Source organism: Lissotriton vulgaris, chromosome 5, assembly GCF_964263255.1.
Source record: "Lissotriton vulgaris chromosome 5, aLisVul1.2, whole genome shotgun sequence".
Taxonomy (NCBI): Eukaryota; Metazoa; Chordata; class Amphibia; order Caudata; family Salamandridae; genus Lissotriton; species Lissotriton vulgaris.
In genome coordinates, this window is record NC_141693.1 from 1153055557 (window position 1) to 1153199735 (window position 144179).

Consider the following 144179-nt stretch of genomic DNA (forward strand, 5'->3'; position numbering starts at 1 on the left):
CACCGCCATTCCATATTCTATGCTCACAAATGCCAGCCTTACAATCTACATTTCATTGTGGCTACTGCCACACAATGAGAGTGTGAATTGTGCACACCTGTCTAAAGAATTTTTTTGCGTGATCTTTGTTTTCCTTAAATTTATGTAGTGTGCTTAGGGACCTATGTCTGCCTGTACATATGTATCTAAACATCGAAAGAGGGCCTGGTACCACTTGGGCTACCTGGACTCACTAGTGCACAGCAGTAGGGATAAATACTACTCTCTGACCTAGTATACTTTCAATGATTACAATTCATCATTTGTTTATGCAGTCCTTATGTTTCATTTAATCTTATTTTTTAAAAAAAATCATATTTTTGTAAAGAAATGTATTTTCATAAATTTACAATCATGAAAAGTAATTCAATTATAATTATACATGTGTTACAAAAAGAAGAACAAAATCCAGTTGTGTTGCAGCTCAACGCATTTCGGGACTACCTGTCCCTTCTTCAGGGGCTGATGCTCTGTAAAAAGCATCTACAATAGCATTTTTTCGCATTCTGTGGTACTAATGTTCAAACATCTTAAACAATCACATGCCTTACTTTTATAAAGCACTTTCATTAATCATTTGACTTGCTCTTTCAATAACTACAAATGCACCATTTGTTGAAAACCTTGGACTCTGGGTTGAATCTTATGACATGTCATCTAACAAGCTACACATGGTGGATACATGGAAATGCATTCTCAATGCTATTCTTTATCACCTATTTCGTGACCTTACTGTTACTACAACAATGAAAGAACCAGACAATCTTCGAGTTCAAAATTACTTCAGTTTTACACCTGAATCGTTCTATGGGTGAGGTTATGGAAATAAAGTGCATATCTGCCCGTACCTTCTTACTGTTTGCTGTTACGCGCCTTCATCAATATAAAAGATCGACAGACGCTTCAATGTGTGCACTGTATAAAAAATTAAGGGGCCTATTAGGATGGCGGATGGACCTGCGTCCGTCCGCCACCCCAGAGGAGGAGGGACCGTCCGCAGGGGCAGCGGCGGTTCCTCCGTGCTAATTAGGATGTGACCGCCACCCTGGAGGTCACATCCTGTATTTTTAACATTGCGGCGGGTGCTGCTTGAAGCAGCACACGCCGCAATGTTAAAAAAACCATGTTTACCTTTGCAGGCACGAAGCTGAAATATTTACAACAAGGGGTGGTGAGGGACAGAGTCTCTGAATTAAGCAGAAAGCTCTCACCCAGTCAAGAGATCAGGGCTAGATCCAACACCGTTTTTTAGCTCACTGCACCATCCCAGTTTCAGAACCTGGCTGTATGCAAATTAGTCTGTTCCTGTCCCAGTGCATGATGGGAACAGGGCAAACCAAACTACAAAAGCCAATTCTTACACTGGGAAGGAAACAAGCTCCCGGGGACCGGTTTCTGGCATTACAGCCGTCTTCGGCCCGGTTTGCTTGAATCCTGATGGTGCAATGAGCAAGGGTCTCACATCTGAGAATACCTTTCCACGCTTAGGGTGGACAAAAATATTTACAACAAGGGGTGGTGAGGGACAGAGTCTCTGAATTAAGCACAAAGCTCTCACCCAGTCAAGAGATCAGGGCTAGATCCAACACCGTTTTTTAGCTCACTGCACCATCCCAGTTTCAGAACCTGGCTGTATGCAAATTAGTCTGTTCCTGTCCCAGTGCATGATGGGAACAGGGCAAACCAAACTACAAAAGCCAATTCTTACACTGGGAAGGAAACAAGCTCCCGGGGACCGGTTTCTGGCATTACAGCCGTCTTCGGCCCGGTTTGCTTGAATCCTGATGGTGCAATGAGCAAGGGTCTCACATCTGAGAATACCCTTCCACGCTTAGGGTGGACAAAAATATTTACAACAAGGGGTGGTGAGGGACAGAGTCTCTGAATTAAGCAGAAAGCTCTCACCCAGTCAAGAGATCAGGGCTAGATCCAACACCGTTTTTTAGCTCACTGCACCATCCCAGTTTCAGAACCTGGCTGTATGCAAATTAGTCTGTTCCTGTCCCAGTGCATGATGGGAACAGGGCAAACCAAACTACAAAAGCCAATTCTTACACTGGGAAGGAAACAAGCTCCCGGGGACCGGTTTCTGGCATTACAGCCGTCTTCGGCCCGGTTTGCTTGAGTCCTGATGGTGCAATGAGCAAGGGTCTCACATCTGAGAATACCCTTCCACGCTTAGGGTGGACAAAAATATTTACAACAAGGGGTGGTGAGGGACAGAGTCTCTGAATTAAGCAGAAAGCTCTCACCCGCAGGGTATACTCAGACATGAGTCCCTTTCTCACTGCTCCATCAGGATTCAAGCAAGCCGGGCCGAAGAAGGCTGAAATGCCAGAAACCGGTCCCCGGTAGCTTGTCTCCTTTCTGGTGAAGAATTGGCTTGGTAGTTTAGTCTGCCCTGTTCCCATGATGCACTGGGCCAGGGACAGACTGATTTGCATATGGCCAGGTTCTGAGCTGGGATGGGGCAGTGAGATAAATAACGGTGATGGATCAAGCCCTGATCTTTGGACTGGGTAAGAGTGGTCTGTTTAACTCAGACACTCTGTTCATCACCACCCCCTTTTCGAAATCGTTTTTGGCCACTATAGGTGTGGCAGGGTATACTCAGACATGAGTCCCTTTCTCACTGCTCCATCAGGATTCAAGCAAGCCGGGCCGAAGAAGGCTGAAATGCCAGAAACCGGTCCCCGGTAGCTTGTCTCCTTTCTGGTGAAGAATTGGCTTGGTAGTTTAGTCTGCCCTGTTCCCATGATGCTCTGGGCCAGGGACAGACTTATTTGCATATAGCCAGGTTCTGAGCTGGGATGGGGCAGTGAGATAAATAACGGTGATGGATCAAGCCCTGATCTTTGGACTGGGTAAGAGAGGTCTGTTTAACTCAGACACTCTGTTCATCACCACCCCCTTTTCTAAATCGTTTTTGGCCACTATAGGTGTGGCAGGGTATACTCAGACATGAGTCCCTTTCTCACTGCTCCATCAGGATTCAAGCAAGCCGGGCCGAAGAAGGCTGAAATGCCAGAAACCGGTCCCCGGTAGCTTGTCTCCTTTCTGGTGAAGAATTGGCTTGGTAGTTTAGTCTGCCCTGTTCCCATGATGCTCTGGGCCAGGGACAGACTGATTTGCATATAGCCAGGTTCTGAGCTGGGATGGGGCAGTGAGATAAATAACGGTGATGGATCAAGCCCTGATCTTTGGACTGGGTAAGAGTGGTCTGTTTAACTCAGACACTCTGCTCATCACCACCCCCTTTTCTAAATCGTTTTTGGCCACTATAGGTGTGGCAGGGTATACTCAGACATGAGTCCCTTTCTCACTGCTCCATCAGGATTCAAGCAAGCCGGGCCGAAGAAGGCTGAAATGCCAGAAACCGGTCCCCGGTAGCTTGTCTCCTTTCTGGTGAAGAATTGGCTTGGTTGTTTAGTCTGCCCTGTTCCCATGATGCACTGGGCCAGGGACAGACTGATTTGCATATAGCCAGGTTCTGAGCTGGGATGGGGCAGTGAGATAAATAACGGTGATGGATCAAGCCCTGATCTTTGGACTGGGTAAGAGTGGTCTGTTTAACTCAGACACTCTGTTCATCACCACCCCCTTTTCTAAATCGGCACGAAGCTGAAGGCACCGCGTGGTGCCTGCCTCTTCGTGCACGCAAAGGCAGGGGGGTACCATAGGTACACCCCATGTGCACCCCCAACCACCCTTCACCCCTGGGGGCCCACAACGGGCCCCCGAAGACAACACCGTATGCCTTTCCACGGCGGAAATGCCACCTTGGAAAGGCAAATGACTGCAGCTATCCTAATATGGCTGGCAGTGTCTGATAGACACCACCAGCCATGTTAGAGCTTTTCCGCCGCGGTCGGAAGGCGATCGCGGCGGAAAAGCGGCGGACGGAAAATAGATCCCCCAGCCATCCTAATCTGGCGGGGGGTCATTTTCCAGTCCGCAGCGGATAATCCGCATCCTCCGGGCCGGCGTGGCTTCCGCCGGCCCGGAGGATGTGGATTATCCGCAATCCTAATGAGCCACTATGTGCAATTATTTAAACTGCCTCCGTGTTTATATGCTCTCATTTAACGTAAGCTTCATGTTACGCTTACCCCTCAAAGACAAGTTCTTCATCACGTTCAACTTCCTTTAATTAACTTCAGTCTTTGTTGTAACTACAGCGAATCAAATTCGCGATGAGTGAATATATACATCAATGCTGTTTGTTTCTAAGAAGGCTGGATGTTTAAAAACGCTCCTTACCGCGCTTATATCTGTGGCGGAAGAATTAGATTCACGATAGACAACAAGTTCTACGTCTCCTTCCACTTCCATTAGTTGACGTCAGTCTCTACTGTGGCTACAATAAACGTGATTGTCGATGAGTGAATGTGTACATTAATACTGTATATTCTTCAAATAAAAGACCCAATATTCGGAACGCTCCTTACTGCGCTATATCTTTGGCCGAAGTGTCAGTCTCCTGGTTCACTTTCTGATTATTCCTCGATCGCACTACCGACTCGTTTGAGAGCGTTTTTCTCTACTTCCGTGTGTTCCAACTCTCGAAGTCTCACAAGATTTTGTGAATATCGTTACTACGATCGTGAGCGCCATATTAGAATGGATACTCCATGTATACGGTAGTATCGGATTTAATGCAACTTAGTTATTCTAAATAACAATCTCTATTTGTCCAATTTATAAAGGGTAAATTGTGTATCTCCGATGACGCCTCGCTCAATTTGTAAAAAAAGAGAGCTGCAAACCAATCTATTAAACATAAAAGCTTAAAAGCAATCAATAATGCATGTCAATGCAATTTGTGTCTGAATGAATTCCATTTGAACTCAGACTCATGAAAGTTTTCCTCACCCTAAGTAAATGTACACATCAATCTATTGGCGCTCATGTTAAAAAGCAATCAATTCGATTCCGAAATGAATTCCACTGAAAGGCAATCCATTATTAAATCTTCTTACACTACACTCATGTTCCTCATCCAATAGTCCTTAAACTCTTATGTAATGATTCTAGAAGTTCTGAATCATGATGTTAACAGTGCTTAAAATTTTCTGTAAGACACCTCCATTATAATCATCATTATGATATTCATTTTTTGTGATTACACAATTGTTATTACATATTCTGATAACTTACTATTGCCAGAAGTTAATTTTGCTCTACACTCATTCTACCTAGACTTATGCAATATAAGTGTTTAAATATAATGTGCTATTGTTTGCAAGCTGGTGATTCTATTCTTAGACTCTGTACTGCCTGCTATAGATATTAAAATTGAATGGTGTGTGTGAATGAGTCTGTTGAAGGATGTTTATAAAAAACACGACATTTCAAATTTGCCGTTTAATCCAAAAGGTATAAGGGTATTTAGTCTTTTGATCCAGTAGCCGTCTCTTTGTGATAGTAATTTTGAGTTATCAATTCCTTCACGTGGAGGTGTCTGCTCTATTATTTGAAATGTGACCTGTGCTATGGTATGTCGAGCTTCTTCCCAATGTGTGGCCAAGCTTGATGTGGTGTTCTTGTTTCTGATTCGACTTTTATGTTCTGTTAAGCGGGTCTTCATATTTCAGTCGGTTTTACTGATATATAATAAGCAGCAGGGACATTTTATTGAATATACTACATGAGTTGAATTCTAATCGAAAGCCTGTGGAGAAGTGTGGCTCACTGGTTAGAGGAGGCAGACCTGGAAGCAGAGGTCAGCCCGGGACCAGGATTCAATTCCCGGCTCGGCGGGTCTTGAGTCCTAAAATGTCCACGGACTCGACAATTCTCGCTCCGGTGCCTACTCGATTCACGGGTTCACACTCTGCGACTCTGGGCAATAGCTTGCTTAATCTCCACAACGGCCCCTCGCGGTGGGATGCCTGGCTTTCACCTTGTGGATACCCTGCCGGGGTTATCTCACAGGGGAATACCAGGACGGGTTCCCTAAGCAAGTGCTTAGATACCGGGGCGGTGATTTGCGCTATATAAATATATGTACATTTACATTTGAATGCATTTGCCTGATCGAGATGCAATAATGTGTCTCCTACAATGGTATTATTACAATGGATAAAATTTTCACATTTAGTAGTTCCCGCTTTCTTCACTATGATGTTAATTTTTCTAGTGGAAAGAATTTCTTTCAAGTTGCGAGCTCTTGTAAACGCTAACAGAGGTTTATCTTTAAATATGCCTTAGAATCAGGTTCTTCCATGAGAAGTTCCCAACGTTTGTGGATTATCTGTTTTATGGTAGTAGAAACGGTCGAGTATTTTGATACAAATACAGTTCTGTCTGTTGTTTGTTTAGTGCGTTTTAATAGAAGATCTTCTCTAGCACGAGCTCTGACTCTTATTATATGAGCATCCAATAATGATTCCGGATATCCTCTTGCTATATAATTTCCTTTTAGTATTGCCATAGTTTGTATGCTGGTTTGTGTGTTGGTGGTGATCCTATAAAACCTAAGGAATTGTGAGTATGGAAGGTTTCTGAACAGTGATGGTGGGTGGAAACTTTGAAACTGGAGGGCATTATTTCGATCGGATTCTTTTTTGTATACTCTTGTGACCATTTTATTGGATTTGATTTCTATCCACGTATCCAAAAAGGCTATTCCACTCTTCTTTATACTGTAGGTAAAATTGTAAAATGTGCATCTTTTTGGATATAATTCATTTGTGCATCACCAAGTAAAATGTCTTGATTTGTTTTGATCCTATTAAAATCTTTGTTTCCATCATCTGAAAGGAAGGCAAAATACAATTTTAAAACAACAAAACATTTCCTGAATGTAATAATTAATATTTAAGACAACTGCTCTCTTTTACCTCACTTGGGATACATTTTTAACAAAATTTTTGCTTTTTTTAACTGTTGAATATGTGGTGTTCATTAACAGGTTTAGATTCTGTTGTGTGTTATAAACAAAATACGCCCTTTCCTTTCAGACCGTCTTTACTTCAGATTGTTAAATTTTTTTGTTTACTTTTAAATGTGCTTTTAAGACATACACAAAAACAACATTATACAATGGTCCTGTTCAGGCAGGTACATAAGCATAATTGACAGAGTCGACGGATGGTCATAAATGATATGCAGCATTTCTATATACTTGTGATAGCATAGAGTTCTATAAGAGGACACCTTATGGACAATATTTAGTGGAACATCACATGTTCAGTATGTGGCAGGTATTTGCTAATGTGCTTGAACTCCCTTCTCTCGCCAGGAGGTATTGCCTCTGGGGTCCCAGATGTCTTTGTGTCCGGATTGGTGCGGCAGCATGCCATAGGCCTTTGACTGCATATTACACCAAATCAAATTATGCACCAAACCAAATTATGCACCCAGTCCTCAACTCTAGGTGATCTCCCCCTCTCCAACACTTTGCCACTCGTCGTTTCGCTAATAATAATGGTAATGCCATGAACCTTCTATGTGTTTTATGAATGTCCAGTACATAGCCTAGCAGTGCCAACATTGGCAGCAGGCCCAACTTGGCACCAATCATATTATTCAGTATTTCAAAACCCCTTGGCCCAAATTCAGTGCACTGCTGAGCGTTCCCAAGTCAGATTAGTAAATCCCACCTGGGTGTTATACATTTTCAGCATCGTGCATCTGTCACAAGTCCCCTCCTGTACAGACTAAGCGGGATAAGCTATATCATGCATATGTACTGAAAGTGCACGAATTGGAGCCTGCCATTAGCAGACACCCTTTGCGTTTGCATACAGCAGTATGACCGACCATGTGTCGTCTCCTTTGTCACACTCCATATCCCAGCCCCAACCAGCCTGTGCTGTGTGCTTGATTTCTGTTCTGGGCCTAGTCTACATAACTGTTTTGTAAGTAAGTGAGAGTAATATGGTGGGGAGAGCCCGCAAATTCAAAAGGGATAGCAATTTCCAGTGCTCAGCAGGGTATCGCTCCCTAACCGAGTGGGACAGACAATGATATAAATATATGTCCACTGCATTATAGGGCCCCAGATCCCTATATTCCTGTAATGTTAAAAAAGTTCCAGCTAAATACATACCTCCCATAGTGAACCGGTGTCTGCTTAGTAGTTGTTTCCGGGCAGCTGGTTCACAAGTCACTTCCCATTGTGGGTTATTCACTAGGCACGTCAGTGGGGAGTAAATCAAGTTAATCCATGCAAATCTGCCAATCGCGACCATGTCCAAAGATTCCACTGCACCGTGGTTATGTCTCTCTTAGGACTCTAGTGGGACTTTCAAAAGGACTGTCTTCAATGGAAAAATCATCTCATAATGTGGTGCATGCCCAATGCTATGAAACCAATGGTATGCATACTGTGCTCGACCCACTAAGTAATAAACTTCAAAGTTTGGAGCTGCAAACCCATCCTGGCCTTAAGGCAGTTGCATTGATTTACATAGCCCAATCTAGCAGTCTTCCCTGCCCAAGAGAGGCTCACCATCTGAGAGATCAGTGTTTTGAAGAACCTGCGAGCAGGGCCGGTCCGAGGATTTGTGGGGCCCCGGGCAGAATAGGAACATGCGAGGCCCCTATAATTTGCATAAGATTTAACCTGACAGGAAGTGACCTCATAGGGTCAGGAAATAGGCCCAACACAAAAATAAAAGTGGCCCCCATTAGTGAATTAGTTAGCTAGAAAAGTGTCAAAATTAGGGCAGTTTTTAACTTGTAAAGACATGCTGTTTACGTTTTTTGTAAGGTATGAGAGATTGCATAATTTGATTTTGCTGCAGGCAATGTTTGTTTTAATATCATGAAAATCAACATTAAAAACATGTTCATCTGACCATAAAGCAGGCAAACAAACAGCCCAAAAAACAGGTCAAATACTAACCTGGCAGATTGGACCATTACACACTGCCTGATTGCCCTAATGTCCAACCCGGCCACTGTGTTATACAATTATTGTGCTGATACAGGATCATTGTTTTTGTAGGTAAAGTAAAGGACATGAATATAGGGTCCGGTCGGGGCCTGTTTCAATGTCGATTTTAATTTACCACCAGGTAAAGACTCGAGGGACCTAGCACACTGAAAGCCCTAGTCCAGCCAATTTTGCATTCTGATTGTGCTACTCTTCCTGCACCTCTTGTCTGGCTGCTCTCACACCTATCTGCTCCCCCCACCCCCTCTCACTTGATTCCGTATTTCACACCCCTTTCATTTACTCTGTGCTCCCTTTCCCTAGTCCTGGGTGAGCTGAGCTGTTTTCAGTGTGAGGCGCCGTCATTCTATCTTTCCTTTAGCGCCCTGCAGGTTATCCTGCTTCTTATTCAACCAGGGGCAGGGCGCACTTCACAGGTGAGGGCTCTTGAATGGCCTGTCTAATCGCTGCTATCCTCATGTAGATGCAGCGATTAGGCCAAGGCAGGCAGATATTGATTAAATCCCTTGGGCCTCCTGGGCCTCCTGGGCCCCCTGGGCCTCCAAACTCTGAAGCATTTGAAAGCGCAAGGCCCCCTGGCTGCGAGGCCCTGGGCCGCTGCCCACGCTGCCCATGCCTAGCGCCGGCCCTGCCTGCGAGCAAGAATAATCGGCAGGCTTTGAAAAGGTAAAGCAGCTGAAGGAGGATTATAATTTTCATTATAGCAATTCCTCCCGCCAACGATATTGGCAGTCTATTCCATTTTCTTACATTAGCTGCTGTAGGTGGCACAGAGTGAGATATCAATGTCTCGGTGATAATTTATGACAAGATATCGTATCGGGTCCACACTCTGTAGTAGTGGACAATACAGTGTCACCACCCTAGTACCCCCAGTCAGTGGCACCATGACAGATTTGACCCAGTTTATCTAAATTCAGACTACCAACCATATGATATTATTTCTCTAATAATGGGACTACGAAACACCCCACAGTTTCTTACCTGCAGTATAATATCATCTGCATAAAGCAATATTAGCGTTGTACACCTGCCGAATTTAATGCCTCCCTCACCATAGAACTCCCTTAAAATACTTGCCAGGGGCTCCACAGCCGAGGGCAACACAATTGGCAACAGTGGGCAGTCCTGTTGTGTACCTCTCTGGATAAGTATCGGTTAGATCCTATCTCATTCCCCCTTACTCTAGCAGTCGGATGATTTTATAGTACCCGGATCTATCACACCATGTCCCAGCGCCATACTTTCCAACATTGTAAAGATGAATAGCCAAACAAAGGAGTGAAATGCTTTGGCCGCATTGGGGAACACTGCAGTAGCCTTTATTTCTGGATTTATTTGTGTATAATGTCTGTAGGTTGTCTGCGGTAGAAAGTATTGTTACATAGTTATCCGACTGCAATGTGAGAGGAGTACGTAAATACTAATCACCATGTTAAAAAATAAGCATCGGTTTATCAGTAGACATAGACTGACATTTAACCACTATTTTGAAGTGTAGCAAATGTGACAAGATAAATACAGAATTTAAAGGCATCTTTATTTATTGCTTGTACCCCATGACCCACAAAAAATCAGCTTGTTGTTTTAGATTGTTATAGATTATTAGGTCCACCCTACCAGACAGGGATAGATGTCTAGTTGCAAAAACCCTATTGCCAGCTTACAAAGAACTTGCAATGATCCTAAAGCGCGCCTAGTGCTTACCTTTGGTTGGTTTTATTGCTATTCACAATTGCTTGCTTCTTATTCGATGGATTGACTTGTCCATCATGTGTTTGTCGTTCCCATTGAGCATATTCTCTTTCCAGCACTGATGGAATTCCGTCTGTCAAGGAATGAAATGCATTGGCTGGTTTTCATGCTTTGAGGATTCATGGAACTTCAGCAAGAAAGGATTTTAACCCTTTCGATGCTGATGACGAGCTCAGCTCGTCATCAGCCACGGGTGGCGTGTGCTGATGACGAGCTATACTCGTCATGTAACGCGGCTTTTAAAAAAAAGCCGCACAGCGCAAAAAATTCGCGCAGCAGCGATGCGGTTAAATTTGATGACATGTCCCAAAATATTCTAGTGTCTTCTTGGACTTGGAATTAAGGCACTAAATCAGAAGAAGAAAATATGAAGGGGCTATTGAATAGACTTTGACAATGTAAAAGTTGCCTCTCAAATCCCACACAAAAAAATGATTTACTGTTGTTTAAATCTAATCGCTCTGAAGTCCAACACTTTCCCTACTGTTGTTTAGACAGGAGTAGGAAATGTAACCCCATTGAGGACCACTTTCCCTACTTAAATTAGACTGGAGTGGGAATAGTAAATCAAACCCCTCCGAAGTCCTGCTGTTTCTTAGAATGGAGTGGGAATAGTAAATCTGAACCCTCCAAAGTTCAACACTTTCCCTGCTTTGTTTAGAGTGGAGTGGGAATCGTAAAGCTAATCCCTCTGAAGTCCACCATTTTTCTTGCTATTCCTTACACTGGGATTACTAAATCCAACCCGTCCGAATTCCCACATTTTTCCTGCTGTTGCTCAGACTGGACATAATAATTGTAGTCCCTCTAAACAGACCCTTCAGGATTTCGGGATTTGCAAAAAAAATGCGAAATCTGCAGTTTTGTAAAAATGCCGCAATTTTTACAAAACTGCCCGCAAAATGCGAGAAATTTGACCCCTTCTATTGGCCTGGTGGCTTCTCCCCACGGAGCCAATAGAAGGAGGGTCCTCGGTGACCTCACAGCAGACAGGCGAGGTGGAGTGCCTATTTACACCCCCCACCTTCCCTGCTGCTGCTTCTTCCTGCTTGTTTCATCTGGCGCACTGAGGGGTCTGGCGCTATGGGGTTCCCAGGTAGGTCTCCGGACCTGTGCTGCTGCTGCCTTGTTGTTGTTTGGACCGCCGCGTGCCCGCACACACAGGGCACGCGGCAGGCCCTGGGGGGCAATTTTTTGGAATTAATGGAGTGCCAAGGGGGCATTCTTTTTGGGCCCTTTACACATGGGGCATGTGGCAGGCCCTGTAGGCCATAATTTTTTGATAATGCAAATGTTGGACCCGCCACGTGCCCGTTGTGTGGCGGGCCCGGGCGGCATTCTTTTTGGGCCCGCCACACACAGTGCACGCGGCGGTCTCTGGGGGCCATCATTTTTTTGATAATGCAAATGTCGGGCCCTCCGCGTGCCCGGTGTGCGGCGGGCCCCGGGGGCATTCTTTTTGGACCCGCAGCACACGCGGCACACGGTGGGCCCTGGGGGGCCATCATTTTTTTTTCATAATGCAAACGTTGGGCCGGCCGTGTGCCCGGTGTGCGGTGGGCCCCGGGGGCATTCTTTTTGGGCTCACAGCACACGGGGCACGCGGAGGGCCCTGGGGGTCATCATTTTTTTATTAAGCAAATGTTGGGCCCATGGCTTGCCCGGTGTGCGGTGATACCGAGGGGCATTCTTTTTGGGTCCACCGCACAAAGGGGACGAGGCCTGCCCTGGGTGCATCATTTTTTTTATTATGCAAATGTTGGGCCCGCCGCGTGCCCGGTGTGCGTCCTGCCCCTGCATCCTTTTGGGCCCAGCCGCACACAGGGCACGCGACGCGCACTGGGTGCCATCATTTTTTTTATTCAGCAAATGTTTGGGCCCGCCGCGTGCATTGTTTTTGGGCCCACTGGTCATGCAGGCCCAGGGGGCATATGGGAGTGTTGTAGTTTTTAAAGAGGCGTAGTGGGGGAAGTGGCAGTGTTGTGGGACAGGTGCCATGGCTAGCGAAGCCTGCTGTAACTTTTTTCTTCTTTTTGTAGAGTCACGGAGTAAAGAATCTGTTGGTTCAAGAGCCGGTGCATAGCACAGGTAAGTTTTGTCCCCGCCGCGTGCCCGTGTGCAGCGGGCCAAGGGGGGCATTGTTTTTGAACCCGCTGGTCATGCTCGCCCAGGGGGCATTTGGAGGTGCTGTGGTTTTTAAAGAGGCGTAGTGTGGGAGGTGGCAATGTTGTGGGACAGGTGCCATGGGAAGGGCTAGCCAAGCCTGCTGTAACTTTTTTCTTCTTTTTGTAGAGTCCCGGAGTAAAGAATGTGTTGGTTCAAGAGCCGGTGCATTGCACAGGTAAGTTTTGTCCCCGCCGTGTGCCCGTGTGCGGCTGGCGAAGGGGAGGCATTGTTTTTGGGCCCGCTGGCCAAGCAGGCCCAGGCGGCATATGGGGGTGCTGTGGTTTTTAAAGAGTTGTAGTAGGGGAGGTGGCAGTGTTGTGGGACAGGTGCAGTGGGAAGGGCTAGCCAAGCCTGCCGTAACTTTTTTCTTCTTTTTGTAGAGTCCCGGAGGAAAGAATCTGTTTGTTCAAGAGCCAGTGCATAGCACAGGTAAGTTTTGTCCCTGCTGCGTGCCCAATTTGCGGCGGGCCCAGGGGGTAATTGTTTTTGGGCCCGCTGGTCATGCAAGCCCAGGGGGCATATGGGTGTGCTGTGGTTTTTAAAGATGTACAAAAGGGGGTGGTAATGGACGGAGCATCTGAACCAATCAAACACTCATACCCAGTTAAAAGATCTGGGTTTAATCTATCACCGTTCTTTAGCCCACTCTGCCACCTCAGTTCAGACATGGCTATATGCAAATCAGTCTGACCCTGTGCCTCATGGGAACAGTCCAGCCCGAACTGCCAAGCCATGCCTTCCCTCGACCGGAAACCAGCTTCCGAGGACCAGTTTCTGGCATTCCAGCCGTCTTCAGCCCGGCTTTCTTGAATCCAGTGGCAAAGTGAGCAAGGGACTCACGTCTGAGCATACCCTGCCACACTTATGGCGGCCAAAAGCGGTACAAAAGGGGGTGGTAATGGACGGAGCATCTGAACCAATCAAACACTCATACCCAGTCAAAAGATCTGGGTTTAATCCATCACCGTTCTTTAGCCCAATCTGCCACCCCAGTTCAGACATGGCTATATGCAAATCAGTCTGACCCTGTGCCTCATGGGAACAGTCCAGCCCGAACTGCCAAGCCATGCCTTCCCTGGACCGGAAACAAGCTTCCGAGGACTGGTTTCTGGCATTCCAGCCGTCTTCAGCCCGGCTTGCTTGAATCCAGTGGCAAAGTGAGCAAGGGACTCACGTCTGAGCATACCCTGCCACACTTATGAAGGCCAAAAGCGGTACAAAAGGGGATGGTAATGGACGGAGCATCTGAACCAATCAAACACTCATACCCAGTCAAAAGATCTGGGTTTAATCCATCACCGTTCTTTAGCCCACTCTGCCACCCCAGTTCAGACATGGCTATATGCAAATCAGTCTGACCCTGTGCCTCATGGGAACAGTCCAGCCCGAACTGCCAAGCCATGCCTTCCCTGGACCGGAAACAAGCTTCCGAGGACCGGTTTCTGACATTTCAGCCGTCTTCAGCCCGGCTTGCTTGAATCCAGGGGCAAAGTGAGCAAGGGACTCACGTCTGAGCATACCCTGCCACACTTATGGCAGCCAATAGCGGTACAAAAGGTGGTGGTAATGGACGGAGCATCTGAACCAATCAAACACTCATACCCAGTCAAAAGATCTTGGTTTAATCCATCACTGTTCTTTAGCCCACTCTGCAACTCCAGTTCAGACTGGTTATATGCAAATCAGTCTGACCCTATGCCTCATGGGACCAGTCCAGCCCGAACTGCCAAGCCATGCCTTCCCTGGACCGGAAACAAGCTTCCGAGGACCGGTTTCTGGCATTCCAGCCGTCTTCAGCCCGGCTTGCTTGAATCCAGTGGCAAAGTGTGTCAGGCTTCAACAGTCTGTCTCCTCGGGGCTGTGCTGAAGGTCCTATAACCTCCCTAATAGAATCCTCCCCACGTCTGAATTAGCTATACAGACCATGAGAAACGATTCGACTCGGGAAGAAAAGGAAGGAAAGGTTATGGACGGCAGGGAGGGAGAGCTGTAACGACAAAACACAATACGAATAATCACACTCTTTTCCCTGTAGACTCAGATGTTATCAATACATCTAACATCAAACCCCCCACCTTTTTACCTGTGAAGAAAGGAATGTAGTTTTATAAATAGAAGATAGACCTTAATGAGGTACCTGGGATATTTCTAGTACTGCAAAGAAAAGAACAAAAGACAATTGGCATAATCACATGACCACATTATACCATAGACAAGATTACACCAGTACTGCCACATACCATTTCACGATCAAGCATGTAAGTGTAATGATATCCCCAATAGATATGGTACCCCTCTGTCTTATCTCCTATGTGAAGAAAAGAAGAAACAACTTGTGTTTAAATCATATCCAAAACGAAACAATTAAAGTTCATATGTGCTTCACTTGAGTCTGATAGAGAGCAATGTTCTCTCCCTAACGTTTAGAACAAGTAGACCTTCTTTGTGAGTGTCTATTAATTCATAGATCCACTTTTGGGCCCCATTACTTGGGAATAGAATTCCAATCTCAAGGTTACTTTACTCACAGTACCCCAGGATTCCTTCACTCCCCAAGTTCTCTCTCTCACGGACTTGGAATCCCGTAAGAATAAATGCTTTCTCATCCGAGAAAGCTCCGGTCCGGTTTCCAGAATGCTCACGCTAAATACGAGCACGGCAACACTGCACCCAGCTGGTCACTCCACGAAGTTGGTCCAAAATAATCGGCATCGCCGATAATTACCGCAATGCATTTATGTCCGCGTCGCGTTCCCTACGTCGGAAACGGAACGCGCCTCAAGGCATGCCGGGATTTGTAGTTCTTTTGGCTGCTCGCTCCGCACTACGGATCTGCACAGCTTAACCATTGCTGAATCCTGACAAAGTGAGCAAGGGACTCATGTCTGAGCATACCCTGCCCACACTTATGGATTCAAGCAAGCCGGGCTGAAGACGGCTGGAATGCCAGAAACTGGTCCTCGGACGCTTGTTTCCAGTCCAGGGAAGACATGGCTTGGTAGTTCGGGCTGGACTGTTCCCATGAGGCACAGGGTCAGACTGACTTGCATATAGCCATGTCTGAACTGGGGTGGCAGAGTGGGTTAAAGAACGGTGATGGATTAAACCCAGATCTTTTGACTGGGTGTGAGTGTTTGATTGACTCAGATGCTCCGTCCATTACCACCCCCTTTTGTACCGCTTTTGGCCGCCATAAGTGTGGCAGGGTATGCTCAGACGTGAGTTCCTTGCTCACTTTGCCGCTGGATTCAAGCAAGCCGGGCTGAAGGCGGCTGAAATGCCAGAAACCGGTCCTCGGAAGCTTGTTTCCGGTCCAGGGAAGACATGGCTTGGCAGTTCGGGCTGGACTGTTCCCATGAGGCACAGGGTCAGACTGATTTGCATATAGCCATGTCTGAACTGGGGTGGCAGAGTGGGCTAAAGAACGGTGATGAATTAAACCCAGATCTTTTGACTGGGTGTGAGTGTTTCATTGACTCAGATGCTCTGTCCATTACCCCCCCCCTTTTGTACCGCTTTTGGCCACCATAGGTGTGGCAGGGTATGCTCAGACGTGAGTCCCTTACTCACTTTGCCACTGGATTCAAGCAAGCCGGGCTGAAGACGGCTGGAATGCCAGAAACCGGTCCTCAGAAGCTTGTTTCCGGTCCAGGGAAGACATGGCTTGGCAGTTCGGGCTGGACTGTTCCCATGAGGCACAGGATCTGACTGATTTGCATATAGCCATGTCTGAACTGGGGTGGCAGAGTGGGCTAAAGAACAGTGATGGATTAAACCCAGACCTTTTGACTGGGTGTGAGTGTTTGATTGACTCAGATGCTCCGTCCATTACCACCCCCTTTTGTACCGTGGTTTTTAAAGAGGCGTAGTGGGGGAGGTGGCAGTGTTGTGGGACAGGTGCCATGAGAAGGACTAGCCAAGCCTGCTGTAACGTTTTTCTTCTTTTTGTAGAGTTCCAGAGGAAAGAACCTGCTGGTTCAAAAGCCATTGGGCTGTCTGGCAACTAATATATGCTTTCTGCTGCACAGCACGGGTACATTTTGGTTTCTGTACACATCCGGGGAGATGAATACTACTAATGCTAAAGCTGCCAAGCTTGAGGTCGCCACCCATATTTGTGAAGCCCTACTTGCGATGGGTGGGAGCGCTGTGCATGGTTTGGTGATTGGATTCTGTTTGATCATGTGGTTTTTATAATTGTAATTTAGTTTGGTTTGGAGCTGTGTTGGGATTTTCCCTAGACACCCGTTAAGCACAGTTGCCTGTCCGATGGCTGTGAACTCACTTTTCACAAAGAGTACAGCTGCCGGTGCATTAAACAAGGAAATTATAAGAGAGTGGGTCAATGTCTGTACAGCGCTGATCATTCCGCTCAGCAAAACCGACCACCCTGTTTTGCGCAAGTTTCTCCACGAGCGAGTACGAAAGGGTGGAGCGATACCTAGAAGTCATCAGCTTCAAGAACTTTATCTCCCAGAGAGAAATATAGGAGCCAAGAACGAGCTGAAATAACACTTGCAAGATCAGAAGATCAGTGTTATATTTGATGAAACACCTGATGTCGAAGGGCGTTGTGTATTGAATGTGTTATTTGCAGTGGTCTCTGCGCAGGGTGGCCATCAGATCCACACCCACCTAGCAGACACAGTGTTCCTCTCACAGTGCAACCATGGGATGGTAGCGCAAGCAGTTGCGAAGGTGCTCACAGAGTACAATCTAGCCTTTCAGAATGTTATTTCCTTTAACACTGACAATGCGGCATACATGCTCAAGGCATAAAACACTGTTTTGAGAAATCTGTATACAAACTCCATACATATCACCTGCTTGGCACACGTATTGAACCTTAATGAAAAGTAATTTAGGAAGCCTTTTGTGGAGATAAATGCTTTCAGTCTGTAATTCTCGCGCATCTTTTACATGGCCGGTAGAAGAAAGAGAAGGTACTTGCACCATCTTGCTAAGAACCATGGGATGAACCCACGGATGGCACCTAAACCTTGCAGTACCCAGTGGAATTCTTGGTTTGTTGCTGTTCAGTACCACTGCAAGCATTTTGAGGCGTATGCTGGGTTTGTGGAGTCTGAGATGCAACTCAGCAAGTCTCCCCCAGATTCCCGAGAAAATCTGCAAAGGATTTTGAACAGAGACCAAAGAAACTGCATTAAGTGCAATTGAACATTGTGGCCGAAAAATGCCAAAACATTTTACATCTGATGGACTTATTCCAGAGTCAGACACCAGTGACAATGAAGGTGTATGAATACTTGGACGACCTTCATATAGACCTAACAAACAATTCAGTCCTCACTCTGGAGTCACTAGAACCATTTCTACAGACCACTGCAGGGGCTAAATTAAGTCTTACACAGAAAAAAAAGATAACAGCCCAGCTTAATGAAGCTTTTGAAAATTCTCTGGAAAAGGCGGGAAAATACATGGGGGAGACCCAACCAGGCATTGGATTCTTGAAAGAAGTGCGCCTTTTCAATCCTGCACGACTCTGCATCCTACCTAAGTACAACAGTGCATATTCTGACATCCCTGGTTTGAGCAAAGTTCCCCATCAGGAGCTTCGCCTCTACTTTGAACATGTATGCCCAAAAGCAGTACAGGCATCTGTTTCTGGGATGATTGACACTGACCTCTTTTGGCGTGGGATGGCTGACCGCATTCCAGTCCTTTCACAGCTTGCAGCTGTGTACAAGGACTGTGTGACCAGTTCTGCAGATGCAGAAAGAGGCAACAGCATCTACAAAATTATTTTGTCAGCTAGACAACGGTCCGTCTCAGAGCAATCCATCCAGACATTATTGTTTTTGCATTATAATCAGCAGCACAATACTGGGCTAGATTTGGACTGCTCAGAAGAACTGCAAGATTAACACTACAAGCATACAAGTTCCGTGGGCATTTATTCATTAACATGTTTATATCCTATATATAGCCTTGAAGCCAAACAAAGTGTCTACCTTGTAAATAAACCAAATATACATAGCTTCATGTTGTTAAATACTTTAAAAAACAAAGCTATCTGTGTTTGTTGTTGGAAAAACTGCCAACGAAAATGCCGCAAAATTGCAGCTAAATTTCCATATTTGCACCTCTAAATTTCTATATTTCTCCTGCTAAATTTGCTAATCCATTCCGCTATATCCTGGGGGGTCTGTCTAAAGTCCAACATTATTCTTTCTGTTCCTTAGACTGGCTTGTGAATAGTAAATGTAACCCACTCGAAGACCAACCCTCTCTCTACTGTTGCATACATTGGAGTAGGAATAGTGAATAGAACCTCTCTGAAGTCCAACACTTTCCTAACTGTTCCTTAGACTGGAGTGGGAACAGTAAATTTAACCTCTTCAAAGTCCAACAGTTACCCAAATATTAGTTAGAGGTTATTGTTTTTTAATTTTATTTGTTTTCCTTTTTTAATATTTTAAAAATGTTTACATTATGTTGAAAATATGTTTGTTTATGTTTAGATTTATTCTATCAATGTAATTAATATTTGTAATATTTGCTTTTTAATTTATTTTTGTTATTATTTTTGCACAGTTCAAAACATTTTGAAATACTGTTATTATTGGTTTTTGAAATGTATACATTAAAAACTTGGATTTTTACTCAGGAAGCAACTATTGCTCCTGATAAGACACCTCTTGCACATCTTTTCATATGTTGAAAAATACCAAAAGTTGCTTTGATGGACACTCTTATCAACACAAAGCTGGGTTATGTAAAATCTCTTTCTCTGGGTATATTGAGATGCTACTTCAGCAGCCTCCAAAATGTGCTAAATGCCACTAGTTTAAGCCAAGATGCTTCTTAGTCCAGTAGCCGAAAAGCTTCTACTGGACCCGAGGGAGGCCAAAATTTACCCTCAAAGAGTCTGACACAGAAATAAATTACAGCGACCGCCCTTTTGATCTGTTCAAGGAAAATCTCCTAGTACATCCCAGCAAAGAACGTCAATCCACCATTCGTGGACTTCCCAGCTCCCCTTCTTAGAAAACTGTGGCCACAAAGACATGTTTTGCAGTCCAAGCTCAACCCCAGCTCACCTTTTTGTCCTCTAAAAATGTACTCAACACAGTCTGTAAAACCATTTCCCTTTACCTCAATCTCTGAAAATCAGCCATAAACCGTGCGACTGCACAGCAACATTTCTAGAATATAACTTAAAAAAGGCGATAGGGCAAAAAAAGAAAGCATTAAAGCTTTAAGGTGTTCTTGTCTCTAAAAAACAGTCTAGCAAATAGAGGTTGAAGAAGAATGTTACCAGTCTTTATCTGGATATCAAAAGGCTAGGAGCCTGTTGAATGTAGTCGATGAGAGATTTTCGATACATAGAGTTTGCCCAGTAAACACCTTAGTTTAGTGCTTTGGATTTCTTCACCATGAGATATTATGCAGTAATTTAGGAAGCCTTTTGTGGAGATAAATGCTTTCCGTCTGTAATTCTCGCGCATCTTTTACATGGCCGGTAGAAGAAAGAGAAGGTACTTGCACCATCTTACTAAGAACCATGGGATGAACCCACGGAGGATTGGTGTCAGTACAACGCGGTTTTTTACAACGCATTCCGTTACATCGGAATTTTTACAACGCAGGATCCATTACATCGGATGCTATTACAACGCATGGCATTACATAGCAAATGCTATTACAACGCATGGCATTACATCGTAAGTATAGGTAAGTATACCTTTTTTTAAAAAATTTAATTAAGTTAATTTTATTAATTTAATTTAATTAATTTAATTAAAATACATTTTAAAATAGTAATTAATTTAATTTAATAAAATAAAATCTATTTATTTAATTTAATTTTAATAAAAATTGTAATTAATTTTATTTAATTAATATAATGAAATTCATTTAATTTAAATATTTTTAAAATTGTAATTAAATTAAATTAATTTAAATAATGTATTTAATTTAATTAATTTAATTAAAAAATGTAATTAATGTAATATAATTAATTTAATGTAATAAATATATTTTAATTAATTTAAAAATGGTAAATATAATTTAATTAGCCCTAAACACAAACCTACCCCTGAACCCTAAAATACCCCTGTACCCCAAAACCCAAACCCTGCCCTGAAACCTAAAAACACCCCTGTACCCCAAAACCCAAACCCTGCCCTAAAACCTAAAAACACCCCTGTACCCCAAAACCCAAACCCTGCCCTAAAACCTAAAAACACCCCTGTACCCCAAAACCCAAACCCTGCCCTAAAACCTAAAAACACCCCTGTACCCCAAAACCCAAACCCTGCCCTGAAACCTAAAAACACCCCTGTACCCCAAAACCCAAACCCTGCCCTAAAACCTAAAAACACCCCTGTTCCCCAAAACCCAAACCCTGCCCTAAAACCTAAAAACACCCCTGTACCCCAAAACCCAAACCCTGCCCTAAAACCTAAACACACCCCTGTACCCCAAAACCCAAACCCTGCCCTAAAACATAAAAACACCCCTGTACCCCAAAACCCAAACCCTGCCCTAAAACATAAAAACACCCCTGCACCCCAAAACCCAAACCCTGCCCTAAAACCTAAAAACACCCCTGTACCCCAAAACCCAAACCCTGCCCTAAAACCTAAAAACACCCCTGTACCCCAAAACCCAAACCCTGCCCTAAAACCTAAAAACACCCCTGTTCCCCAAAACCCAAACCCTGCCCTAAAACCTAAAAACACCCCTGTACCCCAAAACCCAAACCCTGCCCTAAAACCTAAAAACACCCCTGTACACCAAAACCCAAACCCTGCCCTGAAACCTAAAAATACCCCTGTACCCCAAAACCCAAACCCTGCCCTAAAACCTAAAAACACCCCTGTACCCCAAAACCCAAACCCAGCCCTAAAACCTAAAAATACCCCTGTACCCCAAAACCCAAACCCTGCCCTAAAACCTAAAAATACCCAAACACCCCAAAACATATACCTCAGTACCCCAAAACATATACTCCTATACTCATACTTATTTAACAAATTACTTAAATTAATATATTTAATTTATAATATTAAAAAACATAAATAAATATATTTATTTATAATTAATAATGATTTAATTAATTATATAACATTAAAAAAATAAAAATAAATTATATACTTACCAATACTTACGATGTAATGGTATGCGTTGTAATAGCATCTGCTATGTAATATCCTGCGTTGTAATGGCATCCGATGTAATGGAACCAGCGTTGTAAAAGCCGCGTTGTAACAGCATTCCGACGTAAAAGTTGCGTTGTAACAGTGACATACCACCCACGGAGGGCACCAAAACCTTGCAGTACCCAGTGAAATTCTTGGTTTGTTGCTGTTCAGTACCACTGCAAGCATTTTGAGGCGTATGCTGGGTTTGTTGAGTCTGAGATCCAACTCAGCAAGTCTCCCCCATATACCCGAGAAAATCTGCTAAGGAGTTTGCAGATTTTGGAATTATTTTGAGATTCTGGTGAATTTTGGACCATCAAGGAGAAAGAATTTATCAAAGACCTTTTGGGAATGCTAGAATAAGATATCCTTAGACACAATACAGCCAACCAGAGAACGCAGGCGTGCCAAGTGTGGCTTTTAGAGAACAATAGTCTTGCCATCTGATTCTTGTAATCTGAGGCTGAGACCTGCTGCTGTATTTAGGATGGTGTTGATAGGTGCACTGTTTGAGGCCATTAAGTCACGGAGAAAGACGCTAGCGCCTACTTAGGTGAAAAAGTACAATACCAAATCAGAAAGAATTATCAGACTTTTACAGTTCTAAAAAATAAACAGGTGGTAGCCTTCAGTTTGGAATAATTTCAGGAGAGAGATACTTGGGTCCAAAGCAAAATCTAGTGATTTGGCATGCCAGAATGGATTCCAATACAGGAATGGAGCTTGTGTTGACAATTTTTGAATTATAGATGGAGGTTCCTTTGAATGAAAGACACGAAATCTGGAATTCTGTGGGTTATGTTTTAGTGGCTAAATTACGTCCACATGTGATAATTTCTTAGCAAGAGGAAATTCTTATGCAGACTTCAGTATTATTCTTAATAATAACCGGCTTTCTATATAGTGCTTCATGCCATACTTATGCTGTTTCGAAGACCTGCAAATAATAATTTTTGCTATGACTCACCTTTGGCGTGACTCAGTTTACTAAGCTAGGAAGGGTAGAATGCTGAATGATCTTTGCTGGTACTTGGACTCGTGACCTGGAAATCCCTGCATGTGTCAGTGGTCAGTGTATAACTTAATGAACAATTGCACTGGCAATATTGATGAATATTGAACCCCAGCACCAAGACACTGGACAGGTGTTTATAGAGGCGAACAGAGTGGCTAATAGGATCAACCAATGGGGCACTAACAAGATATAGGAAGAGAACTCACTAAAGAACTCAATTTGTAGAAAGTGAGACCACTCTCTAACAGATAGAAGAACCGGTTTAATACGTTTGGTTTACAGTCCATTCTGGAAGCAAAAGTGACTCAAAGAATCTTGCAATAGATAGGATTAAATGTTGCTTGGACTTCTTTGAAAATCTTTAAGCAAAAGCTTCTTTCATCAGTAATGTGGAGGGCTTCATCTACCACCTTAAGAGTGTCCATCTTGGTGCTGCAATGTAGTCTAGGTCAGATCGATGGATGTGGTAAACACAATTGAATGTGAAAGGGCTTTGAAGGGGGGAAATAACTTATGTATTTCAATAATTATACTAAGGAAAAGCACTCTAAATATTTGAAGTTGGTAAGCTCATTCTAGTCATGAGATTTCTTTATAAAGTCATGAAGAGTGAAAGCAGGTGCGGCTAGGCTGGATGCGAAAAAAGATGGCTAGTGTTACATTTGTTTTTTATAGGAAAAAAACAATGTTGTTTGAGATCAAGGGAAAGGCGAGTTTCATTCTGCATATACATTATTGTCCATTTTGGATGATTCTGTTAAAAATTGAAGGTACATGAGAGAAGATCTGAAGAACTAGAGATTGACATTGTGGTTGCAGAATCTGAGACGTCTGCAGGAAAGGAACTTTCTGTTTAAAAGTTTGCTTTAGAAAATAAAGAATTGTCATCCTAAAAGGAAATGGAGATGAATATTTTGCTTAAAGTAAGAAGAGGAAGGTCAATGAAGGTGAGCTTGAATGTACGTTTGTGGATGGTGGCTAATTCGCCTCTGCATTTGTCTACATCGGTATAGCGAGAGGTTGTCTGGAAATGTATATATATGAGAGCAGGAAGAGTCAAGCCTGTGTCTTTTTTGTAAATAAACATCTCACATTATGTGACATGATATACAGTCAACAGTACAAAAATTGTTGAAAGAAGTAAAATTAAAATATTTATTGTGTAATAAAAAGTTCTGAAAAAGTATTCTTAAGATTGAAAAAGTCTGATTTGTAAAAATGTGAGTAGTTAGGGGAATAATGGAAAAAAATGTGCATTTGCACAGGTGATCCCATTACCCCTGTGTGGAATTCTCCACCCTTGAGAAGTCCTGTTGTGTCTGATCATAAAAAAGTCACGAATCCAAGTTTCAGTAAAACAGTTTATTGTAGAAGCTTTAGCAATATTCCATCAACATAACCCTGCCAGGGTGCCTCGCCAACTGCCACACATGTTCAGTGTGTCACACATGACACACTGAGGTTCCATGAATAAAAGGAAAGATTAAGTGCTTAGAAACTAAAGAACAGTGCACAAGATATCCCTCCTCTCTGGCACAAAAAGGAAATCAAGATAAAGAAAGGAAGGAGAACAGTTAAGAACATAACCCTGAAATGGGGAAATAGATGAATAAATAAAACAATAAGCCACATATAAATTAGCTTCAAAAGCACCCCCAGATAAACTCAAGTTTCACACATTTTTTCCAGAAGGTAGGTTCCTTCCTTAACCAGGCACTCATGCTAGGCAAGGTCTCATGAGAACAATAGTCAGTAGAGTTTAGAGGCCTACACATTTTGTCCTCTCTACTGCACTTCTGGGTTCCAGTACAGAGCTTGACAACTAAATATGAAGAAACTTTCCTACCCCGTGCATAGAAGACGTCGTACATTCATTCTCACACCTCACTAATGTACACATACTACAAGTATCCCGTGTCCACAACCACCACATTTCTTTGCACTTCTACAATAGAAAAAGGGGACGTGTATTTGGATCTGCCCTTCTTCCTAAACTTTTTCACCCTGTCCACATCATGAACTCTCCATGCTGTGCACAGAGAAGAATTTTGCCTGTTGTATCTGACTTTATATTTCCTTTGGAATACAGTGTCCACTCTACTCTTGTAAGACTTCAACCAGGGAGGATTTAGTGTAAAAGAGACCACTCTGCCTCCTTAAATATTCAATCGATGATCTTATGTCACGCTATAAGGACTAGGGCAATGAGTCCACCTTGGTGCACACAGAAACCTTAAGAGGGGAACTTTTAGATCAATTGATTGCTGAATACATGTTTCCACCCTCCATTCATCGGCTCAGCAAGACCATTTGCCTGAGGTGTGCACATGGCTGTCCTCTGGTGAGTGATAGCCATACTCTCCATGAAGCCTGCATCTCTTGAGACACACCACTTGGCCGCCCCCTTGCATGCAAATTCACCCCTTCAAAAAATCTAGAACCACTTTTTTGTTTATCACATTCACACACTTGGTAGAAACCCACTTGGAAGTGTCTTCTACCAAAAGCAGGACAAATTCTTTCTGCAGGAGGCAGTAAGTCAAGTGTTCCCATAATATCTATACACAATGTTTCCCAAGGTTCATCTGGAATTACTATAGACAACAAGGGAGCTGAGTGAGTGGTGTGGGACGTATCATTAGCAGCACAAAGCACATAGACGCTAACTACAGCCTCCACTTGCTGATCCATATATGGTTGCCAATGTATCTCCCTCACTATGGCCTTATGGGTCTTGCTTCCAAGAAGATCCTCATGAGCCATGTTAACTACCTTTTACATGACACCCGGACAGGGAATCCGTCGCTCCCATCACATGAGTTCCCCTTCATAGAAGAATAACTCATATATTACTTGATTGATTGATTGATTGATTGAATAACATTTATACCGCGCAAACAATAACCCGAAGGCATCAAGGCGCCTAACAAAACAAATCATAAATGTAAGCACAACACCACTACAGATAAGCCTGCACAAAGAGATGCGTTTTCAGAGCGCTTCTGAATGCCTGAAGAGTGGGTAGGGATCTTATTTCCAGCGGGAGGGCATTCCACCACTTGGGCGCCAAAGTGGAGAAGGCCCTGCCACCCCATTTCGCTCTCCTGAATCGGGGGGTAGATAGAAGAAGTGTGCCAGAGGAACGCAGATCCCTAGAGGGATTGTAGCGGGACAGGATGGATCCTACACCAGTGGGACTGTTTTTGGCTAAAGCCCTGTATGTCATACATAGGGTCTTGAAGTGGATGCGGTCCTCAACTGGAAGCCAATGCAACAGCTTTCTGGCCGCTGTGGCTGAGGCACGTTTGGGGAGATCCAGAACAAACCTGGCAGCAGCGTTCTGGACTACCTGCAAGCGCTGCAGTAGACTCTTATTCATTCCCGCATACAGCGCATTGCCGTAGTCCAGCCGGGAGCCAATGAGGGCAACAGCAAGCTGTTTCCTTGCCTGCAGAGATAAGTAATGCCTGATCCTCCTCAAGACATGGATAATGCCCCAGCAGGTGGAGATGGTTCTGCTGACCTGTTTACCCATGTTGAGGGCAGGATCAATCATGACCCCGAGATTTTTTGCAGAGAGGGTAGGGATGGGGCAGACTCCTAATGAGTCTGGCCACAAACAGGATGACCATATGCCATATTTCCCGCCAAACACCATTACCTCTGTCTTCTCTCCATTCAGTTTCAATGAATTAAGGATCATCCATTGACCGACTGCCTCCATACAAGATCTAAAATTGGAGGCAGTCGGGACGCTGGACTGGGAGAGAGAGACAAGGATCTGGGTGTCATCCGCATAGGAAACTATCTCCATCCCAAAGGATCTAATGAGCCTGGCAAGTGGGGTCACATAGATGTTAAATGAACTTGCCAAATGAATTTGGTTTGTTAACTTATTTCCTTATAGTCCAGCCAACTATGACCAGCCATCTCCTTAATGATGCAATATGTCTCATCTGTTACTTTGTCTGCTTCCCATTCTCACTTCTAAATGTCATCTTTCTTCAATCAACTCATCCCAAAGGCATCCACAAGGCTAGAACCATAATTTCCCTGGTGAGTAAGTGCAATAAGCAACCCGCAGTGATGTTTTTAAACTCAGGGAGATATCCCACCTGAAAATGGAATCTGCCAATCCCTCTATCTACCTTCTTATTCTAGGGGTGACCTTGATGGAAGCAAATATTTTTCATAGGATCAAATCAAATCAAGACACTTTACATAGTGATGTAAAAAAGGATAATTAATTGCTGAAAATTGATTTCTACGAATTGCCGTTTTTGTGCGCCGTATAGTTTTATCGATATAATTGCATGCCTGTGAAAATGTAGGGGCCTTTTCAATTGAAAATGTGTTGTCTGTAAAGGACAATGTGCTACCATACCATGCTATTTTAATTTATTTGTGACACTGTGCTCCAAAATGCGCAGCCGCATAGATACCACAGCCTCACTACTTGCTGATGAATGGGCAGAGTTCAAAGGCACCAGGGGCGAGTATGGAGAGAGATACTTTGCCTGTCAGGTGCTGGAATCTCCTATCTGGTGAACTCACCAATGACCTTAGTCATTTCAGTCCAGAGCAAGCTTCTCACCCTGTAATTTTCACTTTCCCCATTAAGAAGATTCAAGCCGCATCTTTTGATTACCTCTAATTTCAAGAAACTTGTGTGTGACACACATAGCCTAGAGTGCTATGTTACGCTATTGATCCAACTTTGGGAGTAACTAGGCTGGGTGGCAACAGGTCGCATTTCTGTGGGGGCAGGTGAAAGACTAGGACAAAGAATGGTTAAGGAACCCTCTGAGACACTGGACCCTCTAATGAGTATTGGGTGATACAGAGCTGAGAGTCTGGTTACTGGGGGCAGCAGTAACCTCCGGTGACTGACATTCCAATCATTGCCAGGGAAGGCTTCAGAACAGTGATTGGCCACTTGAAGCTCAAGTCAAATCTGTTCTTAGTCCAGCTGTACAGTTAAGGAAGATCTTACTCATCCTCGTGGAAGGGGGTCAATCATGTGGCGTGACTGCCGCCTAAGGAACGAACCCCGATGAAGACAGTTTTTTTTTATCTGGGGTTTGCTGCGTTCCTCCTGTCAAATCTTATGGTTATGCAGAGTTCTGCAGCGCTCAGGATTTGTGTAAAGTATGGTTGCACCAAGCTGAAGTTCTTCAATGGCATCCGGTTGATATGTGATGTCTGTTCTAGGCCTTACTCACTGCCCATTGCTCATTCTGTGACCAAGCTCCCCATTTTGTGTACAAAAAAACCTTCTCAGTACATTTCTTCTTGGCCTCACTGCTCTCCAAACACAGCCTCCTGGACCTTCCTTCCTTTGTGAAGACCCGGTTGAAGGCCCCTTGTTTCTTGTAGGTCGCCCAAATATAGGGAAGGCACTTGCAGGGAAACTTCCACGTCTCCACTTTTTTGAGTATTCAAAAGACACTGAAAATATGCAATGTATTTTCCATCTGTGAATCCCTCAGGGCTCTCATCCTGCATTGTTTAGTGCATACAGCATCAGAAAACCGATTTGGTCACAGTATGACCGATCATCATCAATTATTGTTCTGTTTCGCTTTAGGTTGCACATGCTATACATTCTAATAGCGTTTTACGTCATAACCTGTAATGTTACAGCATGCTGATGCCTTTTATGCAGTAGCACGGCACTATGGTATGTCACATTATACAATCTCTCATTTCACGTCAGCTTACCGCCCTTCTCAATATTTTGTAAGGTGCCAAACACACTACTGCAACTCAGACTATTGATTGTCTAATGTTCATTTTCAGCAGGTCGCTTGTCCCTCTTAAACCTTCGATCTTGTAAGGAGATGTACTTGCAGACACTTAAAGCCAATTGCGCCGGGCAACCACCAACCGATGTCAGCACCGGGCTGATTATTGATCCGCGCTGCGAGCAGGCCGCTGATGGGCCTCGGGGTTCCTTTTCATCACGAGTTACTTGTCTCATAATGAAAATGGCCGGTGCGTAGCCGGCCGTCCCCGAGTCATCAATCAGGCGACGCTGGCGGCCGAGGACTACTTAATTCATTGTACTGCGCGGGGAGAAGAGTTTACCATATCCAGCTGCCTCTGATTGATTAAACCATTTTAGGCGCGCGGAGGGAATTCTGATGTTGACAGGGTGCAATGAGTGACTGAGGCAATAACTTGGTTTGGTGCACAAAGAGAAGGCACTGACGTGACCTGCCTTTGGGGGTACAAAATTAGGCAAACATACCATTAGTGCTTTCAAAAGTGTAAATGTACAACACATTTATGAGAATGAATTATTCTTATTAGGCTAAGACATATATTTGATTAGTAGTTTTACGATAACTTAACACGGTGGAAATTAAATTTGACTAGTTAAAATGCTTTCTTCTGGATCTCTTTCCAAAAAGCATATTAAAAAGAAAGGGAAATCAGCCTTAAAGAAAAAATAAATCAGGCCCCAGTAGATGCCAAGAAACGCCCAGCTTGAACGTGGCACACATTTGAATTTTCTTCATAACAGTTAATTTCATAAACAAAAATCAATATGTTAGTAACATAATGCACTATATAAACCATTTGTAAATGGTCTGAAAGAATTTCCAATAAAGCAGATCAATTCTAAAGGCAGTTATCATACAACAAAAACAGATATTCACTTTAACGAGAAAAAAGGCCTGGAGCTGGGTTTTTTAATTGATTGCTGATTTTTATTGCTCACAGTGACATTAAATTTGATACATAACAATGACCTCAACGCCAAGGAGATTGGAGCCTATTGCTAGAAAGCTATTTGTAAGCAAACAAAAGGACTGAAAAAAATATGCTGGAGAACATTTTCTGAGTGAGATCTAAAGCCCTCAACCTGTACATGCTTCTTTTGATACTCATGGGACCTCCCTCCAGTCAATTGTTTTCTTGCAGAGTTTATAGAATTCTATACAGGTCAGTAGGTACTTTTTTGAAGTTTTTGAAGTTTTGGAAGCTGGAGAGATATGAGCCCTAAAGAGTGGAAATCAGTACAGCCCTATTCCTTAAGGGGACCACTGGTCACCAGTCTATCCCACTGGACAGCACTGGGTCCCCCGCAGGGGTAGGGTGACAACTTAGGGTGAGTCAAATAGTACAGGAAAGTCTACACGATGAGCAATGTTGTATTCAAATTTAGTAGATGAATTGAGGAGAAGAGCACACAGCGTCTCTTTGGCAACTGATCCAGGCTCCAGCAGGCAACTAAATGGAGTTTGGAACACAAGCCAAGTGATGCTTATAGAACTGGGCTTAAGGTAAATAACCCCAAACCTCTCTACACTGAGCAAGTTAGATTGGAACGAGCCAGGGAATACCCATACTTAGGTATTTTAATTGACGATCAATTATCTTGGAAACGAGCAGTGGCAAGCAAGAGGTTGCTCTATCAGAGAGCAACCTCGGCTCTTGTTTCCTTTTCAAAGAAATTGGGCAAACCAGCCCCATCTGAGTTGCTTAAAATTTACCATGCTAAATGTCATAGCATAGCAACCTATGGCGCAGGCGTCTGGGGCTATGCACCCGCAGACGATTTGCAAAAAGTCCAAAACGTTTAAAAAAAATACTTACTGGCACTTCCACAAAGTGCTCCAATTTACGGTTGCCATATCGAACTAGGCATCGATTATTTAACTGATAACATCAGATGTCAGCCAATTCTCCTATGGCACCGTATTTGGAATAAACCACAATGCCACTTAACTCGTTCTCTGATATCTGACTGTCTATCCATGGAGAGCTGGAAAAAAATTCCATGGCTAATGTATGTTTCCAACTTTTTAAAGGATCTGAACCGCACATCCTACTTCACGGAGCCCTCCTCACTAGCTGACATTAGCAGAGGTGCTTTGAAAAACCTCTGTCTAAATCATGTAAGGGAATTACGCCTCTCCTGTGAAGTTTCCAAGCAAACTAATGTGCAAATACTAATGGTCCAAGTTTCCCCTGGTATTCAGCCTTATCTAACTTTTTATCTTTCCAATCATGAAAAATATGTACTAACCAGGTTTCGTTTTAAATCATTTTTCCGTCTCGTTACTTTCCCCACTGAGTTAAACTGGTCTCACGACTTGATTAAATGTCCGTGCGACGGTGTTTCTCCCCAATCGACCATTCACCTTACTTTGTTTTGCCGATATTATGAGCAACCACGTAAGCGTTGGATTATTCCTCCTCTCCGACAAATGGGCTGAGGACCTGTCGGCCAGCCTTTCTGGGACTTCAGTTATTAAATTCACAACATGTAGCTAAAAATGTAGCTCTTTTCCTAAAATAATGTTTGAAGGCACGTAGTAAAATTGGTCTATCGTCTCTCTGATCCCATGTTTATTAGAATTAATTTGTAAACTGGTTTTATACAACATTTTGCACTGCAATAACGTGTTTTTATGCAAATTTTATTCAAATTGTATGATGTACTTTTTATGATTCACTAAATGTCAATCGAATAAAAGTTTTTGAAATGAATGCTTATAGAACTTGGCCCAACATTCGTTACTTATATAGACCATACAATAAATAAGCCCATTGCACACCTCCCCTTTATACAAAGAAATACAACTAATGCACACTAAACATACAACTAATAATCTTCCCAAAAAATAATAAATAATGTAGTAATGAATAAAGGATTATTTCTTCAACAAAATCTTTCAGATATCTGGATTTACTCATTTGCGTCTTGATCCTTCCATGCCATTTGATGGATCACCCTCTTCTATCATATCTGTTGGTTTTTCAGTAGGTGAACGGACAACCTCATGCCTCTTGTTCATTAGCTTCTAAGAAGCTAACACCAACAGGATTATTTTAATTTCCAAACAACCAACCATGTAGTCTTTTTCTCCCGCTTGTTCCCATGCATTGAGAGCTTTTGGTATTTAACCCTGCTTCAAACACTGTCCTAGACTTTAACTACACTTCGTTTGCTCCACTATCTCCCATTTTCAACCACAATTGCATGTTTTGGCACTGTAATTATATATGTACTGGGGGAAATTTAAATTAACCTTTTCTCACTGAAGGTGGCCTCTTGATTTACACTACATCGCCAACCTGAAATTCTACATTCTTAACCATTCTCAGATAGTCATACCTTTCCTTGCTTTTGGATTAAGCATGGGTAATAGAATTCCTGGTGTGGAGGATGTGTGTAAAAGAGTGTGACACACATCCTCCAAGCTAGGAATTCTATCACCATGCATGTCTTGTCAAAAACTCAACTAGGTGCTAACATACTTAAAGAGTGTCTGCCCCTTAATAGCTTAAATGGTGCAACTCCAGTAGTTGAAGGAGAAGTATTGTGATAACTCTATAGTCTATCTGATATGTCTCATGAATGTTTGAGCCAGATGAAACTGCTAATTGAATTGTTTCTTTCAACATTCAATCTACTGTCTCAACTATCTCATTTCCTTGAGGACTGTACAAAGCCCAGACAGATGGCTGATACTAAAGGACAACAGAAAAGTCTCCATAGGTGTGACCCACATTTTACTCCATTATTTATCACCAAAAACGTAGGACAGCCTTCCCAGTGAAATAAATACCATAAAAACACAATCGCCACGCTAGTTTTGGCTTCCGTCAGAAATGTATGAAACCCAATTGGAATAATTGTCAACTACAGCTAGCGTGTACTTCAAACTTTCTTTTCTTTCAAACAGTACATAGGATAAATCAAGTTAATTTCCAGTTTCTCCAATGGTGATTCAGGAAACTCCACTGGTGACAAAGGCATATTATTTATGCAAAGGGATTCATCAGCCACTCTAAATTCAACACAACTAATCATGAATTTCTGCACCTCAGCACTCATCCCAGGCCACCAATAATAGGATCAGAACCTCTTCTCTATCCTTGTTAGTCCTTGATAAGCAAATGTTATCAGTTGTGTCTTCAATTCTGCCTTAGGAATTAGTAGATTCCCTCGAAAAAATTCATCCAACTAAAACACTAAATTGTTTCTTAACCTTAGAATATCTTTTGACCTTTTTCCCTGGGCCAACCTTAAGGGATGTATTTCTTGAGAAAGCACTGCTACTCTCCACTTCTTGTTGAGTGACTACATCTTCTGAAACCCCACGCCATTAGTCATTCTTACCACACACTTAATTTTTTTTGCACTGTGTTCCCCAGAGACCAGATCTAAGGGACATCTTGATAGGACGCCCGTCCCGGAATTTTTTTTACCATGGATTGGCCTAATTCTGAAGTTGAACTCATACATTTTGGACAACAATCTCACCAGCTTTGGACTTGCTCTACTGAGACTCCTTTCCCTCAACAAGTACACCAAAAACTTGGGATCCATAACTAAGGAAAATTTTCTTCCCCATAGGTATGTTGAAAAACGATTGGTTGCCCAGAAGCAGGCTAACATTTGCCTCTATGGTGCTGTAATTGTAATCTGCAGTAGACAGACAACTCAAAGCAAATGTAATAGTGTTCTCTTTAACCACCACAACTAGATTCAAGATTTCCTCAAACCTACTGTACTGATAACCACCATAACTACTGACTTAACACCATCTTTGAACGTATGTAAGGCAGGTGCTTTTATAATCAATGTCTTCAAACTTTTAAACAATTCAATTTCTTCCTTCCCCTATGAGTATTTTGCATCACTTCTGAAGAGTTATCTTAAAGGTTCTGCCTGCATTTTAAAATTCGCACATAAATATTCGCATAAGCTTACAAAAATATTATAACTGATTCTTTTTCTTTTCGAATAGCGTTATTTTTTATGGCTTCTATTAAATCTACCTTACGTCTTACACCTTGATGCCCCAAATACTTCAGTTCTCTTAACAGAAATTGATATTTTTCTCTTTTGATTGCATACCTTGGTGTTTCAAAATATTCAACACTTAGGGTGGTAACTGAATGTGGTATTTTTCAGCATCTGTGAAAATAAGGATATCATCTTTATAGGCAAGCAAATTCTCTACATTCCCTAAAATTAGGAACATTCAATCTTGAAATATAGACGGGACCAGAGATAAGCCAAATGGCATGCAAAGAAATCTGTAAGCCCCAAAAGTAGTATTAAATGCTGTGAAAGATTGTGAATACTCACTAAGCTCCACCTGTTGTGAGGCAGCTCTTAAAACAAAATTAGAGAAAACCTTAGCCTCCCTTAGCTATGCTAACAGTCCCTAAATCTTAGGCAGGGGAAAATAATCCAACAGAATATGTTGGTTCAAAGACCTAAAATCCACACACAACCGTAATTCACATATGTTTTCTGGGTGACCACAATTGGTGAGATCCACTGAGAAGAGTCAAGTGGTTCTAAAAAAATGTCTGCGAATGGCAGGGATGGCATTGGGATTTAATACAATATTATGTTTTCTTAAAGAGGCAGATTAAACATTCATTAAATTATATACAAAGCAGGATAATTCATAGTTATATAATTCTTGATATTTCATATATCGTACATTTATGATATCTTCAAGTGCATAATTCTGAACCATAACACACAATCCAAAGGGGAGGAAACAAATGATGGAGTGAGGAGGACAAACATCAGAGAATATATAAATCAGTTTCACATTAATATTTTCTCTAATGATGGAACATGGATCATTAATCCATCTTTCTGAAAGTTCCAATATTAAACTGCCTCTTCTTTTTGTATTGCTTCCTTTACTTCAGTATACAGTCTGTTCAGTGTAATAACTTAATACATATATTTTCAACCATAATTGAAGAGAAAGCAGTTATGAGGCTCAACCATTCTGCTGCGATGTAGATTTAGCCAACTTTAATACTGACAAATAATGAGGTGAAGACGTCTATATCTGCATCTTCAATCAATCAATCAATATTTGTATAGCACACCACTGTCCCTCCGTGGGATATCTGGACGCTGAATCAATCTTGCTCCAATACACCCAGTTGTGGAGTCAATAGAATCTGTATTCTGGTTATAAAGCTCAAATAATTCAATATTATCTTCCAGTAGCCATCTAAAATGTTGCATAGCCAAACCTGTGGGCTGCCTTGCATCTGATTCTCCACATCTAGGACCATGAGAATTATCCCTGCAGCCCTATCTGCATAGCTTAGCTGGAGTGCAATACAAACTAGAGGTGATTTCATAATTCTGAATTGTAAGGTTTGCGGAGAGAGGCATCAGATCTTGTAGCCAAATAGACTTTTCGATATTTACTCTTTCCACATTTATATTAAGTCTCCTTCCCCAGTATTGCTTTTGAGTTGATATATATTCTTTTTCTAGTTCCATTACCATATAAAAATCCTCAATATCATATTTTGTTTGAAGATTAGTTTTATGTTATAAGGTAATCTTGGAAAAGGACAGTTGGTCATGAGGTATTTTATAAATGATGTCCCTAATCTGCAGATATATTAAAAGCGTTTGCTTGAGCAAATCAAACTTTTCCTGCAGGATCTCAAAGGATTGATCCATTGCTGTAAATATCTCCTAAAATATTAAGACCTGCATTTTACGACATCTTACAGTAATTATCTCTGATTATATCATGCAATAATTTTGAGTTTCAGAAAGGTGTATAATTACTATAGTTTGTAATGTGAAATATCTTAATTCAGTTTTTGCACAGCCTACTGGAAGATAACAGAATTGTAAACCATATTTAATTATAATAGTTATTTTCAATTAGCCTTACAAACAAGCAGTTAATTCAATTTTATGTTTATATCCTTTTATAATAGCCAATTTGTCTTCAAATATAGACTTGTGTCTTTTAAGCAACTCTTCTAGATAACCAATTTGCACAGTAGATATAGCAACAAGAGAAATAGGGTATTTTATTTCTAGTCATGATACAATGCTAACTGCTTCATCTGCCTCCATCACAATAAGTTAAAAACTCTCTCAAATATATTTACTTTGGTATGAACCACTCTATCCTTGTACATCACATTTTCTTGAAAATAGCATATCAAGTGCCCCAAATGCTACTGTGTGAATAACAGGAGATGACATCCTGATGAGGCTCCACTCTTTCAATTACAGGTTATCTGCCCCAATGGTGATGTCTGAACCTGAGTCTACTGTGACATTCACCTCCACATCCACATTTTATATATTGCAAACTGGATCTCCTTTTTTTGTTATTTTTTCAGGCTCCAAAATCTTGATTGACAGACTGTTAGACCAGTCAGCCTTAGGGTGATCTTCCCCAAACTTTTTGTTTTTCTCCTCCAATTTTGCTGATCTCGTTTTTGCTGGACCTAGGACTCTGTGTACTTTACCACTGCTAATGAGTGCTAAAGTGCTTATGCTTACTTCTTACAATATGGTAATATTGGCTTGTCCCCTATTGACATATTTATTGACTATATTACTAAAGTGGTAATACATGTACACAGGGCCTGTAAATTAAATGCTACTAGAGGGCCTGCTGCACCTATTGTGCCACTCACTTAAGTAGCCCTTTAAACATGTCTCAAGCCTGCCATTCCAGCCTGTATGTGAAGTTTTAAACTGCCATTTCGACCTGGCATAATAAACTTTTTGCAAGGTTCAAACCTTCCTTTTTAATGCATATAAGTCACCTCTAGGGTAGGCCCTGAACAACCCAGAAGGCAGGGTGCAGTGCATTTAAAAAGTTGAACATGTACTTTTAACCCCTTCGATACTCATGACGGAACGGTTCCGTCATGAGCATCAGTCGAGCTGTGCTTATGACGGAACCGTTCCATCATGACCACGCCCGTTTTCATAAGGGCTCAGCACCGGAGGTGAATCTAGGTCGCATGGATGTGGTTAAGGTTTACATGTCCTGGTTGTGAAAAACTCTTACTTTTGTTTTTCACTACTGTACGGCCCACCTCTCCATTACAATAACATTGGAGTTACCTTATTACATTTAATAAGCTGTAACTTCCAAATGGGAACAGGTAGCCAGTTCATGTTTGGTGTCTTTGGAATTGTAACTAAAAATCCTCTAGTATAGTAAAGTTAGATTTTAAGTACAATTTTGAAAATGGCACCTTTATAAAGTTGGCATTTTCCTGCTCAGCCATGTAGGGCCTGCAGCCTATCTCTGGGGTGGCATTACAGAATGCAGCTGACAGTTGGGCTTTATGTGTTCCTTTTAGACAGCCACACACAATAGAGAGCTAAGATGTGCCTGGATGGACCATCACCGGCAGGATGGGATGGCAGAGCTGGGCACAGCCCCACTTACACTGAATACGCTATGTCCTACCTCCACACAAAGGGCTTCATACCCCCTGTAGTTAGTCTGGATACAGGGCAAGGGAGTCAGGAAAACTGTGCACTTCAAAGGGCAACCTCTAGAAGCTTCTCCTACTTCAAAGGAGGCACCAGTAAACATCTGGACATGTGGAGACTCTGCCAGGAAGAAGGAGTGCTGTGCTGCTGAAAGGACTCTAAATACAAGAGAGTCGCCTTCTTTAGCCAAAAGGGACAGGGTAGGTAAAACAATTAGGCAAAATAAATTTCCCTTTGTGCTGCAACCTGTGAATGTCCAATAGCAATCAATAAGTATGCACTGAAAAGCTTAAAATATTGCACTACAATAGTCAATATTTCCCGGCAACATCTGTCTTCTATTCTTATTCAAAATTATTTTTTCATATGAATATTTAAAATTTCCTACAAAATATAAATATATGGACATACAATTAAACATTCCTAAAAAAAACAAACAGACAAGATATGCCTGGACTCTTAGTGTATTAAATGAGTCCACTCAGTATTGCATCCAATTTGCAGAGCCTCATCAGCAAATCCTCCATTCTTAATGTCATCACAATTTGTACATCCCACAATAATTATTAAAACATAATTGCAAATCAAGGTAAATGTAATTAATAACAAATTCTAATTCTTAAAAAATTGAATCATAAGTCCTGATTCTGAAAAGTTTACTGTGGACGTGGCGTTTAGGCGGTACGTGGATTCAATCCGCCGCCTTCATCAGTATGAATTCATGTATGTGCAAACACCATGCATTTAACAATTAAAATTATAGGAGACAACATTTGCAAATGCACACTGTTGACTGTTTTAAAATAAGACTCAAATTACATTCCTGCTTAGTAATCAATTCATTTCAAACCTTTGGCTACATTTCTGTAACACATAGTATGTCTTTGTAGTGGTCACTTTAATTATACTTTCATTATTCTTTGAACTCATACCCATCGGGTAGCCCACATCCTATTAATACATTACTGGTGCATTTATAAGGATTGGGAAAGGCTGGTTGGTAAGATTGTAGTTTCATTTCACAATATTTAGTTGAGCATAGGAAATATGCTACCAAAAATCTACACAGATAAGAGAGTTGGAGCATATAGGGTAAAGCATGGAGGATAAATATGTCTATGCATGAACTGCGATCTTTAGAATAATTAGAAACTGATTGGAGGAGAACAGCATACACAGATCATTTGAAAATGGTAATGATGGCTCTCCCAAAGATCTGATGTTGTTTTGGCAACATAATTTAATTATTTATAAACAGTCTTAAAAATAGGATGAAACTTGCAAGCAATTATGCTAAATATGCTCCAAATAATGTATTTGCACTGGAAGTCGGGAAATGTTGGAGTAAGTCAATAGTTCAACGTAGTTGTAATATACCAAGTGGGAAAAAGCGTGTTTTAACCAATTCTAATTTCTCTTTTAGCCAATGAAAACGAGTACTGTGTCATGTTGAAAAATCCAGTTTGATGGAACACGATTTTATACATTTTGCCACAAAGCCTGAGGACAGACATAGTACAAGCCACCATGTTGAGATGCACAAAAATGTAAATTAGGATTTTCTCTCAAGGGGCACAAGCAGGGTTGTGAGCAGACGCAGCACGGATTCCTGAACCGCCACGCTTCGGAGCTTGGGCTGAGAGCACAAGGCCAGCTTTCAAGGATGCGCTCACAGGTAAAGCTTTTAGCGTATGCCGCACAAGAAGATATAAGCCATGCTCAAGTGCCTGCAGAGTAAGCTTTAGAACTGCCATTGGTAGCATGTGCTACTGAATCTCCACTCCCAAGTTTGCCATTATGTTCCTTTGCTTGCGCTCAATGCTAATGACAGTAAACCAGTGGTTCCCAAACGTTTGTCACCTGAGGACTACCACTGAGTCACTACTGGAATTCGGGAACCCCCAAGGGAGTAGCTAAAAAAAAATATGAACATTTGCGCGCACAAAACAAATACTCAAATTACTAAAGATTTTAGTAAAAACTGCAAAAATCACAACATTTTAATGGAAAGGTTGGTGCTGCATCTGAGGGACTAACCTTTCTATGTTTGGTTTTATTTCACAGTATGGGGCTCTTGTCAGAGCCGGACTGGACACCCAAAGCAGCCCTGGCAAGTTTTTTTTAGACCAATCCCTGTACAGTACACACCAAATGCACTGAGTGAGCCTGACTACTACAAAGGGGGCCTTGTAAGAAAACATGGGAAATGGTGCATTCTACAACACATTTGTCAAGATATATTGAAATGCATCAGCTTTTAAAGCATAATAAATAATGACCTTACTGTGCAATAAGATAGGACAATCTTAGTTGGGGCTCTTCAATGAATCCTTCACTATCACCCTCCAACAGTTCCTCTCAATTCTCCATAGCCGCTATGTCACATTTATTTAATTTGTTTTATAGTGTAGGGTGTCAAAGAATTTTACATCACACACATACAGAGAAAATGAATCATACATATGAAAATCACTGTATAGAAAATGTCACATAAAGCAAAGGCGACTACAAGGTGTAGGATGTCACATGTCATCCATACTGGCAGGCATTGCTTTAGAGTGTTTGGTCTAGAGAAGCACATATTCAGAATTCAGAACATAACAGTGGTTAGCATTGACATTATTAATAAGAATTTATTTCTACCCAAACAAACCTTTTTAGCAGCATCAGGATAATGAAAGACTGGGAAAAAACATAACATTCTAACGTGTACCTTGAGGTTTGCATGAAACTCTTTGATGGCATTTCATAGCTCACTATACTACATTACGATTGTAACTTATGAACTGCACAGTATCAAAATAATCTCCTCGACAAAAGCAGTAACCCACTGAGTTATGCACATAAAACACTATTTATTTTAATGCATGTTATATGTTCTTTGAAGCAGACATATTAACCATCTGCATTCCCGGAGATGATTCAAAGCTGCCACTGGACAAAACGCTCATCTTCCTCCAGCAGGTACATTAATCACTGGAGTTATCTTGACACTTTCATTGATGCCTGAAAACTGCTGATTATACAAGGAATTTTGCAGTGCTTTTAAAATTGCTGCCTGGGGACCCCTTTGGAATGTGCCACTGACCCCTGGGGGTCCACGGACCACAGTTTAGGAACCACTGCAGTAAACCATTTGTTTAAAATTAATTTTGCAGCATGCAATGCACCAAACAAAATTTGCAGCACAGCTCACTTGACAAATGAATAAGCATACCGATCAATTTATCTCGGTGCCTAGCATTGGTGCCGTTCTCCAATGGTTCTTTACAAATGATTGCCACTTGGTGATGTGTCTAATAGTAGAGCAAGGTCCTGACGAGGAGGAATGTTCAATTCTAGTTTAATAAATGAATACAGGAGAACAGCACACAGTGCCTCTTTGGCCTCTGCTCCATGCCCCACCAGGCAAATGAATGGGGTTTGGACACAAGCCAAGAGACGCTTACAAAGATCACCCAATTTTCTTTACTTAAAGAGATCATACAATAAATAAACCCATAGCCCTAAGGGAGGTGACACAACACATGGCCAATAATCAGTAAGAAGACCTTGTGGTAAAATTTGACTTTGTTCTGAAAAATTAAACCTCTGCCTCTTCTGCACTGCCAGATTCCCCAAGGGAACTGCCTGATCCAGAATGCACAGTTACTGATAATCTGAATCACAAACAGCAACTTCAAAGAAATAGTGCTAAATCCCTCGTGAGATGGCTAGGAAGCAGGCATGAGTTCACATGATTTTTGACAGTCAGAGTGAATCCCCCCAAGGAGTGCTTCACTGGCTCAGGAGTGGAATGGGTCATGATAAGAGGGGCAGGAAAAGGGTACAAAGAAGGAAGGGACAAGAATAAAAAGAACTCTGAGGAAGGAGAGAGCGACAGGAAATGGAGCATGGTCAGTGCAGTGTCTAAATACCCAAAAAGGCAAAGCAGGAATGTACGAGCAGGTCTGCTCAAACAGGACAACACCTGTGTTTGGAGCTCATGTCTCCAGTGGTGGCCGGCACCGATCGGGGTGAGGGGGTTTTAATAAAATGAAAAACACGTACCTGATTGCCGCGTCTCTCCTTCATCATTTCTCTCGGCCAGAACAGGAAGGAGGAAGCACCAGGTTCCCCATAGAAAATCACATGTTCTCCACCAAGGCTGTAATGCAGTCTGAGTGGAGAACATGCAAAGTGCGCATGACTGTTTGGCCGGACCCAGACGGCCGGCCAAACATTCATGCATACTTGGAGTGGCCATAAGACTCCTCCCCATCTCTTGTGTGAGCAGCCCAACCGTGCCCCGCCCGCAAAGCTGCAGCAACAGGAAAAGTTAAAATGATAACATTGAGTTATTATTATTTTATATTTCCTTTATTTCATTGCTGCAAGCAGCGGGGTGACACTCCTCCACCTTAGCAGAGGAGCCGCCACTGCATCTCTCACACGGATGAACTTGCTGGGGCACTACCCCCTGTGGCTGTGCAGCTGTATATGCCTATTGATGAGTTACAACTGGTGTTATGTGTGAAGGAGAGAGTGTGGCCGCACCAGAGGGACTGGCACTATAAAGGCAGAGCTAGGCAGCCGCTTCCAGCTCCATGCTTGGTGTTTTTTTTCAGAAGCCTCTTGCTTCAATCCCCCTGAATGGTTACAGTCTGCCTGACCCTCTTTCCGGCTGGTGCAGTCAGCCAAGCCTGTGGCCACTTAGAGCTTTACATTAAACACACAAAAGGTGATTAGAGGAATGCTTGCAAATCGTCTAAATCACTGGCAACTTATCTGGGCATCATTCAAGACTGTGTTTGTGAGTGGGTATACATTACCATCAATTGGTTGGGTGTGTGGTGGAGGCTGTAGTGACTCCAGTACACTCAAGCTGAAGCACACACTAACAAGACAATTGTACCCTGCACCTGTTAAATCCTTCTACTTTTTACAAAATGACAACTGGTCCCAGAGCACATGCAGGTGAAACAAAAACACAAGAAAACAATGACACTGAAGACACCTCACACTCATGTACTCTGCCTCCAATACCACACAACACCCGAAACTTGCACTCAGTACACAGTGATGACTGGTCCCGCAGTTCACTCAGGTAGAACTTGTGGCTTCCAGACACAACACCACAGGATACTACACTTACCCACGTTTCCTCTTGTGACAGAGTCCTTCTCTTCTCCGTAACACCATAATGCATAACTCGCGACAGCGTATTCCTCTTTGTTACACATTATACAAGCATAGCCAAAGGACACTATTCTTCCGCATCTTCGCATCAACATTACATACATCTCGAGACAGGCTGCTCCTCTTCCCAAACACACGAAAGGTGATAAGAGAAATGGTTGCAATAATTCTAACCTTTGGCAATTGTTTGGGGTAGCATTCCAACCCATCTTTCTTTTGCCCACCATGCCACCTTAGTATGCCAGTGGTTAAACTCAGTGCAAGTATTCCTTTCATCCATATTGTGTGTTTTTACATCTCTTCCCAACCTTCGCATCATCATACATGTGTATTACACCTTCTGAAATACTAACAAAATGTTTAATCGGTTGTGCCAGGGTACTTATCTTCTCCACCTTTGCAACAACAGAGGTTAGGGTACTGCTAAAATTCCCACTAATCACATACTTTTCCACATTGCTACCACCAAAATCAATCAACTCAACAGGTTATTCCTATTCCCCATACTCATGCACAGGTATATGTACGAGTACTTCATTCCAAATAACACTCAGATGATTCCACTTTCCCAAATTACTAACCAGATACAAACTACACAAAGAGTCACACTACACCTGCATAATGTATATCTCCACACATCAATCTGGAGGAGCGTACTGTCCTTACTTCCCCAACTTTCACATTAATAAAAAACACAAGCACTCATCCCGAACCATAGAAAAGAGCAGATTCCCAAAATGAAAGCCTCAACACTTTAGCTCTCCCAGTGGAGTAAACATTTCCAATCCAATATATTTGTTCTCATTGACTAGATGGAAGGAACTCTATAAACCGTTATCAGAGTTGGATTGGGATAAAAATATGCCTGGGCCCCTAAAAAAATTGGATGGTGGCATCTGAACAGCACAGACAAAGCCCAATCGGCCACCACGCTGGCCAAAAAAGCAGCCCCCAGCTGCAACTCAAGCTCTGGCACATTGTCTATTGCCCGAATTGCCCGTCTTACCAACCCGACCCTGATCATTATCCATTTTGAGGTTTAGCATCAAAATAGTTCAATTTCCCCAAACTCTGTAGAAGTTTTTTCAAATTCTAGGCAATACATTTCTTCCACCAGTCACCTCATGAATCTTTACTGTTCATTAGTCTCCTCAAGAGCTACACTACCCGTCAAAAACAGTATAATTGACGGAGCTAGGGACATTTCTGTTGCATTTTTTCATTTCATAACATGAAGACACAAGAATCCTGCTTATTATTCCGTAATCCCTGTTCATATCCTTGTCAGAAGTTCTTTCTCAGGCTCAGCTCTTTGGAAGCAAAGGTGCACTACTCTCTTACACTGTACATTAAGGTGAGAGCTTTGAACATTAGTGCATCCCGGTGATTGCGTACTGTCTTATCTTGATGACTTGCACTGAGGGCTTTAAAACCAGTGCCGTATAATAAGGTGAGATGTGTTGACTGCCTTAACATCAATGCCTCCTGGAGGTACTGTAGTGTAGTTCCTAGTTTCCCACTAGGCCCTGCGCATTGGAATAACATAAACAGTAGTATCGACGTGGAACTGCGGATATTCCAGGCCTCCACTGACTATGCTAAACTTAATTGGGTTGTGTTACCAACTAGCTCAGAGGTCACTGGAAACTTTCTTCTCTGCATAGGAAGTGATCAGCTTCCTTGGCACAGACAAGAAGGGATTCAGCTTTCCAACAACCGTGCAACATGACAACTTTGCTCCTCAGATCAAGAGTCAATCTCTAGGGTCGTGTGAAACAATAGACATGTATTTCACTCAGTCAGTCTAGTGCAGTTTACTTTCACGAGATGTAGAGAATAGAGAGACGGGCGTTTGTCAATAAAGGTTTAACATTTATTGAACAGTCTTTCTTCTCGTACAAGAGAAATGTATTGCCACAATTGCAAGAATTGGTATTATAAAAAGTACGTACAGTAAGATAAGTATTGCGAAATAGAACTGTAAAAGCATTGATATGGTTTCTTAGCCATACAATGGTTTAAAAGTAATAAAACATATATACAGTCATATATACATTAGGCTAACATACTCAACTGGTGCTTCTAACTAAGCCTACCCCAGTGTGCCTGACCTAAGCCTAACACGTGGAAGGGGAGTAAGTAAGTAGCTATAAGTTAAGTTGGTTTTGCCAAGGTTTGTTTCAAGAATTCTCGTCTAAGGGTTTAGTCAACACCATACCTCTGAATAGAATGATGGAGGATTGGTATCTCCTTCAGGGGTCACTCTCGATATCCCAGTCACCCGCGAGGGTAGACCGGAAACGCCGGAGCTGGATTTCTCTGCACGAGAAAGGCAGCGGCTCTTCTTCAGCGCGTCGAGGAAGGAGGGGGGACAGCGTCCGCGGGCAGCTGGAATCTGCTGGATGTCTTCGCAGAGGGACGGCTGTTCAGCTCCTAAGCGTACTGCACCATAGTTCGCGCTTTAGCAGCGATAATGGTATCAGCAGCTTCACCACCACAGGGACAGCAGGCTGCAGCGACAGAGTGCTAGATTTACCAACACGGAGTCTTGCAGGCAGCTGGCATCAACAACAGTAGCTCACATTGCTTAAGGCAACGTTGGTAATATTTATACCTGACAGGTGCCGGGTTTGACGCAAGTTTGTTGGACATAAGACGTCAATTAAAGATGTCACTCGGAAGTGATAGTTATCAGTTGCTCATTAGAGTTCCATTACTAATCAAAACACAGCAAGCGGGGATTTCCAGGTTTGCTGAGTTTTTATCTTGTTGAAGAACTCGGAGTGTTATCTAGGAATATCAGATAGTGACTTTGCTCTGTCATTGCACTAATTGGTCGCAAAGGAAGTGGCAGAGAGCTATGCTGGAATGTGACTCTGTTCGTGTGAGGCCAGAGATGACTTTTCTGAAAATCGCACTTGAACGGTTATGCCAATATAGGGAATAAATGGATTTATAGCCGAATAGGGGCATAAGGTCACAGTATCGATCAGGAACCTAGATAAACACGCAACAGTACGTTCTATTTTATCTTGATGACTAGTGCTAAACGCCTCAACATTGGTCCACACAGACTCTGCATGCTGGCTCCTCTGGTGACCCGTGCTGGACCCTTTTACATTAGCTGTGACAGTAGGTGATTGCCATGACTACTTTCTCACTGCTGCCAGACTTGTGCAGAATTTTCCAATTTTCCAATTACGTTATTTTTTCATTATGCCCTTGTTATATTTGTATATACAAGGGCATAATCAAAAAATGCTGGGAAAGAACAAATCAAAAAAGCAGAGAGGAATGTCTCCAAAGAAAATCCAAAGAACCAACAGAGATGTCAGAACCAATACGCATGATAATGAACTTCTCGAATGAGAGCAAAAGGATTGCTAATATCCTTAAATGTAATTGGAAAATTCTGCAACTTGACGAGACAGTCAAAGACATTGTGGGATCACACCCAACAATCACATACAGAAGGGCAAAGAACCTTAAAGATCATCTTATCCACAGCCACTTCAGAAAAACAACAACAAAAAAAGACAAGTGGCTAAAAACAACTGGTTTTGTAAAATGTTATGCATGCAAAGTCTGCCAGATTGCCAAACCGACAAAACAGGTACAAATGTCTAACAAGAAACATTGGGAGATAAGAGAACTTATCACTTGTAAAACAACACATGTTGTATATGTCATTGAATGTCCGTGCCCCATGAGGTATGTGGGCAGCACAGTGTGCGAATTAAAAAAACGCATCCTGGAGCACGTTCGAGCGACCATTCACAAGGACAAGGCTAATGCAATAGCTAAACACATGGAACTATACCATCGAAGTGACTGGAGTCAATTGAAATTCTTTGGTCGCGAAAGTGTCCCCAAAAAAGAAAGAGGGGGAGACAAGGAAAGACTCCTGAGACAAAAAGAATCACGCCATATCCTAAACCTAAGAACCCTAACGCCTTATGGGCTTAATCAGTCAGAAGAGCTATATATACATTTATAAGGACTTTGCTTGGACAATTTGTTTATTGCCCAACATACTCTTACCACACCAGCAATGGGTATGATATACAAACTGAAAAATTGAAATGATGCATATGTTAATATTGTTTCAGCACAGTAAACAGTGGTTGTATGTTATAATGTCACACGGGTAACCGAAGGAATCTGGCAATTTTCAGTAATGTTGAACAGCCATTACAACAAGGTATTCCCACTTGAGGGAAACATGTATCTAGTTTAAAATAACTAGGGATACCTGTGCCTAAAAATTGCTAACTGACAGTGTTAAGAAATACACACAAGAGTGCATGCAATGTCATCCAACCAGAGGGAAACCATTAGTTGATAACATCCCAACTGCTTACCATTTGCTGTTTGAACATGAAAAATTATATACTAGTGAGCAATACATAAAAGAAATTGTAATCTTATCCCACTAGAGGGAAGCTATCAACGTACATATGCTTAATGTTGATGACCATCATCATTTGAAATTGTAAAATGTATGATATTGGGCAAAATGGTGAAAGGAACATTCAGCAAAAACCAAAAAACTACATGTCCCATAAAGCAACGAGGCACTGGCAAACCCCAAACAGGAAATAATGTAATGTATACATTTCAAGTATATCAGGGAGGGGGAGCCAAGTGGTCGGTTGATCGTGAGCAAGGTATTTGTAATACCGAAACGCGTAGATCGAAAACGTCTGCCTGAGTCTGTGGAATGTAATGGAAAAATAAAAAAAACTGCAAAATCGACCTGTGGAGTGCGACCCAATTTGTTCCTTCGTGAAGGAATAGTGGCAATTGGATTAGCAGCGTGGTTCAGCTGCAGGGCGCCGCACCCGTTTTGAGCGCTGCATGAGTGGCAAAGGGAACCAGCAATGGAGAATATATATATATATGCACAATGAGGCTTAATTGTTCAGCATTAGCTCGCAGTCATGTTAGCTATGGTAGAAACGGTAATTAGACATAAGCAAAATATTGTTACAGGTCTCATGCAGTGATATTGTTAACAGCATCGAGATGACAACGTTTCTATACTCAGCATGTGTCACTTTCCGCTGGTGTCATAGGATGGATCACGGGCACTTGTCTTAAAAAACTACAGAATCTTCCGTGTCTATGATTTAGTGTGTTTAACCATGACTCATAGGTTACTATGACTACGAACAGCCTATCACGATGTAAGGTCTGCTCTTGATGTGTCAGCATGTTGTTTGTTATATATACGTATGCCATTCACTGCAGAGTTAAGTGAGCAAGGCGGAGGCTTCCGCCGAAACGCGTCTGTGCAGCATGTCGGATTAAAACTTTTTCTTGAGTTAAAGTCACGAAGTCAGTGCCTTCCTTTCATCAGAGGGAAACATTAATATTTATATATATATTACATCCAGTATTCCTCTCGGAAAAGTTCCACAGGCACTCACTGGCAAATTTGTGGCAACAACATTTTCCACGACAAGCCCAACAACCCTACGCGTTTCAGTCTGTCCACAGACCTTGTTTACTGCAGCTTGCACCACCCATTGCCCTTGTGAGCACTGCCATTGGGAGTGCCAACACCAACTTCTAACCATTACACTTGTACAGGTGTGACAATTCAGACTATTTCAGGACCGCAAAGGTATAAGAATAGCTTGGGCAGTAGGTATTTGTAATTTTTAATGAATATTTAATTAGTAAACAACTGTTGTGTGCTCACTCTAAGTCTAAATCAGACAATCAGCGCCACCATGTAGCAGGCTGCCATAAGTGCAGGTGTTGACAATTAAGTGCCGGTGCAGAGCGCCGAACGCCACAGGTTCAAATTAAGAACTGTGTAATACTTGCTAACATAAAAGGCGCACACAGGCTCTCCAACAACAAAACCTAGTCTGTGACAGTTAACTTCATTGAGCAGTCTAACTGCGAAATCACCAATACTCCTCTTTATGTCACCTTATCTGTTCAATATGTTCCTGCCAACTTCTCAGTGGGTCATCCCTGAATTTTGCTCTCTGCTCAGTGTGAGGGAGATTTCTTTCCTCTTGTTGATGCCTCCCAACTTTGCCAGTAGCCTTTTTATCAGGACTTTTCTCTTGAAAACATGGCTTCAGTTTTTACTTTGTTTGTCTTACGCCATTCGAAACACACTAAATTCTATAGCATACCAATCCAGTCCATGCATTTGTTGGAGTTTTTCTTTTTTTTTTTGTTTAAATATCTGTATTCAAGTTTTTTCACACATTTTATACACCCGCCCCCCTGAAACCAAGGTATTAATTCATACTATACAGTAACTAATGCAGATCAGTAATAAATGAGAATACATACAAAAAATACATTAAATAGATCCATAAATACAACATAATCTAGATGTCAACAAGCTCCCAGCTATACTAACTCCCGCGAGTTAAGCTCCATCTCTAGATGTAGTCCTGTCTCCACTGAAGTAGTGGGCCCCAAATCTGCATACCTCTTTTCTTTTTATTAATCCCTTTAGTTTTATATATGGCAACCTCCAGGCTACATATCGCTAATAATCTTGCCCTCCACTGCGCGAAAGCCGGCGGGTTTTGGTCAAGCCAAGATGAGGCTATACAGAGTCGGAGAACCGACATGGCCACAAAAATTAGTCCCTGCATATCAATAGGCCGCTGGATTTTGGCTACTCCTAACATTATTTCTTCAGTTGACATAGACAACCTTTCACGAAAAACCCCTGATAGAAAGTCAGATATTTCATTTATCAGATTAGATAGTATGTTGCACGAGGCAAACATGTGGATAATATCGGCTGCATACAGTGAACACCGCTGGCATGTTGTTCCCTTTCCTCATCCCCATTTTGCAATCTTATGAGGTGTATAGTAAAGGGAAAAAAAAGTTTTATAGAATTGTGCCTGCAATTTAATTGACATGAGACATGTTTGTGATAATTCAAACGCACGCTCGGGGGTTGACGGCTGAATTACTAGTTTGATCTGCCAATCAGCTAGTTGTTTACCCATGTTATCTGGGAAAGTTTCACTTAACATTTCATAAATTTCCCAGATTTTAGGGGTGTTTTGCCTGCGTATGTTTTCTATTGTGGTATTATTTTGGAACTTTTCCCGTCCCCCGACTTTCTTTAACAAAAAATCCCTAATCTGCAAATATTTAAAAAAATCCCTATGGCTGATGTCATATTCAAAGTGCAATTCTGAAAAGCTTTTTAGTCCAATCGGTGTATAGAAACAGCCTAGCTGATTGATACCTGCCTCTATCCATCTAGTCATACAGTTATCTTGGAAGATTGCTGGTAAATCATTATTGCGGTTAACTGGTGTGTAGCATGAATATCGGACAACCCTAGCAATTTTCGTATATTACTCCAGACTTTATAAATGCCAGAGATGCTCTTAAGTTTCACTTTCTTAAAATAGTTATCATTAACATATCGCCATAAACATCCCTCACATCCCCCCCCCCAGGATCATTTCTTGCGGTGTTGGAATAGGGTGTTTACTGTGTTCTTTGGATATAAGCATCGTACAGTATCTAATTACCGTTGCCCAGTAGTATAATTTGAAGTTAGGCATACCTAGTCCTCCTCTTTCCTTAGGCAGCATGATCCATTTAAGTGCACGGCGAGGTCTCTTAAAGCCCCAAATGAACCTCGAAAACATAGTCTCAATGATTTTAAACTGCTGAGGAGTAAACTCCAGACATATTGCATGGAAGAGATACAAAAATCTGGGCAGAAACAGCATTTTAATGACATTGCACCTTCCGCCGATTGTGAGGTGCAGATTATTCAGTCGGGTTAATTCTTTTCTGGTGCGGGTAATCAATGGATCAAGGTTCATACTCACAATACTGTCTACCTTTGCACTTATATTAACTCCAAGATATACTGCATGATCCGTTACCCTGCTATCCCTCATCCTGAGTTTATCATTGATGACAATCTGGGTTTTCCCTGAGTTGAGCTTGTACCCTGATACCTTTCCGAATCTCTGGGCCTCCTCCTCAATCTCTCCCATAGCTCTATTGGGATCGCAGGTGACCAACGCGATATCATCAGCTTATGCTAAGACTTTTGTATCATGATTGAATACACCAATAGGAGTCACTGAGGGGTGATTTTCCAGTTTACGGATGAAAGCATCAATGTAAACCGCGAAGAGGAGAGGTGAACAGGGACACCCCTGTCTTGTTCCCCTAGTAATCGTAAAAAAATTTCAGACAGGGTCCCGTTAATCATGACGCTAGCTCTTGGGTCAACATATAATCCTTGGGCGGCCTTAATGAAGCCTCTAGTAATCCCGCATCTTAACATAGCAGCCCATAGAAACCTCCAGGAGACCCTATTGAATGCCTTTTCCGCGTCAAGCAGAATTAGTGCCATAGGGTCAACTACACCACCGTGAATAAATTAGAGGTTAACCTAAAGAAAACCCAAGTGGTTACCTTTGGAAGAAAACGTAACGTCGGCAGTGGCTGGTCGTATAACAATACAAGCCTTGCGACAGGAGGCACATATAAATACTTAGGGGTTAACTTCGACTCTAGGGGCAAATTTGTCAAACAGCGCAGTGAGATATCAGTAAAAGCCATGATTTTACAGGTGACCCTCTTTAAGCTCTCAAAAAATTTGTCTGGCCCAAGTTTATCACCTTTACTGGAAGTCACAAGAGCAAAAATTGGGCCGTCCTTGTCATACGGCATTGAGATTTTCAGGGGTAATCTAAACACCAACCTAAACCAACACGTGACCAAAATTTATAAAAAAGTCCTCCATTTTCTAAAAAATGCATCTGCTGCCCAGATCAGATTAGAACTGGGTTTATTAAATTATGAAGTCGCTAACATCGGCTCGTACTCAAACCTTTGTCATAAACTTAGACAAGCAGACGTAGGCTCACTAGAGTCGCTAGTTTGGCTAGACATTACCGAGAAAAATCCAGGGGGCTCGTATGGTCGGCTTTTAAGGATTCCATCCGTGAAATTTCTGCGGGCGACCTTTGAACCCTCAACCCTAGCACAACAGCATTTGGGCTTACCCCAAAAACTCCTGGACAAACTTCAGATGGTGATGAACGATGCCGCCAGGCTCATTCACAAGAAACCCAGGAGCACGCATGTGTCCCCACTCATGCGTGAGCTACATTGGCTCCCAATAAGGCAGAGGGTGCTCTTTAAAGGGTTATGCATTGCACATAAATCCCTTTATGGTAAGGCACCAAGCTACATCAAGACCCGCCTGACCCCATACACACCGGCCAGGGTGTTAAGATCTGCTGAAGCAACCCTGCTCATGCAACCTCGGTTTAGATTGGCGACAGTGGGCGGTCGTGCCATTTCTAACACCCTCCCAGGGGCCTGGAACAGTCTACCGGTGGACTTGCGCAAAGAACCCAATTTGCTGACCTTTCGGAAGAGGCTGAAGACTGTTCTTTTCCAGAAAGCCTGGGGAGGGATATAAATTTCCTGTAGTGTTTCTTTTGGTTCCTGTGGTGTTTATTGGACAAGCGCTTAGAGACCCCGGGGTTATATAGCGCTATATAAATCGAAATAAATAAATAAATAAAAGGAGCATTAAGAAATGTGTCAGAACGAGTTCCCTCATCATTGACAAAGCCCATTTTGCCAAACGCAGACACGCATGGGCAGTTACGAATTCTTATGGGCGGCTATCTCCTGCTATCTACCTGTCCTGCACTTACTCTCTGTATTTAAAACTTAGCTTCATGGCTTCATCAGATTGAGTGACTGGCAATTCTTAAAAGATTTGCCCTCTTGGCGTTGTATGTCAGAAGTTTTATTGTGCAGACTGCTGAAACCTTGGAGCACGTGGTCTGTCTTTGCCCCGCCCTTATGTCACAGCGCAGACGTAAATTGAAAACGGAGTGGAACAGGTTGGGTATTCAGACCTGCAGACAGGCAATTATTGCAGCTCTGAACCCTGAAAATATAGCTTTAAACATAGGCCTTACAACTTATATCTGCATATCGTAATTTTATGCATGCTTCTCCTTTTTAAGCAATAGTTTAAATTAAATTGCACTCTATGTCTAAGCTGCTAAAACTGTTTCTATTTGATCTCATTTTATCATAACCCGCTGCTATTGATGTGTTTGCTGTTGAGTTTTATGTGATTTATTTTATCATAACCCGTAGTTATTTGCTGAACATCAGATTGCTTTTACAAGCCCAACATTGCTAATTGTCAGTATCACAAACCTCTTCTGTTTTAATGTTCTGTTTAAAGTTATGCTGACTGTGCTTTTTAATCACCCATATGTAATAAGAATCCGCATAACGCGATTTGGAAGATCTTCATTTAACTACTGTTGTTTTATTGGTTCGCTTTTTCTTAATAACGTGTACTGTTGTCGGAATCATTGTGGTGTTCTTTTAAGGATATTTTACATCCAAATAAAGAGCGAGATCACTCTTTGTACATGATCCGTTGTTGATCTCCCTGGGATGAACCCATGTTGGTGAGCTGAGACGACTTTATGAATAATTGGCGCTAATCGGGCAGCACAGAGTTTTGAGTACATTTTTGAGTCTCCATTTATCAGTGTAATAGGTCGGTAAAAGCCCATCTCAAACCATAATTTTTGCGTCTGACCAAGAAGGAGGTGGATTTCCGCCCCGAAAAATAGTGCTAAATAATTCCAGCATTACTATTCTAAGTTGGTCCGCGAATTTAACAAAAAATTCCGTAGGTATCCCATCTACCCCAGCTGCTTTGCCATTCGCCAATGAATTCAGAGAAAGCAGAATTTCATCCCACCCAAGGGGATTATCTGGGTTAACCTGATCTTCCTCATCCAGACAGCTGCCCTCGCATTGATCTAAATATTTCTCCGGGTTCTCTTGGTCGCTGTCTGGCTCTTTATATAGTTCTTGATAGAACCACTGAAATGCTGTTCTGATTTCAGAAGCTTCGGTTCTCAACCCTCCATCTAGATCTTTAATGCCCTTTATGATATAAGCTGTCAATTCCTCTCTTGTACACACTGCTGGCTGGTGCCCAACTTGTTCGCTAAACTCATATGATTTTTCCTTGTATATTGTAGCTTTAGTAATGGCTTTCTCTATAAAGATCTCTGAAACCAGATTTCTAGCGACAGCCACCCGTGCCAGCTCATCCGTAGCCTGTCCACTCTGTGTCGCATTGATTAGGTCCTCTTCTGCTCTGCTCAAGTTCTGTTGTAGCCTAGCTAATTGTGCCTTTCCTTCTCGGTTGGTCCTGACTGAGAATTGAAGTGTTTCTCCTCTGATGCCCGCGTTCATTGCGTCCCAAACCATCTCAATCGGGGCACTACCCAAATTTATTGTTAGAAAAGAAGTAATCCTCTCCCTCATATGATTACAGTAATTTTCATTTTTTAAGAATGCTCTTGCGAACATCCAGGTCCTCATAACGGGGATGGTTTTATTATATACTATGTTTAGTTCAAATGGGTTGTGGTCCGATAATACCCTAGGTAGTTTATTCATAGTGCAAAGATCTTTTATAGAATTGGAGATGAGCATATAATCAAGTCGCACAAGGTGTGAATGTGGATAGGAGAAGAAAGTAAATCCATGGTCTCCCGGGTGACTTAATTGCCAACTATCATTTAATCCATGCAGGACACATAGATCCTGGAATGCCCTGAAGACCCTAGGTTTCCTCCCTTTATATTTATATGTAGGGTTCGTTGACCAATCCCCTGGTAGATGTAAGTTCAAATCCCCACAGACAATTAGGGGTAAAGCCAGTGTGCCAATTCATTAGTAATACTAATCAAGGTGTCTGGGTCGTCTCCCACATTTCCATATACCGTACATATCGTCATCCTACTTTCCCCATTATTGTATAAACATTCCGTAATGGCCCATCTTCCAAATTTATCAGATATTGCTCTTACGAATTGAAGGCCACCCCTTTTCGCTAAGATATCTACCCCTTTAGTTCTAGTACCCTGAGTAGAGGCGGTTATGAGTTTGTACCCTAGTGTTTTTAATAAATACTGTTGCCCTCCCTCTATATGCGTTTCCTGTAAACAAACTATGTCAGCCTACATTGCTTGCAACTCCATAGCTACCTTCTGTCTTTATTTCATATCGTTCAGGCCACATATATTCACTGTTACAACTCTTAGCCTAGCCATATTACTGGTTGATCCTTCTTCCTACTATTCCTATAGCCATATCCTTGACACCTGCTCATTTTTTTACCTTCTCTTTTCTTTTGTGATTTTTTTGATCCGTTTCCCCCTCGACTGTTGCCCACCTTATTCTGATATTCATCCTACCTTGGTCTCACCCCCCCACCCTATACCACTTTTAAAGCCACCAAGCTCAATCCTGAGCTTGTGTGATAGCGTCTGGCCGACCTCACTCCACCCTCCACACCCCGCCTTCACTCCGGTCCTTACATGAAAATCCCATCATGCCCAGCATAAGTCCATGTGTAAAGTATACATTGTATATGAAGAAAGTGAATCATAACAATATTAAGTTAAGTTAATCCGTGATGAACAGAAACAACAGAACTAGGGAAAAGACGTGACCAGCTAGGGGCTGTGATGAAAATTGTTAGTGCTTTGTGCTACTCCCGGGTCCTTCTGAGGCGATATCTTTCAGGACCTGTTCGGCTTGTATTTCTGAGGATAAAAACATTGTACGCCCCTGTGAAATTATCTTCAATTTGGCCGGAATTTGCAAATAGGCAAGAGCCCCTGCCTTCTGGAAGGGAGGGATAAACTGTCGCAGACTCCATCGTCTTTCCAATGTGGCATGCACAAAGTCTGGTTTTGTGAAAAAGGAGAATCCCTCACAGTTCCTTTTTTTGTTTGGTCGGGCTAAATCATAAACTGCTTGTCACAACAAAAAATTACCAAATAAAATCAAAATGACTCTAGGGAAAGCTTGCTCCTTCCGTGGCTGTCTGGGAGGAGAAAGTTTTTCTAAAGTTCATGTTTTTGTGTGACAAATAATATTTAGTATGAATGATTTCTATGTTGGATTCAGATCGCAAATGCTGAATTAATATGATTGCAGTTAAATTAAGTTTAATATGAGGTTTAGAAGTGCGTTTCTTAGCATGATTTAATTATGTCACATTTTACTCAAAAACTCTAGGATAAAATAGAATGCTGCTGTTGCCTCTGTTTAGGTCTCGGCTAGCCGCGAGATCTTTTGTCATCGAGTGTGCTTCCCAGGAGACACTCCTGGCCGCGCGCAGGCGTTTCTACACTGGCACGCGCATAAGTACGAACGCTGCGCGAAGCTCCCACACAACACACGCATGCGCATACATAGAAACACACACAGAAGCGCACACGCACGCACATACATACAGAACCTCCCCACTCATGTACACACACACGCGCGCACACACACACACGCGTGCACCGGCGCCCCCCTCTCCCCCCTCCCCTTTAACTTACTGTGGCAATCTGGGGGACTCCGCTCTCCGCACTCCGCACGGGCAGGGATACTTGACGCTGCGGCTCTTGGTAGCTCCTTTCCCGGGACTCCCTCTTGGTCAAGGGAGCCCCGCAACACATGTGCAACGTCCTGTTGTCGGCTCCGGGGCTCTCCACGCTCGCAGGAGCCCCGGGCCGCTTAACGCATTTCCTTCGCCTGCCTCCTCTTCCGGTCCGGACACGGCTCCGCCCCCGTCACGGGCGACCTTGCCTGACATCCGGTGCGGCCGCGGCGGAATTCCGGGGGCAGTGGGAGTTACTCCACCTGGCTGTGGAGCGGGCGCCTTGTTGGATCATTAATAATTACAACATCAATAAAACTAATAGAAACAGAGAGAAGAGGCTGATGGGACTCGGAGTTGCAGGCGGACTTTTGCCTGTTGCTTCTCTCCAGGACTCTGTTAGACTTTGAAACTGATGCTCTGTGTCATCTTCTGCCAGCCCGCTCTGTGCCAAGGAGCAGCCCGGGCAGCTAGCCACGATGATTCTTTGCTAGCCCAATAGAAGATACCCCCCAATTGGTGGCTTTTGACTCTCGAGAGGATTTGTGGCCCCCGGACGCCAAAGATGCTGAATTCCAAGAAGGTCCCGACCCCGGTGGCGCTGGTCATGTCACCGCGGATCTCTCCGCGGACCTCCCCGCTCAGCTCCCCCCACCACTCTCCCCTCAACTCCCCCCGCCACTCGCTGCTGAACTCGCCCCGCAACTCGCCTCTGCTGTTTCGGAAGCTGCTGTTGAATCGGAGCAGCCGGGTGCAGCGGCGGTTCACCCTGGCACACCCCCTGTGGTAAGGGCAGCGCGGCCGCCGTGGCGCGCGCAGGGCACGCGGAGGGGGTGCCCACCCGGGGACAGTGCCCCAGGATGGTGTGTTTGGGTAGCTGCACCTGTCCTCCCAGTGTGGTTAGCACTGCACGTGCTGTGTGTGCATTGTTAGCAACACGTCTGTGCTTTCTATGTAGTTAGCCCTAGACATGCGGCATGGATGTGGTTAGTCTTGGGACTGCGGTATGCATTTGGCACTGTTTGCAGTGTAGCTGTGGTAACGGTGTGCCCCGCACTGCATCTGTGGCATGTGTGTGAGTAGCAGTGCACCTGTGGCGTTTATGTGATTAGCAGTGCACCTGTGGAATGTGTGTGTGGTTTGCAGTGCACCTGTGGTTTTTGTGATAACAGTGTGGTAAGAACAGTGTATGTGGCACGTGTGGCACGTGTGTGTCTTGGTGCTTTTGTCATGCCGGGGTGGTGAACAGGTCACCGGTGCCGTGCAGCTGGCAGGGCCCTCGTGGTGGCGGGGTGGTTAGCAGTGCACCCTTCGTGTAGTTTGTATTTCACCTGTGAAAGGTGCGCAGTTAGCACCACTATTTAGAATCATGTGTGTAGTTTGTGTTGAACCTGTGATAGGTGTTTGTTTAGTAGTGCCCCCCCCCCGCGTGTGTCCTGTTAGAAGTGCACCTGGGTATCTGTGTGAGCAGCAGTGCTCCTGTGGTATAAGTAAGGTTTGCAACACGCCTGTAGCATGTGGGTGCTAAGCAGCATATGCGCGATACTGTTTTATGTGTTGTTAGGAACAGCCATGTGGTATGTTTGTAGGCAGAAATGTCTATTTTTTGTGCGTGTTGCGGCACTGCACTTGTGGTACGTGTATGTGTGTGGCTAGCACAACATCTGTGACGTGTGTGGTTGTCTCTGCACCTGCTGTGTGTGAGCCCAGCAAGGCATCTGTGACATGTGTGATTGGCTCAGTATTCGTGACGTGTGTGGTTGTAACTGCACCTGCTGTGTGTGAGGCCAGCAAGGCATCTGTGACGTGTGTGGTTGGCACTACATCTGTGACGTGTGTGGTTGACACCGCACCTGCTGTGAGTGAGTCCAGCAAGGCACCTGTGACGTGTGTGGTTAGCACTGCACCTGCGGTGTGTGTGCGCCAAGTAAGGCAACGATCCTGTGTGCGGTTGGCACTGCATCTGCTGTGAGTGAGTCCAGCAAGGCACCTGTGACGTGTATGATTGGCTGTGCATTTGTGACGTGTGTGGTTGGCACTGCACCTGTGACGTGTGTGGTTGGCATTGCATCTGTGACGTGTGTGGTTGGCACTGCACCTGTGACGTGTGTGGTTGGCACTGCATCTGTGACGTGTGTGGTTGGCACTGCACCTGTGACGTGTGTGGTTGGCACTGCAACTGTGACGTGAGAGGCCAGCAAGGCACCTGTGACGTGTGTAATTGGCTCCCCATTCGTGACGTGTGTGGTTGGCACTGCACCTGTGATGTGTGCGGTTGGCACTGCACCTGCGGTGTGTGTGCGCCAAGTAAGGCAACGATCCTGTGTGCGGTTGGCACTGCACCTGGAGTTTGTGAGGCTAGTAATTTAACTGCGTCTCCGCCGAGATCTTTTGTCAGCGAGTGTGCTTCCCAGGAGACACTCCTGGCCGCGCGCAGGCGTTTCTACACTGGCACGCGCATAAGTACGAGCGCTGCACGAAGCTCCCACACAACACACGCATGCGCATACATAGAAACACACACAGAAGCGCACACGCTCGCACATACATACAGAACCCCCCACTCATATACACACACGTGCGCACACACACACACACACACACGTGCACCGCCCCCCCCCCCCCTCTCTCCCTCCCCTTTAACTTACTGTGGCAATCTGGAGGACTCCGCTCTCCGCACAGGCAGGGATAGTTGACGCTGTGGCTTTTGTAAACACTGCTGTTTTCCAAGAAATTGCAGGACAGAATAATTCTCTCCTAAAACGTAAACTTACAGTGCAGAGTAGTGAGTGCAGAGTGTGCAAAGTGCAGAGTAGTGAGTGCAGAGTAGTGAGTGCAGAGTAGTGAGTGCAGAGTAGTGAGTGCAGAGTAGTGAGTGCAGAGTAGTGAGTGCAGAGTAGTGAGTAGTGAGTGCAGAGTAGTGAGTAGTGAGTGCAGAGTAGTGAGTGAAGAGTAGTGAGTGCAGAGTAGTGAGTGCAGAGTAGTGAGTAGTGAGTGCAGAGTAGTGAGTGCAGAGTGCAGAGTAGTGAGTTCAGAGTAGTGAGTGCGGAGTAGTGAGTGCAGAGTGCAGAGTAGTGAGTGCAGAGTGAGTGTGCAAAGTGCAGAGTAGTGAGTGCAGAGTGCAGAGTAGTGAGTTCAGAGTGCAGAGTAGTGAGTTCAGAGTGCAGAGTAGTGAGTGCAGAGTGAGTGTGCAAAGTGCAGAGTAGTGAGTGCAGAGTAGTGAGTGCAGAGTAGTGAGTGCAGAGTAATGAGTGCAGAGTAGTGAATGCAGAGTGAGTGTGCAGAATGCAGAATAGTGAGTGCAGAGTAGTGAGTGCAGAGTAGTGAGTGCAGAGTAGTGAGTGCAGAGTGAGTGTGCAGAATGCAGAATAGTGAGTGCAGAGTAGTGAGTGCCGAGTAGTGAGTGCACAGTAGTGAGTGCAGAGTGAGTGTGCAGAGCAGTGAGTGCAGGTGCAGAGTGGTGTGTGCTGTTGAGTGCAGAGTGCTGTGTATTGGCAATGTAAATGACAATGCCATTTATTTATGATTTAAAGAAAAAAAAAGAAATGTCATGAGCAATGCCAATAGCTCTACCTTTAATGATGCCGAGACCATTGCATTGCAAATGCTTGTTTTACTCCTGCATTCACACCTTCCCATCAGGTTCCTCTATATATCCACTGATGTTTGGTGAGGCGCTCTTTTACTCAAGATCAACCCGAAGTGGAATGTCCTGAAGTAAATTTTGAAATATGATTATCAGGGTACAGTTCTAATTATTGGGGTATGGGGTTCCACTTCAACACATACATAGACACAACACGTCACTACATAGCTGCTCAGTCCTAACATCTTCTAGGGAAGCAGTAGTCTTTTTCATTAGGGTTGGAACAACAGCCAATGCTGTGTCTCCCCATCAAGTAGCTAGAAGTCTCGTAGTAGACTGATCTGACCAACTGGGAGGCTTTTCCTCTCTGTGGAAAAACGAAGGAAAATAAGTGCCAACTTTGCACTAAATCTATCTATACTACTATTATAAAGGAAGAACTTTGAACCTTTGAGGCGGGTAAACTCGGGAACCACAGCGCCAATCCACACACCCGATACATCGTTGTAATCGTCAGGGTGTGCAGATGGACATAGGCTATATAAACGTAATAAATATACGTTATTTAAAAAATTTACCGAAAAAAAGTCGACGTGCGTGCCCGACGTGAGGAGCGCGGGGAGGAGCAGCGTCCAGGAGCGCGAGGAGGACCGGCGGACATGGCGCGGGGAGGAGCGGTGAGGAGCGGCGGACAGGCGGCGAGGAGCGGCGGACAGGCGGGAGGAGCGGTGAGCGGCGGATGAGGTAGGTTATTTATTTATTTATTTAAGAGCGGTGAGCGGCGGAAAAATGAAGCAAAAATGAAAATCGTGAGCAAGAGGAAGCAAACGGAGCATTACAAAAGTGAGCCAAACGGTGCATTACAGGAGGAAAAAGTTACGTGTGCAGGTTACAAAAGCGTAGAAAGTAAACATAGAGGTATAGGAGGAAAAAGTGACGTGTGCAGGTAGCAAGAGGAAGCAAACGGAGCATTAAAAAAGTGAGCCAAACGGTGCATTACAGGAGGAAAAAGTTACGTGTACAGGTTACAAAAGCGTAGAAAGTAAACATAGAGGTATAGGAGGAAAAAGTGACGTGTGCAGGTAGCAAGAGGAAGCAAACGGAGCATTAAAAAAGTGAGCCAAACGGTGCATTACAGGAGGAAAAAGTTACGTGTGCAGGTTACAAAAGCGTACAAAGTAAACATAGAGGTATAATATTGCAATATATGGAGGAAGGCGCAGGGGGACCCACGGACAACGGACGTCGGGCGGGCGGGGGCCCTGATGCCTAGTTTCTCCCGGACAACGTCGGGACAGGCTGCCAGTACTAATATAATAAAGAGAGAGCCCAAACCTTTGAGGCGGGTAATCTCAAGAACCACAGCACCAATCGCAACAACCAATACAGCGTTGGAAAAGGCAGTTGCAGCAGAAGGACATAGGCTATGCAGACGCCCACCATACACATTTAAAAGGTAAAAGAACCGTGCCAGCAAACTAGTCCCTTGTGGGCGTGTCTGCATTGTGCTGTGGGCGTGTGCTGGAGGCGTGACAAATGCTAGGGGCGTGTGGTACGTTCCGCCCTTCAAGCCATGTCTCATATTGTGTGCTAATCCCACACCGCTCCCTTTAAATACCCCTGCACCTCATAATCATAACCCACCCTTACTCCTTAAAATACCCCAACACCCTTAAACACTGATCCATCTTAACCCTATAAATATATCCTGTACCCCAAAACCCAAACCTATCCCTGAACCCTAAACATACCCTGTACCCCAAAGCCCAAACCTAGCCCTGAACCCTAAAAATACCACTGTACCCCAAAACCCAAACCTACCCCGAACCCTAAAATACCCCTGCACCCCAAATTCCAAACTTAGCCCTGAACCCTTAAAATACCCCTGTACCCCAAAACCCAAACCTACCCCTGAACCCTAAAAATACCCCTGTACCCCAAAACCCAAACCTAGCCCTGAACCCTAAAATACCCCTGTACCCCAAAACCCAAACCTAGCCCTGAACCCTAAAAATACCCGTTCCCCAAAACCCAAACCTAGCCCTGAACCCTTAAAATACCCCTGTACCCCAAAACCCAAACCTACCCATGAACCCTAAAAATACCCCTATACCCCAAAACCCAAACCTAGCCCTGAACCCTAAAAATACCCCTGTACCCCAAAACCCATACCTATCCCTAAAACTACCCCTGTACCCCATAACCCAAAACTATATCAGAACCCTTAAAATACCCGAACACCCAAAAACATATACCTCAGTACCCCAAAGCATATACCCCTATACCCATACTTACCTTATCCAAACATTAAAAAAAAATGCTTTTACCATTCATGCATTTACAACGAATTTCGTTGTAAATGTATGCGCGGTAAGAGCATATAAAATGTAATGTCATGCGTTATAATGGCATTGCGGAGTCATGGTACTTTCGTAATGAAAGTATGCAGAGTGATGGTATGCGGAAAGAAAGTTGCGGAATAATCGGTGTTTACCCTTCCCCGGTAGGGACATTGGTGGCACGGTGGCCCACATCTCCAGCAACATACTCATATTTTTTCACCACCCATTTAAAAAATGCACAGGTCTCTCTCATTGATGGCCAACACCGACATACACTTTTAGACACACCTCCCGCCACAAGTTCTAGAATTGCGAACTTTAGAGCTGGAGAGCTACGTTCGAATCTCGGCATCAGCTCAACATCCTGTGATTCCAGGCAAATCGCTTTGTCTCCCCGTGCCTACCACAAATGAATGTGTTCTTCTGTAATGTAATTTGTGCTCATGCTATGTTGTCGAGTTCGCGCTTTATAATATTGCAAGGAAAAATAAATTAGGGAAACTCCAGTTCACACACTACTGAACGCGGACTCTTAAGTGCATCAGCAGTGCACTGTGAATCGGAGCGTTTCACAGGCCTGTCTCAGATAAGAAATGCTATCAAAACGAAATCCTACAAAACAATTTACTACTGGCCGGCAGCAATCCATACCCGGACAATGTCGGGACGGGCTACTAGTAAATTTATAAAGCACAGCTTGATATAGCTACAAAAAAGAGTACCTTAAGTTCTTCCGGGTGTTTTCATATGGAGCATTTCAGAGTGGCACTTAGGATCTTGTTAGCCAGCAGTTGCAAATAAAATGAAGGCCTTAAGTTGTCTCCATTTATGTGGTAGCATTAAGTTTGGTCAGTACTCTGAATTATGGTCTAGCTCACAAGCAACTCCATGACATCAAAAGTAACGGTGCAAGAACGGTCAAAGGCACCTCCAGGACAGTCAGGCCTTTTTCATGTATTTGCAACGACCTATGGTCATGTCAGCATAAACTGGTGTTCAATCAGTTAAGTTTGCTCAAACAGTGACCAACTTAGTCAAATATGTTACATTATTTGAAACTAGTGACACTGCACAGAACAGATATGTAAGATCTGCAAGCTTATTCAGAGTCAAATAGTTTAATATGCCACCTCTACTGTTGGCCACGACATACTTCGTCCATCATCAGGGACATTCACGCCTCCATCTCTGTTTCCGCAGCATAAACTACAGCTACAAAGAGTATTCTAAGACCAATCAGGTGCCATATAAGGGATCTCTTTGACTGCCCACATCTTGAGTCTTTTTTAATCCATAGTCTTCATGTATCTGTCTCTTGCTCTTCCTCTGAGTCAGTTCCCATGATGGGCCTTTCACTCTGCACAATGAAATCCCTGTGGTATCCTGGAAAACTGAGCCAGCACCCAGTGGCAGTCGGTGGTTTCTAAAACTGTGTGTGTGTGGGGGGGCACTTTACCAGTGAGCAAGCACGAGTGGAATAAATGAAGGTGTTGCTGGGTTTTTCCTTTTGCAAGATGTCCATTAAATTCTGTCTCCATTGAAAATAGGGCTTTGGGGGGGGGGGGGGGGGGGGGTGGCCGACCAGTGGGAGGCCTGCCACCCCCGGGGGAGTTTTGGCGGCCGGGGAAGGGGGGGATAGAGCCAGCACCATACGTGGGCTGGTTTTAGGCTGGTTTGGTAGCCTTGGGCTGGGGTGGGCTAATTTTGGGCTGCTTGTGGACTGGTTGCCTTTAAAACCGGCCATTTTGCGTCATAGGCCACCATTTCGGTGGCTTGTGACACAGCAGCCGGGCGGGGGGTGGCGGAGAAAATTAATTTTAACGGTGGTCGCGTCATGTGGGGGGGATGGTCTTCTTTTGGTTGGCCACGGTGGGGGGGGGGGGGCTGTTTGGTGCTGGGAGTCGTGGTTGTCGGTGGAGTGAGGAGCGGAGGCGGACGGCGCACAACAACGAACCGCGGGTCCAGGAGGGCCGGTGTGGTGAGGCCGCTGAGGCGCGCCGCTGGCGATGTTGCAACGGCCGGATTAGCAGTGGTACCACCGCAGGCAGGCCCCAGGTAGGAGGTGGCTGGGTGGGGGCATCGCAGGGCCTGGCGAGAGGGCAGTGTGGTCGGGACGCGGCCGGGGTGCGTGGCAAGTGGGAAGGGGCGAACTCATCGCGGGTGGCGGCGGCTGAGCCTAAGCATCAGGTAGCTCTGCACGTGCACCACCATCTGGTACGTCGGGTCTGTCCTTGTGCAGTATGCAGCGCATTAGGTTTTAATATGCTTTCACGTGTTCGATATAGCAGGCATGTCGTTAATGACAGCGACAGCGGAGCTACCGCTTAGATTATACAGTGTTTACTTGTCCCTGATGTGAGGATGCGCAGCTCTGAACGACGGAGACAAGCACGTTTCAAGCCCAAATCTGCCAGGCTCTTAAAAGCCGAGCTCGCTTCTGCATTTCCCAAAGTGCGCAGTAATCAGGAACACCGGGGGGAGGGGGGTGGAGGGGGGATAAGTTACCACTCCGGATCTTGTAATCAATAGATGACGATAAGGAGGGGGTGGGCTGGGGGGTGGGGGGGGGCAGACGTTGAGAGCCTGGGAGGGGGAGGCGGGGGCTGGAGGGTAGCTGTTGCGCCGAGTGTACGAAGGGGGGCGGTACAGGTTGGGGGGAGGGCGGCGGACCGTGTGTTATGTTATGTTATGTTATGTTAAGCAGAATTTATATAGCGCACTGACACCATAGGTTTCCTGGCGCTGAAGTGTACAGAGGTTGCGGCGAAGCAGGCTAACCAATTTTAGAAAAGAGCCAGGTTTTCAAGAACCTTCTGAAGTTCAGCAGAGAGCTGCTGGTCTTGACTGACAAAGGGAGGGGGTTCCACAGCTTAGGTGCTAGGTGGGCAAATCTACGGCCACCTAGTTTCTTGAGTTTTATGGTGGGGGCGACCAGCAGGTGGAGATGAGCCGACCGCAGGTTGCGGGCCGGACAGTGCTGCACAATAAGGGCTTTCAGATAGTCTAGGCTGTTGCAATAAAGGGCTTTGAAAATTAGACAGCCGGTTTTGAAGGCTGCCCTTTGTTCGATTGGTAGCCAATGCAATTTGCGCAGCAAAGGCCTTGCAGATTGCCATTTCAGGATTTTGTGGATTAATCTTGCAGCCTGGTTTTGCACGATTTGGAGGCGGCGAAGCAGTGACTGTGGTAGGCCAAGGTAGAGGGAGTTTGAGAAGTCGAGGCCGGATAGTACCAGGGAGATCACAACTTGTACCAGCGCTGCGTGTGAGAGAAGATGGGAGATCTTGCGGATTTTACGCAGCTGGAACATGCTGGATGAGATCACAGCACCCACCTGAGCTTTGAGGGAGAGGTCAGAGTCGATGACCACCCGAGGCTCTTCACCGTGCTCGAAGGTGCGGGAGAAGGGCCCATCTCGTATGGCCAGAACTGAGGGCCCCAATGCGCCGCGCTGTTACCTGGCAGAATGAGCTCCGTTTTCCCTGGGTTCAGCTTTAATTGTTTGTGGTTCATCCACTGCTGTATGTGGAGCATCACTGCTTCAAAGCTGGTTGCCGCGTCGGGAGAATCAAGAGGGAAAATGATCTGCAGATCATCAGCGTAGTTGAAGACAGTGATATTTCACCTTTTTAGCGAGTGGCTCAGTGGCCGGAGATACAGATTAAAGAAGAGGGGTGAGAGGGAGGATCCCTGAGGGACTCCGCATGTCGTAGATGCCTTGGTTGCCATGAAGGGGCCCAGGCGGACCGTTTGCACTCTGCCTGCGAGGAAGGACTTGATCCACTCGAGGGCAGGGCCCTGGATGCCGGCCTGTCCGACACGGTGAAGGAGAATGTTATGGTTCACCGTGTCGAAGGCGGCCGACAGATCCAGGAGCACTAGCGCCTGCGATGCCCCCTTGTCTGCGTTCCCTTTCAGGGCGTCTAGTACTGCCAGGATGACAGCCTCAGTAGAATGAGCTGGCCTGAAGCCAGCTTGATTGGGTTCGAGGTAGCCCGAGCACTCGTTGAATTTTGAGAGACAGCCGGTTACGTGGTCCTCGAGGAGTTTGGACAAGTAAGGTAGGAGGGAGATAGGGCGATAATTAGAGAGATTGGCAGGGTCTGCTCCAGGTTTCTTCAGTAGGGGCACTAGAATGGCCTCCTTGAAGGAGCTGGGGACCGTGCCAGTGCTGAGGGAGGCATTCAGCAAGGAGAGGATACTGTCTGGTAAAGCGAGGCAGACATCCCTGAGAACAGAGGGGGGACAACAATTGTTGGGGGACCCTGATTTGATACGGGTGGAGAGCTCTGAAAGAGTACAAGGGGTGAGAACAGGGAGATGAGTCAGGGACAGAGGGTTAGGGGACGAGGAGTCCTGTGACCTGACGGGAGTAAGGGAGGGAATGGAATTCTTGATATCCACAATTTTCTCAATAAAGAAGGTATTCAGCGCGTTACATGTCTCTTGTGTAGGTGTCTGATTAGGGAGGGTTCTATCGTCAGTTGTGAGATCGTTCATGATTTTGAATATTTTTTCTTTTGATTTGTTATGGGCTGAGAGGATTCTGTCTGAGACATGTGTGGATTTTGCCATGGAGATTGCGCTTTTGTATTCTTTACGGGGGGAGGCCTTCGAAAGGGGGAAGTATCCAGCAGGAGCTGGGCAGGGGGGGTGGGAGGAACGACAGGCGCGGGGGCACGATGGGTGTGGAGGGGGGGGCTTTCAGGGGCGGGGGGGTGTTTATCCCCCGGCTTGCTGGACCACACCTCTTGTTCCGGGCAGGGACGCTGCGATAGGCGCTCGGGAGGGCAGCATTCAGCCCCACTCGACCGAGGGGATGGGCCGGCTCTGCCTGGTATGGGTGGTCGCGCTCCCACGAGGGACCATTCTTGGAAGCGCGAGGGGAAGCGGGGCGGTGCCCCCCCCCCCAGCCTCCCCCCCTCGAAGGGTCAGCACGGCCGCCGGGGGTTGGGGATGGAGATAGGAAGCGGTTGATCAGATGCAGAGTATTATTTATTTATTTATGCGTTTTGGATGGCGCAGACTTTACTTGAAGGTGTTGGATCGCTTCACGATAGGCACGGACCTGATGCGGGAGTAGTACAAGTGAATGAATGGCAAAAGCAACGTTACGGTACATGAGGCAACAGTGACAATCAGGTGCAAACAAAATGCAAGAGGTGGCAGACTGTGCATTACAGGAGGAAAAGTGACATGTGTGCAGGTTACAAAAGGGGCGAGCAGCAAGTGGAGGCATGATATTGCAATCAATGAATGGAGGACACTCGAACACAAGAGCACGGGTTACGTGGGTGATGGTGGGGTAGCAAACAGTGTGTTACATGGGACCTGTGACGTGTGCTTGTTACTGGGAGTACCAAGCACAGGTGAAAGGGTGTTATCGCATTTATGGAAGCCTAAAGGACCACGCGTACACATGGGGTCAGCACTGACATAGTCACAGAGAATGAAAATTTTGTTTACTAAAAGGTCTGCCTGCAGGTAATAGTGGGGGGCATGCATTACATTTGGAAGTGTCTGGAAGGGGGAGAATTTGGAGGTCAGTTTTGTCGGCCGGGGAGGAGTTGGTGGTTCGAAGCGGAGGCGGAAGGGAGTTCCAGTTGCTAATTGCGTTGCCCGGAAAGGGTTGGGCCTTCGGTCGGTCCTTCTTTTAAGTGGGAGGTCCATGCTGTCGATTTTCCGCATTTGGTTATGGGCTAGAGCCTCCAGAGAGTTTCAGCTTATTTGCGAGATAGTGAGGGGAGGAGGAGTGCGAGGCTTTGTGGGGGATGCAGTCTTGGAGATGGATCTTTAACCGAGGGGAAACCAGCGGGGGTGGATAACGTGGTCGCGTCTTGTGGCCCCAAAAGAATGAGGCCGCAGTTGTTATCGAGCAGGCTTGACAATTGCATTACCTGGGGCAATTGTTTTAATTGGGAGGGTAGATGGCGTTTTGTATCGAGTATGACTCCAAGGGAGTTTGCGCTGTCGACAAGGTTGGGTTTATTGTTGTAGATTCACCTAGTTCACCCATTATTGAACCAGGGGAGGTGAAAGTAGGGCGGAGTGGAGCAGAGCCCAAAGGGGGGGGGGACGAGGGGATGAGTGGAAGGAGGGGCCCGGTGCTGGGCAGGAGGCCTTGATATAGTAACAACAGAGGAGTGAATAGCACAGTGCTCAAATTATAATACTAAGCTACAAAGAACAATGTGTCAAAAAACATTTCACAGGAATAGCAAACACCTCCCCCAGTTGGGTTGTAACTACAACTGGGCACCTGTATCCCATATTGTAAAACAGGACAGGGATCTCCCTTTTGTAGAAGGACCCTCACTCACCACTAGCTGGTGACATGCTTCATCATGGGGTCCCCGCTGGGGTGGTCAAATACCCCCCCAGCGTGCTACAACGCCTGTTTACAGCGGAGCAGGATGTGGTGAATGCAACAGTGCCCAAATCAAAATGTAGTGATAATATGTGCAGATTTAAAAAAATACTAGGTTGTAGCCTTTATACCTGTTTTAATAATGACCAACCCGTATTTATTAAAAACAAGTGAGCGGACTAATAGGTTCTGTATTAAGCAACATGTGTCCTTAATAATTATAGAAAAATTGTGGTCAACATGTTTCTGCTGTTTGACTGCGATTTGCTCAGCATTCGTCAGGACCTTAAAAATAGACCCCCAGTGGTATGCGCGCGCTAAGGCGCACCCTACTGTGAGGCTCAAAGTGTGAAAAACAATTAACAATTAACCATCACGAGCAGTCTCCGTGATAAAGGTCAATACAAAATGTAAGACCTAGCCAAAAAACGCCATTAGCGAAGTGAAATATCTCCCATAGGTAAAGACAGCATGGGTAATCTTCACGCGGTAACTGTTGCCTTACTCGCGGCTCCCCGCTCGCAACCTATATTCAAGGCTGCCGTCTCACCCGGAGGCCTTGATGCCATTGGACTATGTGGAGGATGCGGAGGAAGAGGGGGAGAGGCGGGAAGGGGGTGGGGGGAGAGCAGAGTAGCTGTGTTGGTAGGGTGTTTCAGGTATGCCCACGGCTAGGAGCGCCAAGAGTGGCTGGCCCACCGGGAAAATCGGGATGGAGCACGTTAGCCAGTCATACCATGACATATTTTGCTTGTTCTCTTCCACTTTTAACAGACGAGTATTGCTGTTAATTCAGTATTCATTCTTTTGTCCTCGTCAGAGAAAGGCTGCTTGGGCCCATCAGGATTCGAATCTAAGACAAGAAGGGTACAAGGGCTCCTTCAGCAGAAGGATTATACCGTAACACTAGAGCAGCAACATCCTTCATGCAATGACCACAGTCGAAAGTAACCTAAAATCAAGTGGGTTGATGCGGGTTCGAGGGAGCGGGGCATGAGGACGTGTTTCACTTATGGCTTCTTGTTTTGCTTAGAACACAATCCCACGGTAATACTACTTCTGATTACTGTTAAAAAGGATTTTATTGCGCCATTTTCAACGTATTCTTGAACATCGACTGAAGGCTGAGTTGGCCGTAACAGGGGTTAAAGCTGACAGTTACACACGACTCAAGGAAGCTCAAAAATACCTCTTTAAAGACAGGTGAATAAATGTGCAAGCATTGCTGGTTTAGTGATTGTACATTTAACAAGTATTGGCAGAGCCAATAGGCCTCACCTTTCGGACTTTATAGGTGTTTAGCTATGCAACACATTATCCTGGGTGCTGGGCCCGGTAAGCTATCTCATGAGAAGTGAAGCCTGGGAGTGGGGAACAAGGCAGTAAGAATGGGCAAATATCAAGGAGGGTGGGTGGCAGGGAAGGCGTCAATGGGAAAGCAATGATGCAGGGGGAGGACTAGCAGCGTTGATAGGGAATCAACCAGTGAGGAGAGAAGGTGAGGGGCAGGGGGCGGTACTGAGGTGTGTTGAAAGGTGTGTTCAAGGCATTGCCCATGGGATGTTCGATCTCGCGTGCGCTGTTTGGACAATTCAGTTCTTTGTTGCAGTGGGCTTTTTCCTGGCGGACAGGCTCTGAGATGGTGACACACAATCTGGAGGACTTCTTTCTGGTGGGACGGCTGGGTTCGACGGACTGCCAGTGGCAGCTGGTCAGTTGTACAGGCCTTGTGGTTTGCCTGGGGGGTGCCCCTGGCGCCAGAGAAGACGTACGGTCCCAGACGGTGCTGTCCTGGCTTGGTATAGAGCTCGACTCCGGGTCATGAAAGCACGTCTGCCAGAGGAGGAGGGGGCGTCAATGTTGGCATGGGGGGGGGACAGCTCTGCCCATGGGACGTTCAATGTCGTGTGTGCTGTGTGAGACATTCAGTTCTTTTTGCAGTGGGCTTTTTCCTGGCGGACAGGCTCTGGTTGGTGCCGCACTATCTGGATGACTTCTTTCTGGTGGGACGGCCGGGTTTCGACAGACTGCCAGCGGAGCTGGATGGTTTTACGGGCCTTGTGGTTTACCTGGGGGTGCCCCGGGCGCCAGACAGGAAGCACGGTCCCAGTTCGGTGCGGTCATTCCTTGGTAGAGAGCTTGACTCCGTGGCATGGAAGCACGCCTGCCAGAGGACAAGAGGATGGCAACGTCGTCGTTTGGGTCTGACGCTGTCCGGTTTGACGCTGCCACATTATTTACTACGGTTGTCGACGGGGAATAAGGGGGATTTGTTGGGACAGGCGTTCTTGGGGCATTTCCATGGTGTGCCTATGACCAGACAGGGGAGGAGTTTCGGCGGTAGAGAGCAGAGAGGCAGGGGATCGGTGGCTTCAGCAGGGGCAGGTGGTGCGGTTCAGGTTTAATTTGATGGATGGGGTTTTTTTTCGGGGTGACGATTGTCGGCGGCGGGGGAATGAGGGACCTAGCTGTTGGAAGGTTGGGCGGGGGGTTTGGTCGAGGAGGAGGTGACAGAGTGTATGCGGCAGGGGTGTTGGGGGTCCTGCGGCACGCCCTAAGGTGTATGGGTGAGGACCTGAAGGCGTTACGGAGGCATTCTTTCGGAGTGGGGCGGCAACGGAGGCTGCGCGTTAGGGTTGGGGAAGGCCTCGGGCCCTGGAGGTCGGACTGTTAGTCAGGCAGCGGGGGGAGGGAAGGACACTATGACATGAAGGAAACATTTATCACCTCTCTCAGGTGTGTCTTTTCAGGTGCAGGGGCGGGGGCAACTGCAGAGGCGCTGGAGAGCTATATTGGTGAACACTCATTTATAAAGCAAGCAGAAAGGGGGACTGGGTCAAGCGCCGGAATCAGAAGTTGGAATTGGATGGCAGGTTGTTTCATGGTCAGTGGCAAGGAAGAGGGGCAGGCGCTGGCAAGCGTTATTGCCAGCTTTGTGTGAAGTGATAAAGGGGAGAGTGTGCCAGACGTGGCCTTGATAAAGTGCAAAGGGTTAGCGTTGGTTAAACAAGTGAAGAGGGACCTGTTAGCGATTCAGCGCAGGTAGGCGGGGTCTTGTCAATTGGTCGGATTTTAGGTCACAGGCAGGTATGGAGGGGGGTTGAGAGGCCAGCGGCCATAGATAGGCCCGGAAGAAATTTAAGAGGAAATGAAGGCTTTTTGAAGAGAAAAAAGGTTTTGAGAGGCTGGAGCACCCGGAGATTAGGTACAGGGCGGTGGATGTTCCGGGAGGAAGGGGTACAGCTGGCAGTACGGAATGGAGTTGTATGTGGTACACTTGAAGGAGGCTCTGGATCTGGCCATTGGTGGGCGCAGATACCCGAAAGTGCAGGAGTCCTAGGGGGGAGGGGGTCGAAAGCTGTTAGCACGTCTTTCGAGTGGCGGTTCTTCCTAATATATGGGGGAAGTGTAGGAGATCTGTTTTGGATTATCGGGGGGTACGTCAAGCACAATAAAGTATTTAGCCAGGTGGAGAGGCAAATTGATGTTTTTGCTAATTGTTTACTGTTTGTGGATTGGTGGAACCAGTTTAGGGGAAGGGGTGGGGGGTTTGTCAGGAAATTACATATTTAGTGAGGCCTAGTTTTGTACGGCGCAGGCCAAGGATTTTCATTGTGTAAGGTGCACCTGCTTCCAATAAAGCGACCTTTATCATACCTAAATTTTGAGTCCCTGGTCGGTGCTGTTGTCTACCCCCCCCCCCCCACCTCCCTCCCCCGTTGGGCCGCAAATAGTGTAGTTAATCAGACGGGCTTCCCCAAAGCATCGTATCATTGCTCTTTTTAAACAAAGACGTTAATAAAAGTCAGCTTTTGGTGACATGAATATCAACAGAGCAGCAATGTAAAAATGGATATCAACATGCAGGAGTGGCTCCTCCACGAGAGTAGAGGAGCGTTGCCCCGCTAAAAAATTGCCCCCAGAGCTGACAAATTAAATGGTAATAAATGTATTTATTACCATTTTACTTTTTCAGCACTCCATCCGGATCGATTGTCAGGATGGGCGGAAATTGCTGCTGAGTGGCAGCAGGCAACTGTGCACTTATGTTAGTGCACGTCCCTTTGGCCGACAGTCTTGCGACAGACAGTCAGACATGCAGTATTTTAAACTTCTCTAACCTAGTTATCTCAGACATCTGGGTTAGAGAAAGTACAGGAATTCAGCGCTCTTAAGAATGCTGATGGAGGCCGCTCCCTCCCATCGTGAGGCTTCTCTCATGCTGTGAGAGCAGCACCAAGATTGGGTAGTGCAGTTTCGTGGGTCCCGGAGTTTCCAGATGAGACAAGGAAGACGTCATGCGGCAAACCAGGAAGGTGTCATTTATTAATTCATTTTATATTTTAGTACCACCCGCTCCACATTTTAAATACTTGCCAACCACCACTGTCAAAATGTATATCCCTTGACAGCAGTAGTTTTCTATTGTACATCAATCTTTGCAGAAACATGTAAAGTTCCCTCTGGCACTGCTAGAGCCAGTTGGAGGGATGGGGAATGAGGGACTGTGAAGCTTCTGCTATTACAGAAGGGCTGCATTTCAACCTGAAGGTCTGTCAAGGGTAACTCATAGTTCAGGATTACAAGCAGAAGAAAGGAGCACTCAGTTAGCAACACGAGTGAGAATAACAATTCATCTGTAGCATACTGCTGCAGGCTGCACGTGTTCTCCACCCATTGACGCCAGCCTTCCAGGGCCGGCACTAGCTGCTAGATTTCCCGCAACACAACTCCTCAGCACCACCCCCCTCATTCACACCATAATCCAGACCAGCCCCCTGCCATCCACTTGCATGAATCTCTGCTGACTCCACCCTGGGTCACAGCAATGGAACACCATGGCAGACTTATGCAGAGCTTCTAAAATAGGCCATGCCCACTGGTCCTGCCATCACTAAACTAGCTTGGACCTTGAGGGCGAGTGAAACCTCGATTAGCAAATGTACAGAAGTACCCTCTTCCTCACCCCTTCATCCCTCTAAGCAAACACATTCTTGGCTGATTTACAGTGGCGGTTCCCACATTAGGGCAGAGGAGCATTGCCCCTATGAGGCAAGTGCAGCAAAAATGTAAAATAAAAGGGTAATAAAACAAATTTATCACCATTTTATTTTTCATGCTGACAGGATCCAAGTGTGGGTGTGGGGCTGGCAGCAGGGAGGAAAAGTGTGCACTTTAGTTTAAAGTGTGCATGTCACTTTGGCTGGCTGTCTTGCGATGGCCAGCCTAACAAGCGTACTTTAAATGTTTCAACCCGTGCTGCCTTAGACAGCTTGGTGGAGGGAATTATAGGCCCCTAGTGCCTGAAGGAGTGTTGCACCAGCGCACTCCAGCCAATCTAGTGCTGGCTGATTAAGCACGAAAACGCCTATTTGCCATTCTAAAGATCTTTACGGCTGGGACCAAGGCTCGATTCGGGGTACCACGCGGGTGAACGGCGTCCCCCCACTTATTTTAACTTATTTTACCGGATGGACGCCATCCTCCCTACCCAAAAGCTGGACATTCAATGATGGCGTTACTTACCGGCACGGCCGCCCCGTCGATCTTCCAAGTACAGGGCTGGCTGTCAATAATAGACGCAGCGGCATCAGGCAGGTACTACCAGCCCCATATTTGTATCCTGGATTAGTCGTATGGATCTGATACCACTGTACGCTCACATGCCCAGGGTTCGGAGCCTTCCCACTCCATCACAAATAATGTTTAGAAAAATATTTTGGGTTATTTTCACTTCCAATTTTTTTTAAGTCTACTGTTTCTTATGGACATTGCACCTACCAACATTTCAACAAATCCATACCCGCGGAGCTTAAGCAGTCAGGAACTACCAGCCCAAATGCACCTCCATTAATAGAAGTCTATGTTGTTACCGTTCGTGACGTCACTTCACGTCGTGACGTCACTTCCTGTCTTTGCGCGTCCCCCCACTTCTATGTTTTTTTTTACTTTTCGTGACATCAGTTCCTGTCGTGACGTCACTTCCTGTCTTTGGGCCCGATTCACAGAACTAACTTAAGACAAAATCTTAAACTTACTACTTTTGGTATTCACAGAATGCACTTACTACTTTTGGTATTCACAGAATGGATTTACGACTACTAACTTTACGTACGCACTCGGGCCAGAGATTCCGGCCCGTTAGTGGGACTTCCGGCCGGTAGGTGGGACTTCCGGCCTGTAGGTGGGGCTTCCGGCCCGGAGGTGGGGATTTCGGCCGGTTACGGAAATTTAGCCAAGGCCGAAATCTTCACCTCCAGGCCAGAAGTCCCACCTCTGAACCAGAAGTCCCACCTACGGGCAAGAAGTCCCACCTATGGGCCGGAATCTCCGCCTCCGGGCTGGAATCTCCGGCAAGAGTGCGGATGTAAAGTTAGTAGTCGTAAATCCATTCTGTGAATACCAAAAGTAGTAAGTGCATTCTGTGAATACCAAAGTAGTAAGTGCATTCTGTGAATACCAAAAGTATTACGTTTAGGATTTTGTCTTAAGTTAGTTCTGTGAATCGGGCCCTTTGAGTGTCCCCCCACTTCTTTTTTTAGGACTTGTGCCCTGGCTGGGACCTAAGTCCCGAAGCACAGGAGGTAAAGTACTATGGAATGTTTTTAATTTGAAAAAAGCATTCTGCTGTGAGCCGCATGAACAGCAAACCAGCCGGGCCACGCAGATATATTTTCCCTCATTACATTTTTGTAAATTTTCAGATGCCATGATAATTTCTTATCTCGTCATGCCCTTGAGTGCTATGCTGATCAATCATTTCCACACTTGGCTGCTCCCCTGCCTGCGCTTCCGCTGGGAGCTGCGTGCTAGCTCTGATTTCAGACATCCATGTCACTGTTCAAGCCTTTTGGGTCCCTTCCTTACCCGTCTAATCGTTCCTTCCTTCTTTTTAGCCGTTTCTATTTCTCATGTTTGACAAGTTATTTATTTCCCTCCTCCTTACCTTTCTTCCTTCTTCCATTGTTTTATTATGTTGTACAGACTTTTACACTTTTGCCTTTGGACAAAGTGTTTCTTTATTGACGTTTTCCTCTTCCTCTTCCTCTCCTCTCCTATCCTATCCTCTCCTCTCCGTTCCTTCACTTGTCTTCTCTCCTCATCGTGAATGCAGATTTTATATGATTGTAGTTAAAATGAGTTTAAAATGAGGTTTAGAAGTGTGTTTGTAACATGAATTAGTTGTGCCACATTTTAGTGAAAAACAAAATTTTTGATAAAATGGATGCTGCTGCCATCTCTGTATTTACTCCTGCATTCAATCCCTCCCATCGGGTTCCCCTGTGTGCCTTTTCTCCCCCACAGCTCTCCAGAACTAAGGCAAGTTGATGTAACGTTTTCCTGTTAATTTGATAATGTTCTACCTAATTATAACAAATCCCAAGGCCTTTCCGAGTATTTCAGTAGCTCAATTCAGTTTTCTTCATTCGTGAATAGCTTTTATTTAAAGTTGCATATTTAGTTTCAAACATTTCTGGGTGACAGTGATGTGAAAAACAAGATGCTTTCTTAGAAAATGATATACTGCCAGATTCATGAAAGCCGAAATGAATCACTGACAAAATATCAATTTTATAAAAATCGATCTACACTAACATCGAGTCTCAAACATCGATAACAATAACATCGACTCCCTATACATATTTATATATTTACTAAAATATCGACCCCACATTATCGATGTACAAAAATATTGACTACACTATTATCGATAACAAAATTATCGATTAACATAATATCGCCATTTATTATTTAATATAGTATACTACAAAAATATCGATAACACTAATATCGACTGCACTTATTTCGATTCACTCAAAATATCGATAACTCTAAATAAGTATATATTTCTTATATAACCACTACACATCAACACTCTTACTAATACACACATATAAATATATTTAAAATATTAAAAAAACGTTTAGTAACTTATATATCACATTACTTTCAATTATTTTTTTGTATGTTATTACTATATTTATATAAACACTCCTTTTATACATACAATGTTTTTCCCTATTATTAATCTATTTTAACTACAAACAATAATTAAATACATTTTTATTTATATACTTACTATTTCACTAGTCCTCTATATAAACCTTTAAGTAACATATAAGTTAATTCTTTTACTAAAAAAAATTCAAACTAACCAATGGTAACTCTTCTGAACATATGTAACCAATCAGAAAGAAACACTAATTAAGCATACCCTATATAAACCATTCACAATTATCCCTAAATCCTGCAGGCAAGATTCAGCGTGACAACATACTGCCAGTTTTTGGAGCTCCCTCTAGATTCTTCTGTGCATGAAAATACTACTAAATACTACAAGTAAGTAATCATATAGCACTGCTACATAATTATGATCTATTGTAACCAATTACTCATATGCTACATTTTAAAACTAAATCTTTCGTTCTCTATCTCCTTTTTCCTACAACAGACTCTACTATACAAAAGAGTTGAACTTTGTCTTCAAGAAAATCGATGAATTAACTATAAAAAAGGTATATATCTAATTCTTGTTTTATCTTAAATCCATTAGACAAATAGTTAAAAGAAAAATATCTTTTAAAACCTGTATCTTCCGTTTTAACTCCTAAAAAATTAATAAATCCAGGTTCTTTTCACTAAATAAGTAAAACTGCTTTTGTAAAACATTTCACATATTTTTGTAACATAAATACCATTTGTAACAATACTATACTTTTTCTCAAAACAGATAACAGAGCTACAAAAAGCAACTCATTCTAATCCAAGAACAGACATTCAGCAACTAACCATAAACACTTGGTAAGTACAAAATGCAAACAGATATACTCATTGTATGCTCTAAAACATGGACAATGTTAATACTTGACTTTGTTACTACTTCTGTTAGTATTTTCTTAAAATGTTCTCTTTTGTAATCCCTAAAAAGTAACTTTCTCATTATGAAAGGTTACACTCTAGCAAATGTCTAACCAAAATACACAAATATACAAATAGTTTACTTTCTTTCTACAGACCTATAAAAACTAGAACACCATCTGACTGAAAATACATCTACTTTCTAAAGCTACTACTTTACTGTTGGTAAGTAAGAAGCTAAAAATAGTACATGTTTTATTTAAAATGGTAATAACGTTACAAAATTTCCTAATATTTTGTATATAACTTTTCTAGATAAAAGAAAACAAGAATGACAGAAGATGCAAGATTTATTACATCTCAGAAAGGAACATTTTTATTATGCTATATCGGTTGTACTTATACTCAGGAGAAACAAAAAGACCTTAAAGTTAACTGGAAATGTACTAAGTATTACTCTAACAAATGCTATGGGCGTGCTACTACCAGAGAAACAAGTGTCATTAATACTACTGAACATAACCATCCACCTAACATCTCAGAAATCGAGGTTAGATCCACTCTAGAAAATATAAAAGAATTAAGTAGCACATCTGACCTACCAACTAGCGTAATTCTAAAAGAATTACTACCTAGAGTACCCAGAGAAGCAAGAGGTCAGTTACCATCAATTGCTTCAATAAAAAGAACCATAGCTAGGACCAACAAATCCAGTAGACCCACAATACCAATACCTAAAACTTTTGAGGAAATCATTATTCCACCTGAACTTACCATCACACATAATGACGAACCTTTTATCTTCTATGATAATCATAGCAAAGATAAAAGGATAATCATGTTTGATACAAATAACAACCTTAAAAAAGTAAAAGAAAGTCAAACATGGATGATGGATGGCACTTTTAGCATATGCCCTAAACCATTCTATCAGTTGTATACAATACATGGGCAATATCATAATACCTGTATCCCATTCATCTGCTGTTTGTTGCCAAACAAACAAACAGCAACTTACACAGAAATATTGCACAAAATCAAAGAACAAACATCAGACTACTTTCCACTAAAAATAATAATAGACTTCGAACAAGCTATGATTAATTCCATTCTTAAAACATATCCACACACATCCATACAAGGATGTTACTTTCATTTTAACCAATGTCTATGGAGACATTTACAAAAATCTACACTTAGTGTTGAGTATGCAACCAATATTACCTTTCCATACCAAATAAAACACCTAATAGTTCTGGCATATGTGCCAATAACTGACATGGCTGAACATTATAATCTGTTAATTGAAAGTCCTTTCTACACACAAAACGAACAAAAACTTGCTCCACTTTTGGATTACTTTGAGGACAACTGGGTAGGGAGACTACACAGGTCAGGCCACAGACGCCAACCTAAATTCTTAATTCCCTGGTGGAATGTATATCTACCAACCCTAAACCAAGAAGCCAAAACAAACAACGCAGTTGAAGGTTGGCATAGTGCCTTCCTATCTTCTACTGGATGAACAACTCCCACACTACACAAACTCCTCACAGCAATCCAAAAAGAGCAAAGTGTTAAAGAATTACGAATGGAGCAATCTGTCTTACAACTAAAACCCAAACTCTCAAGACAAACTGCTCAAATGTATCAATATTTACAACAGCAAGTACAACTTTACCCTACAACAAGAGGACTAGAATACTTAAAAATGATAGCCAAAACATTAAACTAACAATACTAACTAAATCAAAGGGTCAAAATCCTCAAATATCCAGAAATATGAAACCACACATATTATAATATAAATATTTTTTCATTATTTTGTCTAATATATTTATTTTCTTAATTATATATAGACAAAATAATTATCTAAGTATATTAAATACATTTCATAACAACACTTTTCCCACCCCAAAAAAATATTAACAATAATTCACTTACCTTTCACAGCAACATCATAAGCAAATCCAATAATCCATTACAATACATGTAGTGAGAAATGCTCAAAAAAAGAAATAAAAATACCCTATAAAATGTAAAAATACAACTGTGCAAAATCCATCCAGCATCTAAATAAATTGATTGTTCCAAATCCATTAAAAAACCTGAAAATAATGCAAAAATGTAATAAACCCTCCAGGAAACCCGAAAAATAAAGGAAGTATGCTATACATCTCAGTTCAAACAACTGAAACACACTTCCTTTGATAAAAAAAACGTCACAGCTCGGAAACGGAAATAGCTGTATCCAAATACCTAGAAAAAAAATTAAACAATCCCACCCACATAACACTTAGAAATATAGCATTAAATATAAACATTACATACTTGTTTGTTTAAAAAATAGCCAAATCCTAGCACAAACTCACTAACTCCAACAACTTAAAACAACAAAAAGCCTTGGTAACCGAAAAACGTATTGACTCAACTCCATACTATCTAAATACTCAGACAGTAATCCACAACCCCTAAATAACAAACGACTACCTTCAAAAGTTAGATAAAATAGTAAAAATGTATCTAAATACACTCTTACCTGATCAGACGTGAAGCTGCTTCCAACCGCGACCTTCACTCTCTCAAAATGACCCAAAAAGACAATGAGCAGTTACAAAATAAAAGACCCAAATAATACAGTAATGTAAAAAATAGTGCAATAAATGCCCAAAACATTTTTTTTACTGTGAAAAACAATGAAATTTTTTTCAAAAATACTTACCAACATGTTCAAATATATATGTATTTTTTAACTTACAAATGTATTATATTAATACTTTTAATATTTATTACATTAAATATTAATCAATGTTAATATTTAATGTAATATTTATTAAAAAATAATCTGATAAAAATGTCTAATTTACTATCTATTTTTTCTGTATTCATTTTTTAACAATATAACTAACATTTTAAAATTATTCATATTAACAATTATTTTTTAATATGAATAATTTTACAACATACAAAAAATTGTATAATGTACAAACATTCTGATAATTATGTTAATGGTATGATGTACAATATTATTAATTTCAAAATATCTTTATAAAAATGTGAATTTTTTTATAACATCATTTCTACAACACTGGATTATATTTACAAATGAAAAAGATATATTTCATTACCAATATATCATTATTTAGAAATATGTCACATTTTGTTAAATGTATGTATAGTATTACTCATTGCATAATCTTGAACTACATTTTTTTCTATGTGCCTAAAATGTACTTTCCTAAACAACTACTCAAAAATGTTATTTTTCTAATTACATTGTATTTATAATTTTTATTCATTACACTATACATTCATTTGTAATACATATATAATGTACTTAATTTGAATTGTTTAAAAAAAATAAAGATTTGTTTGAAAAACAACTGTGTGATTTTTATCTTGTAGCTATTGAAAATTCATTAATAACATTATTACTAATATTTTTATTTTTTATTTTACAATCTATAAATATATACAACATTTAATTAGGGTAGATGATGGATACTGAACCTATGTAATTTAGTATTCCTACTCCAATGAACATTTATTTAGGGTAAGTAATGCACAGAGAACCTATTTAATTTACTGTTCTGACTCCAAACTACTATTATTTTGTGTAGGTGCTGGACACTGAACCTATTTAATTTACTATTCAAACTCCAATCTACATTTAATTAGAGTAGGTGCTGGACACTGAACCTATTTACTTTACTATTCCAACTCCAATCAACATTTAATTAGGGTAGGTGCTGGACACTGAACCTATTTAATTTACTATTCCAACTCCAATCAACATTTAATTAGGGTAGGTGTTGGACACTAAACCTATTTAATTTACTCTTCCAACTCCAATCATCATTTAATTAGGGTAGGTGCTGGACACTGAACCTATTTAATTTACTATTCCAACTCCAATCTACATTTAATTAGGGTAGGTGTTGGACACTAAACCTATTTAATTTACTATTCCAACTCCAATCAACATTTAATTATGTAAGATGCTGGACACTGAACCTATTTAATTTACTATTCCAACTCCAATCTACATCTAATTAGGGTAGGTGTTGGACACTGAACCTATTTAATTTACTATTCCAACTCCAATCTGCATTTAATTAAGGTAGGTGTTGGACACTGAACCTATTTAATTTACTATTCCAACACCAATCATCATTTAATTATGGTAGGTGTTGGACACTAAACCTATTTAATTTACTATTCCAACTCCAATCATCATTTAATTAGGGTAGGTGCTGGGCATTGAACCAATTAAATTTACTATTCCAACTCCAATCTACATTTAATTAGGGTAGGTGCTGGACACTGAACCTATTTAATCTACTATTCCAACTCCAATCAACATTTAAGTAGGGTAGGTGCTGGACACTGAACCTATTTAATTTACTATTCCAACTCCAATCTACATCTAATTAGGGTAGTTGCTGGACACTGAACCTATTTAATTTACTATTCCAACTCCAATCAACATTTAATTAGGGTAGGTGCTGGACACTGAACCAATTAAATTTACTATTCCAACTCCTATCATCATTTAATTAGGGTAGGTGCTGGACACTGAACCAATTAAATTTACTATTCCAACTTCAATCTACATTTAATTAGGGTAGGTGTTGGACACTGAACCTATTTAATTTACTATTCCAACTCCAATCTACATTTAATTAGGGTAGGTGCTGGACACTGAACCTATTTAATTTACTATTCCTACACCAATCTACATATATTTAGGGTAGGTGTTGGACACTAAACCTATTTAATTTACTATTCCAACTCCAATCAACATTTAATTATGTAAGATGCTGGACACTGAACCTATTTAATTTACTATTCCAACTCCAATCTACATCTAATTAGGGTAGGTGTTGGACACTGAACCTATTTAATTTACTATTCCAACTCCAATCTGCATTTAATTAAGGTAGGTGTTGGACACTGAACCTATTTAATTTACTATTCCAACACCAATCATCATTTAATTATGGTAGGTGTTGGACACTAAACCTATTTAATTTAGTATTCCAACTCCAATCATCATTTAATTAGGGTAGGTGCTGGGCATTGAACCAATTAAATTTACTATTCCAACTCCAATCTACATTTAATTAGGGTAGGTGCTGGACACTGAACCTATTTAATCTACTATTCCAACTCCAATCAACATTTAAGTAGGGTAGGTGCTGGACACTGAACCTATTTAATTTACTATTCCAACTCCAATCTACATCTAATTAGGGTAGTTGCTGGACACTGAACCTATTTAATTTACTATTCCAACTCCAATCAACATTTAATTAGGGTAGGTGCTGGACACTGAACCAATTAAATTTACTATTCCAACTCCTATCATCATTTAATTAGGGTAGGTGCTGGACACTGAACCAATTAAATTTACTATTCCAGCTCCAATCAACATTTAATTAGGGTAGGTGTTGGACACTAAACCTATTTATTTACTATTCCAACTCCAATCATCATTTAATTAGGGTAGGTGTTGGACACTAAACCTATTTAATTTACTATTCCAACTCCAATCTACATTCAATTAGGGTAGGTGCTGGACACTGAACCTATTTAATTTACTATTCCAACTCCAATCAACATTTAATTAGGGTAGGTGCTGGACACTGAACCTATTTAATTTACTATTCCAACTCCAATCTACATCTAATTAGGGTAGGTGTTGGACACTGAACCCATTTAATGTACTATTCCAACTCCAATCTACATTTAATTAGGGTAGGTGCTGGACACTGAACCCATGAAATTTACTATTCCAACTCCAAACATCATTTAATTAGGGTAGGTGCTGGGCACTGAACCTATTTAATTTACTATTCCAAATCCAATCTACATGTAATTAGGGTAGGTGCTGGACACTAAACCTATTTAATTTACTATTCCAACTCCAATCTACATTTAATTAGGGTAGGTGCTGGACACTGAACCTATTTAATTTACTATTCCAACAACAATAAACATTTAATTAGGGTAGGTGCTGGACACTGAACCTATTTAATTTACTATTCCAACTCCAATCTACATTTAATTAGGGTAGGTGTTGGACACTGAACCTATTTAATTTACTATTCCAACTCCAATCAACATTTAATTATGGTAGATGCTGGACACTGAACCTATTTAATTTACTATTCCAACTCCAATCTACATTTAATTAGGGTAGGTGTTGGACACTGAACCTATTTAATTTACTATTCCAACTCCAATCAACATTTAATTAGGGTAGGTGCTGGACACTGAACCTATTTAATTTACTAATCCAACTCCAATCTACATCTAATTAGGGTAGGTGTTGGACACTGAACCTATTTAATGTACTATTCCAAATCCAATCTACATTTAATTAGGGTAGGTGCTGAACACTGAACCTATTTAATTTACTATTCCAACTCCAATCAACATTTAATTAGGGTAGGTGCTGGACACTGAACCTATTTAATTTACTATTCCAACTCCAATCAACATTTAATTAGGGTAGGTGCTGGACACTGAACCTATTTAATTTACTATTCTAACTACAAACTACTATTAATTAGAATAAGTGCTGTACACAGAACCATAAAATCAAATATTAAACATAAAAAATAAAAGTAAATGTATCACTAATATTTTGATAATTATTTTTTTACTCATTTTCTTAAATAATACATACAAGTTTAATATTTCATAGAAACTTGTCTTAACACTACACACCCTAATCCCCTATAAACACTAGAACACAATACCAAACATTATTTATCAATTTTTAATTTAAATAATTATTTTTAATATTATTTTCAAAATTATAAAATTTAAAAACATTTTTATTAGTTTATATTTCATTTTTAATTAATTAATAACAAATGTATGTATATATACTTTTTACAAAACTACCCATCCTTATCCCCTACAAACCCTATAAACCACTACTAAACATGTAATGAACATTTTCATTAAAATGTCATTTTTAAATTAAAATTGTAATTTTTTAAAAGATTTTTAAAAATAATTTCAAATTTAAATTAAATTTTTCTTTTATAATTTTTTTTAATAAATAATCATTATTACACTACCCACCCATAACCCCTATAAACCCTATTACCCACTACTCAACATCACTAATATGTTAAAAAAATAAATTATTTAAATTTTTTCAAAAGTTTGCACAAATTTCTAACTTAAATTTTTTTTTTCTAATTTTAAATTTATAATTTAAAAATATTATTTTTTCCTTACATACTTTTTAATACAATAACCACCCTTATCCACTATAAACCCTATAACACACTACCAAACATAAAAAATATTTTCAAATTTACAAAGAATAATTTTTCTAAAATTTTGAAATTATTTTCAATTTTGAAATTTAATTTCAAATTTTTAAAACAAATTTGAAATTATTTTTTTTAAAAAATCTACACTTTTTAAAACACTACCCACCCTTAACCCCTATAAACCCTAGAACCCACTACTAAACATTAAATAAAAATTACATTATACATTATTAATTAATTAATATTAGCAACTTCCTCTCTATATTTTAATTATTTTTGCAATTATATTTAATATTACTACTATTATTATATTTTATAATATACATTTTAAAACACTACCCACCCTTATCCCCTATAAACCCTACATCCCGCTCCTAAACATTTTACATACTTTATTTCACTAATAATTAATTATTAAAATACATAAACCTAACATTTTACACTATAAATACTTTACATACATTAAAATTAACACTATATAAAATTTCTACATTTTTGTTATCGATATTTTTGACTTTGATATTTTCTATGTCGAATTTGATGTCCTCGATATTATTTATCCACACACAAATCGATATTTTTTATATCGATATTTCTGTTATCGATATTACTTACCTTCGATTTTACTAACTCGATATTTTTGTTAGTCGACATTATCAACTTGATATTTTGACTGTGTACCAGCCGAAATATGCGAATTCTAAATTGTGATTAATACCGAATCGCAATTTAGAATTTGCATGGGATTCATGTAAAAGTGCGAGAAAAAATAGCGATTCGCATCCGGCCGCAAAAGCCGATAGCGATTTTCCAAAATCGCAGTAAAATCGCAAAATCCGTCCATTTTCGTGTTGGAATTGAGATCTCGCAAGGAAAACAGGAAGTCGCATTTCGAGCACAGTGATGACATCACAACCAGGAAGCAGGCAGAGTCCTCCCCCATTGAGAACACTGAGGCAGACATTGAAGCAGCACCACTCAGAGCTCCTCACAAACCACCTCCAGTCTTGGAATTTAGGATACTGCAGACTGCAGCTATGGCACAGGAAGCAGCAGCAGGGCCCAGTGACACCGGGCGAAAGCGCAAGATAAAGTTCTCGGAGCAGGAGCTGGAGCATCTAATCGATGGAGTCTGCAAATACCACGACAAACTTTTCGGCAAGGACTCCAGGAGGGTGCCTGAGGCCGAGAAACGGCGACTGTGGCGGCGCATCCGCGCCAGAGTGAACGCAGTAGGAGTCACACAGAGGTCCATAGACGACCTCAAGAAGAGGTGGTACGACCTCTGAGGTTGTGCAAAGGAGAGGGTGGCTGAGAGGCTTGGAGAGCGCCTTGCAACTGGAGGGGGAAAGCCTACAGTCCCTTCCAACACCCCCTTGGAGGATCGTGTGGAGGACACACTGCAACCTGAGGCATGTGTTGGGGTTATCCGTCTGGACTCCCACCCAAGACAGCCAAGGTAAGTGCCATGCGACTGCGACCCTGTCCCCTAACAATGGCCATGACCCTATAGCCTCCCATAATCAACCCCAGTCATGCAGCCCATGCACATCAGAACATCCCTATTGCATTGTGGGACATGTAGTCTGACCACAATGTACAAAAACTCCCATGCAGCCAGGCATGTCCCAATGTACGCTTTGCAACAGCCAGTCAGGGAATGGAAGCCAGCATGCATGTAGCAACTGCACATGTCAAAGATACATGTAATTAATCTACGTCCACTTTCCATCACAGGTGGCGCAGATTACTCCAGCAGTGACAGCGAGAGGCTGCAGATAGATGACGCTCCGGAGGAGCCTGAGGGTGAGGAAGAGGGAACATCCACACAACCAGCACCATCTGGCCAAGCTCCGGTGCCACCAAACGTACCACCACCTGCAACGCCAGCTACATCAGGCACACCAACATTGCCAGCTGCAAGACCCATTCCAGTGGCACCATCAACATCAGGTGCTGCTAGACCTGCGACACAGCGCACACCCACTGTGCCCAGCCAGCACGGCAGGCATGTCAGGGAGCGGCGGCAGAGTACACCACGCACCGGCAGGAGGGGGATGGCTGTGCGTGTGCCAGGGCTCTCTATTGAGCGGCGCATGCTGCGCGTGCACCAATTGCAGGCACGACACCTAGGTGCAATACATCTGCAGCTGCACAACACAGGCAGGAATGTTGCCAATCTGTCTGATCGCATTGACCGGATGTCCACTGCCATGGAGGCAAACACTGCGGCCATGATCAGCCAGCGCAACCTCACCCGCCGCCGCCACCGCCAGCTACTCACACGCCTCTCGGCATACACACGTTCAAAATTACGTGATAGGAAATGCCACCTCCCAGCTGTCCCGTCGGTCCCTGGCAATGCAGCTGCAGATGGTACAATGCTGTGAGGACGTGGCACGTGCACTCGAGCAGGTGACCACTGCTGTCCAGGCCCTACAACCAACCGGAGGGGATGACACGAGCGAGGGGACATCGAGTATCAGCAGCCTGTCTGCGACACAGGTCGGTGTCCTACGCCGCAGCAGCAGGCCCAGTGCGGGATCACTTGCCCTGCCGGAGGAGGAGCCTGGGAGGCGACTGGGAGCTGCGCACCAGAGGCGCCAATGACATTTCAGTACATGGGCAGAGACATGCTGCTGACATAAGCATGTCCAGTTAGTAATATTGAGCAGTATGGCGCAATACTCCTCATATGTGACTGATACAAATTATTCCTTATTATTGTGCACACAACAATAATATTTATTCAAGCATTGAACATCGAACTCCTGTCATTATTTCAATTGTCATGCATGAGTGAAGTGTTGGGTGAGGGGAGTGGATGCACTAGAAACAGTTAATTGTGATTTGGTTGCGCGGTCTGTGTCCTTCAGCAGGATTTTCCCTGCGTGCATGACGCGCATGTGCAGGTGGCCGGTGGTCCCCTTCCGACTCACTGCCAGATATCTCTACAGGTATCCGGCGCTTGGTAGCAATGTTGTGTAGTATAGCACACACAGCCACAATGCGGCAGCAGACATCCGGATCGTATTTCATGGCCCCACCAGTCTTGTGAAGTATGCAGAATCTGCTCTTCAGGAACCCAAATGTCCTCTCAATGCAATTCCTTGTGCGTATGTGTGCTACATTGTAACGCCGTTGCTGTGGTGTTGCAGGGTTGAGGTATGGGGTGCGGAGGTACTCACGGAGAGCGTAGCCACTGTCACCTGAATGAGAGGAGCAGAGGGTGAGTGCCTGTGCTGCACAGCTACATCATCACAGTGTAACATTGTGGGGTAAGTGTACTTACCGAGTAGGTGTCCTTTACCAAAGTCTCCCCTGGCCAGTCGTGTGTGGAGACCGCTGTGCCGGAATATGAAGGAGTCATGTGTGCTCCCAGGGTACTGTGCCACTATGTCCATGATGTATGTCTTAGCATTGCACACCATCTGGATGTTGAGGGAGTGGTAGGACTTGTGGTTGCGGTACATGTATTCCGTTTGTGCTGGTGGGCAGATGTGGATGTGGGTACAGTCAATGCATCCTATCACATGTGGAAATTGCGCAACATTGTAAAATGGATGCTTGGTCCCATCCAAGTCCTGTTGGCTGGTGGGGAATGAGATGTGGTGGTGTAGCTGGGTCAGCATTGCATCTAGGAAACTCCTGAGGCAGCGGGACATGGTGGGCTGGGATATCCCCCCAGCAACGGCAACTATCCCCTGGAAGCTTCCAGAAGCCAGTAGGTGCAGGCTGCACAATACCTGGACATGTGTGGGCACGGCATTGGTCCGCCTTTTTGGGTGCTGCATCAGGGGGTCCAGGTCCTGGATAAGCTTGATGATCATTGGCCCATTCAGGCGGTAGTTAGCGTATATTTGCTCTCTGGTTTGGCCCAGCAGGGTGACCCGCTGGCGGAATATCCTCTCCTGGATCCTACGTCTGTTCCGTGCTGCTCGCTGTAGCTGTCGCCGCCTGACCACCATGTAGAGTCCTGGCATTGTGAGTGTCCTAATGCTGCAGCTGCATCTCCTTAAGTGTGTTTGGTCAGGCCAGCACCTGTTGCTGATTAGGAAACGTTTCCCCCCCCCCCCAAAAATTTCTCATTACTGGTTACCACCTGGTTTGGGTTCTCCTTAAATTGTGCCTCGCAAAATGCGATTTTCGGGGTATTCGCAAATTGCGATGTTTCTTGAATAGCGATTGCGATTTTGCAGATTTATTCGCAGAATCCTTGGTTTCTAGCATTTACAGAATCGCTAATGGGGTACTACCAGGATTCTGCGAATAATATTGTGAATTCGCTATTCTATGTTAGCGAACTCGCAAATTTTGTTCTTGAATAGCTTTTCATCAAATTGCGATCCCAATAGCTTTTTCGCAGCTATTGCGATCGCAATTTGGCTTCATGAATCTGGCTGATAGTGCTAACATATAAAGTTGTTGACGGGCATTTCCCTGATTTGCTAAAGAAATAATGCATAGGATCACACCATGCTAAATCTATGTTCTAGCTAATTCTCTATGCAGAAATTGTGTATAAAACACCTTGGTTCTGGGCTGAGACCAGTCGCGACTCGCAATACTTAGGGGTGGGTGGGGATTGCGCAGGGGTTATCGCGTGGGTGTACTGTGAGGGGGGGATTGAAGAAAAATGTAAAAAACGTTCCTCACTGGGTTCCGCGCCTCCTCTGCTCCTGGGCCGGGTTCGCGTTTTCCTGTTCCTGAACAGAAACAGGCATGCTCCCTCCCTTCCTGTAAGCCAATCACAATGCTGCAATGGCAGCATTGTGATTGGTGCGGAGTCGGGGACAGCATCCAGCCGGGCACCTGTAAGGTGGCCAATTTCTCTATGTAGGCTGCATGCAGCCTACATAGAGAAAATGTAGAGTGCACATGACTGCTTTGGTCGGCCCCAGGGCCGACCAAACAATCAGGGTACTCAGAGTGGTGCAACCACTCCTCCCCGACCCGTCCACCCACCCTCCCCTCAACTGGGCATACCCTCCTGCCCACCCCCAACCAGGCATACCCCTGCCTTCTGCTTTCTCACAGCAGGAGAAGCAGAAAATAAAATAGTATTTAAAATATCAATTTATTTTCTTTTTCTTGCACTGAGAGAAAGCAGTGGGGTGGTGCTCCTCCGCCCTAACGGAGGAGCCTCCCCTGGCTGAGACACACTTTTAGAGATTTTGAATTTGCTTATTAGGGATTGCTGCCCGACCTTTTCTTGATTTTGCTGCTCATTTGAGACTTAGAATTGTTCTGATTTTAACTACTCTGTATAACTTTACCTTCCAGTCTTCATGGAAATTCAATCATTTGTTCTCTACTACCTGACTTTGAGATTCCTGTAATAAAACCCTTTAACTCTTCCCCTGATTTACAACTCAATTACTGAGGGGTCCCAGTTATTTATGATACTCCGGTAAACTGATGTTTAGCAAGGGACTCTTTAATGCAAGATCAACCTGAAGGGAACTTCCTGAGGTAAATGTGGGTTTTTGAATTTTGGGGTACAGTTCTAATTATTTGGATACAGGGTTCCACTTTGACACCTGTGAAACATCTTTTGCTATTTGTGCACATTAATTAAGACACACTCCACTTTTGAACAATTATATATCGACCTCTGATCATTCTATTAAGCATGAGCGAATTTTGCGGATCTCGCGTTCGCGAATTTTGCGGATTTGCGGATTCGCAATCCGCAAAATCCGCGAATTCCCGCGAATTTGCGGATTTTTTTTTTTTGTGTTCGCCCGTGTTTCTGCCAGTTCGCGAGGGTTTTGTACACTTTCGCAAATTGCGAACTTACCTGTCGGGTCGCAAGTTTCGCGAACTTGTTGTTTCTACGTGTCCAGCCTGTTTGGGACGCTCTTCTTCATCACTGCCACTCTCTGTCACCACTGCCACTCTCTGACTACTCATGCCACCCTCTGGCCCACCCATGCCACCCTCTGTTTCATCACCACACCCTCTGGTTGTCCAGTGTACATTATTTTCGGCAAAGCAAAGCACACCTTCCCTGCCTCAAGTGACCTGAATTAATTTGGGGCTGATTAATGTGTCACAGAATATTTTTTTAGTTGGCACCTGCTTCCTTAGTGCGCCCTGATTAGTGATCTTTTGCACTTGCTAAGTGCTTTCATTGTTGCAAAATTAGTTACAACACCTGCCCTGCCCCAACTGACAATAATGAATTAGGGGCTGATTAATGGATTTTAACTTCCAGCCTGGCTCCTGCTTGTCTCCCTTAGCTGTAATTCAGGACCTTTGTGGCATATGTGTAACTATTCTGAGGTTCAGAGCAGGGTCACATAATAGTTTCAACTGGCAACTGAACTCTGGAGGGGCCCCTCAGGAAGCACTACAGGAAATGGCTACTAATGATGAGCCTGAACTTTTGAACCTGGTAAGTAGTTACTTTCAGTTTTGCTAAAATCGTATTTCTGCAATTTTGCACTTATTCGCGGGGAGCGAACTCACGCGAACTCACGCGAACAGTGCGAGCAGTGCGAGCAAAATCCGCTGCTCGCGGATTTGCGGATTTTGCGGGAGATTCGCAAATCTCGCGGATTGCGGATTTCCCGAAAATCCGCAAAATCCGCGAGCGGAACGGATTTTCCGCCCATGCCTACATTCTATATGAATTATGTATTTGGTTTTACAGGAGGAAATACAGTTTTTTAAATTTAATTTTAATCAGTTGGGGCTTTTAGGAAATCCACTTCCTGGAGGCAGTTTTTGGAGCTTTCCATGTTTCCTTATAATCCTTGCACCACCTGTGTTTTTGGCGCCCATCTTCCATGTATTATCACTTATGGTGGGCATCAAGGTGGAGCGTTCCATCTTCCTGCCTCAAGGGGTGTGCTAAGGGGCATGCACTGATTTAAACACCCTTGTTGTGCAATTACAAATAGATACACTGTAGAAACTCTTAGTTTTGCTATTTTGCACAGAGAACCTTATTACAAGTGGACCAGTAGTCCTGTTTTGCCTGAAAGTAGTCATAATGTGATTACAAGTTGAAAGGTTGTACTGCACCTGGTGTTCCCGGGTGGTATGTTAATATATGTGTTTCTAGCTGCTGGCCCCCGCTGGTTTTTTGGGCGCTTTCTGCTGGTTTCTCCCCGCTGGGCACTTCAGGACCACTACTCTCAGCCTGCACAGCGCGAGGACGCGCTTTTTAAACTGAACGCCGGCCCGTGGCATGTTGTAGCTGCTGGTCCCGCTCGTTTTCTTCGCGCTGGGTGCTTTCTTTTGGTTTCTCCCCTCTGGGCACTTCAGGACCACAACTCCAATTCTGCACAGCACAAGAACGCACTATTTAAACTGAACGCCGTCCGTGATGCGGGACTCGCACGGGGATGCGCCCCAGTCAAGGGTGGGCCCGTCCACGCCCGGAGGAGCCCGGAGGAGGCTGGGTCGGGCCCACCCTCTAACTCCAGCGCAACTGACAGGTACTGTTTCATTCTGTTGAAAGTATGTCAAAAAGAAGGGCCCTGGGGGACAAGAACACAGGAGAGGTAGGTTCGACCTTGGACTCATCCTTGATTAGAGCGGCAAGTGTTCTTACACACGAAATAGAGCTAACTGAAAAGCGCCTATCAATAGAGCTGCATCTTTTTCATCTAGGGGTAAATCTTGATCTCCCACCAGGCCAACACGGGTCTAGCCCTCCAAATTCAAATGTTCAGGCCACACCAAGGAGGGGGACAGAAATCTCTCCCATAAATACATCCCGAAAGGAGCTTACGCCTAATCCACTAGCTAAGCGAACTAGAACAGGGGGTAGTACAAACACGAAGAAAAAGCAACCCAAAAACACTTGTGTTATTAGACCTAAAGCCCCCAAAACTAGGGCGACAAAAACAAACATTATAACACCAGCCCCTATAGTGTTGGACAGTCCATCATTGCTCCAAGTACCCCCAGATGAGTCCTTCTGGACTGAAGTGACTAAAAGGCTGACAGCTATAATGGATCCCATTCTAACTAAACTGTCTCAAATTGAAAATAGGCTGGCCGACCTAGAGTCACAGTATTGCATACTAATATCTTGAGCCCCCCCCTTTCAGAGACTCCATTCAGAAAATACCTAGAGGCAGTAATTCAACTCAATTGAATAAAGGTCTGCAACCATCTACATCAACCCTACTGGCTGTTAATATCACAGCCTCAGCACTGCCCCTAACAGGTGCTCCCAATCTAAATACATAAAAGGATTCTCAAAATCTCCAAGAGAAGAGTGAAAGGGCCTTACTGCGGCAGGCACCAACAGCCCAAGAGGAATTAGGAGGGACTAAACAAGGATCCGGTTCCTGCGAGATGTATACAGGAGCATTAGACAACCAATCACATTAATTTCTCCATCTTCTGCCAGCAGCAGCTCCACTGGCATTGGTCTTGGCTAATATACCTCCCCTTCAAGAGCATCAGAGTGAATCCACAAGACAGCTAATGGACAAATATCTTCATTGGCTAATAGCCAAACTCAAGGGTTTGCAAATGAGGAGTTATCAACTGACCACAAAAATCATCATGGCCAGGATAATGGACTGGGTGGGCTGCACAAGAAAATCTTTTACTGGTGACTGTGCGGTTATTAACTTTAATAATGCTTATACAGGACCTTCCCTCTTAGATAACCTTCATAGATTCTCCCCAAGGATTTCACAGATTATTCCCCTACCACTGGATCATTTTAATAACCAGAGTGTAAAGCCACATAGGGATTATAGGAACAGCAGAATTCCAGTATTTGCAGGCCCGAAAGATAGCAAAGTCTCCAATACTAGCTTAGGGTTAAGGCTGCCGAACAGATTTACACCTCTCAGATCTGGAGCTGTGCAACTGCCTAAATCCTCCACCTGCACCATCTGGGAGAGAATCTACTTTGGTTTTCCCGGTGTTAAAGCTTCAGGTGAAACCATCACCGCACTAGTTTTAGAGAGGCCTAGCTTAGTAGCAATTCGTACTTCAAGCAGTCAGGAGAGTGATACGAATATTGCACTACCGCTGACCACTGTAGAGGAAAGTAGGCCCACCATGGCATTATGGAATAGGACATCACGATTAGCAAGCCCTGTGGCAGTCATTGGAGATTATATCTTTCCAGGAGACTTGGGCCATAGACCCAGTCTTTTCTCATGGGTTTTGTAGCTTTCATACCCCAGCAATTCCATCGGCATCTGGGAGGGCGAACGGGGGGCTACTAACCCAAATTGCGAACTCTACACCCTACCAACTAAGGCAAGTTGGCTCTATGAATAGCCACTTTCAACTCTTCCAAATTGTTAATAGAAAAGATGACACCTGGTTAATCATTAATTATTATAATAATTACTTTGGGAGTAATATGAAGGTAGTGGTAGACACTTTAGCAATCAAGTTAGAGAAACAGTTTACAGCTAAAATCAGGGGTCATGTAAATCTTATATGGGTGGGGGATTTTAACATCTGTCTATGTAAATATAATGGGACCATGGTATGTGGACTAGAGGACCCTCATGGAAACCTTCTACGTCATTTCATACATAATGAGTACTGTGAATCTTTAAACAGATTATTACATAAGTGGAATTTGGGCATAATAAATTAAGTAAGAGAAGGAGACCTAGGGAGCACTTTCAGAAGGGGAAACCTAGGGCCCCATTAGGATGTCGGGCGGAAAACCTTCCCGACCGCCATGGGGGTGGGAAACAACCACCTGCCGGGACCGCGGTCAAACCTGTGGCCAAAATGAGGAACAACTGCCAAAAAAGACCTACCACAGTGGTAGTGGACTAACAAAAAATGCTCAACGCGGGCGGTGACGACCAAAAACCGACCGCGGCGGTCGGAAAAACAGCTGAAATGCTACAACCTGCCGCAAGCAAAGCGGAGACACCGCATGGGAAATTAGTATATCCCCGATGGTCCCGGGGTATGATCCGCTGTTACCGACCGCCGGGGTTGCACACTGCAGTGAATGGGAGAGCGATAAAACACTCCCCCCCAGTCAACTGATCTGGGTTTAATCCACCACCATTCTTTAGCTCACTCCACCACCCCAGTTCAGACATGGCCATATGCAAATCAGGCTGACCCTCTGACTCATGGGAACAGTCCGGCCCGAAATGCCAAGCCATGTCTTCCCTGGACCGGAAACAAGCATCCTGAGACCGGTTTCGGATTCATAATCCTCATCAGCCAGTCTATCTTGAATCCAGTGGCAGAGTGAGCAAGGAAGCCACGTCTCGGCATACCCTGCCAACTGGGGGCGAACAAAGCGATACCAAAGGGGATGATGGACGGAGCGTTTGAGCAAATCAAACACTCACCCCCAGTCAACTGATCTGGGTTTACTCCACCACCATTCTTTAGCTCACTCCACCACCCCAGTTCAGACATGGCCACATGCAAATCAGTCTGACCCTGTGCCTCATGGGAACAGTCCAGCCTGTGCTGCCCAGCCATGTCTTCCCTGGACCGGAAACAAGCATCCTGGGACCGGTTTCAGATTCATAATCCTCATCAGCCAGTCTTTCTTGAATCCAGTTGTAGAGTGAGCAAGGGACCCACGTCTGGGCATACCCTGCCAACTTAGGGTGAACAAAGCGATACCAATGGGGATGATGGACGGAGCGTTTGAGCATATCAAACACTCACCCCCTGTGATCTGGGTTTAATCCACCACCATTCTTTAGCTCACTCCACCACCCCAGTTCAGACATGGCCATATGCAAATCAGGCTGACCCTCTGACTCATGGGAACAGTCCAGCCCAAACTGCCAAGCCATGTCTTCCCTGGACCGGAAACAAGCATCCTGGGACCGGTTTCGGATTCATAATCCTCATCAGCCAGTCTATCTTGAATCCAGTGGCAGAGTGAGCAAGGAAGCCACGTCTCGGCATACCCTGCCAACTGGGGGCGAACAAAGCGATACCAAAGGGGATGATGGACGGAGCGTTTGAGCAAATCAAACACTCACCCCCAGTCAACTGATCTGGGTTTACTCCACCACCATTCTTTAGCTCACTCCACCACCCCAGTTCAGACATGGCCATATGCAAATCAGTCTGACCCTGTGCCTCATGAGAACAGTCCAGCCCGAACTGCCAAGCCATGTCTTCCCTGGACCACAAACAAGCATCCTGGGACCGGTTTCGGATTCATAATCCTCATCAGCCAGGCTATCTTGAATCCAGTGGTAGAGTGAGCAAGGGACCCACATCTCGGCATACCCTGCCAACTTAGGGCCAACAAAGCGATACCAAAGGGGATGATGGATGGAGCGTTTGAGCAAATCAAACACTCACCCCCAGTCAACTGATCTGGGTTTAATACACCACCATTCTTTAGCTCACTCTGATAGAGCGCGCCGGTCACCCGACTCTTGAGTTTACCAGATTTTCACGCACTTGGGCCCATGACGTGATTATGACACTAATTTATGAGTCGGGCGAGTATACACACCACTATCAGTACTTTATAAGTGTCTTCTTTAACACTATTACCATGGCTCCTGACTTACCACAGGTACTTACTCTTCCTGACGGATCAGGACTAGTAGAGGACAAGTGACAAGATAAATTTAAACATTTATTCTATTCATGTAATAACACTTTGTAAGTCTTCAATGACCACAGACACCTGAAGGGTTTTAAGGATTTTTATATAGAAGTAAAATTCAAAGTGACAGGAGAATAAGACTGATGCAAATCAGAACATCAATGATCAAGATTACCACAATAATATAACTATGGATAAGGGCAAGCACCATTTGAGTGCGAGTGGAAAATCTACTGGGTAAGGGTAACAGGGAACATGCTATTCAGTTTCAGTTTTATACTTGGGAAGGTAAGTTTAAAACACATTAGTCAGTGAATTCTAAAAAAACCAATAAGTGATTCAAACCCTAATCTTAGTCTATTTAATAACCTAAACTTAGATCCTAAACATCAATAATGTTCATCACACTATTCAAGCAAAAACAGTTTCAATTATTCCCTACAGGAAAAGGGGAAAAAATGGAACATACTAATGAACAGTTTGCAAATGCGACATTAGAGAGAACAAGAAGAATATCATGGGCATAGAGGCTTTATTGGAAGAGTAGGAGGAAGGTGGATAGAAAGACGAACACCCACAGGTATATATTTACCTAGGACAGGAATGAGGACTAACCCTGGCCACGGGTCAGCTCGGAAGGGACGAGGACAAGGACCCTCAAGGATTTAGGATGCCAGTAGGTGAGCAGGTACAGCTCACGGAAAATCAGGACAGGATACCCCTCAGGGCTTGGGTCAGGACTGGGCTCTCCGAAAGGGCACGACCAACACCTGCAGCTTCGGATGCAACGCCTGCGCTACCCCCTCACTGCACAGAATCCGCCAGTAACCCCGATTGGGTTCTCGAATCTCCCAGCAAATTGCTTCGACCGCACTTAAGACTATTTCCACCCCTTGGAGTTTGCGGAAAATTCGGACAGAGGCCTCCGTAGCTCTCTGTATCAATCACCTATAGTGTCGTGGGGTCGGTGACAGGTCAGCTATTCGGACAAGTCGGACAATTTTCCCTAGCTAAACTAGGCTAGTTATACTCTTTTCGGGTCCCTAGACCACCCACAAATGTTACAAGTGACAGGGTCCCAGCTTACGATTGGTCAGGAGAGGTGGTTAGGTCATTGTCACCACCTAAAATTCTGGGTTCCCATAATTAATATGTATTTTCAAGTACCCACCCCTTACATTCCAGTTCCCAGGCATACGTGTAGAAGAGGACAATAGGGCACACAGTAATGTATCAATATGTTTCAATTTCATGTACAGCTCGGCTCCCCTGGTCAGGTCACAGTTCATTTTCTCATGAGCATCCCAGCCTCAGCAGCCAGCTGGCGGGGTATTGCTTCTGCGCAGTTGACTACTCCCTCATCACATGACGGGGTCGTGATGTGTTTCAAAGATGGCGCTGCTCCCCACTCCCAGGCCCCAGATACGCGGTACATGGAAAGTAAGCGAAAACAAATTAGAAACACAGAAAAAATGAATACACTGTATACCATGATAATCTACACTGCACCCCTTACTTCATAATAACTATAGCGGTTAAGAGTTAAGCAGAAATAGATAGAATTGCAAAGCGGCATGGGCAAGCAGAAAGTGTGTTTAGAGACAAGCGGCCATTTTTAGCTACAATGCGCATGAGCGACATAATCAAGCGTGATTAAGATTAGTAGACACATAGGCAAGCGTCTCTGGGACACCCGCGTGTACTGGAAAAAGTGAAACATTATTGACAAACAGGATTGATTAATACAATTATAAGTTAACGAGGTTCATGAAAGAGAGCAAGTCGCTTTACGTGCGAATCCTTGCTCCATCAACTCCACCACCCCAGTTCAGACATGGCCATATGCAAATCAGTCTGACCCTGTGTCTCATGGGAACAGTCCAGCCCGAACTGCCAAGCCATGTCTTCCCTGGACCTGAAACAAGCATCCTGGGACCGGTTTCGGATTCATAATCCTCATCAGCCAGGCAATCTTGAATCCAGTGGTAGAGTGAGCAAGGGACCCACGTCTGGGCATACCCTCCCAACTTAGGGCGAACAAAGTGACACCAAAGGGGATGATGGACGGTGCGTTTGAGCAAATAAAACACTCACTCCCAGTCAACTGATCTGGGTTTAATCCACCACCATTCTTTAGCTCACTCCACCACCCCAGTTCATGCATGGCCATTTGCAAATCAGTCTGACCCTGTGCCTCATGGGAACAGTCCAGCCCGAACTGCCAAGCCATGTCTTCCCTGGACCGGAAACAAGCATCCTGGGACCTTTTTGGATTCATAATCCTCATCAGTCAGGCTATCTCAAATCCAGTGGTAGAGTGAGCGGAAGAGCTGCAGCATGGCCACCGCAGCGGACGATCCTCCAAAAACATGGCGGACGATGCAAAAACACAGCAGCAATGCCAAACATTGCACAAATCAAAGTAGCCATGCCCCCAAATACACAAAACACATACCAATTAAATAAATAAATGCCAAACAAAAACATACAATTTCCAGGACAACTCCCACAACACACCTGACAGCAAAACCCCATTTGTACACACCCACACAGCTGAGTATAAAACCAGCCCCTTCACTGACCACAATCTTTTGCAACACTCCAGCAGAGAAGGGCATACACCAGACCTGACAGGAGAGGCAAGACAACACAGCAAACCCACCACCACCACCACCACCAGCACAAACAATCCCCCAGCACATAACACACCTCACACAAAAACTCCACACCCACCACCTACACCCCTACACCTACAAATCCTTCAAACACCACACACCATGGCATCACAGAAAATGCCCAAATGCACAGAGAGTGCGTTGACAGTCATGGTCAATGAGATAGTCAGAGTGGAAGCCCAACTGTTTGGTAGCCTGGTCCAACAGACACTATTAGCCACAAGGACTCAAATGTGGGAAAGGATAGTACAAAGGGTCAATTCAGTAGGGACCACCCCACGATCCAAGAAGGAAATCATGAAGCGGTGGCATTATCTCAAGAGGGTTATCAAAGAGAGGAGGAGCAAGACCTGGGAGCTGGCTAACCAGACTGGCAGTGGCCCTCCCATCCCACAGAAAACATTCACACCATGGGAGGAGAAGGTGCTTGCTATACTGCATCCTGAGAGTCTCACAGGAGTATCCGGGGGAGTGGAGGCTGGTAAGTACAAACAACACATTGATATCTACTTTCCTGCACAATCAAATCCCCATTGCATTGTTTACCCTCACCTAACAGGTAGGTAGCCATCTTGCCAGGGAGGACTGCGTGGGGGAGGGAGGCCTGTATCGCCACTCCCACCATGCCCCCTGTCCCACAGCCCAGCACGATGGATCCATCCTCCACCCCACCCAGAAGCATGTGTCAGCCATTGCATTTTTTACACTCACCTAACAGGTAGGTAGCCATCTTGCTTGTGAGGCCTGTTTGGGGGAGGGAGGCCTGCACTACTACTCCCACCATGCCCCCCGTCCCACACCCCAGCAGGATAGAGCACTCCCCCACCCAGGAGCCCCTGGAAGCCATTGCAGTACACCAAACAAACTTACAGGTATATAGCCATCTTGCTTCTGGCCTGTTTGGGGAGGGATGCCTGCACTACTACTCCCACCATGCCCTCTGTCCCACACCTGAGCAACATGGAGCACTCCCTCCCACCCAGGAGCCCCTGGAAGCCATTGCACTGTCCAGCAAACAAACTAACAGGTAGGTAGCCATCTACACTGGGCTTGCTGTTGAGGGGAGTGAGGCCTGCATCACTACACACAGCACAAATTGCATGCAATGCATCGATACCTGACATTTACCAGTAATTGATGTACCACTGCATCATGTAATGAGGCTCATTATTGCACCTATTAAAAATAGTGAAGATCAATCAATTGTGTAGTGTACAGACATTGGATGACACGCAGCTAACAGAAAACTTGCACAGTGCACAACACTGACCATTCCCCATCTAATCCACAAGTGACGAACAACTCACTGCGGAGAACAACAACACTGACCAGCAAAGCCGGTCTCCACCCCCGTACATGGACTTTCGGATGTAGACGCCCAGGATTCTCTGGACGATGAGCTCCAGGCCGGCCCATCTGATGTGCCAGGGAGCGACAGGTCCCAGGCCCACATCCTACCCACCACCACGTCTGCTGCAACAACAACTGCACAGCAGACCCCTGCAGTTACGGCCTGTGCCTCCACCGCCGCCATCACCTTCACCACCACCACCAGTGCCACCTGCAGCACCCTCCCTGTCCCAGGGGATAACCAGCCCATACTAACAACTGTGGACGGCATGGTCAGTGTGCGTGGTCCAACAGTGGCGAGGCAACAGGTTCGTGGCAGCAGGACGGGGGTAGGGCCAGGGTCACCCACAGACCACTTCACCAGAGCCATCAGTGCCTACGAACAGGTCCAGGGACAAAGTGGCCGGTCTGACGAACTATTACGTGAGCTCATCCTGCTGATGAGGTTCATTGACATCCGCCTTGGACAAATGGTGGTCCTCATGGGCCAGCAAGTGGCGTTACTGAGAGACAGGCCTGCGTCCCAAACAGCACCTCCCCCCTCTGTTGTGCTGCAGGATGACAGTGCACCATTCTCCCCTGCGGCCACAGAGAGGGGTGAGTCCTTAGACGCCGCTGGCCCAGCAGCAGGGGCCCCCCGACCAAGCGAGCAAGGGGACTTCCAAAGAAGAGCCTGGGAGTCTCTGGTGGCAAAGCACCAGTCAAACGCCAGTCACGGAGCCAGCCCTGATGGCAACCCTCTTCCGCACTGCATTGACTGTTTGGACTGTCCTTCCCCATACTGCCTTGTGAATGGCACCTGTCTGTTGGACTGGGTCACCACATCTTTGTGGTGTGTACTCTTACATCTCATTTACCATGACTACCAACTCACTGCTCCATCACCACCTTCATGTAAATCTGCCCGCACCCCTTACATGTCAACTTTGTAAATAAAATACCTTACACACTTCAATTGGCGTTGATTTGTCTTTAGTGCAATATTTCCACTGTTCAAAATGTCCATAATGTATGCCAAAAGATGTACAGTACGTAGGTCTGGAAAATTTCGAGGGACCTAGGGAGACACAACAGAACAATAGTCAATGGCGTGAGTGTGGCATCACAGACATTTCACTACACCAACCATCTACACAAGTCAACAGGCAGACAACACAATGTGCAACACGTGTCAACAAACAGAGTTGCGTATACGTTCACAGGTGTAATGTCACTGCCACATTTCCACACACAGGTGACTCCACATGTGCCTATCTGTACCATCCACACATAGCCCTTCACAACAACAGCAATCACACCAGACAATGTACTAGTTGTAGTTCGTAACACACCTTCAAGTGAAGTAGTGGGTGATGAGCTGTTGACACATGTCAACTCCTTCCTCCTCTCCACTGTCCTCATCACTGGACTCAGGTCCTTGAGCAGGCGGTGGCCTTGGGTCCTCACCATTGTCCAGAAGCAGGGGAATTCCATTGTGAATGGCCATGTTGTGGAGCATACAGCATGCCACAGCGATCTTGCAGACCTTCCCAGGCGAGTATGACAGTGCACCTTCAGTCCCGTCAAGGCAGTGGAATCTTGACTTGAGCAGGCCAAAAGTCAGTTCAATGACACAACAGGTCCGGCCATGGGCCTCATTGTACTTGATGTCAGCCGGGGTCCTGGGATTCCGTAGTGGGCTTAGCAGCCGGCTGGGATATGCGGAGTCACCTAGGAATGACAAACACACATTGCAATGTGCCACAGGCAGAGGGCAGCAGGACACACACACAGCACGCCATATCACTAGGCATACTCACCCACAATCCAAGCACGCTCTAGAAGCAGATTTGCCATCACCCGGGGCACAATGCTGTTCCTCAGGATGTACGAGTCATGGGCTGAGCCGGGGAATCTTGCACACACATGCGATATGGTCATGTCTGTAAGGCATACCACCTGTACATTGATCGAGTGATAATGTTTATGGTTCCTAAAATGTGCTCACTCACCTTTGGTGGCACCAGACCAACATGGGTGCATTCGATGGCACCCACAACGTGGGGGATGTGACCAAGGGGATAGAAGTCACCCTTCACACTGTCCAATTCTGCGCCCCTGGGGAAATGTATGTATCTATCCTTATATATCATCATGGCTGCCAGAACATCCCTCAGCACCAGGCTAAACATGGGTTGCGACATCCCGGCAGCGCTGGCCACAGTCTCCTGGAAGGAACCAGTTGCAAAGAAATGGAGGGTTGCCATCATTTTGTATGTTGGTGTGAATGCTGTTGGGTAGTGGCGACGAGGCTGCAGGTGGGACTCCAACAGATCACAAAGGGTCTTCATTGTCGGTCTGTTGAGGCGGAATTTGCGAATGATCGCAACATCCTCCATGTCCTCCAGCAGTGTCAGGTGATGTATGAGATTAGGCATCCTCCTAGCTGAGATGTGAATGGACACATGTCAAGGACAACCATCATGAGATGGCCACAGCACATCCCGTTAGGATGTCACAGAAAAACAAAGACTGCCATGAGAAATGCGTGGCACACCCGGTTCCATGGGTGGACATTTGAGACACACAGAGGGCACACCTCTCCATTTACCATACACAAGTGCCGCAAACAACACATAGGTCAATGTGAATGCACACATACTGAACCCCACATTTCACATGCGCACACCTTGTAGCGTAACATCCACCGATGTGTGTAAAAAGAACATGACTGTCTCATACCCATCTGCTGTACCTGTCACACCTCAATGCATCATGTAAGCTTGGCACACATCAACAACACAATGACCACAGGAGGCAGCAAACTGTCAGTTGTGTGCATGAGCAGATATAAAAGCACAAGTAAGTAACAACACCATTCAGTGAGACAAGCCTTGCCAAGGTCAGCACTGACCCACAACACATTGATTGATTACACATTGTTGAGTCCACCTTAACACTGTCAAGCATCATCAACCATCAAATGCATAAGTGACATGGCAGGGAACACAGACCAATGTATGTCAGACATACCCAACGATGGCATGTGCGTACACCTGTGGATCATATTGAATAATGCCATTGCGTCCACAATGATGTGCCCTTAACCATGTTGCTGCTGTGTATTGATGCAGTGGTCACAATGGACATTGCCATTGCATGTGCCCCAAATCGTGGTAGCTACCGCCTGGCCCCGGCGGTGTGACACCAGCCCCACCCCCTTCACAAGTACGGTAGCCATTGGCATGGAGACATGGGTAGATGGTGGTGAGCATGCTCCGCCACCCAAATCGCAGTAGCTACCGCCTGGCCCCTGCGGTGTGACACCAGCACCACCCCTTCACAAGAGCTGTAGCCATTGGCATGGAGACATGGGTAGATGGCGGTGGGCATGCTCCTCCACCCAAATCGCGGTAGCTACCGCCTGGCCATGGCCTACAGCCAATAGGAGCGATGATTGTAGTGGCATGATGCATTTTTGAAAATCGCGGAAGGCGTGCTTCGCCACCGCGGAGGCGGTCATTCGATGCGGTCATTGGATGCTTTTGAAAGATGCACCATCGCAGTAGCGCACCCCAGGCCCCTGCGGTGCATCACCGCCATGGAGCATTGCCTATAGCCAATAGGAGCGATGATTGCGGTGGCATGATGCAGTTTTGAAAATCGCGGAAGGCATGCACCGCCACCGCGGAGGCGGTCATTGGTTGCTTTTGAAAGAGGCTGATATGGGCAACCAATTGTTGCAACTTGACACCTAAGAAATGACCCCAGGGGGCTATAAATCAGTGGGAGTTAGCCTCGCATTTCCACTGCTCACAGTGACTGGTGTGTGGGACCCTCTCCTGCTGCTGCATCAAGAGACTGCTGCCTGGGAACTCTCATCCTGCTGCCTCAAGTGACTGCTGCCTGGGACCCTCTCCTTCTTCTGCCTCAAGTGACTGCTGCCTGGGACCCTCTCCTGCTGCTGCCTCAAGTGACTGCTGCCTGGGACCCTCTCCTGCTGCTGCCTCAAGAGACTGCTGCCTGGGACCCTCTCCTGCTGCTGCCTCAAGAGACTGCTGCCTGGTACCCTCTCCTGCTGCTGCCTCAAGTGACTGCTGCCTGAGACTCCTCACCACTCACTTCCACCACAGGTGTTCCATGTCAACAGGGATGGCAAGGACAGAAAAGATCAGTGCCAGTCCATTCACAAGCGAGGAGCTGGAGGTCCTTGTGGACGAGGTGCTGGCACAGTACCCAAGGCTGTATGGTGGCCCCAATGTAGTGGTAAGTCATCATAGAGGGAGATGTAGGGCAGGGGGGGCAGACATGTAGTTGTGCTGCTGCAGTAAATGCCTGAGGGTGTGGGGTTGTGTCATACACTGACAAACAGGCTGTCTCCAGGTCGAGGGAGTGTGTGTGTCTCAATGTCACGGTTTTATCTGCCTGCAGTTGTATGTCTGAGTGGAGTGTGTTACATCGTCAGCCATACAGAGCCACAGGATGTTAGACATGCAGGTGTCAGGAGAGTACATGCTTGGTTGATTGTCTCTGTGTGCCCCTGTTGTCCGACTCAGTGTGAACATAGAGACTATGCCCAGTGCACCCCCACCAAGACGAGATCACTTCACTGCACTTACTGGGGCCTTCCTCGTGTTCATTCACACCGAAATGAAGATATGCACCAGCTCAGGCCTGTGTAATTGCACACGACCACACTTGTGTAGATGGCTATTTTGTTGGTGAGTCCATGTTCCCCGAGGACACACACATTACAAACACATATGTTCACAGTACATGCTCAGTGATTCTACACAAAGACACAGGTTGATATGTGATGTATGTTGTGGCTGACATGCATGCGACAGGAGATGTGTTCAAGCCACTGAGGGGGTTCAGTGCAGTCATCCTGCATGTGTATGAGATTATGAGGGACCCTGTACGCACTCATGAATGCATGCAATCACATCTGTTTGGCCCATGCAGGGTGCCCTTGTGAGGTGTCCCCCAGTTTGGGATGGATGGAGATTACAACTGTTCATCAGTCTGTGTCTTGCTACTGTACTGATAGATGTTGGTACATGACACTGTGTCACTGATCATTTCCCCTTCTTTACTCCCATACCTGCAGATCAAGGTACACTAGAGTAAAGCCTTGTGGAGGGCCATTGCAGCAAAGGTGCAAGCCCTGGGGGTATCCAACCAATGACGCACCCACTGCCACAAGAGGTGGGACGACATAAGTAGGCTGGCAAAGAACGTGGCAGAGATGACAGTGGGGCTGCTACCACGCACTGGGCGTTTAGCACGGCGCAACAAGACACCACTGATGGGCCGCATAGTGGCAGTGACTCATCCTGAGCTGGATGCACGTTTGAAGAAACATTGTCAGCAAGGCAGGGGTGACTATTTGGGAGGGTGACTTTGGCTGGGAGCAGATGCATGTGTACAGGGCCTCTGGCAGCAGTGGGCCATGTGATGTTCATGGGGTGGTGCTGTGCTGTGTCATGTGAGTGGCTGTTGGAATGGGTGCCAGTGTCATGCATTGTTCCAAAGTGGCCTTACAAAGGTGATCCTCCCTGCTGTGCTTTCCCATAGCCAGATGTGTTAGGATCTACATGGTCGTTCAGCATTGGGATAGTGTAGGGAATCTTTTAGGGGGTGAACAGCAGTGTCCACTATCTGAGTGTGACTTCATGTTTGCCTACTTTGCATGCACCATGATCGGTGAGGCCCTCACACCTGACAACAAGGTGCCCCAGAGTACCACATGGTGCTTGGTATGGCCTACTTGCCATTGTGTACTGTCATGTCCTAATGGGGGTGTGTGCTGTCCCCCTCCTGTTCCCTCAGGGTCTGTCAGTGGTCATAAGTGTTGTCCCCACATCATGTCCCTAGGTGTGGGCACGGCAAGTTGTGTGTTTGTTACACTTCATGAACGGGCACGGTGTTGTGCTGTGTGGCCTCAACATGGCTCTGTAATGGCAGGTATTCAGGTTTTCAGGCACTGTTGTGGTTTATGTAGTGTGTTTCTGCAATGTGATTGCAGGGTGTGGTGGTCACCATGTTGATTTGGGCATCTCCTGTACTGCATTGATTGGAATGCTTTGTCCTGCTGATGACACTAACACAACCCTGCATCTCTCTCATACAGAATCGCCAGTGGACACGGAGGAACAGGAGCCAGAAACCAGTTGTGGCGAGAGTAGCACTACAGCTGCACCGGAGGCCAGTGACACAGAGCTCACCAGCGCATCTGAAGGGGACCGGAGTATACAGGAGGAATCCGTGCCTGAGACACAGAGTACAACATCAACTGATGCCAGCGGTGATGCATCCATGTTGGCAGGCACAGTGAATGGGGACTCTGCATCATCGTTTACCACACAGCGGCCAGTGGCCACCCTCCCATTAACTTCTCTGGTGCTGCCCGTGTCAGTAAGAGGGGACGTGTTACAATCACAACTGGCACCGCTGAGCCTGCACCTGTCCCCCCTGCTGCCCACAGTGCTGAGTCTGTAGAGCTCCTGCGCCAGCTTTGTGTGGGCCAGCCAGCCCTGCTCAATGCCTTCATTGACAATGATAAAAAATTAGGCCAGGCGGTTGCCTACATGGAGGGCATTCACTCTGACGTGGGTGGGCTACACAGTACAGTCCAGGCTTTGTCATCCACAGTGATGTCTGCCCTTCAACAAGCACATACTTCCATTCCTGCTCAGGTGCCTTTGTCTACCCCCAGTCAGTGGCCACATCGGATGATAGTGACCACGGTTCCCATGCCTCACAGTCACGATACAGCACAAGAAGCACCCAGCAGACACAACCCGAGCGTGCCCGCCCACAGACACCATCCCCACAGAAGGGCAGAGTCACCCCAGAATGCAAAGACAAGAGCCCGTCAGGGAAGAGCAAGGCCGAAATAGCAATGAGGCAGAAATCAGGCTCCCATGCCTCAGAGGCATCACCAGCGAAGGACTCTACTGTCCTTAAAACTTCACGTAGAGCTAAGCGTGCAGTGTCTATGCCCACTGAGGAGGTGTTGTATCGCAAGGGTATACCTAGGAAGGGCACAGGGCCACATTCCCCCGCCACATCAACTCCAATTCCGAGCCCAGAGAAGCAGGTAGAGGAGGGCACTGTAGGGTCTACCCCTGGCAAACAGGCAAAGGAGGGCATTGTAGGGGCTACCTCTGGCAAACAGGCAAAGGAGGGGACTGTAGGGGCCACCCCTGGCAAACAGGCAAAGGAGGGCACTGTAGGGGCCACCCCTGTCAAAGAGGCAAAGGATGGCACTGTATGGGGGACACCTGGCAAACAGGGGAAGGTGGTCCAGGGCGGAGATGTGTGCTCTTGGGTAGTCAAGAGGTGTGCAGTGTGAAGGGTGTGACTTTGTAGTGGGTGTGGATGTGTGTGTGTCCCTGGATTGTGATAGACACACATGTGTCACCCAGGAGTTGTGTGCTTGTTGTTTTAATTGTCCTTCCCTGTGGATATGGTTGTATGCACATGCTTAAGTTGTCTCTTGTGCACTGTGCAGTGTTTTGGTGTGTCCATGCTGTTCTGTCTGACTCCTCCTTGTTGTTTTGCTCACTTATGAGTATGTAAAGTGTGTGACTTGCACATCAGTGTTGTGTTTGTTTGATCATCAATGTGTCTTGAGAGTGTTTGTGTAGACTGTGCAGCCCCGCTGCTCCAGACTGCCATTGTATTTGTGTTTCTCATGCATTGCAGGCACATGCTGCCTTTTATCCTCCTGTATGGCATGGGGTGTGTGGTGTAATGCCATCCCCTATGTGTGCCACGTATCCTACGCATTGTGGGTCTGCACTCACTCATTTTGTGTATGGTACACCCCTTACATGTCCACTACTGACATGCAGGTTAGTTCACTTTGATGTCAGCTGTCCCCTTGGTTTACATGTGTGTGTGCTTCCACATCACTTCATTTGTGAGACTGTGCTTTGTGGTGCAGTTCTTGGGCCAAGAGTGATGCTACACTCTGGACATTGCCCCAATGGTCAGCTGTTTGTGCTGCCCAGTGCTCTGTTCAGGATGGTTGTGCTCTTGTTTCCCTTAGTGGTGCATCTGTTGTTGTTGTGTTGGATGTATGTGTCTTGGCTGTGGTATAGCTTCGCTTCCTGGGTGTGCTGTTGTATTTGCGCTGTGCTGATTGGTGTTGTGTGTGTTGAGGTTGTGTCAGTCATGTCTGTGTGTAACTGTTGTGCTTGTTGTGCACACACTACTTGTTGTGCATACAGTGCTTTGTGTATGTGGCCTTGGCACTGCCTGATGTGCATCCCCTGATGTCCTGTGGTGTTTGTTTATTTTTTATTTCATGTGCATCTGTGGTTGGTTTGATGTGGCAGTGTAGTTCTGTGCTTGTGCACTTCTTGTGTGATTTGTGGTATGTTGTGTGCATTTTGTTCCTGATTGATGAGGTTGTGCACTCCTGTTGTGTGTGTCTGCTCCCATTGCCTTTCCCCAGTTTGGCTGACAGGGTATGTGTGTTTCTGATGGGGTTCTGTGTGTGTTCCTGTGGTGTTTGTGTGTGGTTTTTGTGCAGGCATCTGTTCAGGCATCCCTGTGTGTGTGTTCTGTTTGTGGCTACACCCAGGGTGTGTGTTTGTTTGTGTGTGTATGTGCTGGCAAGTATTGGCAGCCTTCAGTGTGTGTGGCACTCGTGTTGTGTGTTCCTTGTCAGCCACTCCTGCAGTGGCTGTCTCCCTGGTTCTTTGTTGTGTGGTGCTCGGGGGTGCATTGTGCTTGTCTGTTGGTGTGCTTGTTGCTTGTTGCTGTGCATGGGGGTGCGCAGGATGGGCACCTGGCCTGGTACTTCATGGGGTGTGTTGATGTGTTGTGTGGTTGGGGGTGGTGTGGTCTTTGTGCCCTGCCCATGCCTTGGAGTGGCCCTGCCTTCTGCATTGTGCGCATATGTTGAACGCTGCGGTGATGTGACTGGGACCAGGAGGTTGCTGCATGTTCGCAGTCGATGTGTGTCCTCCCGGCTGCAGTGGGGTGACTTGGTGGCTGGTGGATCATGTGTGGGTGCCCTTGTGGATGTGTTGTGACCCCCCAGCAGTGTGTCTGTAGTGGAATTGGACCCTGTGTCAGTCCGTGTCTTGTGTGTTGTTTTTGTGTAGTTGCGAACCTGTGGCGTCGTACGCGGCGTTCCATTTGATGATAGTGCTGTAGCAGGTACAGCACCTGAAACACATGTAGAGCTGGGTCCATGGCGGTCGTGACGGGGTGCTGTGGACCGGGCCTCTGCTATCGCGCTCCGCTGTCGAGTTTCCGGTGTCTCCGCTGCGGTGCGTCTGCCTGTTTGGGCCATCCTAATTTGTGGAGCAGGGCGGACGTCATTCCGCACAGTGGTGAGTCTCCATTGGATCCCTCCGCCGCGGTGGCGGGCGCACTTTGATGGCGGTGCGCGTCGCTCCGCGGCGGACGAGATTTGACCTATGTTTTCCTATACTAATATGGCGGATGTGTTTCCCGATGCTCGTGGGTGGAAAATGGCGTTTTTCCGCCCCGCCAGCACCACTGTGGTGCCACCACCCGATATCCTAATGGACCCCCTAGAGTGCATGATAGATTTTGTTTTAGCATCGGCTTCATCAAATGGAACAGCGGTTCATAAGGGCACTTAGTTCTCCTGTTACAGTGACCACACCATCCTGTTTATCCAACTAAGCATCTTGTCAAAAGTAAATGGCCATCACCTGGTAATGGATGGCATGTGCCTAACCAGGAAAAATGGCTACCAACTGAAATGGTCACAGGCCCAAAAGCTAAACTTGTTCCCCGCAATTCTAGCCCAAACCAAAAAAGAATTCATACTATGTTTGGAAGAGAACCCTCCACCCACATTTTTGGTAACTCAGTTTACTGCCCTCCTGATGAAACTAAAAGAAGCACTCACTCGCACAAAGGCACCAAACAATATCCCAACCATCCGATGGTTTGATTCAGCTTGCTCTCAAGCATGAAAAGCCCTCGTAAATGTTTTAAAAATACTCCATAGAGATCCTACAAAGAGACAAGCTTTGCTTATTGATTATAAGAAAGAGAGAATGAAAAGAGAGAAAAACTTAAGGGAACAGGCGTGGGAGGACCTTGAACTTGGAGCCATCCTGGGTAGTAGTAGGGATTTTCTGAAAATTGTGAATGCTCCCTATTTCAAAGAATCTAAAGACCCCTTCCGAGATTCATATGTAGATGAAGATGCATGGTAGGACATTTCAAAAACAATTTTTGTCCCACGTCCACCTTAATCTCTTCACCTCTTGGTCTTGTAGCCGTATCTCAGGGTGGGCTAGTTTTCTCTATAGAAGAGGTCAGAAAGGGGCAGGAATTATGTGCCCCTGATAAGGCACCAAGGCCCGATGGCATACCAATTGATCTCTTCCAGGAGAATTATGATATGTGGGTCCCTCTGCTAACTAATGTTTTTAATTCCATCCAGATTGAAGGCCCACCCCTCTCATGGAAGCAGAGCTTAATAGTGCCAATATATAAGAAGGGTGACGGGGTTCCCCAATGAATTATCACCCAATTTCTCTCCTTGACAGCACTGCCAAGCTTATGGGACGGCTCCTGTTAGCTAGACTGGAGGATTGGGTTGAAAATCATAACATCTTTATGAAGACCCTTAATGGGTTCCAGAAGGGCATGGGGACAGTGGATCAATGCTTAAACCTTTCTCTATCCATAGGAAAATACACCAAGGGAAAAGGCGGGAAAATCTTAATGGCCTCTATGGATTTGACCGCAGCCTTTGATTGTGTTTCACACGAGAAGCTGTTGTCTTTGATGGAGGGGATGGGCATTGATCCACTGATAATAACATTTATTCACCAGCTGTACGCCAATACCACTGCTCATGTACGGTATGGAAAGAATGGGGATTGTACACGTTCCATTAAGATAGAAAAGGGGGTGAGACAAGGGTGCGTACTAGCCCCGTTTCTTTTTTCTATATACACAAACGGGGTAGAGACCAACCTTTCTGCCACGGGACGTGCCCAAATTCGATCATAGCCCCCTTCCGATATTGGCGTACGCCGATGATGCAGTACTAATGGCCAGAACGGGATAGCTTTGCAATCCCTAATTACAGCTTATACAACATTTATGGCCTCTCTAGATTTAAAGGTAAACAAATCAAAGTCCTTTATAATAATAACAGGAGCAGCTAGAGGAGAGGAACACCCCAACTTTAATTTGGCAGCAAAGAAGTTCGAGGTGCTTGACTGCTTTTCATACCCAGGAGTCCTTTTCAATAAAAAACCATCTTGGACTAACTTAGTGGCAGCAAGAGCCCAGAGTATGGAAAGGAGTCTCCAATGTATTAAACGTTTTGCGAAGAAGCTAGGGGCGAGCCCCCTGGACTCGGTTAAAAAGATATACTCCGCAATAACCAAGGCTGCTATAACATACGGGGCAGGAGTCTGGGGGATGGCCAATGTTGAAAATCTTCAGCAATTGAAAGACACCTTTTTCAAAAACCAGGTATCTCTACCCCAATTTGCTTCCAATGATATTTTACATTTCGAACTGGGGTTACCATACTTGAGGGACTGCATTAAAATGGCACCACTTTTATTGCGGTTTTAGATCTGGCGGAGGTCAACTATGGATCTGAACCAGCGTATTATCAAGGACAGCTGTACATTGGAATATTTGTAAGATAATTGGTTGGCTAAACTATATGGAGACACAACTTAATGCATTGGGCCTAGCAAATTATTCCAGGACCCGGAGACATGTAGAAAGATCACAAAGAAAAGGCTGATTGAGCTATTCCTGCAGAGAGCAAAGGGCGCCCGAAGGGAAACAAAATTGCACTAAAAAATCCTCTATTGCCTATGATCTAGTTCTACCCAGACTGGAGGAAGGTTTTTATTATCTGACGTCTATTAATAATATCCAGCATAGAATCATCCTTCTACGTTTTCGAATGAATTTAATCCATCTAATGTTAGGATACCCGGAAAAAAGATACAAATTTTCAGATTTGCCACCTTGCTCATGCAAAAGTTATTCGCCTCAGTCAGATCTTCATCTAATATTATTCTGCAACTACTACACTGCAGAAAGGCAAAGATTTATTCTTCCAATTTTGAGGTACCATAAATTTAATCAATGCATGGTGGCCATGTATATTTTAAAGACCCTCCGGAACCAGTTTGTATGTTTCTCCCTAGCTTCTTTTTTATGGGCATGCATTAGAAGGAGGAAGATTAGGGGTCCTAGTTTAATAAGACCAAATAAAGATAGACAGGGCTTACTTCTATAATACGGGCCTTACTTGTTAGTAAGAGATTCATAGTATTTTAACCATTTATATCATTGTAACTTTTTTTTTTAACTTTATTTTTTCAGTTAATACATCGTAAAAAAAAAAATAACACAACTGGCATCCATTCAGTGGATGTACGCAGATCGACAACCTCATTAACGGCACTTAGGACTGCAGGCGGCATCAGGGAGGGAACGGACTCATGGGAAAGGGATACAAAAGCATACAATAATAGTACCTTGAGAAAGGAACCAGGCATGGCGCTGATACAGATGATGAATATCACTGGGGTCCACCCCCCTACTCCCCATCAGACCCAAACCCAACGGGAGGGTCCAACCAACTGCTCCCACTTTCAGTTGTGTCATGTGAGGAGAGCTTCTCTTCTGCCAGCCCCGACGCACGCATAACGTGCCAGGCCATTATATCGTTCTGCAGCTTCTCATCACATTCTAAACTTGCGTTGCATGAGACCTTGCATGTGAGGGAACGTATGCAGTCCATTGTCCCAGGTCCAGTGGGGCGCCGAGATCCGCCTCCCAGGCTACCCGAGACGGTGGCACCGGTGGGGGTTGAATCCTGTTTTATGGTCTTATAGAGAAGTGAAATCAGCCTACACCCCTTGCCGCAGGAAACGAGGATGTCCAAGGTGTGGGTCAGTGGTGGTGCATCTGGGTACTGGGGCCAGGTGGCCTTCGCCACCTCCTGGAGTCCCCGGAAGTGTAGATATTGTCCCCGTCCAAGGCCAAAGGCCTCTCCTGCCTGCTCATAAGTAAGGAAGGACTTGTTAGGGTAAAGGTCAGCCAGAACTTCACAGCCACCCTACCTCCAGGAATGAAAGGACATGTACTGCCCCATATCGATGAAGGGGGCCAGTATCCAAATCAGGAGCTCCCTGTGAAAGGGTGCCCTCCATAAGACTCTCTCAACAAACCGCTGCCATATAGCGGCCGTGTGTCGCACAACATAAGGAAGGGACGTGTCCGCCCCCCCACCTTGCATCAGGGTAACCTGCAGAGTCTGGATATCTACCCTACCAGAGAGGAGGCGTGTCTTCCAATTGTCAGCGTCGGTAAACCTATGGGCCACATGTTGTAACTGGGCCGCATAATAATATAGATCGAAGCTCTGGGCTTCAAGGCCCCCCTCCTCGTAGCTGCGGACAATGATGTGAAGAGCCACCCACTGTGTCGGCCCGCCCAGAGCAGGGACATGAGAAGCGTATTTATAGTGCGGAAGACTCGTGGTGGGAGTGGACACAGTGAGTTCTGGAGGACATATAATGTCCTAGGAAACATCACCATCTTGGCGATGGAGAGTCTTCCCATCAACGAGAGTGGTAAAGAATTCCAGAAAGACACTGACTGCTGTAAAGTCGCGATTATACGATCCACATTCTGGGCTAACGCCTGCGCGTCCGTCAGAGCCACCCGTATGCCAAGATAACGGAACCCCTCCAGTTCCCAGCGCAGGCCGAAGTCTGGTAGGTCTCCCAGAGGCACCGAATTCAACCTAGCCAGTGGAAAGATCAGGGACTTATGGTGGTTGAGTCGTAGCCCTGACACCTCCCCAAATCGGTCTAAGTGTTGCAGCAGTATCGGCAATGCGTCCCGGGGAGCGGTCAAATAGAACAAAGCATCATCCGCATTCAGGGAAATGACATTGCACGTGTCCCCCACCCTGACACCCCAATGCTCTATGTCTTGTACCCGAACAGCGAGGGGCTCTATGGCTAGGGCAAATAGTCGCGGCGAGAGGGGACACCCTTGGCGTTTACCCCATCCCAGCTGCCATTCCTCGGATCGCGCGCCCCCAAGTTTCCCCCTGGCACGAGAGGCCGTATACAAGATGCGAATCCAGCATCAAAAATTGGGGCCTAGCCCCATGGCACGGAGGACTTCGAGGAGATAATCATTTTAACTTTTTAACTGGGTTTTATAAAATGACCTATTATGAACCTGACAAATTTGACAGATTGGAATCAAATTTTCAACTTTGTATATATGGCTATATTACATGTTTTGCAAGTTTAGAATGAATTTGTACTTTGATGACTTGCGTAATCAAGCTCCAATAAAGTTGTATTTGATTTGCAATAGATACACTGTAGAAACTCTTTGTTTTGCTATTTTGCACAGAGAACCTCATTACAAGTGGACCAGTAGTCCAGTTGTGCCTGAAAGTAGCCTTAATGTGATTACAAGTAGAAAGGTTGTACTGCCCCTGGTGTTCCCGCGTGTTATGTTAATACATGTGTTTCTAGACACTTTGGGCTAGATGTAGGTAAATCTAATTTACCGATTCATAAATACCGAATTTTACCGATTCAGTATTTATGAATCGGTAAATTAGAAGGAGGCAGATGTAGGTAATTTTTAAAACACAATTACTGCATCTGTAAGATTCGGTATTTACCGATTCGGTAAATACCGAATCGGTATTGCCCATTGATTCCTATGAGCCTTGAAGCCACTAGGAATCAATGGGAAATACCCATTCGGTATTTACCGAATCGGTAAATACGGAATCCTGCAAGGGTGCAGGGGGTGTCACTTTGACACCCTCTAGCACCCCAAGTACAGGCTTGTGTGACATGTGGCACACATACATGCCCTAAGGGCATGTCTGTGTGTCACATGGCACAGGTGTGCATGCACAGATGTGCACGCACACCTGAATTCGGTATTTTACCACCCAATAGGATTGGGTGGTAAATACCGACTCCTAAAGGGCCTGTGGCACTCTGTGAAGTGCCACCTACATATTGATTTACAGAATCGGTAAATTTACCGATTCGGTATTTTACCGATTCTGTATATTTACCGAATCGGTAAATTTACCGATTCTGTAAATCAGAGGCCACCTACATCTCAAAAGCCAAATACCGGTCGGAAACGGCCGAAATCGGCCGTTTCCGACCGGTATTAAGGCTCCTACTTCTGGCCCTAAATTACATGCTAGGTGAAATAAATGCCCAGAAATAGGGTGAGTTATGTGTGAGCAGCTTTGTTAACATGTTTATTTCCGTTTCATGTGACCCTGTTAGGTAACAACTCATTGATGTGTGTAAACATAAAGAAGAAACTGAATAAAATATATTATAAATGGTATTTCTACTTAAATGATTTGTAGTTCTATAGTTCAATTAGAAAATGTACACACTTTTTCTGGATCATTTTCTGATGATAGTCCAACTTTAAATTAATGAAAGGTGCAAGAGGTTTAATATTCTAAACAAATACGTTTATTTCTTACTGTATAATGGCTCTATTTTGCTGTTTTTCTTTAAGAAATCTTTTGTATCCTCCTAATACAGTAAGGTAGTGCCAATAATAAAATTAAAAAAAGACTTCGAAACACTGTTAATGAGAGCCCAATAGTAGCACACAGCATTTATAAAAATTTATATTGTGACACTATTGTTTCGATCTGAAATTCACTTTGTTTTCACTGCGGGACACAGTGGGGGGTATTCACAAAGGTCAATTTACACAGCAGTAAATCTACACATGTAGGTTGACTCTTATACTTTATAGTAGATTTACTGCGCTAGGCTAGTAACTATTTATAATTGTAAATTTACTACAAAGTGTTGTATTATTTGTCTCCACCCCGAAATATTTATATACATTAATTTATCATATTTCTTTTAAATGCAGAACAAAATTTATTTTTTTTTACAGAATTATCCAAATTTTTCAATTAAATACTTAATTAGTTTTATTTTTTTTATTAATACAAAATTATTGTTCTTAAGAGTTATACGGAAATTCCACCTAGAGTATAACATTTATATTATTGTCATAAACATTAATAAAAGTTGTGCACAGAATTACATAAAATGAAATACATTGTTTTACACTTTAAAGTTAATTTTCAAATATAGAAAAGGTTATTAACATATTTAATAATAAACTAATAATTATATTGTAGTTATATGGATTTTTTTCACATAAATTACATGTACAGCACGTGAAAATTCATAATCTTGAACCTCCCGTGTCTTGAGAAAACTCAGCAGACTTGAGATCTCAGGTCTTCCGGTCTCGCTAGACCTCAGTGGCCATCTTGAGTATGGTCGAGAGATCCAAGACCTTCCTTCTGTAGGTTTGCAGGATTTTCGCAGCTCTCGGGTGCACCTACTGCTCAATCCATGCAAGGGTGGCTCTACGCTCATGGCGGCCCTGGGCAGGGAGCGTAGGTAGGGGGCTACGGAAGAGGGGGTCTGGGCGGGGCATATAAGCCTCTAGAGAGGTAAGGGGCATAGGTATCGCACAAACTGATAGTACAAGTACATTTTACAATTACATCATATGGTGCTGTCTTCTGGGCACTGACTTAAAGGGAAGATTGGAATCAACATTTGCATTCCCACCTGCTAGTTAGGAGAGAGGATGACCACAAATGGAAACCGCAAGCTTTCATTCAATGCAGAGCTCACTTGGAAAAGGAAGACAAAAGCATGCCTTTTATGAAAGTCAAATTCGAAATCGACAACTCTGCCCTGAACTTTGTGAACTGTTCAGCCTTCCTAACTACGTTAACAGCAATTAAACACATACAACTTTATGCCGTCCCCAGCTTCCTGTCAGGCCCGGACTGACCGTTGAGGGCACCAGGCAATTCCCCGGTGGGCCGCATGGTTGGGGGCCGGTTTTGGGCCCCTGGGGCCGTTTTTGTTACAGGGCCGTTATGCTGCAAAAACGGCCCTGTAACAAAAACGGCCGAAAACCGGCCCTGTCACAGAGCGCGGTCGCACCTCTCCCCCCTCCCCTCTCCTCCCGGAGGGGGGGCGGGCCGAGCACTTTGCCAGGGCCGGTTCTGGTTCCCAGTCCGGCCCTGCTTCCTGTTGAAGCGCCTTACTGCATGCAATACATTATTCCACAAAGAAACTGTAAACCCATTCATTTCAACAGCGGGCCCAATTATAACTAATCTAAGTGGCCGCTCCAGCAGCAGGCAGTTTTTTAACCTCACCTGGTGAACTGGATGGAAGCTGCCTTCAAGCCAGGCTAGGTCAGGTGGCGCGGACCTCGACTCATTCACAACAAGAACTGACTGGAGTGCGCATAACAACACCTTGCCCTTCGCTCCCCCAATGTCGCCATGAGACTAGCTCACTAGTAGCTTCTATTAAATGGATTAATGTGTTTGAAGACTTCAGACGTACACAGGAGCTGAAATGGCGTCCGGCTCCAGCATTAACTCACTCACGCTGCACGATGCCAGTCGAGTCTGCCCAGTATGTCCAGATGACAAACTGCGTAGACTCAATTTCCTGGCTTCAGCCTAGGGCTCTCCACTGATTTACGTGGAGGCTTTGCACTACAGGGCTTGAATTTGAATCGCCCAGGGCCAACTTAACCTCCATGTCATAAGGTGGAGACTGCGCCTTAATGCTACATATTTGCAAACTGATGACCTCACAGACATCGGGGCTAGGAGACTGTCAGTGTCAGCCCCGCAAATACTCTAGACTTTCGGGCTGCCCAGTGGAGCCTATTTAGGGAAAGCACCATGACGCACTAGTGTCAGTGTCACAACAATACAACGGTGAGTAGCAGACAGTGTGACTGTTGTGCAGCAGGCATGCGCATGTTTGTACACACGTTTTTTTTCTTTTTTAAACAAAGGCAGATTCAGCATTTCTTTTTACTGTGACGGCAAAGGGGCGGAGACCCCGCGCCCTCTCACAGAAACCGCCACTGGCGTGAAGGCCAGTGAAGAGGGGGACGAAGTCAGGTGTTTGGAAGTGGAACAGAGCCAGAGGCCGCCAAATCCCTGCCAGGGACCCCCACGCAAATATGTATCCCTCTTCAGAGGATTATTATATTAAGGATATATATTGGCGTGGCGGCCCCTGTGGCTTGGCGGCCCAGTGCAGGTGCACAGCTTGCACATGCCTAGGGCCGCCCCTGAACCATGCCCAACAGCAGTCACCCCCCTTTGCCTTAGGAGGCTTCAGAAAGGATACCCGGCTCCTGTTTCTGCTTGCATGCCTGTGTTGATGTGAAGCTGCCTCAGCAAGCAGCAGCTTGCCCTTGGTAATTCACAGGCACATGTGTCTCATCCTTGTGCAAATCGTCTTGTTTCTGGGAGAAAAAGAAGAGTTAAGATAAAGTAAAAAACAAATCGGCTTATGGATGAGGAGGAAGGGGGTTATGAAGGGGATTTATCCATGTAGTGTAGTTCCTATGGGCCAGATGTAGGTAGGCATTTACCGGTCGGTAACGGCCGAATTCGGCCGTTACCGACCGGTAAATGCAATTTGAGATGTAGGGCCCTGTATTTTACAGAATCGGTAAATTTACCGATCGGTAAATTTACCGATTCTGTAAAATACCGAATCGGTATTTTTTCCGATTCGGTAAAATTGATATGTAGGTGGGACTCTTCTGAGTCCCACAAGCATTACAGAATCGGTATTTTACCATCAAATACTATTTGATGGTAAAATAACGATTCTGGTGTGCATGCACATGTGTGCATGCACATCTGTGCCATATGACAGGCAGACCTGCCCGTAGGGCAGGTATGCCTGCCACATGGCCCCCGAAGCTTTTTTGGGGGTGCTAGAGGGTGTCAAAGTGACACCCCCTGCACCCTTGTCAGAATTGGTATTTACCGATTCGGTAAATACCGAATCGGTAAAGCCTATTGGTTCCTATGGGCTTTGAAGCCCATAGGAATCAATAGGCTTTACCGATTCGGTATTTACCGAATCGGTAAATACCGACTTTTACCGATTCGGTAAAAGGGAACATCTGGATTCCCTACATACCAACCCCTCACATTTACCGAATCTTAATTACCGAATCGGTAAAATTCGGTAATTTTCGGTAATTAAGATTCGGTAAATGTTACTTACCTACATCTGGCCCTATATTCCCAATAGGCTCTGCGCATTGGAATAACATAAACAACAGTGTAGACGTAGGACTGAGGTCGACTAGGTCTCTGTTGAATATGTTAGACTTAATTATGAAATGCCAGCTAGCTCAGAGGTCACTAGAAACTTTCTCGAGTAAACAAGAAGGTGTTAACTTTCTTGAATAGAAAAGAAGGGATTAGTGTCTGACAACCGCATAAACATGACAACTTTGCTCCCCCAGAATAAGGAGTATATCTCCAGAGTCGCGGAAACAATAGAAAGCTATTTCACTCAGTCAATCGTGCATGCTTAGTTTCACCAGGAGTGCAGAGAAATAGAGAGACGGGCGTTTTCAATAAAAAGGTTATTTATTGAGCAGTCTACTTTCTCATGAAAAAGAAGTGAATTGCCACAATTGCAATACTTGTCATAAAGTAAAGTCCATACAGTAAAATGAGTATTATGAAATAATACTGTAAAAGTATTTATATGGTTTCTAAGCCATAAGATACTTAAAATGGATAAAATACATACAACGATAAAATAATGACTAAACGTACTCAACTGGTGTTTCTAAGATACGCCTACCCCGGTGTACTTAACCTAAGCCTAGTACAGGGAAGGAGTAGATGAGTTATCGTTTTTGCCAAGAATCTGAATCAAGAATTCTGTATGGGTCTAATCAGCTCCGTACCTTGGTTATAGAATGAAGGAGGTCTTGTATCACTTTCTCAGGACTCGATCTCCCAGCAACCCACAAGGGTGACAGGAAAACACTGGAGCTGGATTTCTTGGCAGGAGAAATGACAGCGTCTCTCTCAGTGCGTCAGCAGGGAGGGTCAGCTTCCTTCGGCACTCGTATCAGCATGGCGTCGGGTAAGTAGATAGCCAATCTGCTCCAAACCACCGTGTGTTGCCTAAGGTAGATGCTGGTATATTTATACCTGGAAGGTGCCGAGTTTGACGTAAGGTTGGACATAAGACGTCACTAAGAACTCGCAGTTCTTTCAGGACTCCAGGAGTTCTAGGACAAATCAATAAAGAAGCAGGGAGAATTCCCGGGCTAATGGAGGCTTGATTTGTTTAAGAACACGCTGTTTTTTCTAGGAGTCTATGGGAGTAGCCTTGCCGTATTTGGACTGCATTGGCTATGTCTTAATATGGGTATGATTCCTATGCCTATATAAGGGTATGATTTGATATAACCACATAAGGGCATGAAATCTGGAATATTTACTAGAGTCATAGAATCATCTACAACATCCTCAACCCAGATATATTAGTGTGGGAACTGAAAGGTCATACAGTGGCCAGCCAGCCAAGTTTTACAGCTTCATTTTTTGCTGCATGGTAAAACAACGCAAAGTAAAGGCCTGCTCTTACAGGAAGAACCATGATGCTCAAACGTGTCCCAAAATAATAGATGGGTTGATCACAGATGTGTGTTATGTCAGTGTCAGACGAGCAGAGGGAAGTGAGCAGCAAATAGGGAACCAATCGTAAATACTATTGTATTCCACTAACTGAGAAACAACAGAAGGCTTAACATTTATTTTATGACTCAAACTACGAATAATTATATTTATTTTTCTCCATTTCTTTTCACAGTTCTGCTTAGTTGAACAAAGGTAGCTGCTTTTCTTTTCAATGGCCTCCCGAAAGTGCTTGGAAAAAGTTGTAGATTACAGATTGTGATCACTAATCTAAGCATTTCCGTGTTTTGCCTTAGGTATTATGGCCACTTAACAAGGCAGCACTTGTTGGAGAAATTAATACAATTCACCATTTGCTGCATATTTTTCAGAACTTAAATAGCAATGGGGAAGCACATAAATAAAACAGGATTCTCTCCTTGCTTTCAGTCACCACAGAGTGAATTTACAAAATGTTCCCTTCTTTTGCAATAAGCATGGAGGGTTGTGGGTTTGCATTAGAACGTGCTCGAAGGGTTGCTTGGGAGGACAAAACATCTAGCCCAGAGCGTTCCAAACTCTGTGTCGGGACACACTACTGTGTCACCTGCCATGTGTGGGTGTGTCTCCTAATGATGCATAGCTGTCAAGATTTCAGATTGCCATGTGTGACTTTCCATAATTTCAGGGTTACGATGAGTGACATTTCAACGAGTATGAGAGACACTTTCTCCCAAGGAAAGTAGCAGAAAAACCGGACTCTTTGTTTTCTTCGTTTCCTCAAGGTGTGCACTGTGAGCGAAGGCTAACAGAAAGAAGTGCAGCCACAGTTTAATTACCAGCTCACGTATCTGCTGAGCATGTGACATTGTCAACTGTTGACATTGCAACACCATGAAGACCAATCAATAAGGTACCTACTTCACTTTCCCTGCTTCCCTTCTGGCTTTGTGGAAGGGGAGGGATACAGCATATAGTTTGGCTGCAGCCTGCTTCTGCTCATGTGCAGCAGCAGAAACATTCCTGCTGCCACACACCCCTTTGCAGCTTTTCATGTTTTAAAACAAAACAAAATTGTCAGCTTTGCCGTTTGCAAAGCACTGAAGTATAAAAAAATACAGAGCTGTAAGCCCTCTGACAACTTTGCACACCCCTACCTAATAAATAATGTAGACTTTACAATTATTTATCCTCCCTTTCTTTGCACATGCACATTAAAAAGCACAGTTAAAAATTGAGTTATAAGCTAGCAACCAAGATGGCCGCGTGAGCTCCCGGCTCCGCTGACCTCCGACTCCTGCCAGAAGCTCCTGTTATTTATTCTGTTTTTGCGCCCTGCCTCTGTGTGTATGTACCGAACTGGAGCTTAACGGTGCAATCCCGAGATTTCTACCAGTTTGGTAGACAAAGATATGTTGTATGGCAGTTTGCGGCCTAGACCAGCCTGGAAGCCGGGGTCTCGAGTACTGGCCCAGCCGGGTTTCATTTGAACAACATCGGCTGTAGTTGTGTGACAGGGTCCGGTCTACCGAGGTGGGGAAAATTTTCTTGGACCCAAGTTGACGATGGTTGGCTGAATTGGTGAACAACGAAGGAGGGGTGACGACGCACAATTGGAGCTGTGGACGGGGGTCCCTGGCCCGGTGGCCCGGTTAGGGCCCCGCCGGTGTTCGCTGGGTTGGGATCTCCGCCTGCGGTGGCTGAGTCTGAATTGTTATTGTCTCCAACGATAAGTCCCCCTCTGAAGTCGTCCGCTCCGCATCCTCCTGTTTCCCCCGAGGAGACCGGGCTCTCTGGGGACGCGAATATGACCGAAACCGAGCGAGGTGTTGTGGAGCGGACCGAGAGTGACCCGTCACCACGAACTGTGTTGGCAGCCAAAGGGCCACTTCATGTTTGCGTTGCAGCCCACATTCATAAAATGATAGAGCGTTTGTCTGGAATCAGGCAGATGAGACCGGACCCTGGTCCACTACAAGAAACAAAACGACTCGAGATACCCAAGATGGCCACTTCGATGGAGGAAGCAGACCCCGTACTATGGGAGGCGTTGGAGCCTCTGACCAGTGTTCTTGGGGATGAGAGCAAGCTTGATGCCGCAAATGGATTGTCAGGCCTACGATCGCTGCCGACTATGGAAGGACTATTTGATGCACCCTTTCTGGAGACTTTTGATGGGAACTGTTGTTGGTTTGAAACTGCGTCACTCCCCTATACATCGGCACCGCTAAGATGGCGGACGAAACAACCTTGGGAATCCATGACGGTATGGGGAGTCTTTGGACCTAGCGGAGTTCTCAACAATTTCATCTCTCTGCTACGTCTCGGTTTGAACTTTGCTACAGCTTTTTCGTCCATTGGCTATCCTGCGGAAGCGACAGTTCGTCCGGAAGGGGCTCACATGTCTAATCGGATGGGTCAAGGATGAGACTGTGTGATTGAGTTTGACATTGGGTATTACTAGACATGGGGTTTGCAACCATGATGCTTTCGGGAGGTTGGGCGGTGTTTGGAGTTTCCCCTGTTGCGCTACGTATTTGCAACTTAATAGATTTCGAGACCTTAGTCTGGGGATTCTTGGCTCTGGCGGAGGTGAAGGGAGACCGAGGGCATGTATGAAGATGCCCTCCTCCATTTTCTACTTTTAGTATTTAGTTAGTTGGGGCAACAGGCACACTGCTAGTTGGGGTTAGGCGATAGCCATATGCAGGGTTGCAGGGTGGGGGGATGGGCTTATTGTTTTGTCTTCATTTTTGTTTTTATGGTTTCTTTTTCTTACACTCTCTCTCACTTTCCTTTTATAAGTATAGTTGATGGAACATCCTGATTTTGTTGGTATTCCAGTATCCGGTGCTCATGCTTCTTTTATTATTCTGATTGTATGGGTGGGCAGACTCTGAGGGCGTGCGCTTAATGTGAATCGTTTATTGTATTGTGGCGCATCCTGTTTCTCATACATTAGCGTAGGCGTCTCAACCATTTATTCATTGCTTAGTATCTATCCTGTATTTACGTCTGTTCGCCTTATTATCATGTCTGAATGTATGGCACCTGTTATATCTATTTCTTTCTTTGTTTTGAAACTAATAAAAAGATTTACAAAAAAAGTAAAACAAATTGAGTTATGTTTTTGACAAAAGTGCAAAACCAAAGAAACCCACCCGTTATGGCCATTCTCAACCGGGCCTGGAGTTTTCTCCCATCTGTTTTGAGGCCATCCAAGCTTTTTCTGAGATATTCCTTTTTGGCCACTCTAGCCTCTGGCAGGCTTCCCTGTATTAGTAATAATTCCAGCATTCACATCTCCCCCTTAATGGACTGCAAACTGTCAGCGGGGGATTTGATCACAGATTAATCGAGGATAGGTACTAGTATGTTCAGTTGGCCCTGTGAGTGAGTGTGAGCCTGCTAGCACAGCCATAGCTAGCAGTGCGAGAGGAAAAGTTTACTGAAAATCGTTAGTGAAATACTGCACTATGTCCTTTGGTTGCTTACAGCAAACTGAAGAGAACAAGATTTAAGATTTTGAGTTAAAGGTGTAAAATATAAAAAATACAGCTTTGCGTTATGGGAGCTATTGTTTATGATGCTGTCCTCAAGGTGCAGATACTAATTTTGAGGTTGTGTTAAACTTTCATGGATAGATTGTTAATGAAAAAAATGTACAAAGGTTAGGGCCAGTGGAAATATACAAGTATGTGGCTGCAGTGTTGAGCAATGAGGTACGGTCCTACCTTCACCTTGTCCTTGTGTCCTAATCTGCCTGTACAAAGCCAACCCTTAACTCCCATTCCAATTAATACTAGAAAAACTTGAAAGAAGATGCATTTGACAGATTTATTGATTAGGGGGGGATTCAAATCACAAAGGTACCATAAACATGCATTTCCAGCCTAAAACTCAAGACATGGTTAGACTTTTAAAGTTGGGAACGCTCAAAGCTTGTACATTTGTGAGCATTCTCAAACTCCAATCAAAAGCTCTCTCATCCTGGAAATGAAATAAATAAATCAAGAAATAAATCAGGAGACAAAAGATACCCGAGCAAGAGGTGAAAGAAAAGAAGGGAAAAACTGATTAACACCCAGTTTTTCCAGTCACTGTGTTTGTTAAATTACTTTTGTCAGTGTCTATATTCAGTTTTTGCTGAAAAATATAGAGCTCCTGCCAGCATTTTAATTTGTACCGTGTGCTATGTAGGAAAATATCTCAATTTTCATTCTCTTGCAGAGGTTATCCCGTTCCAGGCTTGGTGGTTCACACAGTCCTGCTAGTACGGTCTTGCATTCTGGTACTTGTCATTTTGTTTCTTGCCATTCTTAATTCTGGACAGCAAACACCAAAAAAAAGACAAAACGGAGACTCCATGAGCTACTCCCACCTGGGAAGAAACAGAGAGCTTTGAGCTTCCAACTTCTTGTGCCTGTGAAGAAGTTTGCCTGACTCCTTCACAGGAGGAACCATCACTCCAAAAATGGTTACATCTTTTTTTTCCAAACTTTATTTATGAATTTATCAAAAACAGCAAACCACACAAAAAAGTGGCACTGTACATTAAGTGATCCATACCAATCCTTATTAGCCATATACGTGTTATACGGTGTTCAAACCATTAAAGCGGACCCGCCTCCCCAATTATTCAGTATCCTCATTATCACTTAGTTGGTTCACCAGGTTTTTTCCTTCCCACCTCCCTTCTCATCCATGCATCAATCAATTTTGACTAATCACATACGTCTTTAGTCACTTAAATCGTTAAATCTTTAAGGAATACCTTGCAATATAGAAAGTGTGTTGCAGCCAGAGTCTTTTATTAACAGGCTCTAGACTAGAGTTGAAGGACGGTGTGTTCACTGCTTTGCATATAATAGAATTTGCCTCTTGTAGTGCCACTTCTTACTGTGGCATATTATCATTCCTGCAAGCTTTCCAGGTTATGAGCAGTGAAGGTTTAAAGCAAAACAATTCAACCATCTAACTGAATATTCAATTAATCTTTATTTCGGTTTGAAAAAAAACATAAAAGATATACAATGACAAATCACACATCATAATAATAAAACGTATCCCTTTCAAAGGTACCACTAGACCATTTGCATAAGTATGAAAATGTACAATTTAAATACAAGACCTTTTTCTCTCTCTTTTTAAAAGAATAAATACAGTTAAAAGAAAAAAAGTCAAACTTATTAAATATATAAAGATTGTTTGAGGCATTCATAATCAAATAACGTTGTAAATAACCAAGGTCTATAAATGAATATACGGTGTCCATTGAGTACAACTTCCAGGTAGGAGTCTAACTAAAAGTGCAAATGCTTTAAGTGCAACATATACACTTGGCATGACATTCCACGTATTCTCTTATTAACCCCTTCGCTGCTCATGACGAGCTCAGCTCGTCATGAGGCACAGTGGAGCTGTGCTTATGACGAGCTGACCTTGTCATGAACAATAGTCAAGTCAAGTCAAATGATTTATATAGCGCACTACATACCCAGAGGGTCTCAAGGCGCTTGAAGAAGGGTGGGGGAATTACTTGTCGAATATCCAAGTTTTAAGTTGCCTTCTGAATGCTAGGTAGTTCTGAGTGAGGCGAATGTGAGTGGAAAGTGAGTTCCAGGTTTTAGCTGCCAGGTAGGAGAAGGATCTATCTCCCATGGTGGTTTTGTTGATGCGAGGTACAGTAGCAAGGGCTTGGTTGGAGGATCGTAGCTGGCGGGAGGGGGTGTAGAAGGAGAGGTGTGTGTTAAGGCAATCGGGTCCAAGTTCGTAGAGTGCTTTGTGAGCGTGGGTTAGGAGGCGGAAAGTAATCCTTTTATTGACGGGGAGCCAGTGGAGGTTTTTCAGGTGACCAGAGATGTGGTCTTTACGCGGGATGTCTAGTATGAGTCTGGCTGAAGCGTTCTGAATGCGTTGGAGTTTTTTCTGGAGTTTTGCGGTGGTACCGGCGTATAGGGTGTTTCCGTAGTCCAGGCGGCTCGTGACCAGAGCGTGGGTGACAGTTTTTCTAGTTTCGGTGGGGATCCAGCGAAATGTTTTTTTGAGCATGCGAAGAATATTGAAGCAGGATGATGAAACGGCGTTGACTTGTCTGTACATGGAGCGTGAAGAATCCAGGATGACGCCCAGGTTCCGTGCGTGGTCCGTCGGGATGGGTGCTTTTCCAAGGGCCTCTGGCCACCAAGAGTCATCCCAGGCGGAGGGGGAGGTACCTAGGATAAGGACTTCTGTTTTGTCTGAGTTCAGTTTTAGTCGGCTGTGCTTCATCCACTCGGCTACTTCTTTCATTCCTTCATGTAGGTTGGTTTTGGCCGTGTTCGGGTCTTTGGTGAGTGATAGGATCAGTTGAGTGTCATCAGCGTATGAGAAGATGTTGAGGTTGTGTTGGCGTGCGATGACCGCGAGGGGGCTCATGTATACGTTGAAGAGGGTGGGGCTGAGTGAAGATCCTTGTGGCATGCCGCAGATGACTTCAGTGGCTTCAGACTTGAATGGTGGGAGGCGGACTCTTTGGGTTCTTCCGGTGAGGAACGAGGTGATCCAATCCAGTGCTTTTCCTTGGATTCCGATGTTTCTGAGGCGCTGTAATAGGGTGCTATGACATACTGTGCCGAAGGCTGCGGAGAGGTCGAGGAGGATGAGGGCGACTGTGTCTCCATTGTCCAGTAGAGTTCGAATGTTGTCTGTGGCTGCGATGAGGGCGGTCTCAGTGCTGTGTTTGGCTCGGAAGCCGGACTGTGAGGAGTCGAGGGATTTGTTGGTTTCGACGAATGCGGCGAGCTGGTTGTTGACAGCTTTCTCGATGACTTTGGCCGGGAATGGAAGGAGCGAGATGGGGCGGTAGTTTTTGAGTTTGGTGGGGTCAGCTGTGGGTTTTTTCAAAAGGGCGCTGAGTTCGGCATGTTTCCAGCTTTCCGGGAAGGTGGCGGAGTTGAAGGAGCAGTTGATGACGTCTCGGAGGTGTGGTGCTATGATGGAGTCTGCTTTGTTGAAGATGTGGTGAGGGCATGGGTCTGTGGGGGATCCTGAGTGGATGGAGTTCATAAGGCGGATGGTGTCCTTAGTGGAGATTGGGTTCCAGTCATTAAGGATGTTCAAGGGGGGTGAAGGTCCTGCAGAGGGTTGGGTGGGTTAGTCTCCGGGTCGGTTGTCGAAGCTGTTGTGGATGTCTGCGATTTTGTTGTGGAAAAATGAAGCTAGTGAGTTGCAGAGGGCTTGAGAGGGGGTGATGTCGTTGGAGTTGGCTGAGGGGTTGGTAAACTCTTTGACGATGTTGAATAATTCCTTGCTGTTGTGGGCGTTGTTATCTAGTCGGTCTTTGAGTGCGGCTTTCTTGGCAGACCGGATTAGTTGGTGGTGTGTGCGGGTGGCGTTTTTGAAGGCGTCCCTGGTGCTGGTGTTTGGGTCTTTTTTCCAGGCCTTTTCGAGGGAGCCACAGAGTTTCTTAGATTTCTTAAGATCGTCGTTGAACCAGGAGGCGTTCTTGCTGCCTAGCTTGATTTTATCCTTTTCTTTACTATAGATAAATGTATTTGCAAGGCCTCTGCTTGTGGGTTTCCCAGTCACCAAGAGGGTACCTGTCGACTTGATGGTATCCTTGTTTATGTCGAAGTAAGATTGGAGTTCCAGCTCCAGGTACTCGGAGCAATGAAGGTCACATAACTGGCAAGCATTCCCGTGGGTTCCATCCCTCCTAGGTCCACGAGGAGGGGGTCATGATCGGATATCGGATATCCCTCGAAACAGGATATCAATACTCGACACCTGGTGTGGGTCTGCATTCGGGATGAAAATGAGGTCTATACATGATTCAGTCTTGTGAGCAGCTGAAGTAGGTGTGGAGACCTGATCATGAGGATGCCAGGCCCCGCAAGCTTTACAGAGTCCCAGTGTCTCCACCGAAGCCGTGAGTTGATGGGCTTGGGCACTTTATCCTGGACTGGGGATGCCAGTAGAGTCTGTCTCCGCGTTCAGAAATGCATTGAAGTCCCCGCCAACTGTATTGTTACACATTGGGAGGGCAGATAGATCAGTGGTAAAGAACCTTAGTGTAGATGCAAGAGCTTGATTGGGGACATATGCTGATACAGAATTATAGAGTTTGCCCCAAGGGAGCCCTCCAACCCGATCTATCTACTTTCTTGGTCTCTGCAGGTAGTGGTGATTGCCATTGGGAAATTCTTATGCAACAGGATGGCCATGCCCTTGGAGCTCTGGGTGAACCCCAAGAGGTAAACTCAGTTGTACCAAAATCTCTTAAGAAAAGGGAAGTGAGCGACCATTAAGTGTGTCTCTTGTAACAGTAAAATAGCAAGTTGGTGACACTTGGAAATGTCTGAGGACGGCTGAATGCTTCTTGTGGTCTCACAATCTATTATCATCCAGTACAAGAGTTTGAAATATTCTCTGGGAAGTCTGTGTGATGTGTGATGTTGACTAGGATGCGGAGGTGGTGTTGCACAATCAGTGCTGACCATTAGGTATCATGTGTCTGGGACAACAATGTGAACTGTGTGCATTGTAATAACTTGTTTTAATGAACATTGACCGCCCCATACCCAGCTCCTCCCACCTTATTCTTCAACCCCGAAGTATCTGCTGTCCTAAAACTTAGCAAAAACAAGGAGATGATGGACAGAGCACTCAAACTTTTCAGACACTCACCCCCAATCACAGATCTGGGTAGAATCCATCATCGTTCTTTAGCTCACTTCACCACCCCAGTTCAGACCCAGCCGTATGCAAATCATTCAAGCCTTCAAGCCTTCCAGTAACCCAACAAACCTAAGGTTGTTCCTGCTTGATATATTTTCGGCATCTTCTAATCAGAAGGGGGGGAGGTGGAAAGGAGGATCCTTTCAATTTCAAAAAATATATATACTAATCAAGAGAGAAAGGATCACTTGTCCTGTACAATCTTTAGGTCTGCAGAAGTTTTTGGTCGGACGTCCCAAAGTGAAAGACCCTCATGCACGTGATGGGTATGATAGTATTCAAGCGGTATATCTTGGTTCTCCGCTGTACATGTCACGTGTGTGCATAATCATTAGGTAATCGAGTTATGCAGCCTCCACCCGGAGGATCTTACCCAAGGTTGTGCCAGTAGTGAGCCAGTGATAAGGGATCTTAAAAAGGCCAGGAAAACCAGATAGAAATATTTATTAGGTCTGGGTTCGGGTCTGAATAACTCTATAAATGTGCATCTTAAGATTTGTTATGAGTCGTAGGTGCACTCAGAGTAATAGATTAAAATATTGTGAGGGCGGAGTAAAAAATGGTCAACATGTTTCTGCCTTATTCGCCTGAGTTAGGACTTACAGGCATTCGTCAGGACCGTTATGTGGATAACGTGGGGGAAAAAAGAAGTAAAGTGCTCTCAAAAAAGTGATAAGAAAATAGGATTATTTAACCTGTTTCCTTTTGGATAAAGGTCTCAATGTACCTGGAACAGAAATAACACAGATTCTTTAAACATACAAGGGAGAGGGAAAAACAATTACAAAGGGACATATACCAAGCAGAATTCTACTTAATGAGTCTAACTTTTTATTAGACTGCTTTCACAACTAAAAAATGGCAATACTTCATAAACCAACAGTATATCATGGCAATGTCAACTCTCTCATCTCACACTCCACAATCGTGCAGAGGGCTATAGCATGCTCAGAAGTTGGTGTATCATGCATGTTTTTTTCAATTTCACTCGTGTCCAGGTGGTTCAAAAAACTACCAAAAGGGTTGCTTATGTTGGCAGTGCCCACCTAGTAATAGGTTGTGCAGTTATAAAGTAACCCCACAAGTGTGAGTCTCACGTCGCTAAGTAAGGGTGTTATCTCAGGATTCGTGTTTGTACAATTTATTTATTTATTTATGGTCTTGTATCGCGCGTGAATCAGCCCCGAAGGGGTATCTCCGCGCGTGGCTTCTGGGTGAGTTAAACAAAAAACTATAGATCGGAAAAGGCAGAGGGGAGGCTAAATTAATCCTGTGTGAATAGGTAAGTTTTCAGTTTCTTCCTGAAATTGAGAAGGTTAGGAGTTTGTCTTAGCTGGGGGGGGAGGGAATTCCACAGCATTGGACCTTTAAGGGAGGGGGCACGGCCACCCTGTCTTGCTCTGTTTACTTTAGGCACATATAGCAACATAGTGTTGCTGGAGCGTAGAGTGCGTCCAGGAGAATAGGGAAGGAAGATATCCTTCAGATATTTGGGACCAGACCCGTAGATACATTTATGCATGATGCAGCAGAGTTTAAACTGAACCCGCTGTTGCACTGGGAGCCAGTGAAGGTGGGAAAGGAGGGGGCGGGAAGGGGTACGGGGGGGAGCATTCAGGATAAGTCTTGCCGCGGTGTTCTGTACCACCTGCAGTCTGCGAAGTTGTTCCTGGTTGGCGGAAATGAGTAGACTATTACAATAGTCCACCCGTCCAAGGACTAGTGCCTGAACCAGCGTCTTCCTATAGGTGTTTGGTAGGAAAGGGAAGATACGCCGTAGAAGACCAATTGTACGGAAACACGTTCCCGCGACTTGACTGACGTGATCTTTCATGATCAGAGTTTGGTCTAGGCGTACCCCCAGGTTTTTGATGGTTTGTTTAGGCGCTGGGACAGGTCCAAGCTCAGGTGGCCACCATTCCGGGGACCAGAGCAGGGTGGCCCCTCCAAACAACATGACCTCAGTTTTGGTCACGTTGCATTGGAGAAAGTTCTGGGCCATCCAACCTGCCACCGCTTTCATACCGTCTTGGAAAGATTGCATGACTGCGGGTGTAATGGTTTGAAAGGGGAAAAGCAGCTGAGTGTCGTCAGCGTAAGAGATTGGTGAGAACCCGTGAGATCTAATAATCTCTGCCAGGGGGGCCACATATACGTTGAATAACGTGGGGCTTAAACATGAGCCCTGTGGCACCCCCTTGGTGAGCTTCCTGCAGACAGATTTGTAGGAGCCTAATTTGACACCTTGTTGTCTGTCTTCGAGGAAGCTTTCCAGCCACGCAAGGGCGGTCCCTTCTACTCCAGCTCCCTTCAGACGGCCGAGAAGAACTTCGTGCGACACCGTGTCGAAGGCAGCGGACAAATCCAATAGCACCAAAATCACTGAGCTCCCTCTGTCAAGTGACATTCTGATGTTATCTGTCACTGACAGAAGGGCTGATTCGGTGCTATGGTTGGGCCTAAAACCAGATTGTGAGTGGTCTAGGCCGCCCGCTGCCTCGATGTAGTTGGACAGGTGTGTGTTGACATGTTTCTCGGCCATCTTGCTGTAGTAAGGTAGAAGGGAGATAGGACGGAGGTTGGAAAGCTCCGTCCATGGGAGGGCCGCATTCTTGCGAATTGGGTTCACCACTGCTCTTTTCCATTCAGTTGGTACTTTTCCCTCTTTAAGAGACTGGTTGATAATGTCCTGAATGTAGGGGGCTATCAGGGTACGAAGGGGGGTTAAGATTTTAACAGGAATAAGGTCATCCGGAGATCCAGATTTGACTTGGGTCATTATTGTATCAAGCTCTTCAGTGTTAATAGGAGGGAATGTAGTTAAGGTAAGGTTAATATTCTCATTGAGGGAGGAGGCATTTTGGGAATCGCTGTTTGGTTGCGATACTAGGATTTTTCAATAGATGGATTCTATTTTGTTTTCAAAATAAGATGACACTTCTTCACATAGACTTTGTGAGAAGTCGTCTGGGCATATACATGCCATAGGTTTTACAAAAGTTTCAAGAATCCTAAACAGTTCTCTGGGAGAGTTATCGGCTTCCATGAGCTGTTGAGCGATGTTATTTGTGCGGGCAGCCTTGATGTGTTTGTACTGTAGTAGTTAGCTTGGGCTGCACGATGTGCCTTTTTATTATCCTCAGAGTGTGATTTCCTCCATCTCTTCTCTATCCTTCTACATTCTTGCTTCTCTTTCCTTAGGGCCTCGGTATACCATTTTTCCTGTTTAGCCACAGGAAACTGTCTGAATATTTTCAAAGGGGCAATTTTATCAATGGCTGCCGTCAGAGTTTGCTGAAGCACGGTTAACTTTCGTTCTACTTCATCGATATCTCTGATCTCGGGTTTTTCCCACGCCTTTTCTAGTGCATCCAGTGTAAGTTTGTGCCACTGTCTGCGTGTGGTGGATGGAAGGGAGTTCTTTGGGGGACCTTTATTAACTTAAAAAATGGTAAACTGCAATAAAAAATGATCTGACCAGGTGAACTGGTGAGGATACGTTATATTTGTGCCAATCGCCGTGTGGCTGACTATTAATGTTTCCAATCATTTCAGGAATAATTTGTTACCTTGCGCGTATGTTATACTCGCTCTTATCGGGTGCAGAGCTCGGGGTAGACTGGTGTGGAAAAACGGAGTATTTAAATTATTTTCAAGCATTAATAAGGATACTTGCGGTTGAGTTGTATCTCGCGGATTTTCCTCGCTACCTTTTGTGTCTGCTCCTCGCGTCTGTGCTGTGGACGCTGCTCACTGTCACCCGGAAACAGAGATTCTGTTTCCGGGTTGGTCTTATGGGCGTTTTTGTTACGTGATCTAGGCGCAATGGCATTGGTTAAACCTAGTTACTATGGAGACCTTAGTAAATATCAATACGGCGACGGGTGAAGAATTCGCCGTTAGTATTCTATTATATCGGCGGTATTCTGTATTATGCACGCGCTGATATAAATGTAAGGGGGATCACTGAAATAATATCGACTGACAAAATATCGACTTGCCAAAATATCGTGGACAAAATATCGACAGTCAAAATATCGAGTTTGTATCTACAAACAGGTAAGTACAAAAATATTGAGTACAAAATATCGTTAACAAAAATATAGATGTAAAAAATATCGACTTTATTAAAAACAGTGTTAAATTAAATTAATATTAAATTTTAATTACTAAAATATACTTAAAATGACTTAAATTAAATTATAATAATTAAATAATAAATGAAAATAATAAAAATAATTTTTTAAAATCTTATTTGTTGACCCTGAACCCTAAAAATACCCCTTTACCCAAAAACCCAAAACTGACCATGAACCCTAAAAATACCCCTTTACCCAAAAACCCAAAACTGACCCTGAACCCTAAAAATACCCCTTTACCCAAAAACCGAAAACTGACCCTGAACCCTAAAAATGCCCCTTTACCCAAAAACTGAAAACTGACCCTGAACCCTAAAAATACCCCTTTACCCAAAAACTGAAAACTGACCCTGAACCCTAAAAATACCCCTTTACCCATGAACTGAAAACTGACCCTGAACCCTAAAAATACCCCTTTACCCATGAACTGAAAACTGACCCTGAACCCTAAAAATACCCCTTTACCCATGAACTGAAAACTGACCCTGAACCCTAAAAATACCCCTTTACCCATGAACTGAAAACTGACCCTGAACCCTAAAAATGCTCCTTTAGCCAAAATGTATCAATATTATTTAATTACCAATTCATTATTAATTAACAATAACAATAAAGTAAATATATTAGAACATTAGGTGTAAATATTTTAATAATTAATATTATTTTTTCAAAATTAATTACTTAAAAATAACACAAAATTATATATATTAAAAATGTACTCTAATTAATGTAATTAACTAATTACAATTAATTAATTAACAATTATTTACTAATACAAAATATATTCAAAATTATATTAATTAATTAACTAATTAATATTAATTAATTATCAATTAATTATTAATTAAAAATATTAACAAACATATATTAATTAATTAATTATTATTAAATTACTTCCCACCCTATTCCCCTATAAACCCACAACCCGCTACAGAATTACATTACGCAATTATTATCAAAACAAAATTCATGTAATAAAATATTTTATAACATTAATACACACTATTCACACATATTATTACATAAAAATACACTATAAAATATTATATATTATTAAAAAATCGATATTTTTGCTATCTATATTTTATACAGTCGATATTACTTCACTTACCTGAAAAACGATATTTTTGTAGTCGATATTATGTCCAGTCGATATTTTGTCCAGTCTATATTTAAAACTCGATATTATGTCCAGTCGATATTTTGGAGTCGATATTTTGTCTCTATACCATGTAAGGGATCTGTTCTTATTGATGTGTCACCCATCGGTATTGTGCTTTTTAGGTGATGAAGTACTTACTTGGCACAAACACTATATTAATATAGTGCGGTCAGATGAGAATTCATATGTGACTGACAAATAATGGAGATGGTATAGGATGTTGTTGTGATGGTCTCATAATTCATATTGATGATAAATTTTTATTTAAGGGATCTTTATCAGAGTGCTGCTATGCACACGATTGTTAGTCAGTTATATATCGTGGGCCCACATTATTTCATCAGTTTACTAAAGGAGTTATTTTGAGATGGTATCTGTGTGGTGACCTAAGATATAATGGGTTCCCTCATCTTTTTGATAGACTGAGCCACGGAATGCTGTCGTTCAGTCCTTCGTGGTCAGTTCCCAGTCTGTGCACCCATCTTTGCTCCTTTTTAAAAAGGATCTTCTCCGCATTTTTGTCTTTTCTCGGTAGGGTCTCTAGGATAACCCAATTCAGATCCCGTATTGTGTGGCCCTTTTCTAAAAAGTGGTTGGCCATTTTTGTGGTACTCTTTTTGCACTTCACGTTACTTCTGTGTTCGCAAAGTCTTTGCTTGGCTTTTCTGCAGGTCATGCCCACATACCTGAGATGACAAGGATACGTAATCATGTAAATTACATGACTAGTATTGCAATTTGTATGGCTCCGTAGAGTCCATTTGAAATTTGGCAATAGTTGGAGTTCTTTCGTGGGTTTTGTAAGACTGCACACGGAGCACGAGCCACATGGGTAGTGTCCTGTCACTTGGGGGGCTCCCCACAGATTTGTAGGTTCTCTGGCTATTTTTGGAGCGGGTCTTGTGTGGACCAGAATATCTTTCAGATTTCGACTCCTTTTATTAGCAAAATGAGGTTTTGGCCACATGAGGTTGCCTGATGTTACGATGGACCAGTTCTAATTTATTATCTTTTTTATCTTGTTAGTCACAGCGTTGTATGTAGTGACACATGTAAGGATGTCTTCTGTTGGAGGTTTTGGTACTGCTTCTAGGAGAGATTCTCTGTTCTGATTTCTCACCCGTTTTTTACATTTATTGATGACTTTCCTCGGATAGTCGCGAGCTTCCAATTTTTTGTACAGATCATTGGCTTGTGTTTTGTATTCATTGATATCACTGCAATTCCGCCCTAGCCTAAGGAATTGACTGTATGGTAAGTTTTCCCTCAGTGGGCGGGGTGGAAACTATTGTACGAGAGGAGACTGTTTTTTGCAGTGGTTTTAAAGAAAGTTCGGGTTTTTAAGGTGTAATTTTCAGCGTAGATAGTTATATCCAGGAAGTCCATGCTTTTTTGGTCTGAGCAGTAGGTGAACGTCAAGCAATCATCTCTTTGGTTGAGCCATGTGTGGAATTGCAAGAGGCTGTTTTCATCTCCTTTCCAGATGACCAAAATGTCATCTATATACCGTTTCCAAAACAGTATATGATGACGATAAGGGTTATGGGTCTCATTTAGGATGTGTTTGTCCTCAAAATTACTCACATAAAGTCCCGCCACACTTGGGGCAAAAGTACTGCCCATGGATGTACCATGGCATTGTAAGTACAGGGTATCCTTATATTGAAAAAAGTTCTCCATGAGTGCCAGCCGGCAACATTCTAGTACAAAATGTCTGGGAGTCTTGTAAGTCCAGGCAGAGTTGAAAAGTATATTTTCAAGGGCATCCATGGTTTTTTCTTGCGGGAGGCTCGTATAGAGGCTCTCTACATCGAAACCAGCCAAGAGCATCGTGTCAGGGCAGTATTCAATATTTTGTAGTAGATTAAGGAGGTCTCTGTTGTCCTTTAAATATGTGGGGGTCTTTTGAACCAATGGTCTCAGGTATTGATCTGCAAACTCTGAGAGGGGTTCTAAAATAGACCCTATGCCAGACACAATAGGTCGTCCAGGTGGTGGTACTCGGCCTTTGTGTGTCTTTGGTAGAGAGTAGAAGTAGGGAGTTCGAGGTGTCATGGTCACAAGGTAGTCTCCTTCTTTTTTTGTAATCCAATTGTTAGTTTCTCCTTCTTCTACCATCATCATGATGGTTCTCTGTAGTCTCAGTGTTGGATCTACGTACAGAATTTTGTAAAATTTCTCATCAGAGAGTAGACTCATGCATTGTTGATTGTATCCTTCAGCCGTGAGTAGTACTATTCCTCCGCCTTTGTCGGCTGGTTTTGCCATTGGGAAATTCTTATGCAACAGGATAGCCATGCCCTTGGAGCTCTGGGTGAACCCCAAGAGGTAAACTCAGTTGTACCAAAATCTCTTAAGAAAAGGGAAGTGAGCGACCATTAAGTGTGTCTCTTGTAACAGTAAAATAGCAAGTTGGTGACACTTGGAATGTCTGAGGACGGCTGAATGCTTCTTGTGGTCTCACAATCTATTATCATCCAGTACAAGAGTTTGAAATATTCTCTGGGAAGTCTGTGTGATGTGTGATGTTGACTAGGATGGGGAGGTGGTGTTGCACAATCAGTGCTGACCATTAGGTATCATGTGTCTGGGACAACAATGTGAACTGTGTGCATTGTAATAACTTGTTTTAATGAACATTGACCGCCCCATACCCAGCTCCTCCCACCTTATTCTTCAACCCCGAAGTATCTGCTGTCCTAAAACTTAGCAAAAACAAGGAGATGATGGACAGAGCACTCAAACTTTTCAGACACTCACCCCCAATCACAGATCTGGGTTGAATCCATCATCGTTCTTTAGCTCACTTCACCACCCCAGTTCAGACCCAGCCGTATGCAAATCATTCAAGCCTTCAAGCCTTCCAGTAACCCAACAAACCTAAGGTTGTTCCTGCTTGATATATTTTCGGCATCTTCAGCACATTCCTCAAGGGCAGCCATGGCGGAGAGCAACCTAGAGACTTGTTGCTTAAGGATTTCCACATCAGCCTCTACTGAGGATACTCAATGCTGGCTTCTGTGACACGAGTGGCTATGTTCCAGAAGTCCTGATGGAGGAGTGAGATATTAACTTTGACTTCACCCATTTTTAATTATACTGCCGTCCTTGAGTCCTGGATTGCCTACAGTATAGTGGCGAGGTCGTAGTGCTCAAGCAACCTCTGCAACATCATCTGAGAGAAGAGGACGTATCTGCTGCTGAGGCAGGGTTTGTCCTTACCCATGGCATTTACCGTCAACCCAGTCTAGGGCCAGCCACTGAAGTCTGTTATGTCTTGTAATGTTCTTACCAGTTCTGGTGTGTTGGAGAGGTTCTCAACTTCGGTTCTTGAGGGTTCTGGTCTCTCCGAGGTAAGGGCGACACTTTCTCGTAGCCACAATGCTGCTGACAATGAAAAGCCAGAGCAGACTGCCTTACAAAAGGTGTCCCAAGAGGAAATAACCCAGTAGGGAATAACCTCTGTTGAGGGCGGAGACTGCAGGAATGGAAAGGGAGGAAAGAACCACGAAATAAGAGCAAAAACAAGCAAGGAGTGGGAAATAGAAGGTAAGAATTCCAATTAGGAGTAGAAGGCTTCAAGGAATCCAAACTGGAACAGGAAGCGCAAATCGGAAACAAAAGTACGCCAACAGGAAACAAAAATACACTAAGCAGGATTAAAGGTCACCAACAAGAGCGAGGACACACCAGCAGGATCAAGGAGTGTTGCAATACAAGGAAATGAAGGATTCAGCCACTTAAATACCCATAGGCAGGAAGTGATGTAACAGGAAATTAGCAGTTGCCACACTGGATAAGGAAAAGGAAACATAAAGAATACGAAAGGTTGCCATTTTGGAAAGGGTAAAACAAAGAACCTTCCCAAGGCCCTCTGGGAAACAGGCCTGAGGACTCGTGGGAAGAAGTAACAAGATGTCACCAGGAGAATATACTGGAATCCACAGTGAAATGTGCAAAACATAAGGTGAGTGAGATATGCCCCATAGAAGTACTGGAAGCCACAGCTCCAAAACTGGAGCTGCGGTGTTCCTACCGTGTATTAATGAGCATTAACGGGCAGCCACGTGGGGCTGGGGTGTGCCGGACTAGACATTAGCGTCATGGAGTGTAACCGCGATGCTGGAACAGTGGGCCGCCATGCAGCACCTCCACGTGCCCGAGAAGAAGGAGGCACCGCGGGGCATCGCAGGCTGCACTGCGGCCCACAGTGATGAAGTGGGCAGTGCCGCAGGCTGAATCATGGCCCGCAGCACAACAGGCTTCTCCAGGTCCGCTTGCCCACTGTTAGCAAGAGCAACCAGGTCTAGGCCATTGCGAGGGCGCCCTGGAGCACGCCACCAACTCCAGTCGCTAGCGCCAATCAGCACTTGGGAGGGGTGGATCCACTTGGCCTTGAGGTTTCTCTGTAAGTCATTCGATGCCCACTGGCACTTAAACCTGTAGGCAGCACGATCAGCCAGGGTAGAATCAGTAGTGTGGGGCTTGCCGAGCACCTCGGTCTCAGACCCCGGCAGCCGGGTACAGTCCTACTGGGTGGGAGAGGTCAAACTGGTCCCCACACAGTTGGGGAATCAGGGTCTGGTCTCCAACAACAGTGGGGGCCAGGTGGACTGTGACCGCAGCAGGATAGTGAGTAACTCGGGCTATCAGCCCTCAACCACTTCTTTACATCTTCAGGGGAAAGCAACTTCTGTCTGTAGGCACCACTTCCATTCTGCTTTGGAGAGAGGGAAAAGGGATCAGCCACTGTCAGCGCCCACAATGTCCTCCCAGAGGATATCGAGACCAGCCCCAAGCTCCAATCTCAAGGCTCTGATCTGAGCCAACCCAGCAGGGGTGGGGTAGAAGGGGGAAGACAGCACCAACATCATCTGGCACAGATCCCACTCTTGATGCATTGCCACCCACATGCAGCCCCGGGCCTCCCGCAGCCCAGCACCACAGATCAGTTACCACCATGGCCTCATCTCACCCAGCGCAGGCATGGAGGTGGCAAGTCCTCCCAAAGGTACATCTGCAGGGCCCTCTGGTCTCTCGCAGGTCCTCCAGTAGCCGCTGTCACTTGCAATGGGCCACAACCGCCATCTTGGCGGTGCTGTGCGGAAGGTCAGATGGGCTTACAAATTCCGGGGGTTGGGGGGTGCTGCGACATTTCCGCCGCCAAGTGGCAACTCGGAGATTGCTGCAAAGCTGTGCTGTGGCATGTGCTCCAGCAGGATGTCGACAGATGCAGGAAGGGGTCGGGAGCGGTCTTAGACTGCGACCACCATCTTGGCCGCCTTTGGATTCACTCTCTGTAGTGCTTCTTAATGCTCCTTTCCTGTTGATCAGATAAGGTTTGGGGACAGGTGGACTGTCAATTCAGACTTGGTGTGGTGTAGCACAGCAAGGTAATCTTCCTTCACTCATTGAACATATACAGGGGTAACAACAGCAATTCAATATTTTATTGCAGGCAGAGAAAAGGTACACCTAGAAGAACAAGTGGACAAGCTTCACCCACACAAATATATTTCTCACAGCATGCCCACACAAAAAGAACAGAAGCAGCCTGAGCAGCAGTAGCTGCAAAAAATTCCTTACATAAGCAGAACAGATGAATGCGGCAGCATGACATGCTTCCCTCACACTCTTGAGAGACATAGCACAGGTAGCAGCATTGCATGTTTCCTTTACACACATAAGAGGTGCATCCTGGCCAAAAATTGTGCAAATGTGCCACAATACTACTACAGACACACCAGAGGAAAGTATCCAGGCAGGTGTCCTCGACTACCTAATAGATACAGCACAAACAGCAAAAACAGCACAGGTTTCAAACATCTACAGTCTGTCTCTGCCCCACTCCCAACACAATCTTCTGTTTACTACTCCAACTATAGACTGCATTTTTTTCATACGTACAGAGCCACTAAGATAAGTGTAGTGAGGTTATGGGGCTGGAATTCGCTTTGACGTTGCTGACACCAAGGTGGGCAAGTTGAGAGGGGCAGCGAAATGAGGAGCAGAAACTGAATGGATCCAGGCAAGCAGGGAGAAATAGAGGAAATGCTGTGGTCTTGCTGAGTGTACCATATTGTTAATGTTCCAGTCACAGGATCCTGGGCCCATGCTAAATAGGCTTCACAGGAATCTGTGCAAAATATGGCCACTCTTTCACACATTCTATTCTCTTTGCTTCAAGGCTATCTCTTTCTGTGTTTCTTAAATTAATACATGAGGCACACATTCCTCAGTTTCAGTAAGGGAAAGTCTTAAAGCAAGCAAAGCCAGTGGATTTAACATCTGTACGGCCTGAAAATCGGCCATGGGTGCGCCATACAAACATCAGACATGATGGTTTTGCCAGTGCTTGTCTGTCTTATAGTACTGTGGGGGAGGCGAGCACAGACAAAATTATCTGAAAAAATATATCAGAAAAAACGTTTTGCTTTGCTTTCTGTAGCACCCATTTTATAGGTGGTTTCTAGAGTGCTATGGGCTGCTTGATGACTGATGTCAGATGCAAAATAGTCCCTTGTGCATTCAAATGAAGGCGGAAGGACACACTGAAACAGCCAACAGAAAAAAGGTGAGATTTAAATACTCCTGTGAGACGATCTAAGATTTGATTGCCAATGTTTCAAGCCGATGGCTGAAGAATCCGAAGCAAAAGAGGTCAGTGACTGATGGAGGCTCACTAAAAGCCTCCTAAGTACATAATACAATTTGTTTGCCTTGGCACGTCTAACACAGGGAGGGTACAGTGTTGCAGATGAGCTGAAATGTCCACAATTTGGTGTCCCATAGCTGGGCTGTCATGACATAATGTACGAAAGCCCGCGTATGCAAGAAACAGGAGAGTTCTAGTGGATACAACCAGGCTGATTTCCGAGCCCAACCAACAAGATTCGTGCCTCAAGGGATGTGCCCACCACTATGCACAAACTCAAAGCTTGTTCACTAAGCAGATGCACACACGGCTGGAATGGGAACAGAAACCAGCCCTGGAGAATATAAGCAGGGGCCCCCAAGAAAAGGGAGTTGCAATAATCCAGCCTGCTTCCCACAATACTACTTACCACCAGAGAGCGAGCCTCTTTAGGAAGAGGAGGGAGTATTTTCCGTAACAAACGGATTAAGGCAAAGCAAACACTGGCAGTCTTTCTTGTCTGAGATTACATCTGGAGGTCGTCATCAAACATCACCCCCAAATTACGAACCTTCCTGACCAATATTAAAAGTTCCTCCTCTGGTGTGAGTCTAAAGTCCGATGGAAAAGGTCTGGACATCCTTCCTGCAGAACAGTATAGTACCTCAGTGTTTCCGCTATTAAATTGTAATGAGTTCCTCCTGAGCCAATCAGTCGTCTGCCACATGCAATGCTGGAACGCCTCCAGAGATATTGCATGGTCCCCTTCCAAGGGAAAGGCTAGTTGTGTGTCATCGGCATAATTGATAGACTGACCCCGGAGGACTTTATGATGGAAAGCAGAGGTTGCAGGTAGACATTGAATAGAATGGGGCTAATCGCAGAGCCCTGCGGCACCCCATGGGCAACCAGAGATCTACTAGAGGAGAATGGTGCTAGATTTACCATCTGCTGTCGGCCTTCTAAATAAGATTGAAACCATTGCAGTGCCAGGGCTTTCACTCCTAACCTCTTCAATCTTTCCACCAGTATGAGATGGTTCACCGTGTCGAATGCGGCCGACATATCGAGAAGTACTAAAACGGTAGCATTCCCGTTGTCAGCTCACATCCGCAGGTTGTCCAGCATGGTGACCAGAGCCGTCTCAGTCCCGTGTCCGGGCCGAAAACCAAACTGGTCTATATCTAAAAGATTGTTCTCTTCCAGGAAACGCGACAGAGACCTACTGAACACCTTCTCAATTATCTTCACTGGTTAGGGGAGAAGTGAAATGGGTCTAAAGTTTGCTGGTATTGACTTGTCCAGAGAAGGTTTTTTTATCAGTGGAGAGACCACCGCCAGTTTCCAGCACTCCGGAACTATTCCTTCTTCCAAAGACGGATTGCAAATCTGCCTCAGCCATGGAAAGGTATTACGCCCAAAAGATTTCCATATTTTGTGGGGAAGAGGATCAAGGGGGGAACCAGAGGATACAATATCTCTCAAACGGGCAAACCCCTCTTCCATTAGAGCTTGGAAATTATCTAGATAGACAAGCTGTTGTGGGACTGCCTCAATCTCTAGATGTTGATAGTGTACAGTCCCACCCGGAGGTCGATAGCACACCAGTCCTGTGAGGAGGTTCCCACTAGAAGAGTGTAGGGAGAACCCCAGCATTTCTATCCCCACCACTTTGTCAACCTGTAGGAGTCTAAGGTCCAGCTCCTCCTTAAATATCACCCCCACACCTCCTCCTCTGCCCGTGGTTCTGGGCTTATGAAGAATCTTATAGCCAATAGGGCATGCACAACCAATATCAACAGCTGACTCTGCATTAGTCCAAGTCTCTGTTAGAAACAGAGTATCAAGTCCCAAGTCCTCTAACATGCCCGATACCTCGATAGAGTGTTTAACCAGGGAACAGCTGTTGATCAGACCCCCAAAAAGGATCTTTCCAGCCTTTCTCACACATGTCAGGGCTGGGGATGCTTTATGTTCTACCTTTCCGAGCTTTAACAGTTTCTCTCTTCCATAAATTATACGTCCTTGGACACTGTCTAACCGGGGAGCGTAGCCGGCGCCTGGCACCTCCGGGGCATGGACGGGCGCAAACGGGCTTGCCTCTGGCGCGCCCGCTGCGCGCGCACGCTGCACGCTTGCATCTCCTCCCTTATAAATGATGTCCTTGAGGAGCAGCCAGACAGCTAAAGCGCTACTCAAAATGGTGCCCACAGATGTCAGCAAGCCCGACCCTCCCTCACCCAAGATGGCGCACACAAGAGTTCTAGCCACGCTAAAGCGGCGGGAAATGAGGTAGATTCGTTTTTTTTAAAGTGCGGGTATGCAAATGAAGTACTGTGGTATTGTGGCAGCAGTCAAGAGTTTTAAACAATTTTAAACAGTGAGGTGACAATTTTAAAATCAGTAACAATTGTGGCGATTTAAAAAGGGTAAAAGCCCCTATAAGTGCTCTGAGCGTCCTGAGAAGCCGTGCAGTTCTACAAACTAGATCTGTGCACTAACAACCCCTCCTTAAATAAGGTATCCTTGAGGAGCAGCCAGACAGCTAGAGCGCTACTCACAATGGCGCCCGCAGATGTCAGGAAACCCGACCCTCCCTCACACAAGATGGCGCACACGAGAGTTCTAGCCACGCCAAAGCGGCGGGAAATGAGGTAGATTCATTTTTTTAAAGTGCGGGTATGCAAATGAAGTACTGTGGTATTGTGGCAGCAGTCAAGAGTTTTAAACAATTTTAAACAGTGAGGTGACAATTTTAAAATCGGTAACTATTGCGGCGATTTAAAAAGGGTAAAAGCCCCTATAAGTGCTCTGAGACTCTCCAGATTCGATCAGAGGAGGTCGCTCCCCCACGCTCACAAGGACTGGTGACCTAAAATAAGCTAAGTGCTTCGAAGCAGACTAGCGGTATCGTAGCGCCTGCCAGCCGCCTCTCACTACCGCGTCTGCGCTCCGCTCGCTCTACAGCCTCGCATTGCGCTATCTCACACCCGCATTGCTGTCACTGCCTGCTTTGTGCTATTTAAATATTCAGTGCTG